This window comes from Phocoena sinus, chromosome X (genome assembly GCF_008692025.1).
Source record: "Phocoena sinus isolate mPhoSin1 chromosome X, mPhoSin1.pri, whole genome shotgun sequence".
Taxonomy (NCBI): domain Eukaryota; kingdom Metazoa; phylum Chordata; class Mammalia; order Artiodactyla; family Phocoenidae; genus Phocoena; species Phocoena sinus.
This window is the reverse complement of record NC_045784.1, coordinates 47,781,433-47,925,611: the sequence shown is the minus strand read 5'-3', so window position 1 is coordinate 47,925,611 and position 144,179 is coordinate 47,781,433. Positions and strand designations below refer to the sequence as shown.

The window sequence follows — 144,179 nt, the reverse complement described above, 5'->3', positions numbered from 1 at the left end:
CTACTGAGAATAACAAGTATCTGAATTATGAATTTAGATGGCAGAGTAGAAGGACGTGATCTGACTCCCTCTTGTGAGAACATCAGAATCACAACTAGCTGCTGGACAGTTATCGACAGGAAGACACTGGAACTCACCAAAGAAGACACCACACATCCAAAGACAATGGAGATGGTAGGAGGGGAGCAATCACAATAAAATCAAATCCCATAACTGCTGGGTGGCTGATTCACAGACTGGAGAACACTTATACCACAGAAGTCCACCCACTGGAGTGAAGGTTTTGAGCCCCATGTCAGGCTTCCAAACCTGGGAGTCTGGCAATGGGAGGAGGAATTCCTAGAGAATCAGACTTAGAAGACTGGCAGGATTTGACTGCAGGACGTTGACAGGACTGGGGGAAAGAGACACTCCACACTTGGAGGGCACACAGAAAGCAGTGTGCACATTGGGACCCAGGAGAAGGAGCAGTGACCCCAGGGGAGACTGAACCAGACCTACCTGGTAATGTTAGAGAGTCTCTTGCTGAGGTGGGGGGGGGGCTGTGGCTCACGGAGGGCGCAAGGACAATGTCAGCCGAACTTTGGGGAAGTATTCCTCAGTGTGAGCCCTCCCAGAGTCAGTCATTAGCCCCGACAAAGAGCCTAGGTAGGCTGAAGCGTTGGGTTGCCTCAGTCAAACAACCAACAGGGAGGGAACACAGCCCCAACCATCAGCAGTCAAGTGGATTAAAGTTTTACTGACCTCTTCCCTCTACAGCAACAGTCAGATCTACCCACCACCAGTCTGTCCCGTCAGGAAACTTACACAAGCCTCTTAGATAGCCTCATCCACCAGAGGGCAGAAGGCAGAGGCAAGAGGAACAACAATCCTGCAGCCTGTGGATCAAAAACCACATTCACAGAAATATAGACAAGATGAAAAGTCAGAGGGCTATGTACCAGATGAAGGAATAAGATAAAATCCCAGATAAAAAACTACATGAACTGGAGACAGGCAACCATACAGAAAAAGAATTCAGAATAATGATAGTGAAGATGATCCAGGACCTTGGAAAAAGAATGGAAGCAAAGATCGAGAAGATGCAAGAAATTCTTATCAAACACCTAACAAAATTAAAGAACAAACAAACAGAGATGAACAATACAATAACTGAAATGAAAACTACACTAGAAGGAATCAATAGCAGAATAACTGAGACAGAAGAACGGTTAAGTGACCTGGAAGACAGCATGGTGGAATTCACTAAAGTGGAACAGAATAAAGAAAAAAGAATGAAAAGAAATGAAGACAGACTAAGAGACCGCTGGGACAACATTAAACACAACAGCATTCGCATTATAGGAGTCCCAGAAGGAGAAGAGAAAGAGAAAGGACCCGAGAAAATATTTGAAGAGATTATAGTCAAAAAGTTCCCTAACATGGGAAAGCAAATAGCCACCCAAGTCCAGGAAGCACAGCAGGTAAAATACAGAATAAATCCAAGGAGATACACACCTAGACACATAGTAATCAAATTGGCAAAAATTAAAGACAAAGAAAAATTATTCAAAGCAGCAAGGGAAAAACGACAAATAACATAAAAGGGAACTCCCATATGGTTAACAGCTGATTTCTCAGCAGAAACACTACAAGCCAGAAGGGAGTGGCTTGATATACTTAAAGTGATGAAAGGGAAGAACCTACAACCAAGATTACTCTACCTGGCAAGGATTTCATTCAGATTCGAAGGACAAATCAAAAGCTTTACAGGCAAGCAAAAGCTAAGAGAATTCAGCACCACCAAACCAGGTGTACAACAAATGCTAAAGGAACTTCTCTAACTGGAAAACAGAAGAGAAGAAAAGGACCTATAAAAACAAACCCAAAACAATTAAGAAAATAGTCATAGGAACATACATATCAATAATTTCTTAAACGTGAATGGATTAAATGCTCCAACCAAAAGACATAGGCTTGCTGAATGGATACAAAAACAAGACCCATATATATACTGTCTACAAGAGACCCACTTCAGACCTAAGGATACATACAGATTGAAAGTGAGGGGATGGAAACATACAGACTGAAAGTGAGGGAATGGAAAAAGATTTTCCATGCAAATGGAAATCAAAAGAAAGCTGGAGTAGCAATACTCATATCAGATAAAATAGATTTTAAAATAAAGAATGTTACAAAAGACAAGAAAGGACACTATATAATGATCAAGGAATCAATCCAAGAGAAGATATAACAATTATAAATATATATTACCCCAACAGAGGAGCATCTCGATACATAAGGCAACTACTTACAGCTATAAAAGAGGAAACTGACAAAAAACAATACTAGTGGGACACTTTAACATCTCACTTACACCAATGGACAGGTCATCCAAAATGAAAATAAGTAAGGAAACAAAACCTTTAAATGACACAATAGACCAGATAGATTTAATTGATATTTACAGGACATTCCATCCAGAAACAGCAGATTACACCTTCTTGTCAAGTGTGCACAGAACATTCTCCAGGATATATCATATCTTGGGTCACAAATCAAGCCACAGTAAATTTAAGAAAATTGAAATCATATCAAGCATCTTTTCTGAACACAATGCTATGAGATTAGAAATCAATTACAGGGAAAAATGTAAAAAACACAAACACATGGAGGCTAAAAAATACGTTACTAAAAAACCAAGAGATCACTGAAGAAATCAAATAGGAAACCAAAAAATACCTAGAGAAAAATGACAATGAAAACAAGATGATCCAAATCCTATGGGATGCTGCAAAAGCAGTTCTAACAGGGAAGTTTATAGCTATACAAGCCTACCCCAAGAAACAAGAAAAATCTCAAGTATACAATCTAACCTTACACCTAAAGGAACTAGAGAAAGAACAAACAAAATCCAAAGTTAGCACAAGTAAAGACATCATAAAGATCAGAGCAGAAATAAGTGAAATAGAAACAAAGAAAACAATACCAAAGATCAAAAAACCTAAAAGATGGTTCTTTGAGAAGATAAACAAAATTGATAAACCATTAGCCAGACTCCTCAAGAAAAAGAGGGAGAAGACTCAAATCAATAAAATTAGAAATGAAAAAGGAGAAGTTACAAAAGACATGGAAGAAATACAAAACATCTTAAGAGATTACTACAAGCAACTCTATGCCAACAAAATGGACAACCTGGAAGAAATTGACAAATTCTTAGAAAGGTATAACCTTCCAAGACTGAACCAGGAATAAATAGAAAATATGAACAGAAAAATCACAAGTAATGAAATTCAAGCTGTGATAAAAATCTTCCAACAAACAAAAGTCCAGGACCAGATGGCTTCACACGTGAATTCTATCAAAAATTTAGAGAAGAGCTAACACCCATCCTTCTCAAACTCTTCCAAAAAATTGCAGAGGAAGGAACACTCCCAAACTCAATCTATGAGGCCCCCATCACCCCAACACCAAAACCAGGCAAAGATACTACAACAACAACAAAATTACAGACCAATATCACTGATGCATATAGATGCAAAAATCCTCAACAAAATACTAGCAAACAGAATCCAACAACACATCAAAAGCATCATACACCGGGCTTCCCTGGTTGTGCAGTGGTTGAGAGTCCGCTTGCCGATGCAGGGGATGCAGGTTCGTGCCCTGGTGCGGGAAGATCCCCCAAGCCGTGGAGCGGCTGGGCCCATGAGCCATGGCCGCTGAGCCTGCGCGTGCAGCGCCTGTACTCCACAATGGGAGAGGCCACAACAGTGAGAGGCCAGCATACCGAAAAAAAAAAAAAGCATCATACACCATGATCAAGTGGCATTTATCCCAGGGATGCAAGGATTCTTCAATATACGCAAATCAATCCATGTGATACACCATATTAACAAATTGAAGAATAAAATCCATATGATCATCTCAATAGATGCAGAAAAATCTTTTCACAAAATTCAACACCCACTTATGATAAAAATCTCTCCAGAAAATGGGCATAGAGGGAACCTACCTCAACCTAATAAAGGTCATATATGACAAACGCACAGCAAACATCATTCTCAATGGTGAAAAAAGGAAAGTATTTCCTCTAAGATCAGCAACTAGACAAGCATGTCCACTGTCACCACCATTATTCAACATACTTTTGAAAGTCCTAGTCATGGCAATCAGAGAACAAAAAGAAATAAAATGAATACAAATTGGAAAAGAAGAAATAAAACTGTCACTGTTTTCAGATGACATGATACTATACATAGAGAATCCTAAAAATGCCACCAGAAAACTACTATAGCTAAACAATGAATTTGGTAAAGTTGCAGGATACAAAATTAATGCACAGAGATCTTTGGCATTCCTATACACTAATGATGAAACATCTGAAAGAGAAATTAAAGAAACACTCCCATTTACCATTGCAACACAAAGAATACAATACCTAGGAATAAATCTACCTAGGGAGACAAAAGACCTGTATGGGGAAAACTATAAGACACTGATGAAAGAAGTTAAAGATGATACCAACAGATGGAGAGATATACCATGTTCTTGGATTGGAGAATCAATATCAATCAATATTGAAAATGACTATGCTACCCAAAGCAATCTACAGATTCAATGCAATCCCTATCAAATCACCAATGGCAATTTTTACAGACCTAGAACAAAAAATCCTAAAATTTGTATGGAGACAAAAAGAACCCGAATAGCCAAAGCAGTCTTGAGAGAAAAAAAATGAAGCGGGAGGAATCAGACTCCCTGACTTCAGACTATACTACAAAGCTACAGTAATCAAGACAATATGGTACTGGCACAAAAACAGAAATATAGATCAATGGAACAAGATAGAAAACCCAGAGATAAACCCACAGACCTATGGTCAACTAATCTACGAGAAAGGGGGCAAGGATATACAATGGATAAAGACAGTCTCTTCAATAAGTGGTGCTGGGAAAACTGGACAGCTACATGTAAAAGAATTAAATTAGAACATTCCCTAACACCATACACAAAAATAAACTCAAAATGGATTCAAGACCTAAAAGTAGGACTGGACACTATAAAACTCTTAGAGGCAAACATAGGAAGAACATGCTTTGACAAAAATCAGAGCAAGATCTTTTTTAATCCACCTCTTACAGTAATAGATAAAAAACCAAAAATAAACAAATAGGACCTAGTGAAACTTCAAAGATTTTGCACAGCAAAGGAAACCATAAACAAGAAGAAAACACAACCCTCAGCATGGGAGAAAATATTTGCAAATGAATCAACAAACAAAGGATTAATCTCCAAAATATATAAACAGCTCATGCAGCTCAATATGAAAAAAAACAAACAACCCAATCCAAAAATGGGCAGAAGACCTAAATAGACATTTCTCCAAAGAAGACATACAGATGCCCAACAAGCACATGAAAAGCTGCTCAACATCACTAATTATTAGAGAAATGCAAATCAAAACTACAATGAGGTATCACCTCACACCAGTTAGAATGGGTATCATCAGAAAATCTACAAATAACAAATGCTGGAGAGGGTGTGGAGAAAAGGGAACCTTCTTGCACTGCTGGTGAGAATGTATATTGATACAGCCACTATGGAGAACAGTATGGATGTTCCTTAAAAAACTAAAAATAGAATTACCATATGATCCACCAATCTCACTGCTCTGCATATACCCAGAGAAAGCCATAATTCAAAAAGACACATCCACCCCAATGTCCATTGCAGCACTATTTACAATAGCCAGGTCATGAAAGCAACCTAAATGCCCATCGACAGATGAATGGATAAAGAAGTTGTGATACATATATACAATGGAATATTACTCAACCACAAAACAGAACGAAATTGGGTGATTTGTTGAGACGTGGATGGATCTAGAGACTGTCATACAGAGTGAAGTAAGTCAGAAAGAGAGAAACAAATACAGTATATTAACGCATGTATGTGGAGCCTAGAAAAATGGCACAGATGAGCCGGTTTGCAGGGCAGAAGTCGAGACACAGATGTAGAGAACAAATATATGGACACCAAGGGGGGAAAGCCTCAGGGGAATGGGGATGGTGGTGCGATGAATTGGATAATCGCAATTGACATGTATACACTGATGGGTATAAAATTGATGACTAATAAAAACCTGCTGTATAAAAAAATAAATAAAATGAAATTCAAAGAAAGAAAAACTCCCTGGAGCATTGTTTGGCCTAAGATGACCCAGCAACTGAGCCTACCTAGCTCTTTGGTGGGGCTAATGGAGAACCTTGTGATGGCTCACGCCAAGGAATACAACCCAGAACTTCTGCTGCCAGTGTTCTTGTCCCCATGGTGAGCCACAGCCACGCCCTGCCTCAGCAGGAGACCATCCAACACTAGCAGCCATGTGGCTGACAGGGCCATGGGGCTCCGGCCATGTGTCACACCTGTGCCTTTGAAGTGGGAGACACAGGTTCAGTACATTAGTCCACCAGAGACCTCCCAGCTCCATGTAGTATCAAATGGTGAAAGCTCTGCCAGAGATTTCCATCTCAACACTAAAACCCAGCTGCACTCAATGACCAGTAAGCTATAGTGCTGGACACCCTATGCCACACAATTAGCAAGACAGGAACACAACCCCACCCATTAGCAGAGAGGCTGCCTAAAATCATAATAAGGCCACACACACACCAAAACACACCACTGGATGCAGTCCTGCCCACTAGAAAGAGAAGATACAGCCTCATTCAACAGAACACATGCACCAGTCCCCTCCACCAGGAAGCTTCCACAACCCCCTGAAACAACCATAGCCACTGGGGGCAGACACCAAAAACAACGGGAATTACGAACGTGCAGACTGCAAGAAGGAGACCCCAAACACAGTAAGTTAACCAAAATGAGAAGACAGAAAAACACACAGCAGATGAAGGAGCAAGGTTAAAAACCCACCAGACCAAACAAATAAAGAGGAAATAGGCAGTCTACCTAAAAAAGAATTCATATTAATGATAGTAAAGATGGTCCAAAATCTTGGAAACAGAATGGAGAAAATACAAGAAACGTTTAACAAGGACCTAGAAGAACTAAAGAGGAAACAAGCATTGATGAACAATAAAATAAGTGAAATAAAAAATCTTCTAGGAGCTTCCCTGGTGGCGCAGTGGTTGAGCGTTCGCCTGCAGATGCAGGGGACACAGGTTCGTGCCCCGGTCTGGGAAGATCCCACATACCGTGGAGCGGCTGGGCCCGTGAGCCACAGCCGCTGAGCCTGCGCATCCGGAGCCTGTGCTCCACAACGGGCGGCAAAAAAAAAAAAAAAAAAAAAAAAAAAAAAAAAATCTTCTAGAAGTAATCAATAGCAGAAAAATACAGGCAGAAAAACGGATACCTTACCTGGAAGATAAAATACTCTAAATTACTACCACAGATCAGAATAAAGAAAAAAGAATGAAAAGAATTTAGGACAGTCTCAGAGACATCTGGGACAACATTAAATGCACCAACATTAGACTTATAGAGGTCTCAGAAGGAGAAGAGAAAAAGGGACTGATAAAATATTTGAAGAGATTATAGTTGAAAACTTCCCTAATATGGGAAAGAAAATAGTCAATCAAGTCTAGGAATGGCAGAGAGTCCCATACAGGATAAATCCTCGGAGAAATGTGCCAAGACACATATTAATCAAACTATCAAAAGTTAAATACAAAGAAAAAATATTACATGTAGCAAGGGGAAAACAACAAATAACATACAGGGGGATCCCCATAAGGTTAACAGCTAATCTTTCAACAGAAACTCTGCAAGCCAGAAGGGAGTGGCAGGACATATTTAAAGTGATGAAGGAGAAAAACCTACAACCAAGATTATTCTACCCAGCAAGGACCTCATTCATATTTGACAGAGAAATTAAAACCTTTACAGACAAGCATAAGCTAAGAGAATTCAGCACAACAAAACCAGCTTAACAACAAATGCTAAAGGAACTTCTCTAGGATGGACACACAAGAGAAGGAAAAGACTTACAATAACAAACCCAAAACAATTACGAAATGGTAATAGGAACATACATATGGATAATTACCTTAAATGTAAAAGGATTAAAATTCCAAGCAAATGATATAGACTGGTTGAATGGACGTAAAAAGAGACCCATATATATGCTGTCTAAAAGAGACTCACTTCTGACTTAGGACACATACAGACTGAAAGTGAGGGGATGCAAAAAGATATTCCATGCAAATGGAAATCAAAAGAAAGCTGGAGTAGCAATTCTCATATCAGACAAAATAGACTCTAAAATAAAGACTATTACAAGAACAAAGAAGGACACTACATAATGATCAAGAGATCAATCCAAGAAGAAGATATAACAATTGTAAATATTTATGCACCCAACATAGGAGTACCTCAATACATAAGGCAAATGCTAACAGCCATTAAAGGGGAAATCAACTTAACACAGAGTAGGGGACTTTAAAAACCCACTTTCACCAATGGACAGATCATGCAAAATGAAAATAAATAGGAAACCACAAGCTGTAAATGATACATTAAACAAGATGCACTTAATTGATATTTATAGAACTTTCCATCCAAAAGCAACAGAATACACTTTCTTCTCGAGTGCTCATGGAACATTGTCCAGGAGAGATCATACCGTGGGTCACAAGTCAAGTCTTGGTAAATTTAAGAAAATTGAAATCATATCAAGTATCTTTTCCGAACACAACACTATGAGACCAGATATCAATTACCACAAAAAGAAAAGCTGTGAAAACTACAAAGACATGGAGGCGAAAAAATAAAACACTAAATAACAAAGAGATCACTGAATAACTCCAAATCAAAAAAATACCTAGAAACAAATAATGATGAAAACAGGATGACCCAAATTCTATGGGATGCAGCAAAAGCAGTTCAAAGAGGGAAGTACATAGCAACACAATCCTACCTTAAGAAACAAGAAACATCTCAAATAAACAACCTAACCTTACACCTAAAGCAATTAAGCAAGGAAGAACAAAAAAAAACCCCAAAGTTAGCAGAAAGAAAAAAATCATAAAGATCAGTTCAGAAATAAATGAAAAAGAAATGAAGGAAACAAGAGCAAAAATCAATAAAGCTAAAAGTTGGTTCTTTGAGAAGATAAAAAATTGACAAACCATTAGGCAGATTCATCAAAAAAAGGGAGAAGACTCAAATCAATAGAATTAGAAATGTAAAAGGAGAGTAACAACTGACACTGCAGATATACAAAGGATTAAGAGTGATGGTACAAGCAACTATATGCCAATAAAATGGAAAACCTGGAAGAAATGGACAAATTCTTAGAAAAGCACAACCTTCTCAGATTGAACCAGGAAGAAATAGAAAATAGAAACAGACCAATCACAAGCACTGAAATTGAGACTGTGATTAAAAATCTTCCAACAAACAAAAGCCCAAGACCAGATGGTTTCACAGGCAAATTCTATCAAACATTTAGAGAAGAGCTAACACCTGTCCTTCTCAAACTCTTCCAAAATATAGCAGGAGGAAGAACACCCCCAAACTCATTCTACAAGGCCACTATCACCCTGATACTAAAACCAGACAAGGATGACACAAAGAAAGAAAAATACAGGCCAATATCACTGAGGAACAAAGATGCAAAAATCCTCAACAAAATACTAGCAAACAGAATCCAACAGCACATTAAAAGCATCACACAACATGATCAAGAGGGGCTTATCCCAGGAATGCAAGAATTCTTCAATATACGCAAATCAATCAATGTGATACACCATTTTAACAAACTGAAGGAGGAAAACCATATGATCGTCTCAATAGATGCAGAAAAAGCTTTTGACAAAATTCAACACCTATTTGTGATAAAAACCCTCCAGACAGTAGGCATAGAGGGAACTTACCTCAACATAATTAAGGCCATATATGACAATCCCACAGCTAAGATCATTCCCAACGGTGAAAAACTGAAACCATTTCCTCTAAGATGAGGAACAACACAAGGTTGCCCACTCTCATCACTATTATTCAACACAGTTTTGGAAGTTTTAGCCACAGCAATCAGAGAAGAAAAAGAAATAAAAGGAATCCAAATTGGAAAAGAAGTAAAACTGTCACTGTTTGCAGATGACATGATACTATACATAGAGGATCGTAAAGATGCTACCAGGAAACTACTAGGGCTATTCAATGAATTGGATAAAGCAGCAGAATACAAAATTAACGAACAGAAATCTCCATCACTCCCATACACTATTGATGAAAATTCTAAAAGACAAGTTAAGGAAACGCTCCCATTTACCATTGCAACAAAAAGAATAAAATACCTAGGACTAAACCTACCTAAGGAGAAAAAGACCTGTATGCAGAAAACTATAAGCCACTGATGAAAGCAATTAAAGATGATACAAACAGATGGAGAGATATACCATGTTCTTGGATTGGAAGAATCAACATTGTGAAAATGACTCTACTACCCAAAGCAACCTACAGATTCCATGCAATCCCTATCCAACTACCAATCGCATTTTTAACAGAATGAGAACAAAAAAATTCACAATTTTAATGGACACACAAAAGACCCCAAATAGCCAAAGCAATCTTGAGAAAGGAAAATCAGCTGGATGAATCAGGCTCCCAGACTTAGACTATACTACAAAGCTACAGTAATCAAGACAGTATGGTACTGGCACATAATCAGAAATATAGATAAATGGAAGAGGATAGAAAGCCCAGAGAGAAACCCATGCACATATGGTCACCTTATCTTTGATAAAGGAGGCAAGAACATACAGTGGAGAAAAGACAGCCACTTCAATAAATGGTGCAGGGAAAACTGGACAGCTACATGTACAAGAATGAAGTTAGAACACTCCTTAACACCATACACAAAAATAAACTCAAAATGGTTTAAAGACCTAAATGTAAGGCCAGACACACTCTTAGATGAAAACCTAAACAGAACACTCTATGACATAAATCACAGCAAGGTCTTTTTTGACCCACCTCCTAGAGTAATGGAAATAAAAACAAAAATAAACAAATGGGACCTAATGAAACTTAAAAGCTTTTGCACAACAAAGGAAACCATAAACAAGATGAAAAGAAAACCCTCAGAATGGGAGAAAATATTTGCAAATAAAGCAACTGACAAATGATTAATCTCCAAAATTTATAAGCAGCTCATGCAGCTCAATAACAAAAAAAAAACAACCCAATCCAAAAATGGGCAGAATACCTAAATAGACATTTCTCCAAAGAAGATACACAGATTACCAACAAACACATGAAAGAATGCTCAACATCATTAATCATTAGAGAAATGCAAATCAAAACTAAAATGAGTTATCATCTCACACCAGTCAGAATGGCCATCATCACAAAATCTACAAACAATAAATGCTGGAGAGGGTGTGGAGTAAAAGGAACCCTCTTGCACTGTTGGTGGGCACATAAATTTATACAGCCACTATCGAGAAGAGTATGGAGGTTCCTTCAAAAACTAAAAATAGAACTACCATATGACCCAGCAATCCCACTACTGGGCATATACCTTTGAGAAAACTATAATTCAAAAAGTCATGGGGAGAGGAAACAAGATTGTGGCATAGAAGGATGTGCTCTCACTCCGTCTTGCGAGAACACCAGAATCAACAGTAGCTGCTGGACAGTCATCGACAGGAAGACAATGGAACTCACCAGAAAAGATACTCCACATCCAAAACAACTGAGAAGACACAATGAGATGGTAGGAGGGGCGCAATCACAGTAAATCAAATCTCATAACTGCTGGGTGGGTGACTCACAGACTGGGGAACACGTAGACCACAGAAGTCAACCCACTGGAGGGAAGGTTCTGAGCCCCATGTCAGGCTTCCCAACCTGGGGGTCTGGCAACGGGAGGAGGAATTCCTAGAGAAACAGACTTGGAAGCCTAGTGGGAATTGATTGCAGGACTTCGACAGTACTGGGGGAAACAGAGACTCCACACGTGGAGGGCACACACAAAGTAGCGTGTGCATCAGAACGCAGGGGAAGGGACAATGACCGCAGGGGAGACTGAAGCAGATGTAGCTGCTAGTGTTGGAGGGTCTCCTGCAGAGGTGGGGGCTTGCTATAGCTCACTGTGGAGACAAACACACTGGCAGCAAAAATTCTGGGAAGTACTCCTTGGTGTGAGCCCACCCCCAGAGTCTCTCATTGGCCCCACCAAAGACCCCAGGTAGGCTGCAGTGTTGGGTTGCCTCAGGCCAAACAACCAACATGGAGGGAACCCAGCCCCATCCATCAACAGTAAAGCAGATTAGTTTTACTGAGATCTGCCCACCAGAACAACACCCATCAGGATGCTCTACCCACCACCACTCCCACCCATCAGGAAACTTACACAAGCCCCTTAGATAGCCTCACCCACCAGAGGGCAGACAGCAGAAACAAGAAGATCTACAATCCTGCAGCCTGTGGGGAAAAAAACCACATTCACAGAAAGATAGAAAAGATAAAAAGGGAGAGGGCTATGTACCAGAGGAAGGAACAAGATAAAACCCCAGAAAAACAATTAAATGAAGTGGAGATAGGCAACCTTCCAAGAAAAGAATTCAGAAAAGTGATAGTGAACATGATCCAGGACCTCGGAGAAAGAATGGAAGCAAAGATCGAGAAGATGCAAGAAATTCTTATCAAACACCTAACAAAATTAAAGAACAAACAAACAGAGATGAACAATACAATAACTGAAATGAAAACTATACCAGAAGGAAACAATAGCAGAATAACTGAGGAAGAAGAACGGATAAGTGACCTGAAAGACAGAATGGTGGAATTCACTGCTGTGGAAGAGAATAAAGAAAAAAGAAAGAAAAGAAATGAAGACAGCCTAAGAGACCTCTGGGACAACATTAAACGCAACAACATTTGCATTATAGGCATCCCAGAAGGAGAAGAGAGAGAGAAAGGACCTGAGAAAATATTTGAAGAGATTACAGTCGAAAACTTCCCTAACATGGGAAAGGAAATAGCCACCCAAGTCCAGGAAGCGCGGAGAGTCCCATACAGGATAAACCCAAGGAGAAGCACAGTAATCAAACTGACAAAAATTAAAGACAAAGAAAAATTATTGAAAGCAGCAAGGGAAAAACAACAAATAACATACAAGGGAACTCCCGTAAGGTTAACAGCTGATTTCTCAGCAGAAACTCTACAAGTCAGAAGGGAGTGGCATGATATAGTTAAAGTGATGAAAGGGAAGAACCTACAACCAAGATTACTCTACCTGGCAAGGATCTCATTCAGATTCGAAGGAGAAATCAAAAGCTTTACAGACAAGCAAAAGCTAAGAAAATTCAGCACCACCAAAGCAGATCTACAACAAATGCTAAAGCAACTTCTCTAAGTGGGAAACACAAGAGAAGAAAAGGACCTACAAAAACAAACCCAAAACAATTAAGAAAATGGTAATAGGAACATACATAACGATAATTACCCTAAACGTGAGTGGATTAAATGCTCCAACCAAAAGACACAGGCTTGCTGAATGGATACAAAAACAAGACCCATATATATGCTGTCTACAAGAGACTTACTTCAGACCAAGGTACACATTCAGACTGAAAGTGAGGGGATGGAAAAAGATACTCCATGCAAATGGAAATCAAAGAAACCTGGAATAGCTATACTCACATCAGATAAAATAGACTTTAAAATAAAGAATGTTACAAGAGACAAGGAAGGACACTACATAATGATCAAAGGATCAATCCAAGAAGAATATAACAATTATAAATATATGCACACCCAACATAGGAGCACCTCAATACATAAGGCAACTGCTAACAGCTATAAAAGAGGAAATTGACAGTAACACAATAATAGTGGGGTACTTTAACACCTCACTTACTCCAATGGACAGATCATCCAAAATGAAAATACATAAGGAAACAGAAGCTTTAAATGACACGATAGACCAGATAGATTTAATTGATATTTCTAGGACATTCCATCCAAAAACAGCAGATTACACTCTCTTCTCAAGTGCACACAGAACATTCTCCAGGATAGATCACGTCTTGGGTCACAAATCAAGCCTCAGTAAATTTAAGATATTGAAATCATATGAAGCATCTTTTCTGATGACAAAGCTATGTGATTAGAAATGAATTAAAGGGGAATTAATGAATTAAAGGGGAAAAATGAAAAAAACACATGAAGGATAAACAATACGTTACTAAATATCCAAATGATCACTGAAGAACTCAAAGAGGAAATCAAAAAACACCTAGAAACAAATGACAATGAAAACATGATGATCCAAAACCTATGGGATGCAGCAAAAGCAGTTCTAAGAGGGAAGTTTATAGCTATACAAACCTACCTCAAGAAAAATCTCAAGTGCACAATCTAACCTTACACCTATAAGAACTAGAGAAAGAACAACAAACGAAACCCAAAGTTAGCAGAAGGAAAGAAATCATAAAGATCAGAGCAGAAATAAATGAAATAGAAACAAAGAAAACAATAGCAAAGATCAATAAAACTAAAAGCTGGTTCTTTGAGAAGACAAAAAAAATTGATAAACCATTAGCCAGACACATTAAGAAAAAGAGGGAGAGGACTTAAATCAATAAAATTAGAAATGAAAAAGGTGAAGTTAACAACAGACACCACAGAAATACAAAACATCCTAAGAGACTACTACAAGCAACACTATGCCATTAAAATGGACAACCTGGAAGAAACGGAAAACTTCGTAAAAAGATATAACCTCCCAAGACTGAACCAGGAAGAAATTGAAAATATGAACAGACCAATAACAAGTAATGAGATTGAAACTGTGATTAAACATCTTCCAACAAACAAAAGTCCAGGACCAGATGGCTTCACAGGTGAATTCTATCAAACATTTAGAGAAGAGCTAACACCCATTCTTCTCAAAGTCTTCCAAAAAACTAAAGATGAAGGAACACTCCCAAACTCATTCTATGAGGCCACCATCACCCTGATACCAAAACCAGACAAAGATACTACAACAAAAGAAAATTACAGACCAATATTACTGATGAATATAGATGCAAAAATCCTCAACAAAACACTAGCAAACAGAATCCAACAACACATTAAAAGGATCATACACCATGATCAAGTGGGATTTATCCCAGGGATGCAAGGATTCTTCAATATATGCAAATTAATCAATGTGATACACCATATTAACAAATTGAAGAATATAAAACATATGATCATCTCATTAAGTGTAGAAGAGCTTTTGACAAAATTCAACATCCATTTATGTTAAAACCTCTCCGGAAAGTGGACATAGAGAGAACCTACATCCATATAATAAAGGCCATATATGACAAACCCACAGCAAACATCATTCTCAATGGTGAAAAACTAAAAGCATTTCCTCTAAGATCAGGAACAATGAGACAAGGATGTCCATGCTCACCACTATTATTCAACATAGTGTTGGAAGTCCTGGCCCTGGCAATCAGAGAACAAAAAGAAATAAAAAGATACAAATTGGAAAAGAAGTAAAATTCTCACTGCTTGCAGATGACATGATACTATATGTAGAGAATCCTTAAAATGCCACCAGAAAACTACTAGAGTTAATCAATGAATTTGGTAAAGTTGCAGGATACAAAATTAACGCACAGAAATCTCTTGCATTTCTATACACTAATGATGAAAAATCTGAAAGAGAAATTAAAGAAACACTCCCATTTACCACTGCAACAAAAACAATAAAACACCTAGGAATAAACCTACCTAGGGAGACAAAAGACCTGTATGCAGAAAACTATAAGACACTGATTAAGGAAGTTAAAGATGATACCAACAGATGGAGAGATATACTATGTTCTTGGATTGGAAGAATCAACATTGTGAAAATGACTATACTACCCATAGCAATCTACAGATTCAATGTAATCCCTATCAAATTACCAATGGCATTTTTTATGGAGCTACAACAAAAAATCTTAAAATTTGTATGGAGACACAAAAGAACCCGAATAGCCAAAGTAGTCTTGAGAGAAAAAATCGGAGCTGGAGGAATCAGACACCCTGACTTCAGACTATACTACAAAGCTACAGTAAACAAGACAATATGGTACCGGCACAAAAACAGAAACATAGATCAATGGAACAAGATAGAAAGCCCAGAGATAAACCCACACACCTATGGTCAACTAATCTATAAGAAAGGAGGCAAGGATATACAATAGAGAAAAGACAGTCTCTTCAATAAGTGGTGCTGGGAAAACTGGACAGCTACATGTCAAAGAATGAAATTAGAACACTCCTTAACACCATACACAAAAATAAACTCAAAATAGATTTGAGACCTAAATTTAAGACTGGACATTATGAGACTCTTAGAAGAAAACATAGGAAGAACACTCTGACAAAAATCACAGCAAGATCTTTTCTGATCCACCTCCTAGAGTAATGGAAATAAAAACAAAAATAAACCAATGGGACATAATGAAACTTCAAAGCTTTTGCACAGCAAAGGAAACCATAAACAAGATGAAAAGACAACCTTCAGAATGGGAGAAAATATTTGCAAATGAATCATTGGACAAAGGATTAATCTCCAAAATATGTAAACAATTCATGCCAATCAATATTAAACAAACAAACAACCCAATCCAAAAATGGGTAGAAGACCTAAATAGACATTTCTCCAAAAAAGACATACAGATGGCCAAGAAGCACATGAAAAGCTGCTCAACATCACTAATTATTAGAGAAATGCAAATCAAAACTACAATGAGGTATCCCCTCACACCAGTTAGAATGGGTATCATCAGAAAATCTACAAATAACAAATGCTGGAGAGGGTGTGGAGAAAAGGGAACCCTCTTGCACTGTTTGTGGGAATGTCAATTGATACACCCACTATGGAGAACAGTATGGATGTTCCTTAAAAAATTAAAAATAGAATTACTATACATCCCAGCAATCCCATTACTGGGCATATACCCTGCGAAAACCATAATTCACAAAGACACATACACCCCAATGTTCATTACAGCACTATTTACACTATCCAGGTCATGGAAGCAACCTAAATGCCCATCAACAGACGAATGGATAAAGAAGTTGTGGTACATATATACGATGGAATATTACACAGACATAAAAAGAAACGAAATTGAGTCATTTGTTGAGACGTGGATGGATCTAGAGTCTGTCATACAGAGTGAAGTAAGTCAGAAAGAGAAAAGCAAATATCGTATATTAACGCATGTATGTGGAACCTAGAAAAATGGTACAGATGAACCGGTTTGCATGGCAGAAATTGGGACACAGATGTAGAGAATAAACACATGGACACCAAGGGGGGAAGCCGCGGGGGGATGGGGATGGTGGTGTGATGAATTGGACGACTGGAATTGACATGTATACACTGATGTGTATAAAATTGATGACTAATAAGAACCTGTTGTATTAAAAAATAAATAATATAAAATTCAAAATTAAAAAAAAAAGGCTTCCCTGGTGGCACAGTGGTTGAGAATCTGCCTGCCAATGCAGGGGACACTGGTTTGATCCCTTGTCTGGGACGATCCCAAATGCCACGGAGCAACTAGGCCCGTGAGCCACAACTACTGAGCCTGCGCGTCTGGAGCTTGTGCTCTGAAACACGAGAGGCCGTGACAGTGAGAGGCCCGCGCACCCGATGAAGAGTGGCCCCCACTTGCCACAACTAGAGAAAGCCCTCACACAGAAAGGAAGACCCAACACAGCCATAAATAAATAAATAAGCTTTCATTTTTAAAAAAATGAAAATAAAAAGTCATGGACCACTATGTTCATTGCAGCTCTATTTACAATACCCCGGACATGGAAGCAACCTAAGTGTCCATCGACAGATGAATGGATAAGGAAGATGTGACACATACATACAATAGAATATTACTCAGCCATAAAAAGAAACGAAATTGAGTTATTTGTAGTGAGATGGATGGACCTAGAGTATGTCATACAGAGTGAAGTAAGTCAGAAAGAGAAAAACAAATACCATATACTAACACACATATATGGAATCTAAAAAAAAAGGTTATGAAAAACATAGAGGCAGGACAGGAATAAAAACAGACGTAGATAATGGACTTGAGGACACGGGGAGGGGGATGGGTAAGCTGGGACAAAGTGAGAGAGTGGCAATGACTTATATATACTACCAAATGTAAAATAGATAGCTAGTGGGAAGCAGCTGCATAGCACAGGGAGATCAGCTCAGTGCTTTGTGACCACCTAAGGGGTGGAATAGGGAAGGTGCGAGGGAAACACAGGAAGGAGGAGATATGGGGATATATGTATATGTATAGCTGATTCACTTTGTTATAAAGCAGAAACTAACACACAATTGTAAAGCAATTATGCTCCAATAAAGATGTTATTAAGTAAATAAATAAAGTCCCTGGAACTTATCTTAATGGCATACACCAAATTTGAAAAATAACATTTATTCTTGAAAATCTACCAAATCCCCCACAAGAACAATGAGAGTCTGTAACACTTCAACCATAACCTGATCCCTCCCTCATACCCCCAGCTTATCTTGACAGAAGCTCAACTCTAGAGGAGTGTGGCCCAAGGACTGCTTCCTCTCCTCATAGCTCCTAATCAAGGGATGATATCTTACTGGAGGGGAAGTCTGTCAGCATTTCTCAATTGCTTCAACTATGAGTTATAGAGGCTAGAAATTCTGAGTGAGTTCCTTCCTCCAGCCAACTCCAAATCATAGGACAAATGTTCTACCCCAGATACAGCACACCAATAATATGGGACTCAAAATGGCCTCACCTCAGCTTTCTCATTTAGTGCAGACCCAACACCGAGAGAGGCAATATAAGAAGGCCAGAGGCTACCATCCCAGCCAAGTGCTTGGAACAGTGGCTCAGAGCTTTTGCCCAGAGAAAGAAGCAGTCCCTAAAAATTGACTTTATTTGAAGCCTAAGGACATTCTCATAACAATAGATTTTGGTGATAGGGAATTAAGAGGAGGGTGATAGCTCTCTGTGAGCCACAAGTTAAATCATAGGTCACCTACATTACCAGAGAGAACAAAATAGAGAGATAAGAAGAGCCCTCCTTGGGGTCAGAACAAACCTCAAGTCTGACCTCAAAAAAACTACTTCTTCCTAAATATAATTGAATCAGACATCAGCAATTTATTCCACAGGGCATTGTTGCAAAAAATAGAGCAATCAGCCTGAAATTAGTGAAAACTAATAACTGTAATATCAACAGAGGCACACAACGTAGAAATCAGGGAAAGATATAGTCAAAAAGAATCCTGCTAAAACCTCTGTCATCCCAAGGTGACTGTGCATGACCAAGGCTATACCCTCTGAGGAGTGACATAAGAGGCATCACACTGTTGAGGAAGAATATTTCACTAAAATAGTCTAGGCACATCACTAAACAAATAAACAAGCAAAAACAAAACAAAATAAAAATAAGCCCAAATAGAGAGGGGAGGGAATCAATATATAGAGTTGCTACAATATATTGCATAATATGACTGGTCTTCAACAAAAGTATGAGACATGCAAAGAAACAGAAAAGTGTGACCCATATAAGGAGGGAGGGGAAATAAGCAACAGAAGTGATTTGAGAGGACCCTGTTGCCAGAGTTAAAAACTTCAAAGCAATCATTATAAATGTTAAAAGAACTAAAGAAAACCATGCTTAAGGAAATAAAGCATGCTGTGATGACAATGTCTCACAAACGTAGAATATCAATAAATAGACAGAAGTTATTTTTAAAACAATCAAATAGAATTTCAAGAGATTAAAAAGTACAGTAACTGAAATAAAAAATTCACCACAGGGATCAATAATAGGTCTAAACTAACATTTTTTAAAAAGGCCCAGTTAGCTGGAAAACAGATTGATAGAGATTATGAAATTTGAAGAACAGAGAGGAAAAAGAATGAAGAAAAATGAACAGAGAAATATAGACATTAAGCACACCACCATATGCATAATGGGAGTACAAGAAGGAGAGAAGAGAGAGAAAGGAGCAGAAAAAAGTTTTACAGGAAACAGTGACTGAAAACTTCCCAAATTTTATGAGATGCATTCATCTATTAATCAAATAAATTCAACAAATCCAAGTAGGATTAACAAAGAAATTCACACCCAGGCGTATCATATTAAAAATATTGAAAGACAAAGACTAAAAGAACACTTTAAAGAAGCAAGAAAAAAATAACTCATCACATACAAGGGAACCCCATTAAGATTAATAGTTGACGTCTCTTCAGAAAAAAATGTAAGCCCGCAGGCATTAGGATGACATATTTAAAGTGCTAAAAGAAAAAACTCTCAACCAAGAACATTGTATCCAGAAAAATTAATTTCAAAAATGAATGCAAAATAAAGGCATTCTCAGATAAACAAAAACTGAGATAACTTACTGCTAACAGACCTTCCTTAAAAAAAAAATACTAAGAGGAAGTTCTTCACGCTGAAAGTATGTGATCCCAGACAGTCATTCAAATTCACACAAAAAAAGAAAGATTATCAGTAATGGTAATTATGCAATTATAAAAACAATATAAATTCATATTTCTTCCCCTTTCCCTTCTTAAGCTAATTTTAAAAGAAATTGTATAAAATCATATCTAGATAGATAGATGATAGATAGATAGATAATAAACAGATCATACATGTGTTCATATATACATGTATAGGTATATTTATATTGTAGGCCCATACATGTAAAAACTAAAATACACTTGACAATAAAAGCACAAAAGTGTGGGTAAGAGCAAAGCTGTATTGGCATAAGGAAATAACACCCGAAGGTAACTTAAATCCACAAGAATACATGGTAAATAATGTTAGTGTAGAGGAACAGTCACCAAGATGGAAGAGTTGGCAACCCCAGCCTCCATACCCTCACAAAGATCAACAACTAGACAGCTATCCATGAACAAAAACAGCTCTGAGAGAGCTCTGGAGTCCACTTAAAAAGTTTCAGCAGCACAGTGGAACAAAATAGTTGAGAATAACCACACAAACACGGAAGGAAGAACAGCTTCATTTTGCCTGCATCATCCCATCCCCCAAGTCAGCATTACTCAGTGCCAAGAGAGAACTCCCCAACTAGAAAGATTTTGCCTCACCCTCCCTGGCTAGAAAAGGAGGGTGGGTTGGGAGACCAACTTCCCCAGCCTTTTGGGGCACTGCATGAAAGACCTATTTTGGTTCCCCCCTGCCCCCCCATTCAGAGACAAGCAAAGCTTAGACATATAGTGATGGCTAGGAACAAGGAAGAAAATCAGGGGCTACCAATACCAGCCATGCAGTGGGAATAACCAAATTTCCCAGTGACCTGCTCTGCAGAAGACCCAGCAGATTTCACTGCTGAGGAAACCAATGGCCAACACAGCCTCCACAGACCCCATGTAGATTTCACCATGTTTCATGCAAAAAGTATTTGTGTTGACAAATGCCAGCTGCTTGTGTCCCTCCATGCTCCCTTCCTACATGCCCATGCCATAGCCCAGAAACTGCACCAGCAACAATCCCAGGCCTCTTTAGTTGCGTGAGTGCAAAATGCCAGCCTAGCTCATGCAGTTAACCACCACAACAACATGTGCACTCGGGGCTAGTCCCTATAGCTATGCTTTTGCTCACCATTGGCCTGATGCCCATCACTGGCCTCCATTGCCACGGGCACACCCATTGTAAGATTCTGCAGCCATAGAGGTGCATGCCAAAGCCAAGGCCCCTAGAGATGCTATGGGTGCAGATATGACTGTATCCTGTCACTGGCCTCACCTAAGGATAGCCCCTCTAGCTGTGCACCTGCACATCCCCAGCACAACCCACATCACTGGATTCCATTGCCATGCACAAGTCCCTGAGAAGACTGTGCAGGCACTAGTGTGAACACCAACAACCAGAGTCTCCATAGCTGCTCATGGACCCAGATCTGACCCTATCATTGGTCTGGACCACTGAGCTCAACTGGAGCTAGCCTCTCCAACTGTGTACCTGCATGTCACCTGCCTGACCCATGTCACCAGTCTCCACTGCCATTCACATGCCTGTGGGGAGACTACGCAACCACAGGAAGGCATGTCCAAGCCAAGACTTCCACGGGTACTTATAGGCTCAGATCCAGCCCTGTCTCCTGTCACTGGCCTACATCACTGGGCTCACCAACAGCTAGCCCCTCCAGACTTAACACTTGCATGCCCCCAGCCTGACACCCAATACCAGCCTCCACTGCCATGTGCCTGTAGTGAGAACCAGCATCCACAGTATTACGTGCTGACAGCCAGGTCCCCTGTGACTGCCAGTGTGCCTACAGTTGGCACTGGCCCTTGCTGATGCCCTAACCCCCTAACCACTATGTGTATTGTTGCAGCTAGTGCCTGCCACTACACAGGTACCTGCACCTGGCCCCTGCAGCTGAGTATGTACACACCACCAATTCCAGCCACTACCACTGCCTGCTCTGTTCCCTAGATGCTGGACCTGAAGGTGCCACTGAGGAACCCAACAGCCTGTGCAGACACTGTGGACCCCACAGCACTTGCCATGTACCACATGGTTGTTGGTGCTGTGGACCCCAGTAGCCTGAGCTGAAGAGATATCACACACACTCCCAGACCTGGTGCCACCACACACTCCTGCACTTGGTGATCTGCACCACTAGAACCAGGGTCACGGCACTTTCCAGCATACCTCCCCCCCAACACACATACAGGTAAAAGTCTTTCCTTACCAAAGTCAGTCCATGAAGTCCATAGAAGCGACTGCTTCTTCAAATGCACAGACACCTACAAAACACTACAGGGACCATGAAAATCAGAGAAATATGACTCCACCAAAGGAAACAATAAACTTCTAGTAACTGACCCCAAAGAAATGGAGATATAGGTATTTCCCAACAAAGAATTCAAAATAATTATTCTAAACATGCTCAGACACCTACAAGAGAACCCAAATGAACAATTTAATGAAATCAGGAAGAACAATACAAGAACAAATTGAGAAGTTCAACAAACAGATACAAATCATAAAAAAAGAACAAAACAAATTTTGTAGCTAAAGTATACAGTGACTAAAGTGAAGAATTCAATAGAGTTTCAACAGCAGACTGGACCAAGCAGAAGAAAGAATCAGTGATCTTGAAGACAAATCATTTGAAATTGTCAGAGGAGCAAAAAAATAAATAAATAAGTAAAAGAAAAGTAATGAAGGAAAGCCTTCAGAACTAATGGGATACCACTAAGAGAAATAATCTACACATCACTGTAGCCCCAGAAGGAAAAGGAAAGTAGGAAAGAAAAGAAAGCTTATTTAAGGAAATAATGTCAGAGAATTTTGCTGACCTGGGGAGAGATTTGGACATCCACATTCATGAAGCTAAGAGTCACCCCAAAATTTCAATCTAAAAGTATTATCTCCAAGACACATTAAAATAAAACTGTCTCAAAGACAAAGAGAGAATTTTAAATCAGCAAAAAACATTTTTTTCTTTCATACAATAGAAACAGTGGACTTCTAAGCAGAAACCTTGCAGGGCAGGAGAGAATGGGTTGATATATTCAAAGTGATGGGGGAGGACTTCCCTGGTGGTACAATGGTTAAGAATCCACCTGCCAATGCAGAGGACATGGGTTCGAGCGCTGGTCTAGGAAGATCCCACATGCCACAGAGCAACTAAGCCTGTGCACCACAACTACTGAGCCTGTGCTCTAGAGCCTGAAAGCTGCAACTACTGAGCCCTCATGCTGCAACTACTGAAGTCCATGTGCCTTGAGCCTGTGCTCTGCAACAAGAGAAGCCACCATAATGAGAAGCTTGCACACCGCAATGAAGAGTACCCCCCACTCACTGCAACTAGAGAAAGCCTGCGCACAGCAACAAAGACCCAGTGCAGCCAAAAATTAATTAATTAATTTTTTAAAAAGTGACAGGAAAAACTACCAACCAAGAATACTTTACCCAGAAAAGTTGTTCATCAGAAGTAAAAGCAAGATAGGGACTCCCCTGGTGGTCCAGTGGGTAAGACTCCATGTTCCTAATGCAGGGGGCTTGGGTTTTATCCCTGGTCAGGGAACTAGATCCCACATGAATGTCACAACTAAGAGCTCGCATGCCACAACTAAAGATCTCACATGCTGAAACAAAGATTCCACATGCCACAACTTAGACCCAGCACAGCCTAAATAAATAAATAAATATTTTTTTAAAAAATAAAAAGTAAAAGCAAGACAAAGACTTTGCAAAACAAACAAAAGCTGAGGGAGTTTATTCCCATTAGACCTGCCTTAAAAGAAATGCTGAAAGGTGTTCTTCAAGATGAAATGAAAGGACACTAACTAGTAACATGAAAATACACAATGCACTGGTAAAGTTAAATATGTAGTCAGATTCAGAATACTCTACTATTGTAATGTGGTGGAGTGTTAAACACTTAACTCTAATATAAACTTTAAAGAATAAAATTATTTTTTAAAGGCTATAGCTACAATAATTAGTTAAGGGAAACAATATAAAAAAAGATGTAAATTGTGACACAAAAACATAAAATAGGGAGGAGGGAGGTAGAAGATAGACATTTTCTATACAATCAAATTTAAGTGATTATCAGCTTAAAATAGACTGGTATATATCCATAAGATGTTTCAAGTAAGCATCAGGGTAACCACATACACACACACACACATACACACACACACACACGTACAACCCTATGGTAGATACATGTAAGATAAAGAAAAGGGAATCAAAGTATACCATGACACAAACCATCAATTCACAAAGGAGGACAGACAACAAGAGGAAAAGAGAAAACAACAACAAAAAAGCAACCAGAAAATAATTAAAAGATGACAACAGTGCTTATCTAACACTAAATCACTTTAAATGTAAATAGACTAAATTCTCCAATCAAGAGGCAGAGAGTGGATGAATGGATTTAAAAAAATATCCAACTATACTGTGCCTACAAGAGACTCACTTCAGCTTCAAGGATACACACAAGCTCAAAGTTAAGAAATGGAAAAAGATATTCACGCAAATGGAAACTGAAACAGAGCAGTGGTAGCTATACTTATAAGGACAAAATAGACTTTAAGTCAGAAACTGTAAGAAGAGACAAAGAAGGTCATTATATAATGATAAAGGGGTAAATTCATCAACAGGATATATCAATTGTAAAAATATATGCACCCAACATTAGAGCACCTGAATATGTTAATCAAATACTAACAAATGAGAAGGGAGTAATAAACAACAATACAATAATAGCAAGATACTTCAATACCACACTTTCAGCAATAGATAGATCATCCAGACAGAAAATAAGGAAACACTGTATCTGAACTATACTTTAGACCAAGTAGACCTAACTGATAAATACAGAAAATTCAATCCAACAGTAGAAGAATACACATTCTTCTCAAGCACACATGGAATAGTCTCCAGGATAATATATGTAGGTCACAAAATAAGTTTCAGTGATTTTTTAAATAATTTGTAATTATATCAAGTAGCTTTTCTAAACACAATGGTAAGAAACTAGAAATCAATTACAGGAGGAAACAAAATTTTTACAAATATGTGTGGAAATTGAACGACACACTCCTTATAAGAAAAGGATTAAAGATGAAATCAAAGGAAAATTTTAAAATAGCTTGAAACAAATGAAAATGGAACACAATATACCAAAACTTATGGAATGCAGCAAAAGTTGTGCTAAGAGTGAAATCTATAGTGATAAATGCAGACATTAAGAAAAAGGAAAGATCCTCACGCACCTATGGTCAGCTAATCTATGACAAAGGATGCAAGAATATGCAATGGAGAAAACACAGTCTCTTCAACCAGTGGTGCTGGGAAAACTAGACAGTTACATGTAAAAGAATGAAATTACAGGGCTTCCCTGGTGGCACAGTGGCTGAGAGTCCGCCTGCCGATGCAGGGGACATGGATTCGTGCCCTGGAATGGGAGGATCCCACATGCCGTGGAGTGGCTGGGCCTGTGGGCCATGGCTGCTGAGCCTTTGCGTCCAGAGTCTGTGCTCTGCAATGGGAGAGGCCACAACAGTGAGAGACCTGCATACCGCAAAAAAAAAAAAAAAAAAAAGAATGAAATTACAACACTACCTAACACCATACACAAAAATAAACTCAAAATGGATTAAAGGTACTTCCCTGGTGGCACAGTGGTTAAGACTCCACACTGCCAATGCAGAGAACCTGGGTTGGATCCACGGTCAGGGAACTAGATCCCACATGCATGCCACAACTAAGAATTTGCATTCCACAAATAAGGGGCATGCATGCCGCAACTAAGGAGCCTGTGAGCCACAACAAAGGAGCCTGCCTGACACAACTAAGAATCAGTGCAACTAAATAAATAAATAATAAATGGATTAAAGACCTAAACATAAGGCAGGACAGTATAAAACTCTTAGAGGAAAACTTAGGCAGAACACTCTTTGACCTAAATCACAGCAAGATCTTTTTAAATTTTTGTGTGTGTGTGTGGTACGTGGGCCTCTCACTGCTGTGGCCTCTCCCACTGTGGAGCACAGGCTCCGGACGCGCAGGCCCAGCGGCCATGGCTCATGGGCCCAGCCGCCCCGTGACATGCGGGATTCCCCTAGACTGGGGCACGAACCCAGGTCCCCTGCATCGGCAGGCGGACTCTCAACCACTGCGCCACCTGGGAAGCCCCAGCAAGATCTTTTTTGAACCACCTCTTAGAGTAATGAAAATAAAAGCAAAAATAAACAAATGGGACTTAGTTAAACTTCAACGCTTTTGCATAGCAAAGGAAACCATAAACAAAACAAAAAGCCAGACCTCCGAATGGGAAAAATATTTGCAAATGATGAGCAATAAGGGGTTAATATCCAAAGTGTATAAAAAGCTCATATAAGTCAACATTAAAAAGTCAAACAACTTGATTAAAAAATGGGCAGAAGAACTCAATAGACATTTCTCAAAAGAAGAAATACAGATGGCCAACAGGCACATGAAAAGATGCTCAACATCACTAATTATTAGAGAAATGCAAATCAAAACTACAATAAGGTATCACCTCACACCAGTCTGAATGGCCATCACCAAAAAATCTACAAACAATAAATGCTGGAGAGAGTATGGAGAAAAGGAAACCATCCTACACTGTTGGTGGGAATGTAAATGGGTACAGCCACTATGGAGAACAGTATGGAGGTTCCTTAGAAAAACTATAAATAGAGTTACCATATGATCCACCAATCCCACTCCTGAGCATATATCCAGAGAAATCCATAATTCGAAAATACATATGCACCCCAATGTTCATTGCAACTTTATTTACAGTAGCCAAGACATGGAAGCAACCTAAATGTCCATCAACAGAGGAATGGATAAAGAAGATGTGGTACATATACACAATGGAATATTACTCAGCCATACAAAAGAACAAAATAATGCTATTTGGGGCAACATGGCTGGACCTAGAGATTGCCATACTGAGTGAAGTAAGTCAGACCGAGAAAGACAAATATCACATGATATCACTTATGTGTGGAATCTGAAAAAGGGTACAAATGAACTTATCTACAAAACAGAAATAGAGTTACAGATGTAGAAAACAGACTCATGGTTACCAGGGAGCAAGGGGGGGAAGGGATAAATTGGAAGATTTGGACTGACATATACACACTACTATATATAAAATAGGTAACTAATAAGGACGTACTTATAGCACAAGGAACTCTACTCAATGCTCTGTAATGGCCTATATGGGAAAATAATCTTTAAAAAGAGTGGATATATGTATAAATGACTCACTTTATACACCTGAAACTAACACAAGATTATAAATCAAATATAATCCAATAAAAACTTTGAAAAAAGAGAAAATGGTGCTACAAAATAAAATAAAATAGGCGAAGGACTTGAATAGACATTTCTCCAAAGGAAATATACAAATTACCAACAGGCACAAGAAAAGACACTCAATATAATTAGTCATTAGAGAAATGCAATCAAAAAAACACAATGAGATAGCACTTCATACTCACTAGGCAGGCTGTAATCTAAGAAACAGGAATTAGCAAATGTTGGGGAGGATGTGGAGGGGAAAACAGTTTGTCAGTTCCTCAAATATTTAAAACATAGAATTACCATATGACACAGTAATTCCACTCCTTGTTATTGAATATATACCAAAAGAATAGAAAACATGTATTTAAACAACTACTTGCACATAAATCTTTTTTTAACTTTTTATTTTATATTGGAGTATAGTTGATTAACAATGTTGTGATAGTTTCAGGTGTACAGCAAAGTGGTTCAATTATAAATATACATGTATCTATTCTTTTTCAAATTCTTTTCCCGTTTAGATTGTTACATATAATTGAGGACTATTCCCTGTGCTATACAGTAGGTTCTTGTTGGTTATCCATTTTAAATATACAAGTGTGTACATGTCAATCCCAAACTCCCTAACTATCCCTTCCCACCACCCTTCAACCCTGGTATTCATAAGTTCGTTCTCTAAATCTGTGAGTCTGTTTCTGTTTGGTAAATATGTTTCATTTGTATCATTTCTTTTTAGATTCCCTGTATAAGTGATATCATATGATATTTCTCTTTCTCTGTCTGACTTAATTCACTCAGTATGATAATCTCTTGGTCCGTGCATGTTGCTAAAAATAACATTATTTCATCCTTTTTAATGGCAGAGTAATATTTCCTTTTACATATGTACCAATTCTTCTTCATCCATTCCTCTGTCGATGGACATTTAGGTTGCTTCCATGTCTTGGCTATTATAAACAGTGCTCCAATGAACATTGGGGTGCATGTATCTTTTTGGACCATGTTTTTCTCCAGATATATGCCCAGGAGTGGGAATGCAGTATCATATGGTAGCTCTATTTTCAGATTTTTATGGAACCTCCATACTGTTCTGCATAGTGGCTGTATCAATTTACATTCCCACCAACAGTGTAGGAGGGTTCCTTTCTCTTCACATCCTCTCCAGCATTTACCATTTGTGGATTTTTTGATGATAGCCATTTTGACTACTGTGAGGTTATAGCTCATTGCAGTTTTGCATTTCTCTAATACTTAGCGATGTTGAACACCTTTTCATTTGCCACTTGGCCATCTATATATCTTCTTTAAAGAAGTGTCTATTTAGGACTTCTGCCCATTTTTTGATTGGGTGGTGTGTTTGGATGATATTAAGTCACATGAGCTGTTTGTAAATTTTGGAGACTAATCCCTTGTCAGTCACATCATATGCAAATATTTTCTCCCAATCTGTGGGTTTTCTTTTCATTTTGTTTATGGTTTCCTTTGCTGTGCAAAAGCTTTGGAGTTTAATTATATCCAATTTGTTTATTTTTGTTTTTATTTCCACTACTTTGGGAGGTGGATCAAAAAGATATTGCTGCAATTTATGTCAGACAGTGTTCCACCTAGGTTTTCCTCTAAGAGTTTTATAGTGTTCAGTCTCTCATTTAGGTCTTTAATCCATTTTGAGTTTATTTTTGTGAATGGTGTTAAAGAATGTTCTAATTTCATTTTTTACATGTAGCCTGTCCAGTTTTCCCAGCGTCATTTATTGAAGATATTGTATTTCCCTCATTATTTAGTCTCACCTCCTTTGTCATAGATTAATTGACCATAGGTGTGTGGGTTTATTACTGGGCATTCTATCCTGTTCCATTGATCTACATTTCTGTCCTTGCTCCTGCAACATACTGTTTTGATGACAGTACCTTTGTAGTGTAGTCTGAAGTCAGGGAGCATGATTCCTCCAGCTCCGTTTTATTTCTCAAGAGTGCTTTGGCTACTTGGGGTCTTTTGTATCTCCACACAAATTTTAAGATTTTTTGTCCTAGTTCTATGAAAAATGCCATTGATAATTTGATAGGGATTGCATTGAATCTGTAGATTGCTTTGGGTAGTATAGTATTTTGACAATATTGATTCATCCTATCCAAGAACGTGGTATATCTTTCCATCTATTTGTGTCTTCTTCAATTTCTTTCATCCGTGTCTTATTGTTTTCAGATTACAGCTCTTTTGTCTCCTTAGATAGGCTTATTTCTGGGTGTTTTATTCTTTTTGATGCAATGGTAAATGGAATTGTTTGTTGGATTTCTCTTTTTGATCTTTTGTTGTTAGTGTATAGAAATGCAACAAGTTTCTGTGTTTTAATTTTGTAACCTGTGACTTTACCAAATTCATTGAAGAACTCTAGTAGTTTTCTGGCGCTGTCTTTAGGATCTTCTATGTACAGTATCATGTCATCTGCAAAGACTGACAGTTAAATTTCTTCTTTTCCAATTTGGATTCTTTTTATTTCTTTTTCTTCTTGATTGCTGTACCTAGGAATTCCAAAACTATGTTGAATAAAATTGGCAAGAGTGGACATCCTTGTCTTGTTCCTGATCTTAGAGGAATTGCTTTCAGTTTTCATCATTGAGTATGATATTAGCTGTAGGTTTGTCATATATGGCCTTTATTATGTTGAAGTATGTTCCCTCTATGCCCACTTGATGGAGAGTTTTTATCATAAATGGGTGCTGAATTTTCTCAAAAGCTTTTTCGGCATCTATTGAGATGATCATATGGTTTTTATTCTTCAATTTGTTCATGTGGTGTATCACAATGTTTGATTTGCAGATATTGAAAAATCCTTGCATCCCTGGGATAAATCCCACTAGATCATGGTCTATGATCCTTTTAATGTATTGTTACATTAATTCTTCTCCTGAGTTCTACGAGTGTCTTTATGATCATTACCTTGAACTCTTTGTTCAGTAGATTGCTTATCTCCACTTCACTTGGTTCTTCTGGGGTTTTATGTTGTTCCTTTGTTTGGAATATATTCCTCCATGGCCTCATTTAGCTTAATTCTCTGTTTTTATTTATATGTATTTGGTAGGTTTGTTATGTTCCTGATCTGGAGAAGTGGCCATATGTAGGAGACATCCTATGGGGTCCAGCAGTACACACCCCTCTGGTCACCAGAGATATATGTTCTCTCTGTGTGGGCTGCCCTCTATGTGAATTGTGTGGGTCTTTCTGTTTTTGCATGCTGATATGCATGGCTGGTCCCATTCCAGTCCAACTGGTTACCTAATGTGGAGGCTGCTGGCCAGTGGTGGGCAGGACCATGTCCTGGCATGGCTGGCTGTATGACCCAGGGAGTTCTGGTGCTGGTGTTGGCCTGCTGGTAGGCTTAGCTGTGTCACCAGATGGCTGGCTGCAGAGTCCCGGGGTTCCTGGGACTAGCGTTGGCCCACTGGTCTACAGAGCCAGGTCCTGAGGTAGCTGGATGTGGGGCTAAGGATCCCAGAGCTAGTGTTGGCCTGCTGGTGGGTGGGGCTGGTTTCTTATATGGTTGGCTGTGGAGTCTGGGATGTCCCAGAGCTGGTGGCAGCCCGCTGATGGATGGGGTCAGGGCCCAGATAGTGTTGGGGCTGTTGCTGGCCTGCTGGTGGGTGGGCTGGGTCCTGTCACTGCTGGCTGTGGGGAGGCAGTTGTCCCTGGGCTGGTGTCCCAATGCTGCTGAGCAGTATTGGGGTCCATAGGGTCCCAGGTGCTGATACCCACCCACTCGTGGGTAAGGCCAGGTCCTGGAGCTAGTGTCAGCCCATCCATGGGTGGAGCCAGGTCCTGGGTTCTCTGGCTGCAGGGCTCAGGGATCCTGGAGTTGGTGGCAGCCTGCTGGTTGTCAGGGTCATGTTCCAAAGGCTGGCTACTAGTCCCAGGTGTTCCAGGGCTAGTGACAACCCACTGGTGTGTGGTGCTGGTTCATGGGCCCTCTGGTGGGCAGGGCTGGGCCCTGGAGTGGCTGGGGGTTTAGGGGGTCCTATGGCAGCTGGCCTGCTGGTGAGTGGGGCTGTGTCCCTGCCTGGCTAGCTGCTTGGTCTGGGGTATCCCAGGATTGGTTCTGACTATCAAGTGGGCAGGGCTGGCTCTCACCACTGATAAGCTAGAGGGAGGGTTCCAGAATGGTGCTTGCCAACACCAGTGTCCTCATGGTAGGATGAGCTCCCCAAAATGGCTCCTTCCAGCATCTATGCTTCCAGTGTGAGTCCCAGTTGCCTCCTGCCTCTCTGGGAGGCTCTCCAAGATCAACAAGTGGGTCTTACCCAGGCTACTTTCAAATTACTGCTTCTGCCCTGGATCTTGGAGAGTGTGAGATTTTATGTGTGCCCTTTAAGTGTGGAGTCTCTATTTCCCACAACCCTCTAGCTCTCCCAAAAGTAAGCCCCACTGGTTTTCAAAGTCAAATGTTCTGGGGGCTTGTCTTCCTGGTGCAGGACCCCTGGGCTGGGGAGCCTAATGTGGGGTTCAGACCACTCTTTCCTTGGGGAGAACCTCTGCAATTGTAATTATTCTCCCATTTGTGGGTCACCTACCCAGGGCGGGTATAGGTATTGACTCTATTGCATCTCTACCCCTCCCACCTGTCTCCCTGTGGTTCCTTCTTTATATCTTTAGTTGTGGAAGATGTTTTCTTCTAGTCTTCACATTGTTCTCATCGAAAGTTTGTATCTGAACAGTTGTAACTTTGGTGTGCCCATGGGAGGAAGTGAGCTCAGGGTCTTTCTACTCCACCATTTTGGCCACTCATTCCCAGAAAATATGTCTCTTGGTATTTACCCAAATGAGTTTAAAACTTATGTTTATGAAGAAAACATGCACTCAAATATTTATGGCAGCTTTATTCATAATTACCAAAACTTGAAAGCAACCAAGATGTTCTTCAGTAGGTGAATGGATAAAGTCTGGTACATCCATAGACTTGATTGCTATTCATCAATAAAAAGAAATGAGCTCTCAAGCCACAAAAACACAGAAAGAAACCTTAAATGCATATAACTAAGTGAAAGAAGCCAAACTGAAAAGGCTATATACCATATGTTTCCAAGTATATGACATTCTGGAACAGGCAAAACTAGAAGGAGACAGTAAAAAAGATCAGTAGTTGCAAAGAGTTGGCAGGGTGGGGGAAATAGGAGGGATGAATAGGTGGAGCACATGGGATACGGGAGGCAGTGAAACTATTTTGAATGATACTGTTATGGTTAAAATATATAACACAAAGAGTGAACCCTAATATAGTCTAAGGACTTTAGCTAATAATAATGTATCAGCATTGGATCATCAACTCCTTCTTGTGAGAGCACCAGAATCACAACTAAATGCTGAACAATCATCAACAGGAAGACACTGGAACTCACCAAAAAGATACCCCACATCCGAAGACAAAGGAGAAGCCACAGTGAGACGGTAGAAGGGGCATATTCACAATAAAATCAAATCCCATAACTTCTGGGGGGGTGACTCACAGACTGGAGAACACTTATACCACAGAAGGCCACCCACTGGAGTGAAGGTTCTGAGCCCCACATCAGGCTTCCCAACCTAGGGGTCCAGCAATGGGAGGAGGAACTCCTAGAGAATCAGACTTTGAAGGCTGGCAGGATTTGACTGAAGGACTTCGACATGACTGGGGGAAACAGAGACACCACTCTTGGAGGGCACACACAAAGTAGTGTGCACATCAGAACACAGGGGAAGGAGCAGTGATCCCATAGGAGGCTGAACCAGACCTACCTGCTAGTTTTGGAGGGCCTCCTGCACAGGTGGGGGGTGGCTGTGGCTCACCGTGAGGACAAGGACAATGGCAGCAGAAGATCTGGGAAATACTCCTTGGCATGAGCCCTCCCAGAGTAGGTCATTAGCTGCAACAAAGAGCCCAGGTTTGCTCCATTCTTGGGTCACCTCGGACCAAACAGCCAACAGGGAGGGAACCCAGCCCCACCCATCAGCAGACAAGTGGATTAAAGTTTTACTGAGCTCGGCCCACCAGAGCAACAGCCAGCTCTACCCACCACCAGTCCCTCCCATCAGGAAACGTGCACAAACCTCTTAGATAGCCTCATGCACAAGAGAGCAGACAGCAGAATCAAGAAGAACTACAATTCTGCAGCCTGTGGAACAAAAACCACATTCACAGAAAGATAGACAAGATGAAAAGGCAGAGGGCTATGTACCAGATGAAGGAACAAGATAAAACCTCAGAAAAACACTTAAATGGGCCATTTCATGGACGACGGGTGTGGGAGAGCATCTGTGGGTGTCAGGCGCGAGGGGACAGGGAAGACCCAGCCGAGGGTGTGTGGATTTGAGCCTACGCATTTCTAACCCGAGATCTCGAAATGCATCGTGATTCCTGTCCGTTGGACTGTAAAGTTTATGTAGGTAATCTTGGTAACAAGACTGAATTGGAATGAGTTTTTGGCTATTATGGACCACTCCGAAGTGTGTGGGTTGCTAGAAACCCTCCCGGCTTCGCTTTCGTGGAATTTGAAGATCCTCGAGATGCAGCCGATGCTGTCCGAGAGCTAGATGGGAGAACACTATGTGGCTGCCGAGTAAGAGTGGAACTGTCGAATGGTGAAAAGAGAAGTCGAAATCGTGGCCCACCTCCTTCTTGGGGTCGTCGCCCTCGAGATGATTATCGGAGGAGGAGTCCTCCACCTCGCCGCAGATCTCCAAGACGGAGAAGCTTCTCCCGCAGCCGGAGCAGGTCCCTTTCTAGAGAAGGAGAAGAGAGAGATCACTGTCCCGGGAGAGAAATCACAAGCCGTCCCCATCTTTCTCTAGGTCTCGTAGCCGATCTAGGTGAAATGAAAGGAAATAGAAGACCAGTTTGCAAGAGGAGTGGTGTACAGGAAATAACTTCATTTGACAGGAGTATGTACAGAAAATTCAAGTTTTGTTTGAGACTTCATAAGCTTGGTGCATTTTAAAAATATTTTAGCTGTTCACATTTGTTTGTCTCTCGGAACAGTGACACATAAAGATGTAATTCTCTATGGTTTGAAATGGATCATATGAGGCATGTAATATCAAGAACTGTTACTTTACAATGTTCCCTTAAGCAAAATTGAATTTGCTTTGAATTTTTAGTCTTGCAGAGACTGATAATAAACCTCTAACTCCTGCCCAGCTGAAGTGTGATGTTTAATATTACAGAAACAAAACTGGCAAAAATTGAAAAGACTCTGTAGCTGGGATATGGTATGCAGCTGTAGTTAAGCGGTCTTTAAAAGCTGCTGTGAACACAAGCCAGCAGGTAAAAATTAAAGCTGCACCCTTAAACTAGATTAGAGGTTTAAAAATTCCACTAGTCTTCACACTGGACAAGAGGTTGTCCAGTGGGTTTAGAATCTAAGAAGTTTCAAGAAAGTTAGTTTACCTTCTGTGATTGCTGAATATGGATGCATAGCTCTTTGTAATATATTTGGAAATTTGACACTATTCAAGATACCCATGTCCTGCCAGTTTAAGGGTACATTGTAGAGCTGAACTTTGAGTTACTGTGCAAGATTTTTTTTTCATGCTGTCATTTGTAATATGTTTTGTGAGAATCCTTGGGATTAAAGTTTTGGTTACAAAAAAAAAAAAAAAACACCTAAATGAAGTGAAGAAAGAAACCTTCCAGAAAAAGAATTCACAATAATGGTAGTGAAGAACATCCAGGACCTCGGAAAAAGAATGGAGGAAAAGATCGAGAAGATGCAATGTTTAACAAAGACCTAGAAGAATTAAAGAACAAACAAACAGAGATGAACAATAACTGAAATGAAAATTATACTAGAAGGAATCAATAGCAGAATAACTGAGGCAGAAGAACGGATAAATGACCTGGAAGACAGAATTGTGGAATTAACTGCTGTGGAACAGAATAAAGAAAAAATAATGAAAAGAAATGAAGACAGCCGAAGAGACCTCTGGGAAAACATTAAATGCAACAACATTCAGGGGTCCCAGAGGGAGGAGAGAGAAAGGACCCAAGAAAATATTTGAAGAGATTATAGTTGAAAACTTCCCTAATATGAGAAAGCAAATAGCCACCCAAGTCCAGGAAGCATGGAGAGTCCCATACATGATAAACCCAAGGAGAAACATGCCGAGACACATAGTAATCAAACTGACAAAAATTAAAGACAAAGGAAAATTATTGAAAGCAGCAAGGGAAAAACGACAAATAACATACAAGGGAACACCCATAAGGTTAACAGCTGATTTCTCAGCAGAAATTCTACAAGCCAGAAGGGAGTGGCATGACATATTTAAAGTAATGAAAGGGAAGAACCTACAACAAAGATTATTTTACCCAGCAAGGATCTCATTCATATTCGATGGAGAAATCAAAACCTTTAAAGACAAGCAAAACCTAAGAGAATTCAGCACCATCAAACCAGCTGTACAACAAATGCTAAAGGAACTTCTCTAAGTGGGAAACATAAGAGGGGAAAAGGACCTACAAAAACAAACCCATAAGAATTAAGAAAATGGTAATAGGAACATACATATTGATTATTACCTTAAAGGTAAATGGAATAAATGTTCCAAACCAAAAGACACAGGATCCCTGAATGGATTGCAAAATAAGACCCATATATATGCTGTCTACAAGAGACCCACTTCAGACCTAGGGACACATACAGACTGAAAGTGAGGGGAAGGAAAAAGATATTCCATGCAAATGGAAATCAAAAGAAAGCTGGAGTAGCAATTCTCAAATCAGATAAAACAGACTTTAAAATAAAGAATGTTACAAGAGACATGTAAGGACACTACATAATGATCAAGGGATCAATCCAAGAAGAAGATATAACAGTTATAAATATATATGCACCCAAAACAGGAGCACCTCAATACAAAAGGCAACCGTTAACAGCTATAAAAGAGGGAATCGACAGTAACACAATAATAGTGGGGGACTGTAACACCTCACTTACACCAATGGACAGACCATCCAAACAGATAATTATTAAGGAAACACAAGCTTTAAATGACACAATAGACCAGATAGATTTAATTGATATTTAGAGAACATTCCATCCAAAAACAGCAGATTACACTTTCTTTTCAAGTGCACACAGAACATTCTCCAGGATAGATCACATCTTGGGTCGCAAATCAAGCCTCAGTAAATTTATAAATGTTGAAATTATATCAAGCATCTTTTCTGACAACAATGCTATGAGATTAGAAATCAATTACAGGGGAAAAAACGTCAAAAACACAAACATATGGAGGCTAAACAATACGTTACTAAATAAGCAAAAGTTCACTGAAGAAATCAAAGAGGAAATCAAAAAATACCTAGAGAAAAATGGCAACGAAAACACGATGGGATCCAACTCTATGCCACTAAAACAGACAACCTGGAAGAAATGGACACATTCTTAGAAAGGCATAACCTTCCAAGAATGAACCAGGAAGAAATAGAAAATATGAACAGGCCAATCATAAGCAATGAAATTGAAACTGTGACTAAACATCTTCCAACAAACAAAAGTCCAGGACCAGATGGCTTCACAGGTGAATTCTATCAAATATTTAGAGGAGAGCTAACACCCATCCTTGTCAAACTCTTCCAAAAATTGCAGAGTAAAGAAAACTCCCAAACTCATTCTATGAGGCCACCATCACCCTGATACCAAAACTAGACAAAGATACTACAAAAAAAGAAAATTAAAGACCAATATCACTGATGAATATAGATGCAAAAATCCTTAACAAAATACTAGCAAACAGAATCCAACAACACATTAAAAGGATCATACACCATGATCAGGTGGGATTTTTCCCAGGGATGCAAGGATTTTTCAATATAGGCAAATCAATCCATGTGATACACCACATCAACAAATTGAAGAATAAAAACCATATGATCATCTCAATAGATGCCGAAAAAGCTTTTGACAAAATTCAACACCCATTTATGATAAAAACTCTCCAGGAAGTGGGCATAGAGGGAACCTACCTCAACATAATAAAGGCCACATATGACAAACCCACAGCAAGCATCATTCTCAATGGTGAAAACCTGAAAGCATTTCCTCTAAGATCAGGAACAAGACAAGGATGTCCACTCTCACCAATATTATTCAACATAGTTTTAGAAGTCCTAGCCACAGCAATGAGAGAAGAAAAAGAAATAAAAGGAATGCAAATCAAAAAAGAAGAAGTAAAACTCTCACTGTTTGCAGATGACATGATAGTATACATAGAGAATCCTAAAGGTGCTACCAGAAAACTACTAGAGCTAATCTATAAATTTGGTAAATAGCAGGATACAAAATTGATGCACAGAAATCTCTTGAATTCCTATACACTAATGATAAAACATCTGAAAGAGAAATTAGGGAAACACTCCCATTTACCATTGCAACAGAAAGAATAAAATACCTAGTAATAAACCTACCTAGGGAGACAAAAGACCTGTATGCAGAAAACTATAAGACACTGATGAAAAAAATTAAAGATGATACCAACAGATGGAGAGATATACCATGTTCTTGGATTGGAAGAATCAATATTGTGAAAATGACTATAGTACCCAAAGCAATCTACAGATTCAATGCAATCCCTATCAAATTACCAATGGCAGAAGTAGAACAAAAAAATCTTAAAATTTGTATGGAAACGCAAAGGACCCCGAATAACCAAAGCAGTCTTGAGGGGAAAAAATGGAGCTGGAGGAATCAAACTCACTGACTTCAGACTATATTACAAAGCTACAGTAATCAAGACAATATGGTACTGGCACAAAAAAAGAAATATAGATCAATGGAAACGGATAGAAAGCCCAAAGATAAACCCATGCACCTATGGTCAACTAATCTATGAGAAAGGAGGCAAGGATATACAATGTTGAAAAGACAGTCTCTTCAATAAATGGTGCTGGGAAAACTGGACAGCTACATGTAAAAGAATTAAATTAGAACATTCCCTAACACCATACACAAAAATAAACTCAAAATGGATTTGAGACCTAAATGTAAGATCGGACTCTATAAAACTCTTAGAGGAAAAACATAGGAAGAACACTCTTTGACATAAATCACAGCAAAATCTTTTTTGATCCACCTCTTAGAGTAATGGAAATCAAAACAAAAATAAACAAATGGGACCTAATGAAGCTTACAAGCTTTTGTACAGCAAAGGAAACCATAAAGAAGACGAAAAGACAATGCTCAGAATGGGAGAAAATATGTGCAAACAAATCAACGGACAAAGGATTAATCTCCAAAATATATAAACAGCACATGCAGCTCAATATTAAAAAAACAAACAACCCAATCCAAAAATGGGCAGAAAACCTAAATAGACTTTTCTCCAAAGAAGACATACAGATGGCCAAATAGCACATGAAAAGCTGCTCAGCATCACTAATTATTAGAGAAATGCAAATCAAAACTACAATGAGATATCACCTCACACCAGTTAGAATGGGCATTATCAGAAAATCTACAAACAACAAATGCTGGAGATGGTGTGGAGAAAAGGGCAGCCTCTTGGACTGTTGGTGAGTATGTAATTTGATACAGCCAGTATGGAGCACAGTATGGAGGTTCCTGAAAATACTAAAAATAGAACTACCATGCGACCCAGCAATCCCACTACTGAGTATATACCCAGAGAAAACCATAATTCAAAAAGACACATGCACCCCAACGTTCATTGCAGCACTATTTACAATAGCCCAGACATGGAAGCAACCTAAATGCCCATCGACAGATAAATGGATAAAGAAGATGTGGTACATATATACAATGGAATATTACTCAGCCATAAAAAGGAATGAAATTGGGTCATTTGTAGAGACGCGGATGGATCTAGAGACTGTCATACAGAGTGAAGTAAGTCAGAAAGAGAAAAACAAATATCGTATATTAACGCATATATGTCAAACCTAGAAAAATGGTACAGATGAACCGGTTTGCATGGCAGAAATTGAGACACAGATGTAGAGAACAAACGTATGGACACCAAGGGGGGAAAGTGGCAGTGGGGGCAGTGGTGGTGTGTTGAATTGGGAGATTGGGATTGACATATATACACTAATATGTGTAAAATGGATAACTAATAAGAATCTGCTGTATAAAAAAATAAATACAATTAAATTTAAAAATTGGCTCATCAATTCTAAGAAATATACCACACCAATACAAGATGTGAATAATAGGGGAAACTGGGGGGAGGAGGGCAGGAGTGAGGAGTAAATGTATATGAGAACTCTCTACACTTTCCACTCAATTTTCTGTAAACCTTGAACTGCTCTTTTATAACATCTAATAATTTTTAAATAAATATATAAATAAGTAGCAATATAAGCACATTATATAAAAATCTGGACATAATATATGGGGAAGAATTTAGAACTGGAATTGTTGACTTTGGAGGGAAAGATGGGTGTTGTGAAATGGCAGGATGGAAGCTGGGTTTTTTTATTATGAGGCTTCAATACTATAGTAATTACTTAATATAAAATAATACTTTTATAAATAATTGATATTTTAAAGAACAAATGTAAAATCACAGAATAGCCATCACTTATCATTTCCTATTAAATTCCACTGCAATTTATTTAAATAGTCAACTTGGATTAAACACTCTGTGCTAACATCTACACATTTACAATTAATGGTGTTTATTCCCACAATATAGCGTATATAGAATCTCTCAGAAACCATCCAATGCAGCAAAGAAATATGAAAGGGATGGGGGGAGTTGGCTGCCACTAACTGGAGTCCTCCTCTAATATTAGTACATCTTCAGCCCTGAATGGTCACGGACTTCAAAAAATAGTTTGGGAAATGCATGGACTCCCAACGAAGCTCACATGCAAGAAAACCACAAACCAATCTCACTTATAAATATTGGTAAAAAATAAATAAAATATTAACAAATAAAGTCCAGTAGTAAACTGAAAGACTGAAAAACACGGGGTCCATTCTAAGAGTGCAAGAATTATTCAATATTAGGAAGTATATACAATCCACTATATAAATAGGCCAAGTGAGAAAACTCATATGGTCAACTCAATAGATTCCCAAAAGATGAACTTAACAAAATCAAACATGTATTCCTGATTTAGCTATCTATGAATGGATACTTCGTTGACAATTTTTATAATACACATTTCTAACCAGAAGTCGATGTTATACTGAATAATTAAACGTAAAATTTTCCATTAAAGTTAGGAAAAGTGTGCACAGCCCCAGTATCACCCCTATAATTGTTCCCTAGAGCACTACACAACATAGTTAGACAAGAGAATTAAATGAGGCATAAACCTTGGATAACTAGGAGCAAAACAGTCTCTATATGTTAAAGACATAGCTGTATAACTTGAAAACCTGTGAGAATCTATGGAAAACCCAGTAGAAACAATAAAAAGATTTAATGAAGTACTTGTAATGGCTTTCCCACAAGATCCAGTTCAAAAAGATAAGAGAGGGACTTCCCTGGAGGCGCAATAGTTAAGAATCCACCTGCCAATGCAGGGGACACGGGTTTGAGCCCTGGTCTGGGAAGATCCCACATGCCGTGGAGCAAGTAAGCCCATGTGCCACAACTAATGAGCCTGCACACCAGAGACTATGAGCCACAACTACTGAAGCCTGCATGCCACAGTTACTGAAGCCCAAGTGCCTAGAGCCCATGCTCTGCAACAAGAGGAGCCACCAAAATGAGAAGCCCATGAACCACAACGAAGAGTAGCCCCTGCTCGCTGCAACTAGAAAAAGCCCATGCACAGCAACAAAGACCCAATGCAGCCAAGATAATAAATAAATAAATAAATTTTATAAATAAAATGAAATACCAGCTGTCAAGACAAGAACACTCTTTTTTAAAAAAATAAGGTAAGAGAAAATATCCCCTTCACAATAGGAGCCAAGAATAAACCTGAGAGAATATAAAGAAAACTTTAAAATTCTACTAAGCAATAAAAAGACTTGAATAAATAGAAAGCCATACCTTATTCTGCAATAGGAAGACTCACTATTATAAAGACAACCTTTTTCTCTAAATTAACCTATAAGTTCAATAAATCCCTGTCAAAATATCAATAGGTTATTTTGAAATATTTCCTTGATGAAATGATGTTTAGGTTTACCTGTAAGAATAAATATGTGAGAATAGGAAGAAATTTTCTCAAAAAAGGTAACAGAGAGGCCTTGCCCCACAGATATGAAAATATATTATGAAGTTACATTAATGAAAATGGAATGGCAGTGGAGCAAGCATAGACATTCAGATCAAAGGAACAGAACAGAAAGCACATATGAAAACTTCGTATATGTTAAAGGTGACATTTCAAATCAATGGGTCAAAAATTATTATTCAAGAGATGGTACTAAGACAGCTGACTTACCATTTGAAAGGAAAACCCTACTCCAAAACAACTTCAAGACAGATCAAAGATTTAACTATAAAGCTGAAACCACAAAAGTACTAACAGAAAGCACATATAAATCATTTTTATGTATAATCTTGGAGTGGAGAAGGTTTCTGTAAAGAATAGAATGAAATACAGAGGCCATTAAAAAATGATTGATAAACTAGACCATATAAGTTTAAACAAAATTTCTCTGTGCATATACCACAGGCAAAGTCAAAATACAACAAATGGGTGTTGGGAACATTTCTACAAATACACACATAATATTTATTTCAATATTACTTCTTATAATAAAAAAATTTAGGAGAAAATAATAGCTATTAAGAGGGGCCTGGTTAGGCTTAGCTCAAGATGGTGGAGTAGAATGGTGTGAGCTCACCTGCTTCTTACAAAAACAACAAAAATCACAACTAGCTGCTGAACAAACATAGACAAAAAAACGCTGGAACCTACCATAAAAGATACCCTACATCCAAAGACAAAGAAGAAGCCACAACAAGATGGTAGGAGGGGCACAATCACAATAAAATCAAATTCCATGCCCGCCAGGTGAGTGACCCACAAACTGGAAAACAACTATACCACATAAGTTATCCCATAGTAATGAAAGTTCTGAGCCCTGCAACAGGCTTCCCAGCCTGGGGGTGTGGCAATGGGAAGAGGAGTCCCCAGAAAATCAGGCTTTCAAGGCCAGCAGGGTTTGATCACAGGACTTCCACAGGACTGGGAGAAACAGAAACTCCACTCTTGGAGGGTGCACACAAAGTCTCATGCACATGAGGACCCAGGGGAAAAAAGCAGTGACCCCATAAGAGACTGAGCCAGAGCTACCTGCTAGTACTGGAGGGTATCCTGAAGAGGCAGTGGGCAGCTGTGGCTCACTGCGGGGACAAAGACACTGGCAGCAGCAGTTCTGGGAAGTACTCGTTGGCATGAGCCCTCCCACAGGCTGCCATTAGCCCAGCCAAACTACTTGTAGGCTCCAGTGCTGGGTCGCCTCAGGCCAAACAACCAACAGGCAGGAACACAGCCCCAGCCATCAGCAGACAAGTGGCTTAAAGTCTCTCTGAGCACAGTCCTGCCCACCAGAGGGACAAGACCCAGCTCCAGCTACCACTAGGCAGGAATAAGCCCCTCCCATCAGGAAGCCTGCACAAATCTCTTAGACATCCTCATCCATCAGAGGGCAGACAGCAGAAGCAAGAAGAACTACAATCCTGCAGTCTGCAGAATGGAAACTGAAATCACAGAAAGTTAGTCAAAATGAGACATATTTGTCTTCATCTGGGACAAATATGTCCCAGATGAAGGAACAAGATGAAACCCCAGAAGAACAACGAAGTGAAGTGGAGATAGCCAACCTACCAGAAAAAGAATTCAGAATAATGATAATGAAGTTGATGCAGGATCTTGGAAAAAAGAATGGAGGCAAGGATCGAGAAGATTCAACAAATGTTTAAAAAAGACCTAGAAGAACTAGAGAACATACAAACAGAAATTAAAAATAGAATAACTGAAATTAAAAATACACTGGAAGGAATCAATAGCAGAATAACTAAGGCAGAAGAACAGATAAGTGACCTAGAAGACAGAATGGTGGAAATCACTGCGGCAGAACAGAATAAAGAAAAAAGAATGAAAAGAATTGAGGACAGTCTCAGAGACCTCTGGGACAACATTAAACACACCACCATTCACATTATAGGGTTCCAGAAGGAGAAGAGAAAAAGAAAGGGACTGAGAAAATATTTGAAGATTATAGTTGAAATCTTCCCTAATATGGGAAAGGAAATAGTCAATCAAGTCCAGGAAGCACAGAGAGTCCTATACAGAATAAATCCAAGGAGAAACACATCGAGACACATATTAATCAAACTATCAAAGATTAAATACAAAGAAAAAACATTAAAAACAGCAAGGGAAAAGCAACAAATAACATATAAGGGAATCCATATAAGGTTAACAGCTGATCTTTCAGCAGAAACTCTGTAAGCCAGAAGGGAGTAGCAGGACATATTTAAAGTGATGAAAGGGGAAAACCTACAGCCAAGATTACCCAGCAAGGATCTCATTCAGACTCGAAGGAGAAATTTAAAACTTTACAGACAAGCAAAAGTTAAGAGAATTCAGCACCACTAACCCAGCTTAAAAACAAATGCTAAAGGAACTTCTCTAGGCAGGAAACACAAGAGAAGGAAAAGACCTACAAAAACAAACCTGAAACAATTAAGAAAATGGTAATAGGAACATAAATATTGATAATGTCCTTAAATGTAAATGGATTAAATGCTACAACCAAAACACATAGACTGGCTGAATGGATACAAAAATAAGACCCATATATATGCTGTCTACAAGAGACCCACTTCAGACCTAGGGACACATACAGACTGAAAGTGAGGAGATGGAAAAAGATATTCCATGCAAATGGAAATCAAAAGAAAGCTGGAGTAGCAATTCTCATATTAGACAAAATAGACTTTCAAATAAAAACTTTCACAAGAGACAAAGAAGGACATTACATAATGATCAAGGAGGGATCAATCCAAGAAGAAGATATAACTATTGTAAATATGTATGCACCCAACATAGGAGCACATCAATATATAAGGCAAATACTAATAGCCATAAAGGGAGAAATCAACAGTAACACCATTATAGTGGGGGACTTTAACACCTCACTTTCATAAATGGACAGATCATCCAGACAGAAAATCAATAAGGAAACACAGGCTTCAAATGACACATTAGAGCAGATGGACTTAATTGAGATTTATATAGCATTCCATCCAAAAGCAGCAGAATACACATTCTTCTCAAGTGCACATGGAACATTCTCCAGGATTGAACACATGCTGGGCCACAAAGCAAGCCTTGGTAGATTTAAGAAAATTGAAATCATATCAAGGATCTTTTCTGAGATTAGAAATAAAATACAAGAAAAAAATGAAAAAACAAGAACACGTGTAGGCTAAACAGTATGCCACTAAACAACCAAAGCTTCACTGAAGAAATCAAAGAGAAAATCAAAAAATACCTAGAGACAAACGAAAACAAAAGCACAGTGATCCAAAACCTATCAGATGCAGCAAAAGCAGCTTTAACAGGGAAGTTTATAGCAATACAATATTACCTCAGGGAACAAGAAAAATCTCAAATTAACAATCTAACCTTATGCCTATAAGCAACTAGAGAAAGAAGAACAAACAAAACCTAAAGTTAGTAGAAAGAAAGAAATCATAAACATCAGAGCAGAAATAAATGAAATAGAGACAAAGAAAACAATAGCAAAGATCAATGAAACTGAAAGCTGGTTCTTTGAAAAGATAAACAAAATTGATAAACCTTTAGCCAGACTCATCAAGTAAAAAACAGGAGAGGACTCAAATCAATAAAATTAGAAATTAGAAAGAAGATGTTACAACAGACACCACAGAAATACAAAGGATCATAAGTGACTATTACAAGCAACTGTATGCCAATAAAATGGACAACCTAGAAGAAATGGACAAATTCTTAGAAAGATACAGTCTCCCAAGATTGAACCAGGAAGAAATAGAAAATATGAATAGACCGATCTCAAGTTCTGAAAGTGAAACTATGATTTTAAAACTCCCAAAAAACAAGTCCAGGACCAGATGGCTTCCCAGGTGAATTCTATCAAACCTTGAAAGAAGAGTTAATACTTATCCTTCTGAAAGTATTACAAAAAAATTGCAAAGGAAGGAAAACTCCCAAACTCATTCTATGAGGTCGCCATCACCCAGATACCAAAAACAGACAAAGATACCACAAAAAAAGAAAACTACAGGCTAATATCACTGATGAACATAGACACAAAAATCCTCAACAAAATATTAGCAATCTGAATCCAACAATACACTAAAAGGGTCAGACAACATGATCAAGTGGGATTTATTCCAGGGATGCAAGGATTTTTCAATATCTGCAAATCAGTCAGTATGATACACCACATCAACAAATTGGAGAATAAAAACCATATGATCACCTCAATAGATGCAGAAAAAGCTTTGACAAAATTCACCACCCATTTATGATAAAACCTCTCCAGAAAGTGGACATGGAACAATTCTCAACATAATAAAGGCAATATATGACAAACCTACAGCTAACATCACACTCAGGGGTGAAAAACTGAAAGCATTCCCTCTAAGATCAGGAACAAGACAAAGATGCCCACTCTCACCACTTTTATTCAACATAGTTTTGGAAGTCCTAGTCATGGGAATCAGAGAAGAAGAAGAAAAAATAAGAGGACTCCAAATTGGAAAAGCAGAAGTTAAACTGTAACTGTTTGCAGATGACATGATACTACTATACATAGAAAATCCTAAAGATGCTACCAGAAAACTACTAGAGCTCATCAATAAATTCAGTAAAGCTGCAGGTTACAAAATTAATACACAGAAATCTGTGGCATTTCTGTACACTAACAACAAAAGATCAGAAAGAGAAATCAAACAATTCCATTTACCATTACATCAAAAAGAATATAATACCTAGGAATAAACCTAAGGAGGCAAAACACCTGTACTCCAAAAACTATAAAACACTCATGAAAGAAATCAAAGATGACACAAACAGATAGAAAGATATACCATGTTCTTGGACTGGAAGAATCAATATTTTTAAAATGACTATACTACCCAAGGCAATCTACAGATTCAATGCAATCCCCAGCAAATTACCAATGGCATTTTTCACAGAACTAGAACAAAAAATCTTTTGTATGGAGACACAAAAGAACCCAAATAGCCAAAGCAATCTTGAGAAAGAAAAACAGAGCTGGAGGAATCAGGTTCCCTGATGTCAGGCATTACTACAGAGCTACAGTCATCAAAACAGTATGGTACTGGCACAAAAACATAAATATAGATCAATGGAACAAGACAGAAAGCCCAGAAATAAACCCATGCACCTATAGTCAATTATTCTATGACAAAGGAGACAAGACTATACAATGGAGGAAAGACAGTCTCTTCAGTAAATGGTGTTGGGAAAACTGGACAGCTACATGTAAAAAAATGAAATTAGAACATTCTTCAACATCATACACCAAAATAAATTCAAAGTGGATTAAAGACCTAAATGTAAGACTGGAGACTCTAAAACTCTTAGAGGAAAACATAGGCAGAACACTCTTTGACATAAATCACAACAATATCATTTTTGATCCATATCCCAGAGCAATGGAAATAAAAAGAAAAATAAACAAATTGGACCTAATTAAACTCAAAAGCTTTTGCACAGCAAAGGAAACCACAAGTCAAAAAAAAAGACAACCCACAGAATGGGAGAAAATATTTGCAAGTGATACAACTGACAAGGGATTAGTCTCCAAAGTTTACAAACATCACATGTGGATCAATATCAAAAAACAAACTACCCTATCAAAAAATAGGCAGAAGACCTAAATAGACATTTCTCCAAAGAAGACATACAGATGGCCAATAAGCACATGAAATGATGCTCAACATCACTAATTATCAGAGAAATGCAAATCAAAACTACAATGAGGTATCACTTCACACCAGTCAGAATGGCCATCATCAAAAAATCTACAAACAATAAATGCTGGAGAGGGTGTAGAGAAAAAGGAACGCTCCTACACTATTGGTGGGACTGTAAATTGATACAGCCACCATGGAGGTTCATTAAAAATCTAAAATTAGAGCTACTGCATGATCCAGCAATCCCCCTCCTGGGCATATATCCAGAGAAAACAATAATTTGAAAATATACATGTACCCAAATGTTCATTGCAGCACTGTTTACAATAGCCATGACATGAAAGCAACCTAAACGTCCATTGACAGAGGAATGGATAAAGAAGATGTGGTACATATAGATAATGGAATATTACTCAGCCATTAAAAAGAATGAAATAATGCCATTTGCAGCAACATGGATGGACCTAGAGATTGTCATACTGAGTGAAGTAAGTTAAACAGAGAAAGAGAATCTCTTATATGCGGAACCTAGAAAAAATTATACCAATGAACTTATTTACCAAACAGAAACAGACTCACTGACTTAGAGAACAAACTTATGGTTAGCAGCGGGGGAAGGGTTGGGGCAGGGATAGTTAGGGAGTTTGGGATTGACATGTACACACTGCTATATTTAAAATGGATAACCAACAACGGCCTGCTGTATATCACAGGGAAATCTGTTCAATATTATGTATGGGAAAAGAATTTGAAAAAGAATAGATACATGTATATGTATAACTGAATCACTTTGCTGTACACCTGAAACTAATACAACATTGTTAATCTACTATACTCCAATATAAAATAAAAAGTTAAAAGAAAGAGGGGACTTAGTTAAATAAATTCTGTTATATCCATACAATTTACTACTATGAATTTGGGCTTTTTTAATGAAGTAGTTAAGTACTGACATGGAAAGGTGTTAAGGATAATTTGTTATGTGAAAAAGCAGGTTGCAGAACTTCCATTGCCATTAAAAAAGAATATATGCACATTTATTTTTATATAAGAGAGGTATATGTTTATATATGCACAGAAAATATCTGGGAAGATGTAGAACTGTTGAGTTACTGTTTCTGGGAATTGGTATTGGGGAAAAGAGGGTTGGATAAAGGTTTCTTTCTTTAGTTTATACATTCATTCATTCACTCATTCAACAAATACTGAGTGAACTTCTATTATATGGCAGCACTGTTTTAGGTTCTGGGACTACAGATGAGGCCTCTGCTCTGTGTTAAAGAAGAGACAGACGATAAGCAATGACATAAATGAATAGCACAATTTCAGACACAATATCAACACAATAAGGTCTGTGGAGAAAAAAATGAGGTGATATGATGGAGAGAAGTAGGGGGGAAGGGTTGGGTGGGCTATTTCACATTGCATGGCTGGGCAGGGCCTCTCTGAGGAAGTGACAACTGAGCTGAGACCTAAATGACAAGTAGGAGCCAGCCACCAGAAAATCAAGAAGAAAAGCATTCCAAGGAGAAGGAAGACTCGGTGCAAAGGCCCAAAGGCAAGAACAACCTTGATGTGTTCCAGAAATGGAGGCCAGTATAGCTGGAGCTTAGTAAATGTTGGGGAGAGTTGGAGAAGCTGACTGAGAATCAGACACATAATCTCTGTATTGATTATTTTTCTTTTATCTTTTTTTGTAACAAGTTTGTGGTAATTTTTAAAAATAACAATAACACCTTAACACTTTTAAAAGAGAATAAGAGAATCACATAGACTAGCTCCATCACCTACTGGCTAGGTTACCTTAGTCAAGTTAATCTCATTAAGCCTCAGTTTGTTCATTTGTAAAATGAGGAAAAATACACTCACCTCAGAGGGCCAAGCCTATGTAATGGGTTGTTTTGGTTAGGGCTCTTTTGGACACAAGGAAGAGAAACTCAGTCAAGCTAGATCAAGAATCAGAAATCCAAGATCAGGAAGTTGAGCACAGTTAGAGCTCATTAAGCCTGGACCTGTAGGAAAATTCTGGATGAGGCATGGGCCTCTGCTCTAGAGCTTTGCTATTAACATGACTCATCTACACTACATGTCTGCTTCTTTCTGCACATTTCCCCCATGCATCGTGCTCAACTCAGAAATGCAGCTGAGGGACTTCCCTGGTGGTGCAGTGGGTAAGACTCCGTGCTCCCAATGCAGGGGGCTCGGGTTCAATCCCTGGTTGGGGAACTAGATCCTGCATGCATGCCGCAACTAAGAGTTTGCATGGCACAACTAAGAAGTCCACATGCCACAACTAGGAGCCCACATGATGCAACTAAAAGATCCCACACACCACAACTAAAGAGCCCGCACACCACAGTGAAGATCCCGCATGCCACAACTAAGACCCGGTGCAGCCTAAATAAATAAATAAATATTAAAAAAAAAAAAGAAATGCAGCTGACACTTGACTTGTTCCATAATGCCCACCCCCCCACCAGCAACCTGGTCTGCTAGACCTGCCCACTCAACAACTAACTGGCAACTCCCCTCTGCATCTCTTATTTCACTTTCCCAAAAGTGCAATCTTATTGGTCCACATCATCTTGTCAAGCGGGGCCATAAAACTCTCAGGTTGTCTGGCTGGGCTTGGATCAGATGCAATCAGCTGTACCTTAAGGGAAGGGAGGATACAGTACATAGTCAGGCCTGGCTTGCCCATTCAGCAGGAGCTGTAAGTAGAACAGATTCTCCCAGAACGGAGGTGTAAAGATGGCAGGCAAGAAGTGGCTTTTCTGATGCATGTGTGTAGCAGAGTGACTGCCATACAGTAGGTGTTCAAAAAATGGTCACAATTATTAACAGTAACATTATGCCACCTCTTACAGGAAGCCTTCTCAGAACTCTCAAGCTTCTCAAATTTTCCCCCAGAACAGAAATCCTACTGCAGGAATTGTCCAATTAAGAAATCATTGAAATTCCTTCATCTAGGGCAGACTTTTAAAGGCTCGTAGGTGTAATGCACTGGGAGGAGGGATATACAAATGAATCAGGCCCTTATCCTGGCCTCAAAGAGCTCCCAGGGTAGTGCAAGGGAAAAGGAAGGCTAAGCCATGAGAGATCCACAGATAGGAAACTCTGGGAGTTCAGAGAAGGGCAAATATTGCTGTTTATCCGTATGTATGCATGTCTCCTGGATACATCCCCTTAGATGTCCCAAAGGCACCTCATACTAAGTGTATTTAAAACCGATCTCATCTGCCCCCACCCCCAAACCTGTTCCTCTTCTCAGATTCCCTGTCTCGGTGAGGCAAGTTCATCCACACCTGTTGCCCAAGCTTGAAAGCTGAGCTGCACCCTCTCTCAATGTCAGCTGTTGTAGTTGCTAAAGTTGTCCCTGAGCCTTTAGTGTGTGTTTGTCTTGCCCCAAAGGGCAGAACTAATAATAAACTTGAGAGTTGCTTCAGGAGGGAGAATTTTAAACCAGCCTGGAGACAGACAATACCTGGAGTTCACTAGGGTTGATTTCGGATTTGGCCTCTGGCATCAATGGGTACAATCCCTTTCAGGAAAGTGGGCCAATAAGAGCCTAAAACATTCATGCCATTTTCCCACTAATTCTGCTCCTCAATATCCACCCAACCCTACTCCGAAACAAGAAAAGCTCTAAGCACAAAATTATTCCTAGCAAGGCTATTTTCTGATGGTCAAACAGAGAAGTAGTCTTAATATCCAACAAGAGGGGAAGGGTTAAGTGATTCGTGGCACAGTTGTCTGATGGAACATTCTATAACCATTACCGATGGATGATGGCTGTGGAGATTCTATAGCAACAGGGGAAAATTATTATGCTTTAACTAAGGACACAGGGTTATGTGTACACTCCGACTACAACAACGTAAAAGCTGCGTAGGCTCAGGGTCTGCTGGTGAACATTTAAAATGTCTCATCTACAGGGGGAAAAAAAGTCCTAAACTTAAGTAAACCATGAACATCTCTGAGGTTTTTCCTCTCTTTTTCCCCCTTTTCATTCAATCAGTCAACCATCTTAATTACGTGCCTTTTTTTTACCGGGCCTCCCATTAGGTGCTGGAGATTCAACGAATCACCCATGATTCTTTTTCTCAGGGACATTAGGGCAGAAGAAGAAAGAGATACAAAAATAAACCGTTTCAAGATATATAGGCCAGTCTGTGCGGAACCATTTGTGGATGTGTGCAGTCACAGTCACCCCCTGGCGGCCACCCGACTGTCTTCGGTGGCTCTAACCTCCTCCTGGGCAGTGGCTTCCACCCTCGGGAGTCCAGCCCCAGCCTAGCTGCCTCCAAGACTCCTTCCTCTCCCCCGTTCTGGGGATCTCGACCTCTTAGTAGGCGCTTCAGCCTGAAGTTGGCCCGGACTGATCCCACCCTGCTACTCTCACCCGAGCTCCTCCCTCGCCCAAAGCCTCTCTCCGCTGGGATCTACAATATGATGTCATTCTCACTGGTTCGCATGCGCTCCCACCACTGGCCAATTGGTGCGCCGCTGCCGCAGGTGGGGCCGAGCTTCAGGTTCCTGAGTTCTCTCCTTTCTTTATTCCAATGCTTTAAAAAGTGGCAACACCCTACTCGTAAGAAATGCAGGCAAACTCTTGGTTCTAAGAGCCGGATCCAAGAAAAGCTGTGAACCCTAAACTTCACTACTCCCTACTCTGCCTTTGTCGCACCCACTCCAGAGATAGATATCGCCCCTTTCTGACTCCTTCCACCTCCTTTCTCCAAGCGTGGGAATTGAAGCCCAGACCTGTGTGCGGCTCATTCTGAGATACTCTAACTGCGCCTGCGTCTGTTCGTAGCCGGCGGGGCTAGCGGGAGGCTGATGCAAGAAAGTCAGGGCGGGGCGCGTCAGATGAGATGGGAGCGGGATTGGAGAGGCCTGTTCCAGCCTTCCAAGTGGAAGTTGCCGTGGGGGCGGGGGGTGAGGGGGTGTTGGAGGGCTATTTGACAGTGTCTGTTAAAACTTTTAAGTGCGGGACTTTCATGGTGGTGTGGTGGTTAAGACTGCAGGCGGCCCGGGTTCCATCCCTGGTCTGGGAGCTAGATCCCACATGCATGCTGCAACTAAGAGTTCACACTAAGGAGCCGGTGAGCGGCAACTAAGGAGCCCCCTGCCGCAACTAAGACCAGACGCAACCAAATAAATATTTTTTTTAAAAAACTTTTAAATTCATGTATCCTATTGGCTCAGCAATCCCATTTCCATGTGTACACCCAAGAGTCTTAGAGCAGTGCAACAGAATCACCTAGTGGGCCTGCTAAAACGCAGGTTGTCAAGGTTCACCTGCTATCAGAGTTTCTGATTCAGTAGGTGTGGAATGGGGCCTGAGAATTTGCATTTCTAACAAGTTGTGAGTAATACTGATGCTAACTGATTCAGTGACCACACTTCAAGAACCTTTGCTCTAAAGGGAAAAATACTTTGCAAGGACCCATGCGTGAACAAGTATAAGCCTTACTCATTTGTTTGCAATAATGAAAATTGAAAGCGTCACTAGGGGGGTGATTTTATCAGTTAAAAATGGGCTATATATCTTTATAAACTGACAGGGAAAGATACTGATGATGGTGGTGGTGGTGGTGATGGTGATGATTATAGTTAACATTTATTGAGTGCTTACACTGTCCTAGGCACTATGCTAAGGACTTTTATAGTCATTTAATTTTACAGCAACGCTCGATGATATGGACCATGTCTAACTCACCCTATATGTCCAGTCCAGAACAGGTTCTGGGACCAAGGATCTTGTCTGTAAATTTTTGTGGCTTCATATAGTCAGACTTACCCCCTGTCTGGTGGAGGAAACAAAAATACAAGCAAAGGAAGGCTGTAGGAGCCCAGAGGAATGGATCAGGCAGGGTTTCAGGAAGAGGTAGAACCTGAAATGTGGGTAAGTGTTTGCCAAAAGGGAGGAAAAGGCTGTCTCAGACAAAATGAGTGTGTGGCAAAACATCCCATTCCCAAACCATAGGACTTCAAAGGCCAAACAACATTTCAAAACATTATGAGGTGACAACAAATGCTGGTGAGGATGTAGAGCAACATGAACTCATGAACTGCTGGTAGGAATGCAAATTGGTACAGCCACTTTGGAAGACAGTTTGGTGGTTCATGCCAAACTAAATATACTCTTACTATATGATCCAGTGAACACATTCCTTGGTATTTACCCAACGGATTTGAAAACTCATGTCCACTGACAAAGATTCTTTGCTTGACCAAACTTTAGTCAGGCTTCCCTGAACCTTCTCCCCAGTAAGGCCCATCCATGTACTTACTTCCTTGTAGAATTCAGTTCTAGCTAGAATCCTACTAGGTCAGTTTAGTGAGAATTCCCCACCCTTGATATCTGATCAAACTGCTCACCCACACTATCCCCCAGGTGATACCTGATCACCTAGCCTATCGTCAGCAAGAATCCTGTTAGGTCAGTTCAGCCAGAATTCTCCCAGACTTCATGGCTCCTATTACTAATTTTCCATCCACCAATGCTCCCCCTCAACTTGCTCCTTAGCTATAAATCCCCAGTTTTTCTGGTTGTATTCAGAATTGAGCCCAGTTCTATACTGGAGTCTCTCTTCTGCTGTTGCAATAATTTATTGAATAAAGTCTATCTTCACCACTGTAACTTCTGTCCAACTTTGGTTCTCTTTAACAGTTTTTGGTGCCGCAACTCAGATCTGGATCAGAACCACCATCAGACCCTCAACTCGGACAACCAAACTTCCCATCTCCCACCAAAAATTTTGTCTCCAGTCTGCTTGCTCATTTGGGTGTCCACTGGTGAGTCTGACTCCAACCAAAACCCGGTGCTCCAGATAAATGTCCACTGAAACACGGTGAAGATAGACTTTGATTCTCAAGATTCTGAGTATATTCTAGAAGCCAGGTTAGAGTCCCAGACAAGCAGAGGCTAGTTAGAGTCCTAGGTTTCTCTGTTTGTAACAAGCTGGGTTAGAATCCCAGGCAAGCATCTGTTTCTAAGTTGCTGGGTTTCTCTTTCTGACCCACATTCTGGATAATTTCTTTGGATCTATCTTCTAGTTCACTAATTTACTGTTCATCAAGGTTTAATTTGCTGTTGATCTATCCACTGACTTTCTGTTTTCAATTGTTATATTTTTTCATATATAGTAGTCATATTTGGTTCTTTTTCAAATCTACTTGGTCATTTGTTATTATCTTCCATTCTCTGTACATATTTTCAATCTCCTGTTTTTTTTTTTGTTTTTTTTTTTGTTTTTTTTTTGCGGTACGCGGGCCTCTCACTGTTGTGGCCTCTCCCGTTGCGGAGAACAGGCCCTGGACGCCAGGCTCAGCGGCCATGGCTCACGGGCCCAGCTGCTCCGCAGCATGTGGGATCTTCCCGGACCGGGGCACGAACCTGTGTCCCCTGCATCGGCAGGCGGACTTTCAACCACTGCGCCACCAGGGAAGCCCCAATCTCCTGTTTTATTTCTTTAAAACTATTATAGTTTTATAATATTCTGTGTTTGAAAATTTTAATATCTTTATATGTCCTATGTTTTGTATGTAACCAATATCCTCAGACAACGGGCTGCCACCCTGCTCTTCTCCCTTCCTCAATCAGGCCCCAATCCCTACTGGGCTATGAACTCATTGTTTTTTTCTTTGCTGGGGCCCCAATGCCTGCTGAGCTGCCAACCCATTCTTCAGCCTTCTGTGCTTGTGCCCTGACCTCCAATAGGCCACTGTTTATCTCTCATTAATATTTCTTGAAAGAATGAATAAATAAATAAAGTGAATTACTGAATAAACAATATCCTCCTTGCTGCCTCTGCCACCCAAGTGCCAACTCCATTTCATTCTAGCTCTGCCAACAACTCCTCTCCATCTTTGCAGCCTAGTTTAGGTCCCATCACTTCCAACCTAGGTTACTGTCTACCCCCAACCTTTATACTTCCTAACCATTCTGTCTACAAAATCAAGTCCAAATGTTAGGTCTGATCATACCCCACTCCTCTGCTATAGAATATTCAGCAGCTCACCAAGGCCCACTAGAGAAAGATGGAGCCTTCAATCATTGCATTAAACCCTTCTGAAACTGGCACTCCTGTCATCCTCCTCTACTTTTCCTATGCTCGGTTTATAGTGGTTAACACATCAAAAATAGAAGTCATCAAAAGAAAACTCCCAAAATCTCTAACCACCTTTGCCCACCTACTCCCATCTGTGCCAATACAGTCTCCCTGTAACTGTGGATAGCAGGTCACTGCTCCTATCTAAGACCAATTCTTCCACTTGGGCACCTGATCCCACTGCATCTTGCTTCATCAGAGAGAGAATTACTGCAATTCTCCCATCTCTCCTTAAATCCAGCAATATATAAAAATAGCAAAGCTCTGCAACCAAGTTAGGTTTGTGTTGGGAATACAGAGCTGGGTCAATATTTGAAAATGCATCAATGCATAATCCTCCAAATTAACAGGCTTATGAGGAAAACCCACATAATCATATCGATTGATGCAGAAAATCAACTGAAAAAATTCAACACCATTCATGATTTTAAAAAAAAACTCAGCAAATAGGAGTAGAGGGGAATCTCCTCAACTTGATAAAGAGCAACTATGAAAAACCTACAGCCTACATCATACTTAACAGTGAAAGACTAGATGTTTTCCCCTAAGATTAGGAACAAGATAAGGATGTTCGATCTCACTACACTTTTTCAACATCTAACTGGAAGTCCTAACTAGTGCAATAAGGCAAGAAAAGTAAACAAAAGGCATGTATATTGGAAATAAAGAAATAACACTATACCTATCCACAGATGATATGATGGCTTATGTGAAAAAATATCACATGGAATCTACAAAAAAAAACTACTAAGACTGCTATGTGAGGGATACAGCAACATCAGCAAGATACAGGGCTAGGAGGTCCCAATGTTCATCACCCCCATAAACAACAAATAAATAACTACAAATCAACAAAAATAGGGATTGCATTGAATCTGTAGATCACTTTGGGTAGTATGGATATTTTAACAATTTTAATTCTTCCAACCCATGAACATGAGATATCTTTCCATTTATTTGTGTCCTTTCCAATTTCTTTCATCAATGTCTTATAGTTTTCAGTGTAAAGATCTTTCACTTCCTTGATTAAATTTATTCACAAGTATTTTATTCTTCCTCATGGTACTGTGAATGGGATTGTTTCTTTAATTTCTCTTTCTAATAGTTCATTATTGGTGTATAGAAATGAAACTTATTTTTGTAAATTGATTTTGTATCCTGCAACTTTATTGAAATTGTTTATTAATACAATAGTTTTCTAATGGAGTCTTTAAGGTTTTCTATATATAATATCATATCATCTGCAAATAGAGACAATTTTACTTCTTCCCACTCCAAAACTATGCCTTTTATTTATTTTTCTTACCTAATTGTTCTGGCTAGGGCTTCCAGTACTTTGTTGAATAAAAGGCGTAAGAATGGTAATTCTTGTCTTACTCCTGATCTGATAAAAAGTGTTCAGCTCTTCACCATTCTTTCTGGTATTAGTTGTGGGCTTGTCCTATATGGCCTTTATTATGTTGAGGTATAGTCCCTCTATATCCAATTTGTTGAGAGTTTCTATACTAAAATGATGTTGAATTTTGTCAAATGATTTTTCTGCATCTATTGAGAAGATCATATGACCTTTATCCTTTATTGTGTTAATGTGGTGTATCACATTTATTGATTTGTGTATGTTGAACCATCACAGCATCCCTGAAATAAATTGTGCTTGATCGTGTTGTATAATCCCTTTAATGTATTATTGAATTTGGTTGGCTAATATTTTGTTGAGGATTTTTGCATCCATCTTCATCAGGGATATTGATCTATAGCTTTTTTTCTTGTAGTGCCCTTGTCTGGATTTGATATCAAGGTAATGTTGGCTTTGTAAAATGAACTGGGAAGTGTTCTCTCATTTTCTATATTTTGGAAGAGCTTGGGAAGATTTGGTCTTAATTCTTCTTTAAATGTTTGGTAGAATTCACCCAAGAAACCATCTACTGTTGGCCTTTTCTTGTTAAGAGAATTTTTACTGTTTATTCAATTTTCTTCCTAGTAATTGCACTGTTCAGATTTTCTATTTCTTCCTGATTCAGTCATGGTAGGTTTTATGTTTCTAGTAATGTATCCATTTCTTCTAGGTTGTCTAATTTGTTAGCATATAATTGTTCATAGTAATCTCTCATGAGCCTTTGTATTTCTGTGATATCAACTGTAATTTCTCCTCTCTCATTTCTGATTTTATTTATTTGAGTCCTCTCTCTTTTTTCCTTGGTAAGTCTAACTAATGATTTTTCAGTTGTTTATCTTTTTTAGAAAAAGTAGCACTTAGTTTTATTGATCTTTTCTATTTTCTTTTTAGTCTCTGTTTCATTCTTCTCTGATCTTTGTTATTCCCTTCTTTCTGCTAACTTGGGGCTTATTTTGTTCTTCTACTTCTAATACATTGGGTGTAAAGTTAGGTGTTTATTTGAGATTTTTCTTATTTCTTAATGAAGGCTTTTTTCACTAGAAACTTCCCTCTTAGAACTGCTTTTGCTACATCCCATAAGTTTCAGTATGTTTTGTTTTCATTTTCATCTATCTCAAGGTATTATTTTTATTTCTCTTTTCTTTAACATGTTGGATTTTCCAAAGCATGTTATTTAATCTCCACTTATTTGTGATTTTTTTTCATTTTCTTCTTGTAAATGATTTCTAGTTTCAGATCATTGTGATCAGAAATGATACTTGATATGATTTCAATCTTCTTAAATTTATTAAGACTTGATTTGTCACCCAACATATGATCTATCCTGGATAATGTTCCATGTGAGCTTGAGAAGAATGTGTACTCTGCTGTTCTTGCATGAAATGTTCTATATATATATGTTTGTTCCATCTGTCCTAACATGTAGATTAAATCCAATGTTTTCTTATTGACTTTCTGTCTGTCTATTGTCGAAAGCAGGGTATTGATGTCCCCTGCTTTTATTGTATTGATGTATATTTCTCTCTTCAGATCCGCTAATATTTGCTTTACATATTTAGGTGCTCCTATGCTTGGTGTATAAATATTTAAAATTGTTATACCTTCTAGATGAATTGACCCTTTTATTATTATATAATGACATTCTTTGTCTCTTTTTACAATCTTTGTAAAGTCTATTTCGTCTGATATAAATGTAGCTTCTCCTGCTTTCCTTTAGTTTTCATCTGATGGAATACTGTTTTCCATCTCTTCACTTTCACTTTATGTGTGTCCTTAAAGCTGTGGGGAGTCTCTTGTAGGCAACATAAACTTCATATACTTGGAACTTTTTTTTTTTTTTTTTTTTTTTTTTTTAATGCGTCACGCGGGCCTCTCACCGTTGTGGCCTCTCCCGCTGCGGAGGACAGGCTCCGGACGCGCAGGCCCAGCGGCCATGGCTCACGGTCCCAGCCGCTCCGCGGCACGTGGGATCCTCCCAGACCGGGGCACGAACCCGCGTCCCCTGCATCGGCAGGCGGACTCTCAACCACTGCGCCACCAGGGAAGCCCACTTGGAACTTTTTAAAATTCTTAAATTCTTATTCATATTTCTTTCAAGACAGTCTTTTTTTTTTTGGCCTCACTGTTCAGCCTCTGGGATCTTAGTTCCCTGACCAGGGATTGAACCTGGGCCTCGGAAGTGAAAGCACAGAGTCCTAAAAACTGGACCACCAGGGAATTCCCAAGTTGGAACTTCTTTTTAAGCCATTAAGCCATTTTATGCCTTTTGACTGGAGAATTTATTCTATTTATATTTAAAGTGGTTATTCATATTATGGACTTACTGTTTCCATTTCATTCATTATTTTCAGGTTATTTTTTAATTCCTCTGTGCCTTTATTCCTTTCTTGTTCTCTTCATTTGTGATTTGATGTACTGTACTGGTATGCTTAGATTCCTTTCTATATACTGTAGGCATTTGCTTTATAGTTACCTTGAGGCTTACATAAAACATTACACTTATAACAGTCTACTTTAATCTGATAACTAACTTTTAACACGTACCAAACTCCTCCACCCCCAAATTGTATATTTTTGATGTCAAAATTTCACCTTTTTACACTGTGTATCCATTAAAAAATTATGTTACAGTTACAGTTATTTTTAACATTTTGGTCTTTTAACCTTCATACTAGAGTTATATGTGATTGACCTAACAGCATTACATTAGAATATTTTTAATTTAATTATATATTTAACTTTACCAGTGAGCATTTTAGTTTCATGTTTTCCTGTTACTAATTAGCATCTTTTTGTTTCAGCTTGAAGAACTCCTTTAATATCTCTTTTAAGGCAGATCTGGTGATGATTAAACCCTTCAGCTTTTATGTGTCTGGAAAACTTTTAATCTCTCTTTCAGTTCTGAAGGACAACTTTGTTGAGTAGAGTATTTTTGGTTGGCAGGATTTTTTTTTCTTTCAACACTTTGAATATATCATCTCACTCTCTTCTGGCCTGCAAGGATTCTTCTGAAAAATTGGCTGATAGTTTTATGTTGGTTCCCTTCTAGGTAACAAGTTCTTCTTCTCTCGCTGCTTTTAAGATCCTCTACTTGTTTTTAACTTTTGACAATTAATATGTGGATTATTATCCACATATTATATTATTATATTATCTTTTTTTGATGATAGAGAAATGGTTTATTCTTTTTTTTTTACAATGGTGTGTTAGTTTCTGCTTTATAACAAAGTGAATCAGTTATACATATATATATGTTCCCATATCTCTTCCCTCTTGCATCTCCCTCCCTCCCACCCTCCCTATCCCACCCCTCTAGGTGGTCACAAAGCACCAAGCTGATCTCCCTGTGCTATGTGGCTGCTTCCCACTAGCTATCTATTTTATGTTTGGTAGTGTATATATGTCCATGCCACTCTCTCACTTTATCACAGCTTACCCTTCCCCCTCCCCATATCCTCAAGTCCATTCTCTAGTAGGTCTGTGTCTTTATTCCCATCTTACCCCTAGGTTCTTCATGACCTTTTTTTTTTTCTCTTAGATTCCATATATATGTGTTAGCATGCGGTATTTGTTTTTCTCTTTCTGACTTACTTCACTCTGTGTGACAGACTCTAGGTCCATCCACCTCACTACAAATAACTCAATTTCGTTTCTTTTTATGGCTGAGTAATATTCCATTGTATATATGTGCCACATCTTCTTTATCCATTCATCCAGTGATGGACACTTAGGTTGCTTCCATCTCCTGGCTATTGTAAATAAAGCTGCAATGAATATTTTGGTACTGACTCTTTTTGAATTATGGTTTTCTCAGGGTATATGCCCAGTAGTGGGATTGCTGGGTCATATGGTAGTTCTATTTTTAGTGTTTTAAGGGACCTCCATACTGTTCTCCATAGTGGCTGTATCAATTTACATTCCCACCAACAGTGAAAGAGTGTTCCCTTTTCTGCACACCCTCTCCAGCATTTATTGTTTGTAGATTTTTTGATGGTGGCCATTCTGACCGATGTGAGGTGACACCTCATTGTAGTTCTTTTTTTTTTAACACCTTTATTGGAGTATAGTTGCTTTACAATGGTGTGTTAGTTTCTTCTCTATAACAAAGTTAATCAGCTAAACATACATACATCCCCATATCTCCTCCCTCTTGTGTCTAAGACCTGGCACTGCCAAAATAAATAAATAAATAAATATCTTTTAAAAATAAAAGCAAAACTAACAAAAACAGAAATCAAAACAGGGACTGCCCTGGTGGCAGAGTGGTTAAGTTCTGCCTGCTGGAGCAGGGCACATGGGTTCGAGCCCTGATCCGGGAGGATCCCACATGCTGCAGAGCAGCTAGGCCCATGTGCCACAACTACTGAGCCTGCGCTCTAGAGCCTGCAAACCACAACTACTGGGCCAACGTGCCTAGAGCCCATGCTCCACAATGAGGGAAGCCACCACGGTGAGAAACCCTCACATTGCAATGAAAAGTAGCCCCTGCTCACTGCAACTAGAGAAAGCCCTTGCACAGCAACGAAGACCTAACACAGCCAAAATAACTAAATAAATAAATAGATAGATAGATAAATAAATTTTTAAAAAATCAAAACAGAAAGCAAACTAAGAAAAAAAGCAAAGAATACATAAAACAAACACATAAAAACAGTGAAAAAAGATAAAAACAAAACAAAAGAAAACAAAGAGAAAAACAAAAAAAATGAAAGAACAAAATCATAAAATAAAAATAGAAAAATAAAAAATATCTTACACAAATTTTTAAAAAAGAAAAGAAAAAAATTTAAAAAGTAAAAGAATAACAGCAGAGCAAAACAAAAACAAAATTTCCTGGGGTCTCAGCTGTCAGTGTTCTTGCCCCCACAGTGAGGCACTGCCAACCCACACCTCCCCAGGAGGCCCTCCAATACCTCTAGGTAGGTCTCTGGACCCACTGTGGGCACTGTGGGGGCAGTTCAGCCTCTGACCTGCCCCAACTCCTGCATGTACTTGCCCCCAAAGTCCATGGCTGCTAAAGCTAGACTGGTCTCAGTTGTGGGAGCACTCATTGTCTATTCAGATATTCCACAGATGCAGGGTTTACCAAGCTGATCATGGGGATTTAACTCACAGCTTGTGCAGCTGTACAGAGAGATTTCTGTTCCTCTCCCTTGTGCAGCTGTACAGCCCCTGGGGCTCAGCTTTGGTTTTGGTCCCACCTCTACGTGTGGGCCACCCTCAGGCATCTGTTCCAGGTGAGACGGGGTAAAAGGAACAGCTGACTGGGGCACACTTGCTTGCTCAGGGCAGGGATGGATCAGGTGGTCACAACTGGGGCACTCACACTCACTCTGATGGGATCCCCCTCTAGTGCATGCAGCTGCAGAGACCAGCAGGAAGTTGCAACAGTCTGAGGCACTCTGGTGGGCAGTTCCCGCAGAAGCAGGGGCTGGCGTGTGGGGAGAGAGTCCACGATGACAACCCAGCCCCTTGTGCACGACTCAACAATGGCACCTCGTTTCCAAGGCAGACCACGCTTCCTCCAGGAGGATTCTCAACCACGGAACCCCTCACTCCTGTCCCCTCAGGTTGTCTCCGTGCACCTGAGCTCCTCATTCCCATCCCTTCAGGCCATCTCCATGCAGCCAACAGGAGCCTTCTCCCCAGGTCCACTCTCCTAACCACACACTTTAGCACTCAGCCCCCGCCAGCACTGGCAGATTACCGTCTCAGGCTGGGGCACCCAGGGCTGGTTCCCTGGAGGCTTTGGTTGGGGCAGCGCTCAGGACCCCGGACCCTGCGTGGGCAGAGGAGGCCTAGGCTTGAGGTGCAGGCCAGCCTTCTCAGACGGGTGCCCCTCCACTGCATGCAGAGTCAGGGGCTGGAGGGTAGGGAACAGCATTGCAATGGTGGCCCCACCCCTTGTGCACCACTCAACAGTGGTGCCTTGTTTCTATGGTGGCCTGGGCTTCTTCCACAAATATTCCGGTTGTGGATCTCCTTACTCCCATCCCTTCAGGCTGTCTCTTCACAGCCAACAGCTGTCCCCTCCCTGGGTCCACTCTCCCCACTTTCCAGTACCCAGCCCCCCTCCACACCAAGAGACACACAACTCAAGGTGGGGTGCACAGGGCTGCAGCAAGGACCATGTGCATAGATCTTACCCTGTCCTGCTTTCCACAGACCTGTTGCTGTGTTATCCTCTGATCTCCCAATCCCCCAAAGGTCTCTCTCTGTCCCAGCTGATTTCTCCACCATGAGGGGGCTTCTCTGAGTGCAGGAAGCTCTCCTCACCTTCATCTCCCTGTCAGCGGTGCTGGTCCCTTCCTGTTTCCTCTTTTCTTTTTTCTCTTTCTTTCATCTTACCCAGTTGCTGGGGGGTTTTCTTGTCCTTTTAGGTGTCCAAGGTCTTCCACTAGTATTCAGCAGGTGGTCTGTGAGAATTGTTCCATTTGTAGATGTATTCTTGAGGTACTTGTGAGGAGAGGCGAATTCCATGTCCTCCTATTCCACCATCTTGACTCCTAGAGTCAGCAATGATTTTTTAAATATGACACCCAAAGTATAAGCAACAAGAGCAAAATGAAGCAAGCGGGTTACATCAAACTAAAAACCTTCTTCACACCAAAAAAAAAAAATGTAAAGGCAACCTATGGAATGGGAAAGAATGTTTGCAAATTATATATCTGATAAGGGGTTAATATCCAAAAATATATAAAGAACGCATACAACTCAATAGCAACAAAAACCAACAACCCAATTTAAAAACAGGCAGAGGAAATGAATAGACATTTTTCCAAAAACGATATACATATGACCAAAAGGTACATGAAAGGGTGCTCAACATCACTAATCATCAGTGAAATGCAAATCAAAACCACAATGAGAGGGATTTCCCTCGTGACAGAGTGGTTAAGAATCCGCCTGCCAATGCAGGGGACACGGGTTCGAGCCCTGGTCCGGGAAGATCCCACATGCTGCAGAGCTACTAAGCCTGTGCGCCACAACTACTGAGCCTGTGCTCTAGAGCCCATGGGCCACAACTACTGAGCCCACATGCCACAACTACTGAAGCCCATGCACCTATAGCCTGTGCTCCACAACAAGAGAAATCACTAAAACGAGAAGCCCATGCACCACAATGAAGAGTAACCCCTGCTCACCACAACTAGAGAAAGCCCACACACAGCAACAAAAACCCAATGCAGCCAAAAATAAATAAATTTATTTTTAAAAACACAATGAAATATCACCTCATACCTATTAGAATTGCTATTGTTAAAAAGACAAATGATAACAAGTGTTGGCAAAAATGTGTAGAAAACCAAACCTTTGTGCACTATTGATGGAAATGTAAATTGGTATAATCACTACATATAATAGAATGAAGTTTCCTCAAAAAATTAAAAATAGAACTCTCATATGATCCAGCAATCCCACTTTTAGGTCTATGTCCAAAGAAATGACATCACCATCTCAAGAAGATATCTGCATCCCAACATTCATTGCAGAATTATTCACAATAACCAAGAGACTGAAACAACCTAAGTGTCCACTGATGTATGAATGGATTTTTAAAATGTGAATTTATATACATATGTGTGTATGTATACATATATAACACTCACAAATAATGGAATATTATTCAGCCATGAAAAAGAAGGAAGTCTTACCATTTGCAACAATATGGATGCACCTTGGGGGCATTTATGCTAAGTGAAATAAGTCAGACAGAAAAACACAAATACTTATGATCTCACTTATATGTAGAATCTAAAAAAGCCAATGTCATAGAAACATAGTAGAATAATGGTTGCCAAGGAATGGAGAGTGGGGGAAATGGAGACATGTTGGACAAAGGATACAAACTTCCAGTTAAGATGATTGAGTTTGGGGGATCTAATGTAGAGCAAGGTGAATATAGTTAATAATACTGTATTGAATACTTGAAAGTTGTGAAGAGAGTAAATATGAAATGTTCTCACTACAACAAAAGGCAATTATGTAACATAATGGAGGTGTTAACTAACCTTATTTGGTAACCATTTTGCAATATATACATGTATCAAATCATCATGTTGTACACCTTAAACTTAGACAATGTTACATTTCAAATATATCTCAAGATAGCTCAGGAAAAAATCAATTGTATTTCTGTGCACTACCAAAATTCAACTGGAAAATGGAATTTTAAAAATTACCACTTATAATACCTCCACAAAAATGAAATATGTAAAAACCTAAAAACATGTACAGGATATGCAGGCTGAAAACTAAAAAATACTGATGAAAAATCAAAGAACACCTAAATTAACTGAGAACCATACCATGTTCATGGATTAAAAGACTTGTGGGGGTGCAGGAAATTTTTCAGCTCTCTCCAAATTGACCTAAGGATTAAACATAATTCCAATCAAAACTCCAGTGGATTAGTTGTAGATACAGACAGACTGATTTTAAACTTTATATGGAAAGGCAAAAGAACTAGAAGAAAAGAATATTAAAAAGAAGAAATTTGGGAAAATCACACTAATTCAAGACTTACTATGAAGCTATAGTAATTAAGACAACATGGAATTTGCATTGATAAAGACATAAATCAACATAAGAGTCCAGAAATAGACCCACGTGAATATAGTCACTTGATTTTTTTTTACAAAGATACAAAGGCATCTTGATGGTGGGAGAATAGTAATTCTTTTAATGGTTTTGAGAAAATTGGGTATCCATATTTTTTAAATGAACCTCAACTTAAACTCCACACCTTATATAAATATTAAGTCAAAATGGATCATAGATCCAAATGTAAAATTACAAAACATTCAGAAGAATACAAAGGAGAAAATCTTAATGGCATTGGTATAGGCAAATAGTAGACATGACACTAGAGATACAATCCATTAAGATATAATTGATAAATTAGAATTCATTAAAATTCAAAATATTTGCTCTGATATAGTCACTGTTAAAAGAAGGAAAACGTAAACCACTGACTGGGAAATAATATTTGCAAATTACATATCCAATGACGACTTGTAGCCAGAACTCACAAAACTCAATGCTAAGAAAATAAGTGACACAATTCATATGTGGGCAAAAGACATGAGCAGACACTTCACAAAAGAGGATTATAGGATGACAGATAAGCAGATAAAAAGATGTTCACCATCATTAGCCATTAGAGAACTAAAAGCTAAAACTATGAGTACCACTATACACCTTTTACAATATCGAAAGTAAACAATTATAACAACACCAAGTGCTAGTGAGGATGGAGCAGAACTATAGTTAGCAGAACTATAACTCTCATACCTGCATAGTGGGTGGGCAAAATGGTAGAGCCACTCTGAAACACAATTTGGCAGTTTCTTACAAATATAATTCGTATCACAAAAAAAAAGGATGAAAGGAAACTTTTAGAGGTGATGGGTAAGTTTATTACCTGATCATGGTGATCATGGGTGTATGAATATGTCCAAACTCATCAAATTGTATACATTAAATGTGTGCCCTTTTAATATCAATTATAGCTCAATAAAGCTGTAAAAAGTTAAACATAAATGTACCATAAGGACCAGCAATCCTAAACCAAGTATTTGCTCCACAAAAATAACAGTTCTGTACCTGCAAAAATCTGTACACAAATGTTTGTAAAAGCTCCATTCATAATCCCCATATATTGGGAACAACCCAAATAGCCTTCAATGAGGGAATGTATAAACAAACTGTGGTATATCCATACAATGGAGTACCACTCCAGAATTAAAAGGAATAAAGCATTGTTACATGGAACAAAATTAACTAATCTCAAAGCTGAGTGAAAATAATAGCTGTTCTCAAAAGTCCTATATTCTATTCTGTGATTCCATTTATATACTGACAGAAAACAGACCAGTGGTTGTCAGGATTTAGGAATAGAGGGGAAATATGAAAACAAAGGGATAACACAGGCAGTTTAAGGGGTAATAGAACTGTTCTGTATTCTGATTGTGCTTCTTTTTAACCAATCTATACATTTGAAAATTAATAAAGGAAACCTCAACTAAAATTAAAGTTGGGAATGACTCTCATGCATGCATTATCACTGGCCATCCTTTGCATGCACTGACCTTGATTTGCATGCCCAACAGGAAGAAGCATAAGTTGCACTCCCAAACAGAAAGTACAACTACTTTAGTATCCTGAAGGAAGAATTTTCCTTGCTCAGCAACAGCCCAACCAATAAGGAATGGGTGCAGCTCAGCCAATGAGAAACCATCACCACCATGAACTCCTACTTTTCTCCAATGAACTTTTATTTAGAGCTGTCCCTCTCAACTACGCCTGCTTCCCTATAAAAGCAGCCTTTTTTCCTTTGTTCTCTGGACATGTCTGTGGTTTGACATAGATTGCATGTCTTAAAGTGCAATTAATTGCTGTTTCCCAAATAAAACCCATTTTGCTGGTAAAATAACTTCTGTTTTATTAGTTTTCAGTTAATACATGTTAAAATTCATATGACAGACAAATCTGAAATCCATGAGGTAGTATGCAAAAAATATATTTTAAGGTAAGTCTTTAAATATTGTACTTTATTATTTTACAGCAGTTTTAGGTTCACAGCAAAATTGAGAGGAAGGTACAAAGATTTCGCATTCACCTCCTGTCCCCACACGTGCATAGCTTCCCCCACTTTCAACATCACTCACCCGAATTGTACAGTTGTTATAATTGATGAATCTACATTGACACATTATAATCACCCAAAGTCCATAGTTTACCTTTGGGTTCACTCTTGGTGTCATACAATCTATGAGTTTGGGCAAATGTATAATGCCATGTATCTATTATTATAATATCATACAAAGTATTTCTACTTTCCTAAAAATTCTCTTTGTTCCACCTCTTCATTCCTCCCTCCACCCCAACCCCTGGCATACACTGATCTTTTTACTGTCTTCACAGTAAAAATGGAGACAAATGTTGTCTTTTCCAGAATGTCATAAAATTGGAATCATACAGTATGTAGCCTTTTCAGATTGGCTTCTTTCACTTAGCAATATGCATTTGTTTCCTCCATGTCCTTTTATGATTTGATAGCTCATTTCTTTTTTTTTTTTTTTTAAACATCTTTATTGGGGTATAATTGCTTTACAATGGTGTGTGAGTTTCTGCTTTATAACAAAGTGAATCAGCTATACATATACATATGTTCCCATATGTCTTCCCTCTTGCGTCTCCCTCCCTCCCACTCTCCCCATCCCACCCTTCCAGGCTGTCACAAAGCACCGAGCTAATATCCCTGTGCCTTGCGGCTGCTTCCCCCCAGCTATCTACCTTACTACGTTTGTTAGTGAGTATATGTCCATGACTCTCTCTCGCCCTGTCAAAACTCACCCTTCCCCCTCCCCATATCCTCAAGTCCGTTCTCCAGTAGGTCTGCGTCTTTATTCCTGTCTTACCCCTAGGTTCTTCATGACATTTTTTTCCCTTAAATTCCATATATATGTGTTGGCATACGGTATTTGTCCTTTTCTTTCTGACTTACTTCACTCTGTATGACAGACTCTAGGTCTATCCATCTCATTACAAATAGCTCAATTTCATTTCTTTTTAAGGCTGAGTAATATTCCATTGTGTATATGTGCCACATCTTCTTTATCCATTCATCCGATGATGGGCGCTTAGGTTGTTTCCATCTCCGGGCTATTGTAAATAGAGCTGCAATGAACATTTTGGTACATGACTCTTTTTGAATTTTGGTTTTCTCAGGGTATATGCCAAGTAGTGGGATTGCTGGGTCATATGGTAATTCTATTTGTAGTTTTTTAAGGAACCTCCATACTGTTCTCCATAGTGGCTGAACCATTTCACATTCCCACCAGCAGTGCAAGAGTGTCCCCTTTTGTCCACACCCTCTCCAGCATTTATTGTTTCTAGATTTTTTGATGATGGCCATTCTGACTGGTGTGAGATGATATCTCATTGTAGTTTTGATTTGCATTTCTCTAATGATTAATGATGTTGAGCATTCTTTCATGTGTTTGTTGGCATTCTGTATATCTTCTTTGGAGAAATGTCTATTTAGGTCTTCTGCCCATTTTTGGATGGAGTTGTTTGTTTTTTTGTTATTGAGCTGCATGAGCTGCTTGTAAATTTTGGAGATTAATCCTTTGTCAGTTGCTTCATTTGCAAATGTTTTCTCCCATTCTGAGGGTTGTCTTTTGGTCTTGGTTATGGTTTCCTTTGCTGTGCAAAAGCTTTGAAGTTTCATTAGGTCCCATTTGTTTATTTTTGTTTTTATTTCCATTACTCTAGGAGGTAGGTCAGAAAGGATCTTGCTGTGATTTATGTCATAGAGTGTTCTTCCTATGTTTTCTTCTAAGAGTTTGATAGTTTCTGGCCTTACATTTAGGTCTTTAATCCATTTTGAGCTTATTTTTGTGTATGGTGTTAGGGAGTGATCTAATCTCATACTTTTACATGTACCTGTCCAGTTTTCCCAGCACCATTTATTGAAGAGGCTGTCCTTTCTCCACTGTACATTCCTGCCCCTTTATCAAAGATAAGGTGTCCATATGTGCGTGGGTTTATCTCTGGGCTTTCTATCCTGTTCCACTGATCTATCTTTCTGTTTTTGTGCCAGTACCATACTGTCTTGATTACTGTTGCTTTGTAATATAGTCTGAAGTCAGGGAGCCTGATTCCTCCAGCTCCTTTTTTCGTTCTCAAGATTGCTTTGGCTATTCGGGGTCTTTTGTGTTTCCATACAAATTGCGAAATTTTTTGTTCTAGTTCTGTGAAAAATGCCAGTGGTAGTTTGATAGGGATTGCATTGAATCTGTAGATTGCTTTGGGTAGTAGAGTCATTTTCACAATGTTGATTCTTCCCATCCAAGAACATGGTATATCTCTCCATCTATTTGTATCATCTTTAATTTCTTTCATCAGTGTCTTATAATTTTCTGCATACAGGTCTTTCGTATCCTTAGGTAGGTTTATTCCTAGATATTTTATTCTTTTTGTTGCAATGGTAAATGGGAGTGTTTTCTTGATTTCACTTTCAGATTTTTCATCATTAGTATATAGGAATGTCAGAGATTTCTGTGCATTAATTTTGTATCCTGCTACTTTACCAAATTCATTGATTAGCTCTAGTAGTTTTCTGGTAGCATCTTTAGGATTCTCTATGTATAGTATCATGTCATCTGCAAACAGTGACAGCTTTACTTCTTCTTTTCCGATTTGGATTCCTTTTATTTCCTTTTCTTCTCTGATTGCTGTGGCTAAAACTTCCAAAACTATGTTGAATAAGAGTGGTGAGAGTGGGCAACCTTGTCTTGTTCCTGATCTTAGTGGAAATGCTTTCAGTTTTTCACCATTGAGGATGATGTTTGCTGTGGGCTTGTCATATATGGCCTTTATTATGTTGAGGAAAGTTCCCTCTATGCCTACTTTCTGGAGGGTTTTTATCATAAATGGGTGTTGAATTTTGTCGAAAGCTTTCTCTGCATCTATTGAGATGATCATATGGTTTTTCTCCTTCAATTTGTTAATATGGTTTATCACATTGATAGATTTGCGTATATTGAAGAATCCTTGCATTCCTGGAATAAACCCCACTTGATCATGGTGTATGATCCTTTTAATATGCTGTTGGATTCTGTTTGCTAGTATTTTGTTGAGGATTTTTGCATCTATGTTCATCAGTGATATTGGCCTGTAGTTTTCTTTCTTTGTGACATCCTTGTCTGGTTTTGGTATCAAGGTGATGGTGGCCTCGTAGAAGGAATTTGGGAGTGTTCCTCCCTCTGCTATATTTTGGAACAGTTCGAGAAGGATAGGTGTCAGCTCTTCTCTAAACGTTTGATAGAATTCACCTGTGAAGCCATCTGGTCCTGGGCTTTTGTTTGTTGGAAGGTTTTTAATCACAGTTTCAATTTCAGTGCTTGTGATTGGTCTGTTCATATTTTCTATTTCTTCCTGATTCAGTCTTGGCAGTTTGTGCATTTCTAAGAATTTGTCCATTTCTTCCAGATTGTCCATTTTATTGGCATAGAGTTGCTTGTAGTAATCTCTCATGATTTTTTTTATTTCTGCAGTGTCAGTTGTTACTTCTCCTTTTTCATTTCTAATTCTATTGATTTGAGTCTTCTCCCTTTTTTTCTTGATGAGTCTGGCTAGTGGTTTATCTATTTTGTTTATCTTCTCAAAGAACCAGCTTTTAGTTTTATTGATCTTTGCTATCGTTTCCTTCATTTCTTTTTCATTTCTTTCTGATCTGATTTTTATGATTTCTGTCCTTCTGCTAGCTTTGGGGTTTTTTTGTTCTTCTTTCTCTAATTGCTTGAGGTGCAAGGTTAGGTTGTTTATTCGAGATGTTTCCTGTTTCTTAACATAGGATTGTATTGCTATAAACTTCCCCCTTAGAACTGCTTTTGCTGCATCCCATAGGTTTTGGGTCGTTGTGTCTCCATTGTCATTTGTTTCTAGGTATTTTTTTATTTCCTCTTTGATTTCTTCAGTGATCACTTCATTATTAAGTAGTGTATTGTTTAGCCTCCATGTGTTTGTATTTTTTACAGCCCTTTTCCTGTAATTGATATCTAGTCTCATGGCGTTGTGGTCAGAAAAGATACTTGATACAATTTCAGTTTTCTTAAATTTACCAAGGCTTGATTTGTGACCCAAGATATGATCTATCCTGGAGAATGTTCCATGAGCACTTGAGAAAAATGTGTATTCTGTTGTTTTTGGATGGAGTGTCCTATAAATATCAATTAAGTCCATCTTGTTTAATGTATCATTTAAAGCTTGTGTTTCCTTATTTATTTTCATTTTGGATGATCTGTCCATGGGTGAAAGTGGGGTGTTAAAGTCCCCTACTATGAATGTGTTACTGTTGATCTCCCCTTTTATGGTTGTTAGTATTTGCCTTATGTTTGGAGGTGCTCCTATGTTGGGTGCATAAATATTTACAATTGTTATATCTTCTTCTTGGATCGATCCCTTGATCATTATGTAGTGTCCTTCTTTGTCCCTTTTAATAGTCCTTATTTTAAAGTCTATTTTGTCTGATATGAGAATTGCTACTCCAGCTTTCTTTTGGTTTCCATTTGCATGGAATATCTTTTTCCATCCCCTTACTTTCAGTCTGTATGTGTCTCTAGGTCTGAAGCGGGTCTCTTGTAGACAGCATATATAAGGGTCTTGTTTTTGTATCCATTCAGCCAATCTGTGTCTTTTGGTGGGAGCATTTAGTCCATTTACATTTAAGGTAATTATCGATATGTATGTTCCTATTTCCATTTTCTATATTGTTTTGGGTTCGCTACTATAGGTCGTTTCCTTCTCTTGTGTTTCGTGTCTAGAGAAGTTCCTTTAGCATTTGTTGTAAAGCTGGTTTGGTGGTGCTGAACTCTCTCAGCTTTTGCTTGTCTGTAAAGGTTTTAATTTCTCCATCAAATGTGAATGAGATCCTTGCTGGGTAGAGTAGTCTTGGTTGCAGGCTTTTCTCCTTCATCACTTTCAGTATGTCCTGCCACTCCCTTCTGGCTTGTAGGGTTTCTGCTGAGAGATCAGCTGTTAACCTTATGGGGATTCCCTTGTGTGTTATTTGTTGTTTTTCCCTTGCTGCTTTTAATATGCTTTCTTTGTATTTAATTTTTGACAGTTTGATTAATATGTGTCTTGGCGTGTTTCTCCTTGTATTTATCCTGTATGGGACTCTCTGTGCTTCCTGGACTTGATTAACTATTTCCTTTCCCATATTAGGGAAGTTTTCAACTATAATCTCTTCAAATATTTTCTCAGTCCCTTTCTTTTTCTCTTCTTCTTCTGGAACCCCTATAATTCGAATGTTGGTGCGTTTCATGTTGTCCCAGAGGTCTCTGAGACTGTCCTCAGTTCTTTTCATTCTTTTTTCTTTATTCTGCTCTGCAGTAGTTATTTCCACTACTTTATCTTCCAGGTCACTTATCCGTTCTTCTGCCTCAGTTATTCTGCTATTGATCCTATCTAGAGTGGTTTTAATTTCATTTATTGCATTGTTCATCGTTGCTTGTTTCATCTTTAGTTCTTGTAGGTCCTTGTTAACTGTTTCTTGCATTTTGTCCATTCTACTTCCAAGATTTCGGATCATCCTTACTATCATTATTCTGAATTCTTTTTCAGGTAGATTGCCTATTTCCTCTTCATTTGTTAGGTCTGGTGGGTTTTTATCTTGCTCCTTCATCTGCTGTGTGTTTTTCTGTCTTCTCATTTTGCTTATCTTACTGTGTTTAGGGTCTCCTTTTTGCAGGCTGCACTTTCGTAGTTCCCGTTGTTTTTGATGTCTGTCTCCAGTGGCTAAGGTTGTTTCAGTGGGTTGTGTAGGCTTCCTGGTGGAGGGGACTAGTGCCTGTGTTGTGCTGGATGAGGCTGGATCTTGTCTCTCTAGTGGGCAGGTTCACGTCTGGTGGTGTGTTTTGGGGTGTCTGTGGCCTTATTATGATTTTAGGCAGCCTCTCTGCTAATGGGTGGGGTTGTGTTCCTGTTTTGCTAGTTGTTTGGCATAGGTTGTCCAGCACTGTGGCTTGCTGGTCGTTGAGTGAAGCTGGGTGCTGGTGTTAAGATGGAGGTCTCTGGGAGATTTCCACCGTTTAATATTATGTGGAGCTGGGAGGTCTCTTGTTGACCAGTGTCCTGAAGTTGGCTCTCCTACCTCAGAGGCAGAGCCCTGACTCCTGGCTGGAGCACCAAGAGCCTTTCATCCACACGGCTCAGAATAAAAGGGAGAAAAAGTAGAGAGAATTAGTAGAAGTATGAGTAAAGAAAGAAGGAAAGGAGGAAAGGAAGGAAGGAAGAAAGAAGCAAAGAAGGAAAGAAAGGACGGAGGGAGGGAGGGAGGGAGGAAGGAAGGAAGGAGGGAAAGAAGGAAAAAAGACAGAAAGATGATACAGTAAAAATAAAATAAAGTATAATATAGTTATTGAATTAAAAAATATTTAGAAAAAAAAAAAGGGACGGATAGAACCTTAGGACAAATGTTGGAAGCAAAGCTATACAGAGAAAATCTTACACAGAAGCATACACATACACCTTCACAAAAAGAGGTAAAGGGGGAAAAATCATAAATCCTGCTCCCAGAGACCACCTCCTCAATTTGGGGTGATTCGTTGTCTAAAGGAGGGAAGGAAGGAAGGAAAGAAAGAAAGAACGAATGTAAAGTATAATAAAGTTATTACAATTAAACTTAATTATTAAGAAAAAGAATTTTTAAAAAAAAGTCATGGACGGATAGAGCCCTAGGACAAATGGTGGAAGCAAGAGTATACAGACAAGATCTCACACAGAAGCATACACGTACACATTCACAAAAAGAGGAAAAGGGAAAAAAATCATAGATCTCGCTCCTAAATTCCCCCTCTTCAATTTGGGATCATTCCTTGTCTATTCAGGTATTCCACAGATGCAGGGTATATCAAGTTGATTGTGGAGCTTTAATCCGCTGCTTCTGTGGCTGCTGGGAGAGGTTTCCCTTTCTCTTTGTTCTCACAGCTCACAGGAGCTCAGCTTTGGATTTGGCCCTGCCTCTGCATGTAGGTCGCTGGAGGGCGTCTGTTTTTTCGCTCAGACAGGACGGGGTTAAAGGAGCCGCTGATTCGGGGCCTCCGGCTCACTCAGGCCGGGGGTTGGGGGATGGGGGAAGGAGGGGCACTGCGTGCGGGGCGGGCCTGCGGCTGCAGAGGCAGCGTGACGCTGCGGCAGAGGCCGGCGTGACGTTGCACCAGCCTGAGGCCCGCCGTGCGTTGTCCCGGGGAAGTTGTCCCTGGATCCTGGGAACCTCGCAGTGGCGGGCTGCACAGGCTCCGCGGAAGAGGGGTGTGGAGAGTGACCTGTGCTCGCACACAGGCCCCTTGGTGGCGGCAGCAGCAGCCTTAGCGTCTCCCGCCCGTCTCTGGGGTCCGCGGTTTTAGCCGCGGCTCGCGCCCGTCTCTGGGGTTCGCGCTTTTAGCCGTGGCTCGCGCCCGTCTCTGGAGATCCTTTAAGCAGCTCTCTTAAACCCCTCTCCTCGCGCACCAGGAAACAAAGAGGGAAGAAAAAGTCTCTTGCCTCTTCGGCAGGTGCAGGCTTTTCCCCGAACTCCCTCCCGGCTAGTCGTGGTGCACTAACCCCTTCAGGCTATGTTCAAGCCGCCAACCCCAGTCCTCTCCCTGAGCTCCGTCCAAAACCAAAACCCGAGCCTCAGCTCGCAGCCCCGCCCGCCCCGGCGGGTGAGCAGACAAGCCTCTCGGGTTGGTGAGTGCCGGTCGGCACCGATCGTCTGTGCAGGAATCTCCCCGCTTTGCCCTCCGCACCCGTCGCTGTGCACTACTCCGCGGTCCCGAAACTCCCCCCTCCGCCTCCCGCAGTCTCCGCCCGCGGAGGGGCTTCCTAGTGTGTGGAAACTTTTCCTCCTTCACAGCTCCCTCCCACTGGTGCAGGTGCCGTCCTTATTCTTTTGTCTCTGTTTTTTCTTTTGCCCTACCCAGGTACGTGGGGAGTTTCTTGCCTTTTGGGAGGTCTGAGGTCTTCTGCCAGCCTTCAGTAGGAGTTCTGTAGGAGTTGTTCCACGTGTGGATGTATTTCTGGTGTATCCGTGGGGAGGAAGGCGATCTCCGCGTCTTACTCTTCCGCCATCTTCAAGGTCCCCCCTGATAGCTCATTTCTTTTTATCATTGAATAATTTCCCACTGTCTGAATGTACCACAGTTTATTTATCCATTCGCTTACCAAAGGACATCTTGGTTGCTTCCAAGTTTGGATAATTATGAATAAAGCTGCTATAAACATCCATGTCCAGGTTTTTGTGTGGACAAAATTTTCAACTCCTTTTGGGTAAAATCCAAGGAATGTGATTGCTGGATTATATGGTAAGAGTATGTTTAGTTTTGTAAGAAACTGCCAATCTGTCTTCCAAAGTGGCTGTATAGTTTTGCATTTCCACTAGCAATGAATGAGAGTTACTGTTCCACATCTTCACCAGGATTTGGTGTTATCAGTGTTCCAGATTTTGGTCATCCTAATAGGTGGGAAGTGGTATCTCACTGTTGTTTTAATTTGCATTTTCCTGATGACATAGAATGTAAAGCATCATTTCACATGTTTATTCACTATCTGTGTATCTTCTTTGGTAAAGTATCTGTTAAGGTTTGGGACCCATTTTTAATCAGGTTGTATGTTTTCTTATAGGCGAGTTTTAAGAATTATTGGTATATTTAGGATAACAGTCCTTTATCAGTGGTGTTTTTGTAAATATTTTCTCTGTCTGTGGCTTGCCTCCTATTTTTCTTGGCATCTTTCGCAGAACAGAAGATTTTAATTTTAATAAAGTCTTGTTTATTACTTCTTTCATAGATCATTCCTTTAGTGTTTTATCTAAAAAGTCATCACCATACCAAGGTCATCTAGGTTTTCTACTATGTTATGTTCTAAGAGTTTTATAGGTTTACATTATACAATTCGGTCTATGATCCATGTTGAGTTGATTTTTTTTGAACTGTGTAAGGTCTGTGTCTAGATTCATTTTTATGCATGTGGATATCCAGTTTTTCCAGTGCCATTTATTGAAGAGACTCTCTTTGCTCTATTTTATTGTATTTGCTCCTTTGTCAAAGATCAGTTGACTATATTTATGCAGGTCTATTTACGGGCTCTCTATTCTGTTCCACTGATCTATTTGTCAGTTCTTTCCCTAATATCTCACTCTTGATGACTGTAGCTTTATTGTAGTTCTTGGAGTCAGATGATGTCAATCCTATAATTTTGTTCTCTCCTTCAATATGTGTTGGCTATCCTGGGTCTTTTAACTCTCCATATAAACTTTTTTTTTCTTTGGCCAGTGGCTTGCAGGATCTTAGTTCCCCAACCAATATTTGAACCCCAACTCCTAACCACTGGGCCACCAGGGAATTCCCTATAAACTTGAATCAGTTTGTCAATATCCATAAAAAAACGTGCTGGGGGCTTCCCTGGTGGCGCAGTGGTTGAGAGTCCGCCTGCCGATGCAGGGGACACGGGTTCGTGCCCCGGTCCGGGAGGATCCCACATGCCGCAGAGTGGCTGGGCCCATGAGCCATGGCCACTGGGCCTGCACGTCCAGAGCCTGTGCTCCACAATGGGAGAGGCCACAGCAGTGAGAGGCCCGTGTACTGGGGAAAAAAAAAAAGTGCTGGGATTTTGATTGGGATTGCATTGAATCTATAGATCAATTTCAGAAGCACTGACATCTTGACAATATTAAATATTCCTACCCATGAACATGGACTCTCTCATCATTTATTTAGTTCTCTTTTGATTTCATTAATCAGCATTTTATAATTTTTCTCATATAGATCTTGTACATGTTTTGTTAGATTTATATCTAAATATTTAATTTTGGGGAAGCTAATGTAAATGATATTACATTTCTAATTTCAAATTCAACTTATTTGTTGCTGATATGTAGAAAAGAAATTGATTTTTGTACATTAAAATCTTATTCTGCAACCTTACTATAATCAATTATTAGTCCCAAGAGTTTTTTGTTGATTCTTTCAATTATCTACAAAGACTATCATGTTATCTGAAAACAGTTTTATTTCTTCCTTCCCAATCTGTATACATTTTGTTTCCTTTTCTTGTCTTATTGCATTAGCAAAGACTTTCAGAAATGGAATGGTGAGAGAGGAAATCTTTTCCCTGTACCTGATCATAGTGGGAAAGCTTCAAGTTTCTCACCATTAAGTAGGATGTTAGCGATAGATTTTTTCCTAGATAGCCCTTATCAAGTTGATAAAGTTCCCCTCTGTTCCTAATTTACTGAGAGTTTATCAGGAATGAGTGCTGGATTTTGTCAAATGTGTTTTCTGCATCTATTGATATGAACATGTGATTTTCTTTTTTAGTTTGTTGATGTGATGGATTTCATTTATCAATTTTCAAACGTTGAACCAGCCTTGCATACCTGGAATAATTTACACATGGTTGCAGTATATAATTCTTTTTATACATTGCTGGATTTGATTTGCTAGTATTTTATTGAGAATTTTTGCATCTGTTAAGCCAATCTTAAAAATAAAAGTTAAGATTCAAAATGGCAGCATAAAAAGAGCCTGAACTTACCTCCTCCCAAGGATACAATAAATATACAGCTATATAAGGATCATTCCACCTGAAAAGAATGTGAGAATTGACTTGAGATGTGGGGGCGAGCAGTCACAGCACTATCCCACCACCTTGCTGAAACTAGGGAATGTCTGTGGTTGCAGCACACACACACACACACACACACACACACATACACCCCGTTCCCTGGTGGGGGAAGGCGAGTATGACAAGTTGCAGTATTATTCCTCTCCCAGCCTAAAGCCAACTCAACACTTCCCTGTAACCAGGCTGGGTCTTGCAAATATGAGCAGTTGCAGCATTCTCCTACACCTGGCCTAAAGCTGACATGCACTCAGACAAGGCACTCTACTGCTGTGTTGCTGAAGCCTGCAACTGTATGCAGTCGTTTTCCCACTGCCTTTATGAAAAAAGGGAACAAGCCCTGCACCATACACTCTCCAGCTTCCTAGCCAAAGTTGTTGGGCATGTACAATTCACAAAAGGGATAGCACTTGATTGCCTGGCCCTGTTGACCAAGAGGGCTGGCATTCCAGAGCTCCACGGGACTGTAACAATCAGAAAGACAGTTCTCAGCAGGCCACCAACACCAGGGTACTGCACAGACAGCAGACTGAAACACAATCTCAGTCTTCCTGTGAAAAAGGCCTATTTACTTAGCCTGGAACTTCACCCTGAAGTAGAGGCTTCAGGTTTCCCACACATCTAGAGGTTAAGGAGGTGCTCCCGCGGTACATAAGCAGGGAGACACCATCCTTGCCCACCCTCTTGGCCTCACTAATGCTCAACAAGGCTCCCCAGAGTGCAACTTATACACTAGTCAGGAGCCCCAATGTTTGTAGCTGTTACCCAGAGGACACCTCCAGATCTCCTCATCTGGAAGCCAGCAGAGAATACAATTATGGCTCCACTGGAATGTATATATCTGTGTACTTTAAAAGTACTGCCTGAGGGTCTGGCTTCCAGTCAGACTGACACTGGTGTTAAATGAGATTCCTCCCCTTGGAACACTGAGAGGTCTCAGTACATCCTCAACATCAGGGGCATATCAAGAATAAATCAGGTGGTATAGACAACTGCAAAGATTTGTGAGACAACGAAGAGCTAGGACGAGGTTGAATGAGAAGGATCATCACCTACACAAGGTCACTCCTTCAAGAATCAGAGAGGTAGCAATATTGCCTAATACATGGAAATAAACATAGAAATCAAAGCAAAGTGAGGAAACAGAAAAATATGTTCAAAATGAAAGAATGAGACAAAACCCTCAGAAATAGATCTTAATGATATGGGAATAAGTAATATAATTTATAAAGAATAAAAATGGGCTTCCCTGGTGGCACAGTGGTTGAGAATACACCTGCCAATGCAGGGGACATGGGTTTGAACGCTGGTCCAGGAAGATCCCACATGCTGTGGAGTAACTAAGACCGTGAGCCACAACTACTGAGCCTGCATTCTAGAGCCCATGCACCACAACTACTGAAGCCTGCGCACCTAGAATCTATGTTCTGCAACAAGAGAAGCCACCACAATGAGAAACCCATGCACCACAAAGAAGAGTAACCCCTGCTTGTGGCAACTAGAGAAAGCCTGTGCACAGCAATGAAGACCCAATGCAGCCAAAAATAAATAAATAATAATAATAATAAAGAAGTGGTGGCCCCTTAAAAAAAAGAATTCAGGGCTTCCCTGGTGGCGCAGTGGTTGGGTGTCCACCTGCTGATGCGGGGGACACGGGTTCATGCCCCGGTCTGGGGGGGTCCCGCATGCCGAGGAGCAGCTGGGCCTGTGGGCCATGGCCGCTGGGCCTACGCATCCGGGGCCTGTGCTCTGTGGCGGGAGGGGCCACGGCAGTGAGAAGCCCACTTACCGCAAAAAAAGAAAAAATTCAAAGTGATGGTCATAAAGATTCTCATTGAACTTGGAGAAGAATGGATGAACACAGTGAGAACTTCAAAAAAATTTATAAAATATAAAAAAGAACCAATCAGAGGTGAAAAACACATAACTGAAATGAAAAGTACACTAGAGGGAATCAATGGAAGGTTAGATAATACAGAAGAACAGACCAATGATCTGGAAGACAGGGTAGTGGAAATCATCCAATCAGAACAGCAAAAAGAAAACAGAATTCTGTGGAATGAGGATAGTTTAAGGGAACTCTGGGCAACCTCAGGCATACTAACATTTGCATTATAGGGACCTCCAGAAGGAAAAGAAAGAAAGGGGCAGAAAACTTCTTTGTAGAAATAATGGCTGAAAACTTCCCTAACCTGGGGAAAGAAACAGACATCCAAGTATGGACAGTCCTAAACAAAATGAACCCAAAGAGATCCACACCAAGACACATTACAATTAAAATGCCAAAAGTTAAAAATAAAGAGAAATTTTAAAGCAACAAGTGTAAAACAACTAGTTACATATAAGTGAATCCCCTTAAGATTATCAGTGAATTTTTCAGCAGAAACTTTGCAGGCCAGGAAGAAGTGGCATGATACATTCAAAGTGCTGAAAGGACAAAACTTACACCAAGACTACTCTATTCAGCAAGGTTATCATTCAGAATTGGAGAAATAGTTTGCCAGACAGGCAAAAACTAAACGAATTCATCACCACTAAACCAGCCTTACAAGAAATGATAAAGGGACTTCTTTAAGCAGAATGGAAGAGTCCATAAATAGAAATAAGAAAATATGGAAAAGAAAAAATCTTCTTGGTAAAAACCAATATATAACAAAGCCACTTATAAAGCTAGCATGAAAGGTAAAAAACAAAAGTAGTAATATCAACTAAAAGTACAATAAGTAGTTGAGGGATACACAAAATAAAAAGATGTAAAATAGTCTGTCAAAAATATTAAAAGGGGGAGTAAGTTAAAATATAGTGCTTTTAGAATGCATTTGAATTTAAGCAACTATCAACTTGAAATAATCTGCTTTATATACAGATTGTTAGATATGAACCTCATGGTAACCAAAACCAAAAAATTTATAATAGATACACACAAAAAGAGAAAGGAATCCAAATATAACACTAAAGAAAATCATCAAACCACAAAGGAAGAGAACAAGAGAAATAGAAAAGAACAGAGAAGAACTGCAAAAAAAACAACCAGAAAACAATGAACAAAACGGCAAAAAGCATATACCTCTCAAAAATTAACTTAAATGTAAATGGACTAAATTATCCAACCAAAAGACATGAAGTGGCTAAATGGATTAAAAAACAAGACCCATCTATATGCTGCCTACAAGAGACTTACTTCAGATGTAAGGACACACACAGATTGAAAGTTAAAGGATGTAAAAAGATCTTCCATGTAAATGGAAACCAAAAGAAAGCTGGAGTAGCTATACTTATATCAGAGAAAATAGACTTTAAGACAAAGACTGCAATAATATACAAATTAGGTCATTAGATAATGATAAAGGAGTCAATCCAACAGGAGGATACACAGGCATACCTCATTTTATTGCCCTTTGTTTATTGTGCTTTACAGACATTGCATTTTTTACAAATCAAAGTTTCGTGACAACCCTGCATTGTCTGATGATGGTCAGCATTTTTTAGTACTTTTTCAAAGATATAATGCTGTTGCACACAGTAGACTACAGTGTAGTGTAAACATGACATTTATATGCACTGGAAAACCAAAAAATTCATGTGACTCACTTTATTGCAATATTCACTTTATTGAAGTGATCTGGAACCAAGCTCACAGTATTTCCAAGGTATGCCTATAATAATTTTAGATATTTATGCACCCAACATAGGAGCACCTATATACAAAGAAATATTAATAGACCTAAAGGGAGAATAAAAAGCAATACATAATTGTAGAGGGCTTTAATACCCCACTTTTATCAATGGATATATCATCCAGACAGAAAATCAACAAGGAAACATTGACCTTAAATGACAAGATGAATTTAACAAAATATACACAACATTCCATCCAAAAGAAACAGAATACACATTCTGCTCAAGAACACATGGAGGGGCTTCCCTGGTGGTGCAGTGGTTGAGAGTCCGCCTGCCGATGCAGGGGACACGTGTTCGTGCCCCGGTCTGGGAAGGTCCCACATGCCGCGGAGCGGCTGGGCCCATGAGCCGTGGCCGTTGGGCCTGCGCGTCTGGAGCCTGTGCTCCGCAACGGGAGAGGCCACAGCAGTGAGAGCCCTGCGTACCACAAAAAAAAAAAAAAAAAAAAAGAACACATGGAACATTCTCCAGGATACACCATATGTTAGTGCACAAAACCAGTCTTAATAAATTTAAGGGACTTCCCTGGTGGCATAGTGGTTAAGAATCCACCTGCCAATGCAGGGGCATGGGTTTGATCCCTGGTCCAGGAAGATCCCACATGCTGCGGAGAACCTAAGCCCATGTGCCACAACTGCTGAGCCTGCGCATCACAACTACTGAAGCCTGCATGCTCTAGAGCCCGCGTGCCACAACTACTGAGCCCACGTGCCTAGAGCCCATGCTCTGCAACAAGAGAAGCCACTGCAGTGAGAAGCCTGCGCACCGAAACAAAGAGTAGCCCCCTCTCGCCACAACTAGAGAAAGCCCATACGCAGCAATGAAGACCCCACGTAGCCCAAAAAAATAAATAAAATAACTTAAAAAAATAAATTTAAGAAAATTGAAATCATATCAAGCATCTTTTTGGACTATAGAAATCAATTAGAAGAAGAAAAGTGGAAAATTCACAAATAAGTGGAGATTAAACATGTTACTGAAAAACCAATGAATAAAAGAAAAATTCAATAGAGAAATAAAAAATGCCTTGAGTCAATGAAAATGGAAATACAACATACCAAAACATATGGGCTACAGCAAAAGGAGTTGCAAGAGGGAAATTCATAGAGATAAATGCCTACATCATAAAATAATAAAAAGCTCAAATAAACAACCTAACTTTATACCTCAAGGAACTAGAAAAAAGAAGAACAAATGAAGCCCAAGGTCAGTAGAAGGAAGGAAATAATAAAGATCAGAGTGGAAATAAATGAAATAGAGACTAAAAGGATAATCAAAAAAAATCAATAAAATTAAGAGCTCATTCCTTGAAAAGATAAATAAAATTGACAAAATGTTAGCTGCATTCACCAAGAAAAAAAGAGCAAGTCTCAAATAAAATCAGAAATTATAGAGAAGATGTTACAATTGATACCACAGAAATACAAAGGATAATAAGAGACTACTATGAAGAATTATATACCAACAAATTGGACAACCTATAGGAAACTGATAAATTCCTAGAAACATACAACCTACCAAGACTCATTTAGGAAGAAACAGAAAATATAAATAGACCAACCACTCCCAAAACATTAAAAGCCCTGGATTAGATGGCTTCAATGGTGAATTCTACCAAACATTTAAATAATAAATACCAATACTTCTCAAACTCTTCTAAAATATAGGAAATGGAGGGGGCAACACATCTAAATGCAATTGTTTGAGACCAACATTACCTTAATCTCAAAATTAGACAAGGACACCAAGAAAAGAAAATTACAGTCCAACATTCCTGAGGGACATAGAATCAAAAATCCTCAACAAAATATTTGCAAACAAAATTCAGCAACACAATAAAAGAATTGTAACCATAATCAAGTGGAATTTTTCCAGAGATCAATAATGGTTCAACATCCACAAATCAAACAGTATGCCATACCACAGTAACAAAATGAGTGACAAAAATCATATGATCATCTCAAAAGACATTTGACAAATTTCAACATACATTTATGATAAAAACTCTCTCTCAACAAGGTGAATATAGAGGGAATATATCACAACATAATAAAGACCATAGAAGACAAGCCCATGGCTAACTTCATGCTCAGTGGTGAAAAACTGAAAGCATTTCCTCTAAGGTCAGAAACAAGACAAAGATGCCCACTCTCTTCACTTTTATTCAACATAATATTGGAAGTCCTAACCACAGCAGTCAGACAAGGAAAATAAATAAATGGAATCAATATTGAAAATGAATAAGTAGAATTGTCACTGTTTGCAGATGAAATGATACTACATATGGAAAATCCTAAAGACACCACCTAAAAGGGGTGGGATGAACTGGGAGATTGGGATTGACACATATACACTAATATGTATAAAATAGATAACTAATAAGAACCTGCTGTACAGCACAGGGAACTCTACTCAGTGCTCTGTGGTGACCTAAATGAGAAAGAAATCCCCAAAAAGGAGATATATGTATACATATAGCTGATTCACTTCATTGTACAGCAGAAACTAACACAACATTGTAAAGCAACTATACCCAAAAAAAAAAACACCTAAAAGTTATCAGAAATAATAAATGAATTCAGTAATGTTGCAGGATACACAATTAATACACAGAAGTCAGTTGCCTTTCTATACAATAATAATGCATTATCAGAAAGAGAAATTAAAAAAACAAGCCTATTTACAACTGAATCAAAAAGAATTAAATACCTAGGAATAAACCTAACCAAGAAAGTAAAAGACTCATACTTGGAAAATGAATGGGTATTGATGAAAGAAATTGAAGATGACACAAACGGATGGAAAGATATACCATGTTCATGGATTGGAAGAATTAATATTGTTAGGCAGAACACTCTATGACATAAATCACAGCAAGATCCTTTTTGACCCACCTCCTAGAGAAATGGAAATAAAAACAAAAATAAACAAATGGGACCTAATGAAACTTCAAAGCTTTTGCACAGCAAAGGAAACCATAAACAAGACGAAAAGACAAGCCTCAGAATGGGAGAAAAGATTTGCAAATGAAGCAACTGAAAAAGGATTAAGCTCCAAAATTTACAAGGAGCTCATGCAGCTCAAGCAGCTCAGTATCAAAAAAAAAACAAACAACCCAATCCAAAAATGGGCAGAAGACCTAAATAGACATTTCTCCAAAGAAGATATACAGATTTCCAACAAACACATGAAAGAATGTTCAACACCATTAATCATTAGAGAAATGCAAATCAAAACTAAAATGAGATATCATCTCACACCAGTCAGAATGGCCATCATCAAAAAATCTAGAAACAATAAATGCTGGAGAGGGTGTGGAGAAAAGGGAACACTCTTGCACTGTTGGTGGGAATGTAAATTGATACAGCCACTATGGAGAACAGTATGGAGGTTCCTTAAAACACTAAAAATAGAATTACTATACGACCCAGCAATCCCACTACTAGGCATATACCCTGAGAAAACCATAATACAAAAAGAGTCATGTACCAAAATGTTCATTGCAGCTCTATTTACAATAGCCAGGACATGGAAGCAACCTAAATGTCCATCAACAGATGAATGGATAAAGACGTGGCACATATATACAATGGAATATTACTCAGCCATAAAAAGAAACGAAATTGAGTTATTTGTAGTGAGGTGGATGGACCTAGAGTTTGTCACACAGAGTGAAGTAAGTCAGAAAGAGAAAGACAAATACCATATGCTAACACATATATATTGAATCCAAAAGAAACAAAGGTCATGAAGAACCTAGGGGCAAGATGGGAATAAAGATGCAGACCTACTAGAGAATGGACTTGAGGATATGGGGAGGGGGTAGGGTAAGCTGGGACAAAGTGAGAGAGTGGCATGGACATATATACACTACCAAACGTAAAATAGATAGCTAGTGGGAAGCAGCCACATAGCACAGGGAGATCAGCTTGGTGCTTTGTGACCACCTAGAGGGGTGGTATAGGGAGGGTGGGAGGGAGGGAGATGCAAGAGGGAAGAGATATGGGGATATATGTATATGTATAACTGATTCACTTTGTTATAAAACAGAAACTAACACACCATTGTAAAGCAATTATACTCCAATAAAGATGTTAAAAAAATAAAATAAAGATAATACACCTAACTTTCAGAGGTGAAGAAAGGATTAAATAAGATAATTCATTAAACAGTTTTAGTTTTGTGACTACAAAATAAATAATCCATTAAAAAAACTTTCTGTTATAAATAAATAAAGTGGCAGAGCCTGGGGGTTGGTGGGGGGGAAGAATTAATATTGTTAAAATGACCATACTACCCAAGATGATCTACAGATTTGATGCAATCCTTATCAAAGTACCAATGAAATATTTCACTGAACTGGAACAAAGGATCCTACAGTTTGTATGGCATCACACACAAACTAAAACCCAAGTAGCCAAAACAGTCTGAGAAAGAAGAAAATGCTGGAGGTATCACGCTCCCTGATTTCAAATTATACTAAAAAGCTACACTAATCAAAACAGTATGGTACTGGCACAAAAACAGACACATATATCAATGGAACAGAATAGGGAGCCCAGAAATAAACCCACATTTATATGGTTAATTAATCTATGACAAAGGAGGCACAAATATGCAATATGAGAAAGACAGCTTCTTCAATAAATGATGTTGGAAAAACTATACAGCCATATGCCAAAAAAAAATCAAACTGGACTACTTTTTCATACCATGTATAAAAGTAAACTCAAAATGGATTAAAGACTTAAATGTAACCCCTGAAACCATAAAATTCATAGAAGAATCACAGGCAATACATTCTCTGACATTAATCTTAGCAACATGTTTTTGGATAGGTCTCCTCAGGCAAGGGAAACAATATGGGACTACATCAAAATAAAAAGCTTTTGCACGGTGAAGGAAACTATCAACAAAATGAAAAGGAAATGAGAGATTTTGCAAATGATATATCCAACAAGAGGTTAATATGCAAAATATGAAAAGAACTCATACAACTCAACATCAAAAAAACAAACAACCCAAGTAAAAAATGGGCATAGGGGGCTTCCCTGGTGGCGCAGTGGTTGAGAATCTGCCTGCTAATGCAGGGGACACGGGTTTGAGCCCTGGTCTGGGAGGATCCCACATGCCATGGAGCAACTAGGCCCGTGAGCCACAACTACCGAGCCTGTGCGTCTGGAGCCTGTGCTCCGCAACAAGAGAGGCCGCGATAGTGAGAGGCCCGCACACCACGATGAAGAGTGGCCTCCGCTTGCCACAACTAGAGAAAGCCCTCGCACAGAAACTAAGACCCAACACAGCAAAAATAAATTAATTTTTTAAAAATGGGCATAAGGCTCTTTGTGTGCCTAGTGCAGCCATGGCTCATGGTCCCAAGAAGAACCTGAAGTATGTAGCAGCTCCAAAGCATTGAATGCTGGATAAACTGACTGGTGTGTTTGCTCCTCGTCCATCTACCAGTGCCCACAACCTAAGGGAATGTCGTCCCCTAATCACCTTCCTAAGGAACAGACTTAAGTATGCCCTAACAGGAGATGAAACGCATGCAGCATTTCATTTGGATTGATGGCAAGGTCCGCACTGATATAACCTACTGCTGGTTTTATGGATGTCATCAGCATTGACAAGACTGGAGAGAATTTTCATCTGATCTATGGCACCAAGAGTCGCTTTGCTGTTCATTGTATTACACTTGAGGAGGCCAAGTATAAGCTGTGTAAAGTGAGAAAGATCTTTGTGGGGACAAAAGGAATCCCTCATCGGGTGACCCATGATGCTCCCACCATTCACTACCCTGAGTCCCTCATCAAGGTGAATGACACCATTCAAATTGATTTGGAGACTGTCAAGATTACTGATTTCATCAAATATGACACTGGTAACCTGTGCATGGTGACTGGAGGTGCTAACCTGGGAAGAATTGGTGTAATCACTAACCGGGTGAGACATCCTGGTTCTTTTGATGTAGTTCGTGTGAAAGATGCCAGTGGCAACAGCTTTGCCACCCGGCTCTCCAACATTTTCGTCATTGGCAAAGGCAACAAACCATGGATCTCTCTTCCTCATAGAAAGGGTATCCGCCTTACCATCGCTGAGGAGAGAAACAAGAGACTGGCGGCCAAACACAGCAGTGAATAAAATGAACTCTAAGTGACATGATTGGAAAAGTCTTTGTACTTAAAGATAAAACCACATTAAAAAGTGGGCATAGGGGCTTCCCTGGTGGCGCAGTGGTTGAGAGTCCGCCTGCCAATGCAGGGGACACGGGTTCGTGCCCCGGTCCGGGAAGATCCCACATGCCGCGGAGCGGCTGGGCCCGTGAGCCATGGCCGCTGAGCCTGCGCGTCCGGAGCCTGTGCTCCGCAACGGGAGAGGCCACAACAGTGAGAGGCCCGCGTACCGCAAAAAAAAAAAAAAAAAAATGGGCATAGGACCTAAATTGATATTTTTCCAAAGAAGACATACATATGGCCAACAGACACATGAGAAGATGCTCAACATCACTAATCATCAGAGAAATGCAAATCAAAATCACAATGAGATACCACCTCACACATGTCAAAATGGCTATTACCAAAATGACAACAAAATACAAGTGTTGGTGAAGATGTGGAGAAAAGTGAACACTCCAGCACTGTTGGTAGAAATACAAATTGGTGCAGCCAGTGTGGAAAACAGTATGGAAGTTCCTTGAAATTTAAAAATAGAACTGTCATATAATTCAGCAATTCCACTTCAGGGTATTTACCCAAAGAAAACAAAAATACTAATTCAAAAAGTTATGTGCACTTCATGTTTATTGCAGCATTATTTACAATAGCCAAGATAGTAAAGCAACCTAGGTGTCCATCAGTGGACAAATGGATAAAGAAGATATGGTATCTCAATAATTTTAAAAAAATTTTAATACATTGAATTGGATGGAAATGAAAATAAATCATATCGGGCTTCCCTGGTGGTGCAGTGGTTGAGAGTCCGCCTGCCAATGCAGGGGACGCGGGTACATGCCCCGGTCCAGGAAGATCCCACATGCCGCGGAGCGGCTGGGCCTGTGAGCCATGGCCGCTGAGCCTGCGCGTCCGGAGCCTGTGCTTCACAACGGAAGAGGCCACAACAGTGAGAGGCCCGCGTATCGCAAAAAAAAAATAATAAAATAAATCATATCAAAATTTGAAGAATAAAGCTAACGCAGTGCTAACATGGCTGTTTCCACATTTGTAATCAACCAGTGTAATCCATCACATCAACAGACTAAACAAGAAACATCAAATAATCATATCAATTGATACGGAAAAGCTTTTGATAAAAATTCAACATCCATTCATGATAAAAAATAATGCTCAGAATAATAGTGATAGACAGAAATTTTCTTAATTTGACATAGAGAATGTAAAAAAGAAACTATAATGTTACACAAAATGGTGAAAGACAATGTTTTCCCCTAAGATATGGAATAAAGCAAGAATTCCACTTTCACCACTTCAACATTATACTGGAAGTTCTCACCAGTACAATGGGCAAGAAAACAAATAAAAATCATATATACTGAAAATATAGAAATAAAACTGTCTAAATTTGCAGAAGGCAAAGTAATCTACATAGAAAATCCCAAGATATTCACAAATACAAAACCTAGTACAAATAAGTGAGTTCAGCAAGGTAACAGTATACAAGAAAAACATACAGAAATCAAACATATTTCTATATGCTAGCAATGAACATGTGGAACCTAAAATTAAAAACATAATCCCTATTACAATTGTTCAAAAAATTAAATAGATGTTAACCTAACAAAACACACACAATACTTGTATGCTGAAAACTACAAAACACTGAAGAAAGAAATCAAAGACTTAATTATGTGGGGACATACCATGTTTAAGCTTTAGAAAGCCTATTAGAGTAAAAATGTCAATTATCTCCAATTAATACACAGGGTGAATGGAATTCCTATCAAAATCCCAATGCCCAGAAAGATTTTTTAAATATTGAAAAGAAAATTTAAATTTTTATATGAAAAGCTGGGAAATGAGATATCCACAGAGTCCTTGAAAAGCTCCAAAGTATTCCTGGGACTCAGAGTGCCACATACATATGCAGGTCTGTGTTTATGACTAAGGTTGTGTGTACACTGGGGAAATACCTGAGAAAGACTTAGGCTCTCACCTCTGCCCGTTAATGAGGCTCTGTACTAGTAGGAAGTTAAGGTTAAGACAGAGTTGTAAACTGCCTGATGAGCTGATAAAAGCATGTCCCCAGTAAAGACACAGAGCCCCTCAGAAAAGACAATAAGTGTTACTATTTCCAGACATTTAAAGAATCTCTGTTGGGGGCTTCCCTGCTGGCACAGTGGTTAAGAATCTGCCTGCCAATGCAGGGGACATGGGTTCGAGCCCTGATCCAGGAAAATCCCACATGCCGCAGAGCAACTAAGTCCATGGGCCACAACTACTGAGCCTGCCCTCTAGAGCCCATGAGTCACAACTACTGAAGCTCGCATGCCTAGAGCCCATGCTCCACAACAAGAGAAGCCACCACAATGAGAAGCCGAGGCACCGCAATGAAGAGTAGCCCCCACTCGCTGCAACTAGAGAAAGCCCGCGAGCAGCAACAAAGACCTAACTCAGCCAAAAATAAATAAATAAATTTATTTTTTTTAAAAACAGGAATCTCTTTTGGTCATTAGCTAACCACTTTGCTCACCAAGCAGAGACTTCAGTGGTCACAGATGACAAAGAATACAGGCTTTACAAAATTAATTCAGAAAAGACACTAAATTAAAAAAAAACAACAAAACACAGGAAAATGAAAGAATCTGACTTCCAGAGTTGCCACATTTTATATATACATACATATACACACACATATATGTTACTGAGGTAACATTGATTTATAACATTATATAAGTTTCATGTGTACAACATTATATTTCTAATTCTGTATAGCCTACATGCTCACCACCAAAAATTTATTTTCCATCCAGCACCATACAGTTGAACCCCCTTACCCATTTTGCACTACCCCCCCGATACCACCCCCTCTGATAACCACTACTCTGTTTTCTGTATCTATGTATTTGTTTTTGTGTGGTTTGGTTTGTTCATTTATATACACATTATATTATTGCAAATGTCCAGTTTTCAACAACAACAAAAAAATGAGGCATGCCAAAAACCAAGAAACTATGGTTCATATACAGGAAAAAAGCAATCAGTTGAAACTGTTCCTAGGGAAGCCCAGAGGGTAGACATAAAGATAAATATATTAAATCAACTGTCTTAAATATGTTCAAAGAGCTTAAGGAAGTTATGTGAATAATGTCTAAATACATAAAGAATATCAATAAAGAGATAAAAATTAAACAAAGGAACAAAATTAAAATTCTGGAGCTGTAACGTTAAATACTGAAATACAAAATTCACTAGAGGGATTCAATAGTAGATTTTGGCAGGAACAAAAAAGAATCATCAAAAAAAGATCAATTAGAGTATCCAATCTGAAGAGCAGAAAGAAAAAAGAATGAAGAAAAACGATCCAGACCTAGGAGACCTGTGGGACAGTAATAAACATATCGACATGTGCATAATGGAAGTTTAAGCAAAAGAGGAGGGAAATGGAGAAAAAGAATATTTGAAAAAATAATAGGGGCTTCCCTGGTGGCACAGTGGTTAAGAATCCACCTGCCAATGCAGGACATAGGTTTGAGCCCTGGTCCAGGAAGATCCCACATGCCGCGGAGCAACTAAGCCCATGCGCCACAACTACTGAGCCTACACTCTACAGCCCATGAGCCACAACTACTGAGCCCACATGCTACAACTACTGAAGCCCATGCGCTTAGACCCTGTGCTCCACAACAAGAGAAGCCACTGCAATGAGAAGCCCACACACTGCAATGAAGAGTAGCCTCCACTCGCCGCAACTAGAGAAAGCCCACACAGAAACGAAGATCCAACACAGCCAAAAATAAATTAAATAAATAAGTTTTTTTAAAAATAGCTAAAACTTCACAAATTTAATCAAATACATGAATCCATACATCCAAGAACCTCAAGGAACTCCAATGAGTTAAACTCAGAGAGATCCACACCAAGACACATTATAATCACATCACTAAAAGATAAAGACAAGAAGAAAATCTTGAAAGCAATAGGAGATAAATGACTCATCATATATAAGGGGTTCTCAGTAAAAATTAACAGCCGATTTCTTATCAGATACAAAGGTGATTACATGTTTAAAGTGCTGAGGGCCTGCACTGGAACCCACATTGAGCTCTGTGCCCCCTAGCCTGCCAGGGCGTCCCTGCGCCCAGTTGTCACTGAGGCAGTGTGCCCCACATTCTTTGCTGCCCCGGCCGGCCAGCTCAGGTGTTGCCTGGCTCCCCTTGGCTCGCCCACTCCCTCCTGCACACCTGAGGCACCGCTGTCCCATGGCCAAGAATGGTGAAAGTCTCAGCCCCCCAAGCTCCCAGGACAGCGCCACCGCTGCCGAAGGTGCCGGCCCCCCTTCCACCGCTGCCTCCACAGAACCCAACATCACAAAAGTCACCCTGAAGACCCTGAAGAAGAAGGAGTACTTCACAGTGTCCAAGAATAGCTCCACCCCCACAGTTCAAGGAAGAAATCTCTAAATGTTTCAAATCACATACCAACCAATTTGTGTTGATGTTTGCTGGAAACGTTTTAAAAGATCAAGATACTTTAAGTCAGCATGGAATTCACGATGGACTTATTGTTCACCTCGTCATCAAAGCACAAAACAGACCTCAGGATCATTCAGCTCAGCAAAAACACACCAGTGGAAGCAGTGCTACCACATCATCGGCTCCTAATAGTAACTCCACATTTGGTTCTGCTGCTAGCAACCTTTTTGGTTTAGGTGGCCTTAGAGGACTTGCAGGTCTGAGTAGCTTGGGTTTGAATAGTATCAACTTCTTTGAACTACAAAGCCAGGTGCAGCAGCACTTGTGTCCAGTCCTGAAATAATGGTCCAGATCATGGAGAATCCCTCTGTCCAGAGCATGCTTTCAAATCCTGACCTGATGAGGCAGTTAATTATGGCCAATCCACAAATGCAGCAGTTGATACAGAGAAATCCAGAAATTAATTATATGCTGAATAATCCAGATATTATGAGACAAACATTGGAACTTGCCAAGAATCCAGCAATGATGCAGGAAATAATGAGAAACCAGGACCGAGCCTTAACCAACCTAGGAAGCATCCCAGAGGATACTACAATGCTTTATGGTGCATGTACCCAGATATTCAGGAACTAATGCTGAGTGCTGCACAAGAACAGTTTGGTGGTAATCCATTTGCTTCCTTAGTGAACAATATATCCTCAGGTGAAGGTAGTTAACCTTCCCGTACAGAATATAGAGATCGATTACCCAAAACGTGGGCTCCACAGGCTTCTCAGAATTCATCAGCTTCTGAGGGAGGCACTCAGAAGTGCCTGGGAGGCACTAGTGGTAGTGCTGTCAGTGGCACTGCTGGGCAGAGTTCTGTGCCAAATTTGGGGCCTGGAGTAAGAGCTAGTATGTTCAACACACCAGGAATGCAGAGCTTGTTGCAACAAATAACTGAAAACTCACAACTTATGCAAAATATGTTGTCTGTCCCCTACATGAGAAGCATCATGCAGTCACTAAGCCAGAACCCTGACCTTGCTGCACAGATGCAGACTGCTGATAAGTTATTGGCAATGTCAAACCCTAGAGCAACGCAGGCCTTGTTACAGATTCAGCAGGGTTTATGTCTGTAACAATAGGAAACATCAATGAAATTAAAAGCTGGTTCTTTGAAAAGGTAAACAAAATTTATAAACCTTTAGCCAGACTCATCAAGAGAAAAAAAGAGGGAGGGCTCAAATCAAAATTAGAAATGAAAAAGGAGAAATTACAACAGACAACACAGAAATACAAAGGATCATAAGAGACTACTATAAGCAACTATATGCCAATAAAATGGACAACCTAGAATAAATGGACAAATTCTTAGAAAGGTACAATCTCCCAAGACTGAACCAGGAAGAAGTAGAAAATATGAACAGACCAATCACAAGTACTGAAATTGAAACTGATTTTAAAACTCCCAACAAACAAAAGTCCAGGACCAGATGGCTTCACAGGCAAATTGTATCAAATATTTTGAGAAGAGTTAACACCTATCTTCTGGAACTATTCCAAAAAAACTGCAGAGGAATACTCCCAAGCTCATTCTATGAGGTCGCCATCACCCTGATACCAAAACCAGACAAAGATACCACAGAAAAAGAAAATTACAGGCCAATATCACTAACGAACATAGACATAAAAATCCTCATCAAAATACTAGCAAACCGAATTCAACAATACATTAAAAAGATCAGACAACATGATCAAGTGGGATTTATCCCAGGGATGCAAGGATTTTTCAATATATGCAAATCAATCAGTGTGATACACCATATTAAAAAACCAAATACTAAAAACCATATATGATCATCTCAATAGATACAGAAAAAGATTTTGACAATATTCAACACCCATTTATGATAAAAACTCTGCAGAAAGTGGGCATAGAGAGAACACACCTCAACATAATAAAGGCCATATATGACAAAACTACAGCTAACATCATTCTCAATAGTGAAAAGCTGAAACCATTTCCACTAAGATGAGGAACAAGACAAGGATGTCCACTCTCACCACTTTTATTCAACATAGTTTTGGAAGTTCTAGTGATGGTAATCAGAGAAGAAAAAGAAATAAAAGGAATTCAAATTGGAAAAGAAGAAGTAAAACTGTCACTACTTGCAGATGACATGATACTATACATAGAAAATCCTAAAGATGCTATCAGAAAACTACAAGAGCTCATCAATGAATTTGGTAAAGTTGCAGGATACAAAATTAATACACAGAAATCTCTTGCATTTCTATACAATAACAGCAAAAGATCAGAAACAGAACTTAAAGAAACGATCCCATTTACCATTGCATCAAAAAGAATAAAATACCTAGGAATAAACCTACCTAAGGAGACAGAAGACCTGTACTCTGAAAACTATAAGAAGCTGATAAAAGAAATCGAAGATGACACAAACAGATGGAAAGATTGTGTTCTTGGATTGGAAGAATCAATATTGTCAAAATGACTATATTACCCAAAGCAATCTACAGATTCAATGCAATCCCTATCAAATTACCAATGGCATTTTTCACAGAACTAGATCAAAAAATCTTAATATTTGTATGGAGACACAAAAGATCCCATATAGCCAAAGCAATCTTGATCTGGAGGAATCCTGCTCCCTGACCTCAGACTATACTACAAAGTTACAGTCATCAAAAGAGTATGGGCCTTTGCGGGGGGGACCTTGAAGATGGCGGAAGAGTAAGACGCGGAGATCGCCTTCCTCCTCACGGATACACCAGAAATACATCCACACGTGGAACAACTCCTACAGAACTCCTACTGAAGGCTGGCAGAAGACCTCAGACCTCCCAAAAGGCAAGAAACTCCCCACGTAACTGGGTAGGGCAAAAGAAAAAACAGAGACAAAAGAATAAGGACGGCACCTGCACCAGTGGGAGGGAGCTGTGAAGGAGGAAAAGTTTCCACACACTAGGAAGCCCCTCCGCGGGCGGAGACTGCGGGAGGCAGAGGGGGAGTTTCGGGACCGCGGAGTAGTGCACAGCGACGGGTGCGGAGGGCAAAGCGGGGAGATTCCTGCACAGACGATCGGTGCCGACCGGCACTCACCAGCCCGAGTGGCTTGTCTGCTCACCCGCCGGGGCGGGCGGGGCTGCGAGCTGAGGCTCGGGTTTTGGTTTTGGACGGAGCTCAGGGAGAGGACTGGGGTTGGCGGCTTGAACATAGCCTGAAGGGGTTAGTGCACCACGACTAGCCGGGAGGGAGTTCGGGGAAAAGCCTGCACCGGCCGAAGAGGCAAGAGACTTTTTCTTCCCTCTTTGTTTCCTGGTGCGCGAGGAGAGGGGTTTAAGAGCGCTGCTTAAAGGAACTCCAGAGACGGGCGCGAGCCGCGGCTAAAAGCGCGAACCCCAGAGACGGGCGTGAGCCGCGGCTGAAAGCGCAAACCCCAGAGACGGGCGCGAGCCGCGGCTAAAACCGTGGACCCCAGAGACGGGCGGGAGACGCTAAGGCTGCTGCTGCCGCCACCAAGGGGCCTGTGTGCGAGCACAGGTCACTCTCCACACCCCTCTTCCGCGGAGCCTGTGCAGCCCGCCACTGCCAGGTTCCCGGGATCCAGGGACAACTTCCCCGGGAGTACGCACGGCGGGTCTCAGGCTGGTGCAACATCACGCCGGCCTCTGCCGCAACGTCACGCTGCCTCTGCAGCCGCAGGCCCGCCCCGCACGTAGTGCCCCTCCTACCCCCATCCCCCAACCCCCGGCCTGAGTGAGCCGGAGGCCCCGAATCAGCAGCTCCTTTAACCCCGTCCTGTCTGAGCGAAAAAACAGACGCCCTCCAGCGACCTACACGCAGAGGCAGGGCCAAATCCAAAGCTGAGCTCCTGTGAGCTGTGAGAACAAAGAAGAGAAAGGGAAATCTCTCCCAGCAGCCACAGAAGCAGCGGATTAAAGCTCCACAATCAACTTGATATACCCTGCATCTGTGGAATACCTGAATAGACAAGGAATGATCCCAAATTGAAGAGGTGGAATTTAGGAGCGAGATCTATGATTTTTTTCCCTTTTCCTCTTTTTGTGAATGTGTACGTGTATGCTTCTGTGTGAGATCTTGTCTGTATACTCTTGCTTCCACCATTTGTCCTAGGGCTCTATCCGTCCATGATTTTTTTAAAAAATTCTTTTTCTTAATAATTAAGTTTAATTGTAATAACTTTATTATACTTTACCTTCGTTCTTTCTTTCCTTCCTTCCTTCCCTCCTTTAGACAACGAATCACCCCAAATTGAGGAGGTGGTCTCTGGGAGCAGGATTTATGATTTTTCCCCCTTTACCTCTTTTTGTGAAGGTGTATGTGTATGCTTCTGTGTAAGATTTTCTCTGTATAGCTTTGCTTCCAACATTTGTCCTAAGGTTCTATCCGTCCCTTTTTTTTTTTTTCTAAATATTTTTTAATTCAATAACTATATTATATTTTTACTGTATCATCTTTCTTTCTGTCTTTTTTCCTTCTTTCCCTCCTTCCTTCCTTCCTCCCTCCCTCCCTCCCTCCTTTCTTTCCTTCTTTGCTTCTTTCTTCCTTCCTTCCTTTCCTCCTTTCCTTCTTTCTTTACTCATACTTCTACTAATTCTCTCTACTTTTTCTCCCTTTTATTCTGAGCTGTGTGGATGAAACGCTCTTGGTGCTCCAGCCAGGAGTCAGGGCTCTGCCTCTGAGGTAGGAGAGCCAACTTCAGGACACTGGTCAACAAGAGACCTCCCAGCTCCACATAATATTAAACGGTGGAAATCTCCCAGAGACCTCCATCTTAACACCAGCACCCAGCTTCACTCAACGACCAGCAAGCCACAGTGCTGGACAACCTATGCCAAACAACTAGCAAAACAGGAACACAACCCCACCCATTAGCAGAGAGGCTGCCTAAAATCATAATAAGGCCACAGACACCCCAAAACACACCACCAGACGTGAACCTGCCCACTAGAGAGACAAGATCCAGCCTCATCCAGCACAACACAGGCACTAGTCCCCTCCACCAGGAAGCCTACACAACCCACTGAAACAACCTTAGCCACTGGAGACAGACATCAAAAACAACGGGAACTACGAAAGTGCAGCCTGCAAAAAGGAGACCCCAAACACAGTAAGATAAGCAAAATGAGAAGACAGAAAAACACACAGCAGATGAAGGAGCAAGATAAAAACCCACCAGACCTAACAAATGAAGAGGAAATAGGCAATCTACCTGAAAAATAAATCAGAATAATGATAGTAAGGATGATCCGAAATCTTGGAAGTAGAATGGACAAAATGCAAGAAACAGTTAACAAGGACCTACAAGAACTAAAGATGAAACAAGCAACGATGAACAATGCAATAAATGAAATTAAAACCACTCTAGATAGGATCAATAGCAGAATAACTGAGGCAGAAGAACGGATAAGTGACCTGGAAGATAAAGTAGTGGAAATAACTACTGCAGAGCAGAATAAAGAAAAAAGAATGAAAAGAACTGAGGACAGTCTCAGAGACCTCTGGGACAACATGAAACGCACCAACATTCGAATTATAGGGGTTCCAGAAGAAGAAGAAAGAAAGAAAGGGACTGAGAAAATATTTGAAGAGATTATAGTTGAAAACTTCCCTAATATGGGAAAGGAAATAGTTAATCAAGTCCAGGAAGCACAGAGAGTCCCATACAGGATAAATACAAGGAGAAACACGCCAAGACACATATTAATCAAACTGTCAAAAATTAAATACAAAGAAAGCATATTAAAAGCAGCAAGGGAAAAACAACAAATAACACACAAGGGAATCCCCATAAGGTTAACAGCTGATCTCTCAGCAGAAACCCTACAAGCCAGAAGGGAGTGGCAGGACATACTGAAAGTGATGAAGGAGAATAGCCTGCAACCAAGACTACTCTACCCAGCAAGGATCTCATTCACATTTGATGGAGAAATTAAAACCTTTACAGACAAGCAAAAGCTGGGAGAGTTCAGCACCACCAAACCAGCTTTACAACAAATGCTAAAGGAACTTCTCTAGACACGAAACACAAGAGAAGGAAATGACCTATAGTAGCGAACCCAAAACAATATATAAAATGGAAATAGGAACATACATATCGATAATTACCTTAAATGTAAATGGACTAAATGCTCCCACCAAAAGACACAGATTGGCTGAATGGATACAAAAACAAGACCCTTATATATGCTGTCTACAAGAGACCCACTTCAGAACTAGAGACACATACAGACTGAAAGTAAGGGGATGGAAAAAGATATTCCATGCAAATGGAAACCAAAAGAAAGCTGGAGTAGCAATTCTCATATCAGACAAAATAGACTTTAAAATAAGGACTATTAAAAGGGACAAAGAAGGACACTACATAATGATCAAGGGATCGATCCAAGAAGAAGATATAACAATTGTAAATATTTATGCACCCAACATAGGAGCACCTCAATACATAAGGCAAATACTAACAACCATAAAAGGGGAGATCAACAGTAACACATTCATAGTAGGGGACTTTAACACCCCACTTTCACCCATGGACAGATCATCCAAAATGAAAATAAATAAGGAAACACAAGCTTTAAATGATACATTAAACAAGATGGACTTAATTGATATTTATAGGACACTCCATCCAAAAACAACAGAATACACATTTTTCTCAAGTGCTCATGGAACATTCTCCAGGATAGACCATATCTTGGGTCACAAATCAAGCCTTGGTAAATTTAAGAAAACTGAAATTGTATCAAGTATCTTTTCCGACCACAACGCCATGAGACTAGATATCAATTACAGGAAAAGATCTTTAAAAAATACAAACACATGGAGGCTAAACAATACACTACTTAATAATGAAGTGATCACTGAAGAAATCAAAGAGGAAATAAAAAAATACCTAGAAACAAATGACAATGGAGACACAACGACCCAAAACCTATGGGATGCAGCAAAAGCAGTTCTAAGGGGGAAGTTTATAGCAATACAAGCCCACCTTAAGAAGCAGGAAACATCTCGAATAAACAACCTAACCTTGCACCTCAAGCAATTAGAGAAAGAAGAACAAAAAAACCCCAAAGCTAGCAGAAGGAAAGAAATCATAAAAATCAGATCAGAAATAAATGAAAAAGAAATGAAGGAAACAATAGCAAAGATCAATAAAACTAAAAGCTGGTTCTTTGAGAAGATAAACAAAATAGATAAACCACTAGCCAGACTCATCAAGAAAAAAAGGGAGAAGACTCAAATCAATAGAATTAGAAATGAAAAAGGAGAAGTAACAACTGACACTGCAGAAATAAAAAAAATCATGAGAGATTACTACAAGCAACTCTATGCCAATAAAATGGACAATCTGGAAGAAATGGACAAATTCTTAGAAATGCACAACCTGCCAAGACTGAATCAGGAAGAAATAGAAAATATGAACAGACCAATCACAAGCACTGAAATTGAAACTGTGATTAAAAACCTTCCAACAAACAAAAGCCCAGGACCAGGTGGCTTCACAGGTGAATTCTATCAAACGTTTAGAGAAGAGCTAACACCTATCCTTCTCAAACTCTTCCAAAATATAGCAGAGGGAGGAACACTCCCAAATTCCTTCTACGAAGCCACCATCACCTTGATACCAAAACCAGACAAGGATGTCACAAAGAAAGAAAACTACAGGCCAATATCACTGATGAACATAGATGCAAAAATCCTCAACAAAATACTAGCAAACAGAATCCAACAGCACATTAAAAGGATCATACACCATGATCAAGTGGGGTTTATTCCAGGAATGCAAGGATTCTTCAATATACGCAAATCTATCAATGTGATAAACCATATTAACAAATTGAAGGAGAAAAACCATATGATCATCTCAATAGATGCAGAGAAAGCTTTCGACAAAATTCAACACCCATTTATGATAAAAACCCTCCAGAAAGTAGGCATAGAGGGAACTTTCCTAAACATAATAAAAGCCATATATGACAAGCCCACAGCAAACATCATCCTCAATGGTGAAAAACTGAAAGCATTTCCACTAAGATCAGGAACAAGACAAGGTTGCCCACTCTCACCACTCTTATTCAACATAGTTTTGGAAGTTTTAGCCACAGCAATCAGAGAAGAAAAGGAAATAAAAGGAATCCAAATCGGAAAAGAAGAAGTAAAGCTGTCACTGTTTGCAGATGACATGATACTATACATAGATAATCCTAAAGATGCTACCAGAAAACTACTAGAGCTAATCAATGAATTTGGTAAAGTAGCAGGATACAAAATTAATGCACAGAAATCTCTGGCATTCCTATATACTAATGATGAAAAATCTGAAAGTGAAATCAAGAAAACACTCCCATTTACCATTGCAATAAAAAGAATAAAATATCTAGGAATAAACCTACCTAAGGATACGAAAGACCTGTATGCAGAAAATTATAAGACACTGATGAAAGAAATTAAAGATGATACAAATAGATGGAGAGATATACCATGTTCTTGGATGGGAAGAATCAACATTGTGAAAATGACTCTACTACCCAAAGCAATCTACAGATTCAATGCAATCCCTATCAAACTACCACTGGCATTTTTCACAGAACTAGAACAAAAAATTTCGCAATTTGTATGGAAACACAAAAGACCCCGAATAGCCAAAGCAATCTTGAGAACGATAAAAGGAGCTGGAGGAATAAGGCTCCCTGACTTCAGACTATATTACAAAGCAACAGTAATCAAGACAGTATGGTACTGGCACAAAAACAGAAAGATAGATCAGTGGAACAGGATAGAAAGCCCAGAGATAAACCCACGCACATATGGACACCTTATCTTTGATAAAGGAGGCAGGAATGTACAGTGGAGAAAGGACAGCCTCTTCAATAAATGGTGCTGGGAAAACTGGACAGGTACATGTGAAAGTATGAGATTAGATCACTCCCTAACACCATACACAAAAATAAGCTCAAAATGGATTAAAGACCTAAATGTAAGGCCAGAAACTATCAAACTCTTAGAAGAAAACATAGGAAGAACACTCTATGACATAAATCACAGCAAGATCCTTTCTGACCCACCTCCTAGAGTAATGGAAATAAAAACAAAAATAAACAAATGGGACCTAATGAAACTTCAAAGCTTTTGCACAGCAATGGAAACCATAACCAAGACCAAAAGACAACCCTCAGAATGGGAGAAAACATTTGCAAATGAAGCAAATGACAAAGGATTAATCTCCAAAATTTACAAGCAGCTCATGCAGCTCAATAACAAAAAAACAAACAACCCCATCCAAAAATGGGCAGAAGACCTAAATAGACATTTCTCCAAAGAAGATATACAGAATGCCAACAAACACATGAAAGAATGCTCAACATCATTAATCATTAGAGAAATGCAAATCAAAACTACAATGAGATATCATCTCACACCAGTCAGAATGGCCATCATCAAATAATCTAGAAACAATAAATGCTGGAGAGGGTGTGGACAAAAGGGGACACTCTTGCACTGCTGGTGGGAATGTGAATTGGTTCAGCCACTGTGGAGAACAGTATGGAGGTTCCTTAAAAAACTACAAATAGAATTACCATATGACCCAGCAATCCCACTACTTGGCATATACCCTGAGAAAACCAAAATTCAAAAAGAGTCATGTACCAAAATGTTCATTGCAGCTCTATTTACAATAGCCAGGACATGGAAACAACCTAAGCGCCCATCATCGGATGAATGGATAAAGAAGATGTGGCACATATACACAATGGAATATTACTCAGCCTTAAAAAGAAATGAAATTGAGCTATTTGTAATGAGATGGATAGACCTAGAGTCTGTCATACAGAGTGAAGTAAGTCAGAAAGAAAAAGACAAATACCGTATGCTAACACATATATATGGAATTTAAGGGAAAAAAATGTCATGAAGAACCTAGGGGTAAGATAGGAATAAAGACGCAGACCTACTGGAGAACGGACTTGAGGGTATGGGGAGGGGGAGGGGTGAGTTTTGACAGGGCGAGAGAGAGTCATGGACATATACACACTAACAAACGTAGTAAGGTAGATAGCTGGGGGGAAGCAGCCGCAAGGCACAGGGATATTAGCTCGGTACTTTGTGACAGCCTGGAAGGGTGGGATGGGGAGAGTGGGAGGGAGGGAGACGCAAGAGGGAAGACATATGGGAACATATGTATATGTATAGCTGATTCACTTTGTTATAAAGCAGAAACTAACACACCATTGTAAAGCAATTATACCCCAATAAAGATGTTTAAAAAAAAAAATAAAAGAGTATGGTATTGGCACAAAAATAGAAATATAGATCAATGGAACAGGATAGAAAGCCCAAAGATAAACCCACACACCTATGGTCACCTAATCTAGGACAAAGGAGGCAAAAATATACAATGGAGAAAAGACAGCCTCTTCAATAAGTGGTGCTGGGAAAACTGGACAGCTACATGTAAAAGAATGAAATTAGAACACCACACACAAAAATAAACTCAAAATGAATTAAGGACTTAAGTCTAAGACCAGATACTATAAAACTCCTAGAGGAAAAACATAGGCTGGACACTCTTTGACATAAATTGCAGCAATATTTTTTTGGAATCATCTCCTAGAGTAATGGAAACAAAAACGAAAATAAACAAATGAGACCTAATTAAACTTAAAAGCTTTTGCACAGCAAAGGAAACCATAAACAAAGCAAAAAGACAACATATGGAATGGGAGAAAATATTTGAAAACAATGCAACCAGCAAGGGATTAATCTTTAAAATATACAAACAGTTCATACAGCTTAATATCAAAAAAACAAGCAAACAATCCAATCAAAAAATGGGCAGAAAACCTAAATAGACATTTCTCAAAAAAAGACACACAGATAGCCAAGAAGCACATGAAAAGATGCTCAACATTGCTAATTATTAGAGAAAAGCAAATCAAAACCACAATGAGGTATCACCTCACACCAGTCAAAATGGCCATCATCAAAAAGTCTACAAACAATAAATGCTGGAGAGGGTGTGGGGAAAAGGGAACCCTCCTACACTGTCGGTGGGAATGTAAATTGGTGCAGCCACTATGGAGGACAGTATGGAGGTTCCTTAAAAAACTAAAAATAGAGCTACCATACGATCCAGCAATCCCACTCCAGGGCATATCCCCAGAGAAAACCATAATTTGAAAAGATACACGCACCCCAATATTCATTGCAGCACTATTCACAATAGTCAAAACATGGAAGCAACCTAAATGTCCCTCGACAGACGAATGGATAATGAAGATGTGGTATATATATACAGTGGAATATTACTTAGCTATTAAAAAAGAATGAAATAATGCCATTTGCAGTAACATGGATGGACCTAGAGATTATCATACTAAGTGAAGTCAGACAGAGAAAGACAAATATTATGATATCACTTGTATATGGAATCTTAAAAAATTATACAGATTAACTTATTTACAAAACAGAAACAGACTCACAGACTTAGGAAACAAACTCATGGTTACCAAAGGGGAAAGGTGGGGAGAAGGGATCAATTAGGAATTTGGGATTGACAAATACACACTACTGTATATAAAAGAGATAACCAACAAGGACCTACTGTATAGCACAGGGATCTCTGCTCAGTGTTCTGTAATAACATAAATGGGAAAAGAATCTGAAAAAGAATAGATATATGTATATGCATAACTGAATCACTTTGCTGTACACCTGAAACTAACACCACATTGTAAGTCAACTATACTCCGATATAAAATAAAAATTGAAAGAAAATACAATGAGATATCACCTCACATCTGTCAGATGGCTATCATCAAAAAGAACACAAATAACAAATGTTGGTGAGGATGTGGAGAAAAGAGAACCCTCATACACTGTTGGTGGGGACGTAAATTGGTACAGCCACTGTGGAAAACAGTATAGAGGTTTCTCAAAAAAACTAAAAATAGAACTACCAAATGATCCAGCAATTCTACTCCTGGGCATTTACCCAAAAAATATGAAAGCATTCATTCAAAATCATACATGCACCCCAATGTTCATAGCAGTATTATTTACAATTGCCAAGATATGGAAGCAATCTAAGTGTCCATCAGCAGATGAAAGGATAAAGGTGTGGTATATATATGCAATGGAATACTGCTCAGCCATAAAAAAAGAAATTTTGCCATTTGCATGGATGGACTTGGAGGGTATTATGCTAAGTGAAATAAGTCAGACAGAGAAAGACAAATACTGTATGATAACATTTATATGTGGAATCTAAAAAATAATAAAAAGAAACTTGTGAATATAACAAAAAAGAAACAGACTCACAGATATAGAGAACAAATTAGTGGTTACCACTGGGAGAGGGAAGAGGAGAGGGGCAAAAGAAGGGTGGGGGATTAAGAGGTACAAAGTACTATGTATAAAATAAATAAGCTACAAGGATATATAGTACAACACAGGGAATATAGCCAATATTTTATAATAACTATAAATAGAATATAAGCTTTAAAAATTGTGAATCACTATGCTGTACACCTGAAAATTATATAATAATATAAATCAACTACACCTTAATTTTTTAAATTTCTTATGCAAAAGTAAAAAAAAAAAGATGTACAATCCTAATTTCCAGAACCTTTGAACGTGTTACTTTACATGGTTAAAGGGACTTCCCAGATGTCCTTAAGGATTTTGAGATATGGAGATTATCCTGGATTATGCTAGTGCATTCAGTGTAATCACAAGAGTCCTTATAAGTGGAAGGCAGGAGGATTAGTGAGATATAGAAGATACTACATTGCTTCTTTGAAGATAGGGGAAGGGGACATGACCTTAGTAATCTAAGCAGCCTTTAGAAGCTCAAAATAGCAAGGAAGTGGATTTTCCCCTAGAATCTCTGGAGGGAGTGTGACCCTGCCAACACTTTTATTTTGGCCCAGTGAAAGTCACGACCAACTGGGATTTATTCACATGATTAAAGGTTTGATTTGACATTAGAAAGCCAATCAACGTAATTCACCATAAAAACAAACTGAAAAAGAAAAACAATGTGATTATCTCAATCAATGTATAAAAACAATTGAGAAAATCCAAAATCCATTCCTGAAAAAAACCAAAACAACAAAAAACTTTGTATCTCATACTGGTAAAGGGAAATACAAAAAAATCTACAGCTAACATACTTAATGGTTAAAGACAGAATGCTTACCCCTATGATCAGGAAAAAGCCAGGGATCCCCAAACACACCATTCTTATTCAATGTAGTACTGGAAGTTCCAGCCACCACAATAAGGCAAGAAAAGAAAATAGAGGTATGCATATTAGAAATGAAGAAGTAGCACAGCAAAGGAAACCATAAACAAAATGAAAAGACAACCCACAGAACAGGAGAAAATATTTGCAAACTATGCTACTGACAAGTGATTAATTTCCAAAATATACAAACAGCTCATACAGCTTAATATCAAGAAAACAAATGATCAAGTCAAAAAATAGGCAGAAGATCTAAGTAGACAGTTCTCCAGAGAAGACATACAGATGAGCAAAAAACACATGAAAAGATGCTCGACATCACTAATTATTAGAGAAATGCAAGTCAAAACTACAATGAGGTATCCCCTCACACCAGTCAGAATGGCCATCTTCAAAAAGTCTACAAACAATAAATGCTGGAGAGAGTGTGGAGAAAAGGGAACCCTCCTATACTCTTGGTGGGAATGTAAATTGGTACAGCCACTATGGAGAACATTATGGAGGTTCCTTAAAAATCTAAAAATAGAGTTACCGTATGATCCTGCAATCCCACTCCTGGGCATATATCAAGAGGAAAACATGGTTCAAAAGGATTCACGCACCCAATGTTCATTGCAGTGCTGTTTACAATAGCCAAGATGTGGAAGCAACCTAATGTCCATCGACAGAGGAATGAATAAAGAAGATGTGGTACATATCTATAATGGAATATTACTCAGCCATAAAAAAGAATGAAATAATGCCATTTGCGGCAACATGGATGGACCTAGAGATTATCATACTAAGTGTGGTAAGTCAGACAAAGACAAATATCATATGGTATTGCTTATACGTGGAATCTAAAAAATAAATGATACAAATGAACTTATTTACAAAACAGAAACAAACTCACACACTTAGAGAATGAACTTATGGTTACCAGAGGGGAAGGGTGGGTAGGGGATGATTGGGAGTTTGGGATTGACATGTACACAATGATATATTTAAAACAGACTACCAACAAGGACCTACTGTATAGCACAGTGAACGTTGCTCAATATTCTGTAATAACCTAAATGGGAAAAGAATTTGAAAAACAATAGATACATGTATATGTCTAACTGAATCACTTTGCTTTACACCTGAAACTAACACAACAGTTTTAATCAACTATGCTCCAATATAAAATAAAAAAATTTTTAAATACAAATTTTAAAAAAATGGGCAGAAGATCTAAGTAGACATTTCTCCAAAGAAGACATACAGATGGGCAAAAAGCACTTGAAAAGATGCTCAACATCACTAATTATTAGAGAAAAGCAAATCAAAACCAGATTGAGGTATCACCTCACACCAGTCAGAATAGCCATCATCAAAAAGTCTACAAACAATAAATGCTGGAGAGGGTGGAGAAAAAGGAACCCTCCTACACTCTTGGCGGGAACGTAAATTGGTACAGCCACTATGGAGAATAGTATGGAGGTTCCTTAAAAGATTAAAAATAGAGTTACCATATGATTCTGCAATCCCACTCCTGGGCATATATCTGGTGAAAATTCTAACTCGAAAAGATACATGCACCCCTATGTAGCACTATTTACAATAAGCAAGACATAGAAGTAATGTAAATGTGCATCAACAGATGAATGGATAAAGAAGATGTGGTATATATATACAATGGAATATTACTCCACCATTAAAATAATAAAATAGGGACTTCCCTGGTGGCGCAGTGGTTAAGAATCCGCCTGCCAATGCAGGGGACACGGGTTCAATGCCTGGTCCGGGAAGATCCCACATACCACAGAGCAACTAAGCCTGTGTGCCACAACTACTGAGCCTGTGCTCTAGAGCCCATGAGCCACAACTACTGAGCCCGTGTGCCACAACTACTGAAGCCCACGCACCTAAAGCCCATGCTCCACAACAAGAGAAGCCACCACAATGAGAAGCCCGCACACTGCAATGAAGAGTAGCCCCCACTCACCACAACTAGAGAAAGCCCATGCACAGCAACGAAGACCCAATGCAGCCAAAAAAATAAATTAAATAAATAAATTTTTTAAAAAAGAATAATGCCATTTGCAGCAACATGGATGGACCTAGAGATTATTATATTAAGTGAAGTAAGTCAGTCAGAGTAAGACAAATATCATGTGATATCAGTTATCTGTGGAATCTAAAGAAATCATACAAACTTATTTATAAAACAGAAATAGACGTAGGAAACAAACTTATGGTTACCAGAGGGGATAGCGGGGCAGGGGAGATAAATTAGGAGTTTGGGATTAACATATACACAGTACTATATAAAATAGGTAAACAAGGACCTACTGTATAGCACAGGGAACTATATTGAATACCTGTAATAACCCACGATGGAACAGAATCTGAAAAAGAATATATATATATATATGTATGTATAACTGAATCACTTTGCTGTACACCTAAAACTAACACAACATTGTAAATTACCTGTATTTAAATTTTAAAAAAAAGAAGGGCTTCCCTGGTGGCACAGTGGTTGAGAGTCTGCCTGCCGATGCAGGGGACACGGGTTCATGCCCCGGTCTGGGAAGATCCCACATGCCGCGGAGCGGCTGGGCCCATGAGCCATGGCCGCTGAGCCTGCGCGTCCAGAGCCTGTGCTCCACAACGGGAGAGGCCACAACAGTGAGAGGCCCGCGTACCACCAAAAAAAAAAAAAAAAAAAAAAGAAAACCTTAAAAAAAACTTGAAGATAGGAACAAATTTAAAAAGAGAAAAAGTAAAACAATCTTTACTCACAGAGAACATGATTATCTATGTAGAAAGTATAATGAAATCTAGAAAAAAGCTACTAGAACTAAGTAGGTTTAGCAAGGTTTCAGGATATAATATCTATATACAGAAACCAATTGTTTATGTATATACAATTTTGGCCGTGCCGTGAGGCATGTGGTATCTTAGTTCCCCAACCAGGGATTGAACCCGTGTCCTCTCTGCATTAGGAGTGCACAGTCTTAACCAATGGACCGCCAGGGAAGTCCCACAATTGTATCTTTATATACTAACAGTGAATGACTGGAAATTCACTGCTACAATTGTATTTTTATATACTAGCCGTGAATGGCTGGGAATTGAAAATTTTAAAATACCATTTATAATAGCATCCAAAAATATGAAATAAGTGGGGATAAATCTGAAAAAATGTGATAGACCTGTACACTGAAAACTATAAAAAATATTACTGAGAAAAATTAAAGGCCAAAATAAATGGAGGAATACATCTTGCTCATGAGCCAAAGACTCAATATTGTTAAGAGGTCAATTCTTCCCCCACTTTAATCTATAGATTCAATGCAATCCCAACCAAATCCCAGCAGACTCTTTTGTAGAAATAGACAAGCTGATTCTAAAATTCATGTGGAAATTCAAAAGACCCCCAAAGAGCCAAAACAATCCTGAAAAACAACAAAATTGAAGGCCTAAGACTATCTGATCTCCCAAATTATTATACAGCTACAGTAATCAAAACAGTGTAATACTGGCATAAAGGTAGACAAATACATCAATGGAACATAACAGAGGGTCCAGAAATAAACCCACGCATATATAGACAATTGATTTTTGACAAAAGTACAAAAGCAATGCAATGGAGAAAGGATAGCCTTCTCAACACACACTGCTAGAACAACTGGGTAACTATATGCTAAAAAAAAAAAAAAAAGAACGTGGTGCCATATACAAAAATTAACCCCAAATGGCTCATGGACCTCAATGTAAAGCCTAAAACTATAAAACTCATAAAAGGGAACACAGGAGAAAACCTTTGTAATCTTGTGTTAGACGAAGATTCCTTAGATATGACACCAAAAGCATATTCCATAGAAGAATAAAATAATAAATAAAACTTCATCAAAGGGAAGGGGGGATGGGATGAACTGGGAGCTTGGGATTCACATATATACACTACTATGTATAAAATAGGTAACTAATGAGAACCTACTGTATAGCACAGGGGACTCTATTCAATGCTCTGCGGTGAACTAAATGGGAAGGAAATCTAAAAAAGAGTGGATATATGTATACATATAACTGATTCACTTTGCTGTACCTCAGAAACTAACACAACATTGTAAAGCAACTATATGCCAATAAAGAATTTTTTTAAGCTTCATCAAAATTTTAAATGTCTTCTCTTCAAAAGACACTGTTTAGATAAAGAACAGAGTTGAGAAAACTGGATATCCACATGCAAAAGAATGAAGTTGGACCCTTTCCTTATACCATACATAAAAACTCAAAATAGATCAAAGATCGAAATGTAAGAGCAAAAACTACAAAACTCTTAGAAATAAACATAGGCAGAAAGCTTCATGACATTGGATTTGGCAATGATTTTTTGTGTATGACACCAAAAGTACAGGCAACAAAAGAAAAAACTGAACTATATCCAAATTTAAAACTATGCATTGAAGGATACAATCAACAGAATGAAAAGGCAATCCAGGAGACGGGAGTAAATATTTGCAAATCATATCTGATAAGGAGTTAATATGCAGAATATATAAAGAACTTCTACAACTCAACAATAAAAAATTTTTTTAATGGGTGAAGAAGATATACAGATGACCAATAAGCACAAGAAAAGATGCTCAACATCACTAATCATTAGGGAAATGCAAATCAAAATCACATATCACTTCACACCCTTTAGGATGATGAAAGAAAAAGAAGGAAGGGAGGGAAGGAGGGAGGAAAGGAAGGGAAAGAAAGAGAAAGGAAGAAAAGAAAAAGTGTTGGTGAGGATGCGGGGAAACTGGAATCCTAGAGCACTCTTGTTGGGAACATAAGATGGTGCAGTCTCTACAGAAAATAGTATGGCAGTTCCTGAAAAAATTAAAAATGAGTTACCATATGATCCAGCAATACCCTAAAGAATTAAAAGCAGGGACTCAAATAGATATTTGTTTACCCATACTTAAAGCAGCATTATTCACAATAGCCAAAAGGTAAAAGCAACCCAAGTGTCCATCAATGGGTAAATGGATAAACAAAATATGGTGTACACTACAATGGAATATTATTTAGCCTTAAAAAGGAAATTCTGCCACATGCTACAACATGTATGAACCTTGAAGACATTATGCTAAGTGAAATAAGCTAGTCACAGAAGGAGAGATACTGTATGATTCCACTTATATGAGGTACCAAGAGTAATCAAATTCAGAGGCAGAAAGTAGAATGGTGGTTGTCAGGGGCTGGGGGGAGGATGAATTAGTGTTTAGATGGTAGACTTTCAGTTATGCAAGATGAAAGGAGTTCTGAAGATGGATTGTGGTGATGGTTGCACAAATGTGAATAAATTTAATGCCACTCTATACTTAAAAATGGTTAAGATGGTAAATTTTATGTATTTTACCACAATATTTTTTTTAATTTTAAATGTTTTAAAAGCTTTTTCAGGGGACTTTCCTGATAGTCCAGTGGTTAAGACTCTGGGCTTCCACTGCAGGGGGCACGGGTTCAATCCCTGGTTGGGGAGCTAAGATCCTGCATGCTGTGTGGCCATAAATGAAAAGCTTTTTCAGAATGAAAAAAGACACTTTTTAAAGAATGAAAAGACAAGCCACAGACTGGAGAAAAAATGTTACAAAACATACATATATCTGATAAACAATTTTTATCCAATTAGAATTCTCAAAACTCAACAATAAAATGAGCAACCCAATACAAAATGTGCAAGAGAGTTGAACATTTTACCAAAGAAGATATTTGGATGGCACATGAAAATACTCTCAAATCATTAGTCAGTAGAAAAATGCAAATCAAAACTACAATGAGATACCACTACATCCTACTAGATTAGCTAATGTCAAAAAACTGACAATGCCAGCTGCTGGAAAAGGTGTGGAGAATTTTCACACACTGATGGGAATGCCAAATGGTAGAGCTACTTTGAGAAAGTTTAGCAGTTTCTGAGCCTGTTAACCATATACTTACCATATATCCCAGCAAACCAACTCTAAGTATTTAAAGAAATGAAAACACAAAAAAATCCATGCAAATGTTTACAGCAGGTTTATTTGTAATCACCCAAACCTGGAAACAACCCAATGTCCCTTCAACCGGGGAATGGATAAACTAATGGTGGTACATCCAGACAATGGAGTGTAACTCAGATAAGGAACTACTGATAAACCCAATAATGTAGATGAATCTCAAATGTGCTTAGTGAAAGAAGCCAGTCTCAAAAGGCTACATATTGTATAATTCCATCTATATGACATTCTCCAAAAGATAAAACTATAGGGACAAAGAACAAATCAGGGTTGCCAGGAGTTAAGAGGTAGGGAGGTTTTTACTATAAAGTAGCAGGGATGAATTTGACGGAGGAGAGCAGAGGGTAATGGAACTGTTCTATACCTTGATTGTGTTGGTTACACAACTCTATGCATTTGTCAAAGCTTATAGAACTGTACACCAGAGGTTATCTTATTCTAAGTACACCAGAGGTTAGTTTATTCTATACCTATAGGCATAAAATAAGCCTACATGCTGTATGATTCTTTTTACATGACATTCACACGAAGGCAAAACTATAGGGACAGAAAAAAGATCGGGGGCTCCCGGAATCTGAGGGTGGGGGTAGGGGTTGACTACAAAGAGTTCCAAGAGTTTTGGGGGTGATGTAAACTATACCTTGATAGTGATGGTAGTTCACTACTGTATACATTTGTCCAAACTCACAGAACTTACACTATAAAGGGTGAACTTTATTGTATATAAATTATACTTTAAAAAAAAAAAAGCAAGAGGGAAAAGACTCGAAAAATAGCATTGTAAAAAACTTGTGATAGGGCTTCCCTGGTGGCACAGTGGTTAAGAATCCGCCTGCCAATGCAGGGGACACGGGTTCGAGCCCTGGTCCAGGAAGATCCCACATGCCGCGGAGCAACTAAGCCTGTGCGCCGCAACTACTGAGCCTGTGCTCTAGAGCCCGTGGGCCACAACTACTGAGCCCGCATGCCACAACTACTGAAGCCCGTGCACCTGCAGCCTGTGCTCTGCAACAAGAGAAGCCACTGCAAGGAGAAGCCCACACACCACAACGAAGAGTAGCCCCCGCTCACCGCAACTAGAGAAAGCCCACACGCAGCAACAAAGACCCAACTCAGCCATAAATAAATAAATAAATAAATGATTTGTTTAAAAAAAGCAGAAAAAAAAACTTGTGATATGCTGTAGAAAATCTGGAATCCCAAATTCTTATCCTGACATGACTACTTTAGTTCTTCTGTTTGACTTGGGCCAAATTTTGTTCCCATGATGTTTCTTACTCAACAAGATACCTCTTATTCCTAGTATTTAGTTACCAGTATCTCTTAGGAGTATTAGAAAATATTTTTAAAGTTAAATTATGAATTGTCATATGGTTATAAAATGGCGTTAGCTGTCCTGGTATGCAATTTTTCATTGTAGCACTATTATCTATCAGGAGATTTTGATAGGATAGTGTAAAGTAAGTTGGACCCCATTAAAGAGTATTTGGAGTGGCATTTTATCAAGGCCCTATTTTTTAAAGCCAAAAAAAGAGAGAATGTATTTAAAAGACTTGATAACAGAGGCTGGCACACCGTAGGTACTTAATGTTAAGGAGGCAGTACAATGCAGAGGAAAGGGACTGAATAATGTTTTTATCATACCTGGGTTCCAATCCTGGCACCACTTAATATGTTGTTTTGGGTACTTCCTGACAACTTTGAACCTACTTATCTTTCATATGGGGAGACTAACCTCTTACTGGCAGAGCTGTATTGAAGGCTAAAGGAGGTAACAGGTTTTCAGGGTCTGGTACAGTTTGTGCTCAAGCAGTATGTAATCCTCTCCTCTGGCTGCCCCAGAATGCAGAAGTGGTCTGCACTTCCCTGCTAACCATCCTGCAACCAAGGGCCTATCAGGCCATCACACGGTTCCAGTCTCAGGATTTGAATAGGGTGACAGCAAGAGAGGCAAGGCTAAGATGTGGCTGTGGATCCATAGATGATGTGGAAGTTTGGAGTGGGGGGCAAAGCCTGCAATCTAACACCCATTCCCTTCAAACATGTCCAGTCTCAGGTAGACTGCTAGGAACTGAAGTCCTATGCATAACCCAAACAACCCCTGGTAAAGTAAGATACTGTGTTTCTGTTGCCATCATTTACCCTAGTCCCTTTCTGAGGGGCCCTGACACTGCCTGGGTCTTTTTCTGATGGAGTATGCTCCCCCAGAAGAGGTGGCTAATATTTTTATGGGGTATAATGTCTTCTAGACACCAGAAAAGGAGTTTGCTGGTATACCCCTCATATAGCAGCTCTTGAGGATGCAGCCTATGAATAAATGATACCAGAACTCTTTTGAATCATGGAATTCAAATGCTGGTGCTGGGTGAGACATGGTCACACAATGACGGGTCCCAGCCAGAGTGCTTCAGTTCAAGCGATTCCAACTCACAGTCTGCCCAGAAATGCCCCTCAGCAGCAACCTACCAAGAGGTACCTTACTTCCCCTTTGTGTGAACAGGCAGTGCTTACCACACCTCAGCACCAGCCAGGCTTGTGTGTTGTCTTCTTTCCTCTATTCTATCCTTAAACCCTTCCAGAGACTCAGAAGGCTCATCACTGTTCCCCCTACTCCTGCTGCCACCCAAGCGAGGATCTGTGGGCTTGGGTGGGAGGAAGATGTGTGACCTGCAGCCCATTGCAGGGATGTCTTGCTGCTGAGCTTTGTCGTAGACTGGTAAAGAAATCATCACCCCCACCACCACCGAGGAAGCCCCAGATCTACGAGCAGCCTAGCCTCCAGTTGCATGTTTAGCTCTCCAAGAGGGTTTTGTGAGGGGTCGGCCCTCCAACCAGCCCAACCTATAAGGTGGGGGATAAATTGTTAGCATAAGGGATCTGCTGATAATTTTTTTTTAATTTCTCTTGAAAACAGAGTACAGATTAAATAAGGGTATTGGGTTTGTCAGTTTCAGACACTTGGGACTTTTTTTCCCTGGAGAATGGAGGGAAGGGGGGTTGGGGGAAGGGGCTCTTTTAATTTCAGGGAGAAGCAAACCATTTCATCTGTTATTTCCACTGGAACTGATGCTTGGAGTAGGGGAAGGAGGTGAGATCAGTGGATCAGTCACCAGCACTGTCATCAGCATTGCCAGAGAGGTCAAGGGCGGACATCATGGAATCAGACAGCTTGCTGGCGAGTTTATCTGCAGATGGAGAAAAATGGGCAGTCACTTGGTGGCTGGCTTGCCAATAGGAGGCCTGCAGGAGCTAGCCTACATTTACCTTGGTCTGCACCAAACTCCCAAACTGGCTCCCTAACCGCCCCCTCCCCACCCAACACTAAACAAAACAACTGGTGAGCTAATGGCAGCCACTGCTCAGCCTCACAGGAAGACCCATTTGTCTACCTATGAAATGATCACCCCAAAATAGCTTGTATCTCAGAGTGTCAGAGTACTGAGCTTCAAGTATTTTTCTCTTCCTAGTATCAAAACAGCTGTTTTCTTTTACTGTGTTGAACTTATTAGCACTCTGCCATGACCCTCAAAGCTCTCACGGCAAAGGAGCAGGATGGCAGTAGGGGCTTTGAGCCTGAATGCTCACCTCCATCCTCCAGCCACACCCTATTGTTCCTCAGGATTCCCCTCAGACATCACCTCCTTCTGGAAGCCTTCTCTTATCACCCCTACCCCACCACGACCTCCAGGCTGGGTTAGGTTCCCGCACTGTGCTTTCTATGTCTTCACAGTGATCACTTTGTGTTGCCAATGTCTGTTTTCTCGTCTCCTCCCCACTCCCCAATAAGACCAGCAGTTCAAGGGCAATTCATCTCTGTACTCCCAGGACTCAGCGTGGAATCAGGCCAAGAGCGAATGGTTATGAACATAGTCTAGTTCAAAGAACAGGGCTCATGGGATCAGTCAAATCTAGGTTTGCATTTTGGCCCCATCAAATACCTTGAGTGTGTCACTTAATGTCTCTGGGCCCCAGTTTCCTCACTTACCAAATGAGAATAAGACTTTTGCAATGAGTTAGTGAAAATTAGTATAGCATGAAGACCTAAATGGACCAGCCATACAGCAGACCACCATCGAAATGAAGGGAGACCTTCTTTTGTGAATTGATGGGTAAATATCTATAATATATATTGAGTGGAAAAATGATGTGGCAAAACTATATGTTCAGGAGACTAGCCTCTGTCTACAAAAAGAGAACAAAGAATATACAGATATTTGCCTGTGTACCTATCTCAGGAATGAGATACAAGAAATTAACTGGTTGCCTCTGGAGGGATGCCTGGAAGACTGCGGGATTGGAAGGAGACATTTTATTGTAAATTCTTTTGTACCCTTTGGATTTTGAGTATATCGCCTATTGATAAAGTAAACATATATAGCCTGAAAGCTTCTTAACACATAGAAAGCAAGTGACAAATAAATGGTGGGTATTTGATACATAAAACTAGGCCAATGGTTCTCCAAGTGTGGTTCCCAGAGGAGCAACATCACCACTAACTGGCAACCAGTTAGAAACACAAATTCTCAGCGCCCTGCCACCCACCCACCCAAGGTCCAACTACTCAATTAGAAACTCTGGGGGTGGGTCCCAGAAACCTGTGTTTTAATAAGCCCTCCAGGCAATTCTAATACAAGATAAAGTTTGAGAACCACTGTGCTAGCAGGTAAGCCTCCTAACCCCTCCCTGCCCCCTAACCCTGGCCTGGGGCTGGACACATGGAGATGCTCATTCAGGAGCCCCTAATTAAGGCCTCAGGTAGGTTCTTTTTGGAGCACAGGGGGGTGGTCAGGTGCCCCTACCTGTACGCTTCTGGAGCTTCTTCTTATTCTTCAGGGCAGATGCCAGAGCCTGGCCCTGCTGCAGGGGGTCTGTCGCCATGATCCTCTGTAGCATCGGGCGGCGGTCCACTGGGCAGACATCCACTGAGCTGTTGTTCCTGGGATGAAGGTCCACATTGCGCTTAGCCCACCCCACCTGATGACGGTTTGGATTGGTGCAATACCCAGTGAGATCTCCAATCTGGGGAAAGAAAGGACAACAGTGAGGTCTGGGTCCCCAGAGTACCTCCAAAGACTTCTGCAGAGGAGGCAGGGATAGGCTTGCATAAGAACAGGAGCCTTGGAGCCACACAGAACTAATAAGCTTCAAGTCTGGCTCCACCACAGACTAGCAGGTGCTTAGTTATCCTTTCAGCCACAATTTGCTCATCTGTCAAATAAGGGTGGACAGTAGGTAGCTTGCATGGCTTTTACAAGAATAAAATGAAAAAGCAGAATTACTTGTCAATGACAATTTGTATTCAATGATTCTTTGTTCAAGTGACCCTTCAAAGTCTTACTCAATTTAACAAATATATTCTGACACCTATTTTGTGCCTAGCTCTGTATGGGGAAATGTTGGAGAAATGGCTCGGATGCAGTCCCACCTTCGGGAAGCAACCAGGCTAAAGAGGAAAAAACCCAACCACACCTCAAGTTAGAATGTAGTAAGTGCCCACCAAAGAAATGCAGCATAAGTGACAGAGGCTGAGGGGATGGTGGTGGTCAACATACTTCTGCTGATGGAAGGGTCATTCCTGACTGAACACTGGAAAAGCAGAGAGCATACCTGGGCACCCAAAAGGGTGTCTATTTGGCTGTAATAGAATGTACATGTGGTCAGTAAAAGGTAATATTGACAGGAAGCTCACTATGTGCCACATACCTTTCTAAGTATACACATATATGTGTGTTATACATATACATACATATGTATATGTATACATGTACTCACACACACCTGTGTATTAACTCATTTAATCCTTGCAACAATGTCGTTGACAAACAAGGCACGTAAGGTCACACAGCTAGTAAGCAGTAGAATAAATGAGAACCCAAGCAGTCAGGATTCTGTATGTATGACTACCTGCTACACTACAGTGGGTAAAAGGCAAGGCTACCACACTGTACAACTATGGGGTTGCGGGGGTGGGAGGGGGCACCATTTACAACATAGCACTCCTAAATGGAGCTGTGCAATTGAGTGGCCCTACTCAGGGCCCTGAACCTGAGCCTAGAATTTGCAGTATGGAGTAGGGAACTACTGCTGGTCCTTGAGGAAAAATGGTATGTTCTGGGGCTTATGGGCTCAGTGAGAAATATCAGGGGATGGCCTTAAACTCACAACTTTAAACTGATTTTCCTATAAGCACTGGGGGGACTTTCGAAACTATGTGAAGATGGGAATGGCGTGATTCCTACCACTGCCCCAATGCAGGCCTCATCATCTCTTACAGAGCTCAGGCAACAGTTTCCTTCCTGGACTTCTTACCTCCACTCTGGCTCCTTTCTTTCCAACTTGATTTTTACCCCAGCCACTGGAGTGATAGTTCTAATACATAAACTTGACCATGTTGCTTCCCTGCTTAAGAAACCCTTCCAGATATTATATAGCCATCAAAAATGAAGGACAGAGGATTTCCCTGGTGGTCCAGTGGTTGAGAATCCGCCTTCCAATGCAGGGGACGTGGGTTCAATCCCTGGTCGGGGAACTGAGATCTCACATGCCGCGGGGCAACTAAGCCCACATGTCACAACTACTGAGCCCCCACATGCCACAACTAGAGAGAAGCCCTCGTGCTGCAACGAAGAACCCACATACCACAGTGAGGATCCCGTGTGCCACAACTAAGACCTGATGCAGGCAAATAAATAATTTTCTTTTTTAAAAATGAAGGACTGTTCTTTAAGTAATCATGTGGAACAATCTACAAGATGAATTTGTAAGTGAAATAAGCAATGTGCAGAACAATAAAAACAGCATACAACTATTTGAATTGAAATAGATCTGTTGGGACTTCCCTGGTGGCTCAGTGTTTAAGAATCCGCCTGCCAATGCAGGGGGCATGGGTTCAAGCCCTGGTCCGGGAAGATCCCACATGCCGCGGAGCAACTAAGCCTGTGTGCCACAACTACTGAGCCTGCACTCTACAGCCTGCAAGCCACAACTACTGAAACCTGCACACTTAGAGCCCGTGCTCCACAACAAGAGAAGCCACTACAGTGAGAAGCCCATGTACCGCAACGAAGAGTAGCCCTCACTCACCACAACTAGAGAAAGCCCACGCACAGCAATGAAGACCCAACACAGACATAAATTAATAAATAAATAAAATTTTTTAAAAAAGCATTGAAATAGATCTGTTATCTGCTTTTATATATATGTGTGTATAAAGATGGAGTAGCTCTGAAAGGACACTCAGGAGGGGGCAGGGTGGCTGGGAGAGAGAAGCAGGAGAGAGATTTACTTTTACTTTTACTGTATACCCTTTACCTTTCCTTTTTTTTTTTTTTTTTTGGCCACTCCACACAGCTTGTGGTGGGATCTTAGCTCCCCGACCAGAGATTGAACCCAGGCCCTCAGCAGTGAAAGCATGGAGTCCTAACCACTGGACCGCCAGGGAATATCCTACCTTTTCAATTTTATACCATGTACCTAATCAAAAAATATCTTAAATAAACAAAATGGGAAAAAATATTTAAACCCTTTGCCTCCCCTCCCCCACAAAACATAAACAACTTTCAGTGTTTACCTATTACCCATGGTTTAAAGTCAAACTCAAGGCCTTCAATGATCTGACACCAGATTCATCTTTCCCCACCTCTACCCTCACTCCAGCCACCTCAGACCACTAGTGATTTCTGCAAAATAACACGCTCTCACCCTTTTGGGTCTTGGCACGTGCACAGGCTGAGCCCCTGACCACAGGTTGCTGCCCGCCTTGCCCAGAGAATTCCTCAACCTTCAAGACGTGGCACAAGCATCAAGGCCTCCTGGAATACTTCCCTGACCCACAAGTAGTATAGGTTAGTTAGGGCCCTTAGATCCATGCTTTCCCAACCTCTGCCCCCAACCCCAGCCTGTGTGTCTCCCATCACAGTGTAGATATCTGTGGTTGAAACCACTAAACTGTGACTTCTTGAAGGGCAGCGATGGGGGACTGGCAGATGTAGAGGCTGAAAAAGCCTCCAGAGATCATAGCAGAGCATATCTACTTGATCCTGGGGAGCCATGAAAGGGCAGGTGACCTTTGGGACCTGACATATGGAACAAATGTCCAGGTGGGAGACAACTGGAAGGTTAGGCTAGGGTTACAGGAATGGTAGGAATAGAAAGAGGCCAAGAGCATCTCTTAAGATTTAGGAAGGAGAAGCCACAGACTTGGTGACTGACTGTATATAGGATCCAGGATACTAGTTAGAAGGAAGGAAGAATCAGGGTTGCCCAGGTTTGTAACTTAAAGAAGCAGGTGGATAGACAGGGATCCTGTTCTCTAGGCTAGAGCTGGGCTGGGAAAGCTACTTGAGAAAGCATGCCTCCTCCTTGGACCTGCCCTTGCTTGGCAAAGGATGCACCCTGCCTAGCACCCAGGGAGCCCACAGGGTATGAATGAACAACCCGCATCTCCCCAATATTATAGGCGGACCTTGTGGGAGCCAGGTGGAAGGGACTGACCATTTCCCAGAGCTCGGGGTAGAGGAGAGTGTTGCCATGAAGAAAGAGAACAGGTACCTTATACACCGTGGTTTTATTTTCCATGGCATCTGCTATTTTCACCATAGGAGAATGGAGCCACTTGATCTCCATTTCGAGAGGGTCCATGTCACCCAACAGCTCATCAGGTTCTCCAGTGGCCAAGCCTTTAACAATAAATACCACTGTAAGGGCCCTGGCTCCTCCCTGCTACTAGCCCCCTGGTCAGGCCTCAGTGGAAAGGATATGTGGACGCTGCCCAGGGGAGTCAGGAGGGAAGGCTCTTTTATTCCTGCTGGGAGGCCACATGACAAAGGATTCAAGATGTGGGTTTTGCAGTAGGGTACTCGCCTGCTGGGAGCTGGTCTTGGAGCCTCAGCTTCCTCATCTGGAAAATGAGAATGCCACAAGCCCTATAACAAAGGGCTGCTGTGAATTACAGCAGAGGGTACCTGAAATGCACTGGCCTGAGACACTGCTCTGTAAATGGCAGCGACTGGGATTCCCTCCCCAGGACCGGGCCTCTCTCCCTCTCTCTGGTGCCTTGCCTAGAGCTGGCCTCCACTGCAAACCACAAATGTGTCCATTGCCCTGGGCCTCTAATACCTAATCACTCTTCAAGATTCAACACTAGGGCAACTAGGAAATTCTCACTATTAACCACTCCCTCTTCTCAATTTCCGGGACCTCAATCTTTTGCCAAAGTACATTCTCACTGCCAGAGCCCTGCTTGCCCTCACACACAGCCAGAGTCAAGCATCATCATAAAAATGTGAGCATTAATTCCTCCCAACTACCCACTTAATAGAAAAGCAAAGTTCAGAAAAAGGGCTGACTTGCCCAAAGCCACATGGGGGTAGGCAAGCCTCTTGTCCTCATTTGTAATCTAAGCACACTAAAAGGCCCAGAGAAGGAAAGCTACTGGCCCTCAAGAGAAACAGGGTAACTAGAAGCCAGGCCAGCCAAGGCTTTCTCCACTACCCCAGAGTGTCCACAGACAGGCCCAGAGATCACTGGGGACCTTTCTTGGGTGGGATAGAGAAGAAAGGAGCCATCAACCAGAGCTGCAGATGGTAGAGTATCTGAAGAGAACAAACTTCCTACAGGAGTTTCTGAAAGTCATACCTCTATACCTCAACAAATAACCATCTTAATAACAGCTAATATTTACCAAGCATGTACTATATGCCAGGCAGTGTTTTTACATATCAAATAAGTCTTCACAACTATCTTATCAGGTGGGTGCTATTGTCCCCATTTTACAGATGACATCATTGGACATGGAGAGCTTAAGAACTCTCCACACAGGTGTGTACAGGACCACACAACTAACAAAACTCAAATTTTAATCCAGGCAGTCCATTCTTTTAACCACTTAGATACTGAGTTGGGAGAATCTTCAAAACAAGGCAAGAGAGCTGGTTTGAATGCCACGTCTGCCTGTCAATGACCATGCACCATTTAGCAAATATCACCTTTCTGTGTCTCAGATGCTCACCTGCCAATGTGGATAAAAGTAAAAATCTAGAAATGGACATGCAATGGCTGTGACAAAACCTGGACCAAAATGAGAGAAGGGGTTTTTGAGAGGAGTATCTCAGTCCACTCCAGGCCTCAAGAGATGGGGAAAGGAACCTCACACTTCGTAAATACCTCACCATGTTCCAGGTACTTTGCTGATTTTTTTCCTATCTACCAAGAGCCCACAACCAGCTGCCTCCCTACCCCACCCCACCCCCATATTCCCATGACCCAGATTACAATTCTCCACCTTGTGGGAAAAGACATTAAGGTTAAAGCTAGTTAAACAGTTTTCCCCAAGTCAGAGCAGGGGGAGGTCAAATGTAGGACCTGTTGTCAGGTCTGTGTGGCTCTACTAGGGCAGGACCAGGTGCCAGGCAGGCCAAGCTACTCGCCCTTACTTACATTCCATGGTGTCCTCATTGGCCTGCTCAGTATCCTCAATGTCGAAGACCTCAGTCATCTCCTTAATGATCTCAGCACTGAGATGGGCAGGCAGAGTGTGGGTAGAGGGTGGGAGTGTATAGAAGCTGATCTTCCCGCTGAATTGGGAGGTGGGAAGAAATTGGTGATCTCATTAAGACAACAAATGACCAATCAAAGAGAGAATGAGTTCTCAGGTCAGAAACAGTGAGGGTCAACTAGAAAACCCAGACAGTTGCTTCTGAACAAGAGGTTGAGCTGCTGGATAATCACTGGGCATAAGTTGCCAAGCAGGATGTGACCTGGTGCCTTGGACTTCCCTACCCAAGAAGTTAGGCTGCCCCGCCGCTGCAGTGAACACAGATGATCCCCTTCATGGAGCCTGACTCCCAGCAGGCTTCACCCTTACGCCTAGCCCCCTCCTCACCTCACCCAGTCAGCCAGGACAGCTTTGGCTGCCTGCTCCTGACTGTATATGCCCCCCTTCTTCTTCTTCCCTAAGCGGTGGGCCACTGCAGTCAGAAAGTGCTCAGTGGTCTGGAACCCAGAGACACCGTAATAGCTGGAAATCTGGTGAAGAGAGGAAGAAGAGAAATCATGAGGAAGAACGAGGGGCCCTTGGAGCAGGGTAGGGCATAAGCAAGAGGCCCGCGTACCTCCTCCAGGTTGCAGCGCTGAAGAATGGTCTCCACTGGGGTCACAGGATCCGCCAGCTTCTGCACATGAATGCAGTTGCACAGGATGGTGCCCACCTCCGAGTTGGGTCCTGGGACAATGCCCGGGGCATCCAGCAGCCTGATGAATTTGTCCAGGTAGACCTCCTGCATGAACCTGGGGTGGGAGAGGGGAGATATGAGGACACAGGACGGTGATAAGCCCAGATGTGCCTGGCATCTTCTAGGCTCCAAGCACCCAGTTGAGAGAAGGGGTGGGACAGATGGCACACAGGTGAAGGCGGAGAGATATGGGGTCTGATTCTAGTCTAGCCTCCACCACCGGGGACTGAGCTGCAGGACCACAGGCAAGCTTCTGACTCTCTGAGCCTGTTGCTTCACCGAGGAAGTGAAGCTGCTTATTCAGAGCCCAATCTTGCATGGTGTCAGGGAGGCTTCAAGGAGCTAAGTGGGGGAAACACCCAGCTGGGTGCCTGACCCACAGCCAGGGTGTGCCAGGTAAATGAGGGCTATTAGTGAGACTCCCATGCCCAGGGAAGAATCAAAGGCTGGTCCAAGATAAGGGACAGGGGCTGAAGGCGTGGGAATTGGGGGAATGGTAGGGTGAAGGATCTGTGAAGTGGGGGAGCAGGCAGGTGCTTACTTGGTGACGCCAGGAACGGCTCCCACACTGCACGCACGGCTGCGCTTCAGGCTATTGATCAGGCTGCTCTTCCCAACATTGGGAAGGCCTACAAAGGAGCAGATGGCTCAGGGCAGGAAGGGTCCTCAAGAATATCTGGGACAGCCTGTGTGTGGGAGGCCCAGGCAGGAGCAGTGTGACCAGGCCATGGGGGAGCCAAAAACAGAGCCTGGCCTCCTGCCTTCCCATCCAAGGCCCTGACCAACCCCCTCCATGGTCTTTCTACCCCTCTCCTCCATATGTGAGCAACCTGGCTAGACGTGTCCCTCTCTCTAGATGTGGCACTCACCTCCTACCTACAAACAGCCTGGGAAAGATGCTCAATGCAAGGCCTCTGTGACAAAATCCAGTGGAGGGTGGACACTGGGAAATGTTGTAAGACAGAATCATCCATCCTGGTATATAATTCACCTGGCAGGGGGTGGGGGGAGCTCATCTCCAGATGTCAGTCTCTGAGCAGCTTTCTGCCTGTGGTGCGTGTTTTTCTGTTTGGGCATCTGTGAGCACGTCTCAGCCTATGGATGTCCTTGTCTATTTCTTCCTCACTGGGTCTCTCATTCCCACCATTCTCTTTCTCTGTGTGCTAGAACTTACACATGTACTGCTCCCTCACAGATGTGCCTGTGTATATATCCCTCATGTATAGAAGTCTCGTATATCTTCTGTCTCGTGGTTGTTCTCATTCTAAATACCACTGCTTTTCCTATTCCTGTCTTTCTCACTCCATCTTTTTCTCTATCATATCTTTGTCTGTGTATCTCTGTGTATCTAAGCACCTCTTTCTCTGCCGGTTTGTCTCACTGTATCTCATTCTGGCCATTGTCCTTTCTCTCTAATTCTCCCCACCCCGCCAATTCTACCTCTTTGTAATTCCCTCTATGTCAACTCCTCTCAGCTCTTTCTGTACATGTTCCTTTTCTTCATGAGCTTGTCTCTCTACATGTATGTCCTTCCGTACGTGTTCCACTGTGTCTCTTTTTCTCTGTGCCTCCCTAATGTCCTCTGTATCTCTATTTGTCTATATATACATATATATCCGTCTCATCATAGACGTGTATCTGTCTCTGTGACTCTGGGGTGTGACTATGTCTGAGGGTCGAGTGTATCCGGGCACGTGTCTCTCCGTGGCTCTGTTTCATTGGAGAGGGGAAGCGGAGTTGGGTGAGTGTATGGGAAGAGCTTGGTCTGCATGTATTTTGCCTCTGGGTCTGTACATGTCTCCATACACGTGGATGTGTACATGTGTTTGTGGATCTGTATGTGTGCATAGGTCTGGGGGTGCATTCCTCTGTGTCTGCATCTTTGTTCCTGCCTCTATGTGTATCTCCCTCTGAATCTCTCTCTATCCCTGTGTTTGACTCACTCATTCTTTCCTTGGGCATGCATGTCTGCCTCTCTACTTACATGGGAGGGTCTCTAGCCCTCTTATGTCTCTCTGCAAGTCTCTGTGCACACTTCTTTGTGATCATATCTCCCTCTCTCTGCATGCCTCTGTCATTCACATCTGTCTTCCCTTTCCACTCCCCACCAATCCCACCATTTGGCTTCGCAAATCTTCTGTGTTTATTCAGGTATGCAAATCTATACCTTTTTCTCAGTGTCCACCTTCACTTCCTCTCCCTGCGGGTCTATCTCTGCCTCTCTCAATTTCCCTGTTCCCTTCCCACCAGCCTTCCCTCAGTACCCTGGGTTCCAGGTTTGAGCCTCAGCTCTGCCTTGTCTCACCCAGGGCTGAGCCCTACAAGTCCCTTTCCCTCCTCTGAGCCCCAGTGTTCTTATCTATGAAAGGAAGGTGTTCACCCCTCCCTCCCACAGCTCTGGTAGAATGAGATGGCGCCAACTCCAAGCCCAGCCCCACACTTTTGGTCCATGGTTCTAACACTCAAACCATGGTGGTGATCCTAAGTATGCCTTCCCACGTCCACCTATCCAAATTACAAATCACAAGACCCTTCCTGAACAGTTCCTCTCCTCCCCCCACAAAAGTAACATGAAGTTCCCAGAATCCTTTGCCCCAATGAAGCCCCTGCACAAGGAAGAAGCCTGGGTCCCATGACCTCCCCCAAGGCCTTACCCACAACGCCCACACGGATATGGGTGCGCACTTCACCCAGGCGGCAATAGTTCCCCAGAACCCTCATGAGATTTTCAGCTCCAAAGCAGGCTTTGCTTTTCAGCAGTGACTCAGAGGCTTGATCCACTGGCACACTGCAGCGATTCTGGAAAATGAGGGGTATTATAGAAGAGGCATCAGGTGGGAGATGTGGTCTCAGCTCAGATTTCCAACTTTCAGGGCCACCTCCCTGTGATCACTGAGACCCCCCAGCCTGAAGCAGAGGGCTTCTCACATAGGCCCTGAATACCTGCCATTTCCCTGCTTCCACAAGGCCTATTTTTCCACTGTCTTTGCACTTCCAGTCTTCTCTGTCCCTGCCTGTCTCTTGCCTCCCTCAGCAGGGGCAGGATAGCATCCTTGCCTCAAGGCAGGCCAGGTTTGAGTTCAGCTCTGCCTCTCACAGGCGTGTGCCTGGCAAATTCTGATTTCATTCTCTGGGCCTCAGTGAACCTCGCCTACACAGTGCAGACGTTTGCCTCCCTGTCTGTGGAGAGAAGAGATGGTGCCTGGCCCACATAAAGTCTACCTTCCCTTGATTCCTCACACAGGTCAAGGTCATTTCGGCCTCCATCTCCTTACTCCTGATGCTACCTCCTCTGCCTACAATGCCCTTTCGGCTCTTCTTCTGTCCTTACTTACGTACCACAGTACTTCAAAATAGGAATTGACTTAAATATCTATTAATAAGAAACAGATTAAGGAGCTATATCCTTGAAGTGGAACACAAATGAAAGAAAACTGTTAAAAAAGGATGCTTATCACATTTTTGCCATGAAAAAGGCCAAAAAATTATAAAGGAGATATCATGTTTCTCCGAGATGAACGAAGATTTAAATGTTTAATGATATCAAATGTTGGCAAGGGTGTAGGGAAATAAGCCCTCTCACACATCCCATTAGTGGGAAGATAAATTGGTACAGCCAGTGAGGGGTGGGGGTGGAGGAGGTGGGGTGCTGGGGAGCAATTTGTCAGTGACTAGGAAAATGTAAAATGCAAAAAGCCTATGACACAGCCACTCTACCTCTCAGTGCCCAACCTACACAAACACTTGCCCACTAGCCAAGACGTGTAAGAGTACATATTGTAGTACTGGTTGTAATGATAAAAAAAATTGGAAACTAATTTTATTTAGCATCAAAAAGGTAGAACTCTATAGAAAGATCTTCAAGAAAAAAAAATGCAGGATGACATATGATACTCGTAAACACTATTTTCTCTTTATAAACACATCCACATATAATATAAAGCACAGAAAAATATCTGGAAGGATACACACCAAACTAACAATGGTGGTTACTTCTGGGTATGGATAAAAGAGATTGGAATTAGAGGTATCAGCGTAAGGATATTCAAGCTTCCATCTATACAGTTGACCCTTGAACAACACGGGTTTGAACAGCACAGGTCCATTTATACGCAAATTTTTCACTAGTAAATACTATAGTACTACATGATTTGCAGTTGGTTGAATCTGCAGATACAGAACTGCAGATATGAAGGGCCAACTATAAGTTATACACAGATTTTCCATTGTGCAGAAGGTGGATGTCCCTAACCCCTGTTTAGTTCAAGGGTCAACTGTAATTGTTTTTATTTTTTCTACTTTATTTTTTTAAATAAATAAGTTTTATACCTGGTGCAAAATTGAAAAAACAAGTGTCCCCCAGGACCCAGTTTCTCTCCATCAAAGCAACAAATGTTTCTGTATACTTTAATATCTTACACGGAAAACACATTTCTATGTTAATAATATAATTAGAAAACAGTGTAGCCCCAGGCTACCCTGAAAGAGGCTAGATGTCCCTGGCCCCAGCTTACCAGGTTTTTGACCTGATGCTGGGTGCTGGCCTTGAAAGCCACAATTGGCAGCTCATTCCGAAGGTATTCCAGCCACTTCTCCACAACCTCCTTGGGGACCAGGTCTGGGGAAAATAGGAACAGAGAGGACTGGAAAGGAGAACATCACCTCGATGGCTCACTCCAAAGATGCAGCCACCCACATCCAAGACTTGGCCCACCTCCTGCCAACAGATATCTCCCTAGCACTGACAGTCCCTGTCCAGTCCCCAGGTTAGAGTTAGAAAGGACAGTCTAGTCTAGGGGACCAGTTGGCCCTCCCTGAGGAGGCCTCTGTTTCCTCAAAGAGAATGGGTAAACAGCTGTATGGTCCTAGATGCCTTCCTTCCAGACCAGGGGGCCCAGGGTACCAGAGGCCTCCCAAAGACAGTGCTTCCCACCCCTCCCTGGATCATTCTAGGTTGGGCCAAATGTCAAGAATAACCTTGACAAAAATGGCTACCATTTATGAAGAACTGAACATGTATGTACCAAGCACTTTATCATTAATTCTCCAACAATCCTGTGAGATTGGGACAATCACAGCCCATTTTACACCTAGAGAAACAGAAGCTCTCAGGTGACATGACTTGTCCAAGATCCCAGAGAAAACAGACAGCAAAACTGGGATGAGACCCAGACCTGAGTGACTCGTGAGCCGATGTGCTCTTCTGCCCCAGTGTCCGGGTTCCAGCTTGGGAGAAAAGAGGAACTCTCCAGGGTTGGCCAGTCACAGATAAAGCTCAAAATGGCAAAAACAGGGGACTGAAAGGCAGACAGGCTTTAACTCCATTCCCAACTTCTGCTGTACTGTGTGTGTGGTGTGTGTGTGTTTAGACAAGTGACTTCACCTCTCATATCCCTGGCTTTAAAAACTCGAACAAGAATTCCTACCTTGCACAACTGTTATGGATACCACTGAGTTGCTGGGTGTCAGGGTCTGGTCCAAGCTAGTTTTTCAACAAGTCCTGGTCCCTGCCTTGCCTTACCCAATACTGCCCAATACCCACCAATCTTGTTCAAGACCAGGACCAGCTTCTTGTTGCCTTCTGCCCGCAGGACAGTCTCCTCCATTTGGAAGCAGCGGCAGCCCAATGGGTCCCTGGCATCCAGGACTTCTAGAATCACATCAGAGTATTCCACCACCTGCAGGTCAGGGAATGAGGGATGAAGGCAGGGAAAGAACTGGGTAGCAATCAACAGGCCCATGAAAGAAGAGGTCTCCATCTTAGGAAAAACAGAAGCAGAGAGGAGACAGGACTGGATTGATGCCCTCCCTAAAGGGCCTTAAGAAATGCGCCCCTGGGACTTCCCTGGTGGTGCAGTGGTTAAGAATCTGCTTGCCAATGCAGGGGACACGGGTTCAAGCCCTGGTCCAGGAAGATCCCACATGCCGCGGAGCAACTAAGCCTGAGCACCACAACTACTGAGCCTGCACTCTAGAGCCCACAAGCCACAACTACTGAGCCCGTGTGCCACAACTACTGAAGCCCACATGCCTAGAGCCTGTGCTCTGCAATAAGAGAAGCCACCACAATGAGAAGCCCACGCACTGCAACCAAGAGCAGTCCCCGCTCGCTACAACTAGAGAAAGCCCATGCACAGCAACAAAGACCCAACGCAGTCAAAAAATAAATAAATGAATAAAAATTTTTTAAAAAAAGAAATGGGCCTCCATACCTTACGGAACTCCTTGTAATAAGCCTTCCTTGTGGCCTCATCATCCAACTGAGGAAACATATTTAATTCCTCCAAAACTTCCTCCTAAAGGGAAAAAAAGACAATGGTCCAGGGGAGGAAAGAGAGTGAGAGCTGTCTTTGGCAACCATGGGAGGCTGGGAGAGCCATGTGAGTCCCAACCCACCAAAGGACAGCTTGTATCAGCCAACAAAGCCAGGAACTAGAAGAAGAAAGGATAGACCCACATGGTCCATGTGTGTGCCTATCTGTAAGTGTGTGTTCGAGCACCAGCTAGAGGCCTGGGATTGCACCTGAGTGTATAAGGGAGGAATGTAAGAGGGAGGTATAAGTGAGAAAAACAATCTATGGGAAATGTGGGATGGAGGAAGCAAAATGTGTACTTTATATTAGAAAAGGAACTTTAAGTTGGAAAGTATATATTCTGTGAGATGAGACTATATGCCAGAAAGGCAGTAAGAAGTCCTAGAAAGAAGACTCTTCTCTTAACTTTCCCCTCACGTTCTCACTCCTTCCCTCCCCCTGTCCCCTAGTCCAACGCCTCCCCACTCCCAGACCCCAGTCTTTGGGTTCCAGCTTGGGAGAAAGGACCTAACCAGGGTTGTCCAGTCACAGATAAGGCTCTTCACCTCCCTCTCACCCTCCCTCCATGTCCCTACTGTTTCCTGTCCTCTCTGAACTGATTCTCTACTCCCCCTCCAACAATCTCACACCCTTCCTCTTTCCTTTTCACAGATCAATGGCAAAAGATGCTTTTGAGCAAACCTACACCAGTCCTACCCAGGGGCAAAGACTGCTCTCTTACCTTGCACTCAAACTCCTCCTGGCGTCGCAGGACATCCTGACAATAGCTTTCAATGGTCCTGCGTCGGTGTCTCTCTTGCTCCCGGGCAGCCTGCTGCTTCTCCCTCATCTCCTCAACCTAACAAGTGAACGCACACCAGGGCTGTAGCTGACTAGGTCTGCAGTCTAAGGTAGGGATGGAAGACCAAGAGTAACAGGGAGCAGGTGACAGAGGGAGAAAACAGTGTGACATGGCACAGGTGGGAGGAGCAGGGATACAGGAAGGGAGAAGATATGACAGCAAGAGATAAGGGGTTTGAGAGAAAGAAAAAGACAAAGAGATGAAGGAAGGGAAAGTATGGCAGACACTAATACCAGGAAGGTATGTGAAGCTGAGAGAGAATGTGTTCTAAGTAGCGGGAAGCACTTAAGACCAGAGAGGAAAAGAAAACAAGGTCCTGGGATGCTCCATCATTTACAGAGCAGCAAAAGAGACAGCAGAAAAGAAAGGACATCCAGGAGAGTGAGATGACAGGAAAGCCAAAGTGAGAGTGTTTCAAAAAAAAAATCATGGTCTCAAATGCTGAGAATTTGAATAACATGAGGGAAGAAAGTTATCCATGAGTCTGATGTCAGAGAACATGCTGGTGAGGCTGGCAGGGGTCATTCCAGTGGAGCAAGGAGAACATAAACCAGACAGCCATGGACTGGGAGGTGAGCAAATGGAGACACTAAATCAAGTATCAAGGCAACCGCCCTCTCTTCCCCTTTCCACAAACAGCCTCAACAACCCTAACAGTTCTGGCCTTTGCCTTTCAACATTTCTGTAGACCTGGCAGTCAAGCCAGGCCCTCTCTCTCCAAGGGAAAGGGCTTACCCTCTTCTTCTTTAATTCAGCCTCCCGATTGGCATGATCATTGGAGTGAACAAACTGGGGAGCGGAGGTCACTTTGGTGGCTGCTTTCTTCCCATTCTGCTTTGCAGGCTGGTCACCACACAACAGGGAAAAAATGAACAGACTTAATGAACTCATGGAAATCACCCTTCCCAGCGGGTGTTAAAGCTGCTCAGAAGTGTAGTTGTTGGGGGAAAGAGGAGAGAAGCAAACAAAAAGGGCTCTGTCCCCAGAGGTCTGCCCATCTGACTAGAAAAAGACCCTTCTTCCCCTAGCCAGGCAGGGACGTGCAGCCCTTGGAACAACAGTAACAGCATCACCTAGGCACTTGTTAGAAATACCAATTATCAGATGCCAAGACAGACCTACCAAATCAGAAACGCAAGGGTAGAGCCCAGCAATCTGTGTTTTAACCAGCCCTCCGGGTGATTCTGGAGGGCTAGTTAAAGTTTGAGAACCGCTGCTCTGACCCAAGTCCTACTTGTCCACAACTTTCCCAGCAGGACCAGGAGATCCAGGAGCTGGGGCCAAAGACTGTTTGAACTCCCCTCCTCTCCATGAGCAATAGGGACTTGGGAATTAGACAGACTCAAGTCCTAGCTGTGCTACCTTGAACCTAAGAACTTTCTCACTGAGGCTCAGTTTCTTCATCTAAAAAATAGGATGATGACAATCCCTAACCAAGGTAAACCAAGCACAAAGCAGTACATGGCTTGTGGTGGGAACTTAATAAATGCTGCTGCTTCTCTGCTGAAGCCACCCAGAGAGGGAGGGAAAGCCAGATCTACTGATTCCAATGCAGTGCTCTGTTTGGAGTCACCCAATATCTACCTGGTTTTGTGGGCCTCTTCTAGGGTGGGTAACCTGTTCCTGACCTTGTCACCAACAATGGGTATACCTTACCTGAGCATGGAAGCAACTTACCTTCTTGCAGCCTTTGGAACTTTTACCTGGCTTTTTATTTTCTAAAGAAAGAAAAAAAAGCCATCATCCACCTACCCAACATTTGTTGAACCTTAATGGAGGTCAGGCCACACTGGGAACCTAAGGAAGCCTCAGACACCATGTCTGTCTAGGCGCACAAGACAGACACGGAGCTGGCAGCAACAGTGTCAGAGGAGGTACTGGATATAAATGTTCGGGGTATTCAGTGCAAACTGGAACAATTCTTAAGGGAATCCTGTGAAGAGAGCAACTTGAAGGTGCGCTTCTGACTCCTTTCTCTCTTCCAACTTCTAGCTGGGGCAGCTCAACAATTTTGGCACCAGGCTGAGGTGGGGGGCTGGTAGCATGGGAAAGTGATCTGAGGGTTAGGGTTAGAGTTAGGGACCCTGGTTGGTCCCTGGTTAGGGACTCTGAGGAGTCCCAGCCAGCTAAGCCAGAGTAGATGCCCTCAGCACATGGGGAGAGAACTGTCCCTTCCTGCTGACCCTGCTCATGTCACTGCCTCCAAAGGGAATTGCGCTACACAGCTAAACTGCAACCTCCCTTTGATTTAAGGAGGAGAGAGTTCACCTTCTACAATCATGCCTTAACAAAGCCCAGCAACTTAAGGGGCCTCTTCCCACTTCAATGAGGAGTCCCGTCTGTCATCTCCTTCACAGCTGGCCTCTCAGAAAGAATGGCTTCCCTTAATTCTCACCATTTGCAAGGGGGCTAAAGGAATTCTTACGGGAGAGGTTCTGGAAGGTCAGGATATATGCTACAAACAAATATAGGAGCAGCTTGAGATTATCAGAGAACAGGCTCCCCAATCACACTAGGTGGTTCACGCCAAAGCAGAGTTAATGTAGGAAACAGAGGAGTTAAATACTACTGCAGGACTTCCCTGGTGGCACAGTGGTTAAGAATCTGCCTGCCAACGCAGGGGACACAGGTTCGAGCCCTGGTCTGGGAAGATCCCACATGCTGCAGAGCAACTGAGGCCGTGTGCCACAACTACTAAGCCTGTGCCCTAGAGCCCATGCTCTGCAACGAGAAGCCACTGCAATGAGAAGCCCGGACACCACAACGAAGAGTAGCCCCCACTTGCTGCAACCAGAGAGTAGCCCCCACTTGCCGCAACCAGAGAAAAGCCCACGCGAGGCAACAAAGACGCAACACAGCCAAAAAAAAATTTTTTTTAATAAATTAATTAAATAAATAAATACTACTGCAAGTTCTTAAAGAGATTCAAGAAGATACTTCAAATGAACTGTGTGAGAAAAAGATTCCCAAAATTTGATATTGAATAAAAATTCAATTGATGTAGTGAAAAACAGAACAGACATCACTAATAACCAAATTAATAAGCTAGAAGGCCAAGGGAAGAGCTTGCTTAAAACGGGACAAAAATCCAAAGAAAAGTAAAAACAGGGGCTTCCCTGGTGGTGCAGTGGTTGGGAGTCCTCCTGCTGGTGTGGGGTACTCGGGTTTGGGCCCTGGTCCGGGAGGATCCCACATGCCCCGGAGTGGCTGAGCCCGCGAGCCACAACTGCTGGGCCCACGCACCACAACTTAAAAAAAAAAAAAATGTAAAAACAGAAAATGGAGAATGGACTCAGGAGAGCTAGTATCTAAATTAACAGGAGTTCCAGAAAGAGAAAAGATACAAATGGAGAAGCAATTATTTTTTAAAATAATAGATGAAAGTTTCCCAAGTTGAAAACAGGACTGAGGCTTCAGACTAGAAAGGCACATGGAGCATCAAGATTAACAAAAAAGACATATGCCCTAGGCATACACTGATGAAATTTCTGAACTCCAAGGATAAAGAGAAAATCTTGTAAACTTCCAAATAGAAGGCATTCCCAACAAATGTTGAGAGAAGCAGACAGCCTTCTCAAATCCACAATTCTGAACACTTAAGACAGAAGAATAACCATTACAAAGTACTGAGACAAGGGACCGTGTTCCAAGCTAAATTCCTATAACTGATCAATATTTCACTCTTACATGAAGGTAAAAGACAGACATGTGCAAAGATTACCACCTGTGTTCCCTTTCTGGTAAAACTACTTGAGGAAGTATACCAGCAAAAATAAGTATAAAATCATGCTAAAGGTCTCACTTTAGAAGAGTAGGGCAAAAATAGTTATTTAACTTTAGTAAAGTGATAGAAAAATTTAGTTATATTTGATATAAATATGAATGCAATTACCAACGTAATTTTAAGTCCTGGTGGAGGATATTTTACCTTGTTAAACTTTTTAAAAGTAATAAGAAGAAACAAACAAAAAATATAAAATAAGATGGTAAAAATCAGAACAAACATATTAGTTATCATAATGAATGTGAATGGGCCGAATTTCCCCATAACAAAAAAAAACTCAGATCCCAAGTCTCCTTTTCTTCCAAAGTACTCATGTTGCAATGAAAAGAATGTGAGGTTTGGAAGGAACCAGGTCTGGCCATTTTACTCAACAGTTTCCATCAGCCTAACTTCCCTGGAAAATGAGGGCCTGCACTGGATACAGGCACACGATGAAAGAAAATACATCACTTAAAGTGGCGAAAAACATCTGCTTCAGAGAGGAGAAGGAGTGGGGAGGAGAAGCGAGGAAGAGGGTAGGGGTGCAGTCACCACTCACAACACTGCAACACCCAGGAGCCGCTGTTACTGTTTTTTAATAGCTTCAGAGAGAAAACAGCTACCATTTTTTAGCCAGCCATACCTAGGTTCCTGTTCTGGCTCAATAACTACCTAGCTATATGACCTTGAAAAATTTCCTTAAATCTCTCTGACCACCAATATCTCCATCCACCAACTCTCATATCAATACTCAAAGGTGGATCTCTCCATTCATCCATCATCTCCCATACTCTCACCCCACTACATCCCTGCATCCCCAGCCTGGCAGTGACTCTGCCCCCATCCTCCATCTACCCCCTGCATCCGACTTCCCACTATGCCCCCTGAAACTCCCACTTAGGAGATCAGCACTCCCCTAATTCTTCCATCTTTTCTTGGGAACAATTCCTCAACCTCCTGCCTTAATAGAGACTCAGCTCTCCCCTGAGGACACTGCTTCACCTGCAGGCTTGAAAGGTGGCTATTAGTTTATATTAACATGAATACCTTGGAGCCAGTAGGTGCAGGAGGTATCTTGCAGACTCACCACTGCCAAACCAATTTCTCCCTCTTGTTAAAAAAGAGGGGGGAGGGGGGAATCCCGCTTTTTTTTGAGACTGCTGCTATGCCTGCCACCTATGAGTCACTTTTCCTCTTTTACTGAAGCACCTAGTTCATAGCTTTTTTTTTCTTAATTATATTTTTTTAATTTTTGGCTGCATTGGGTCTTCGTTGCTGCACATGGGCTTTCTCTAGTTGCGGCGAGCGGAGGCTACTCTTCTCTGTGGTGCACAGGCTTCTCATCGCGGTGGCTCCTCTTGTTGCAGAATACGGGCTCTAGGTGCACAGGCTTCAGTAGTTGCAGCATGTGGGCTCAGCAGTTGGGGCACGCAGGCCCTAGAGTGCACAGGCTTCGGTAGTTGTGGCACGCAGGCTCTAGAGTGCAGGCTCAGTAGTTGTGGTGCACGGGCTTAGTTGTTCCGCAGCATGTGGGAATCTTCCCGGACCAGGGATTGAACCCGTGTCCCCTGCACTGGCAGGCAGATTCTTAACCACTGCGCCACCAGGGAAGTCCATAGCTTTACTATCAACTGAACTCCTGCCATCATCAACCTGGGCAACTTTGGTGATCACTGGGCCCCTTCCAACGCTCAGGTTTCCCACTTCCTTGACATCCCCATTCCATGTAGCCACCTGCCCACGCATTGCTATGGTGACATCTATGATCATCATCTATAACTGCTTGTACTTCAGAAAGCAATCTCAGACACCCCTCTCAACTATCTTCAAGCACATTTGTTCAACCTCCTAGAGACTTCCAAAACACTGGCGCCACTCGGTTCTTTATTCAACGGCCACCCTATTTCCCTCCCTGTGCAGCTTACATTCCAGTCTGTCATTACGAGGGATTACATACCTGTGCCACCAATCACTGATGGTTGTAAATCTTTTAAATGATAAAACATACCCTCCTTTTTAATAGCCATTCAAAAATGTACAACAGTTGAAACTGTATGTGAACACTCTTTCTAGGGCTTCTCAATAACCTTCCCAGATTTAATCATTATCATTACCATTTGGGTCCAAGGTATCTCTAGCCCAGGGTGCAGGGAGCTGCACCATGAAGCACCTCCCCCATCTTCCGCTGCAATCATCCTAGTTAGTCTGATCAAGACTTCAGTTGCAATTTAACAGTGAAAGTCTTTGTTTTGTGTGCACATGTAAAGTTTTTCTATTTAATTTAATGTTCACCATTTTCCCACTAATGCAGATATGTATGATTGTTCTTTAACAGGTAATACAGTCAGATGGTTCCAAAGTAAAACCATGTCAGATGTAGAAAACAAACTTATGGTCACCAGTGGGGAAAGTGGGGGAGATAAACTGGGAGATTGGGACTGACATATACACACTACTATATATAAAATAGATAACTAATAACGACCTACTGTATAGCATAGAGAACTCTACTCAATACTCTGTAATGGCCTATGTTGGAAAAGAATCTAAAAAAGAGTGGATATATGTAAAAGTATAACTGATTTACTTTGCTGTACACCTGAAAGTAACACAACATTGTAAATCAACTATACTCCAATAAAAATTATGAAAAATAAAACCATGTATTCTGAGAGATCTCCCTCCCACACTTGTCCCTAGCCACTGCAGTCCCCTCACCACAAGAAACCACTTTATTAGTTTGTGATGCATCATTCAGCTTCTTTATGCAAATACAAACATATATTCTTATTTCCCTCCATTTTCTCCCAGGGAAGGTAACATACTATGTACTCCTGTCAGCAACTTGCTTTTTTCACTTAACAAACCCTGGAGATCTTTCCATCTAATAGTTTTTCCATATAATAGTCTTTCCATATACTACTTCCTCATTTTTTTAAACTGCCAGGGTTCCTTTGTATGCATACACTCTATTTCACCAGGTAATTATTGTTTTTCATCACTATTAATAATTCTATTACCAATAAAAATTAGTTAAAAAATAATAATTCTATTATCTTGTATTTGATATTCTTAAATAGAGTATAATTTTGTTCACTTTTCTTGTGTTACGTGAAAAAATGATTATTTGCTTTTGGTATTAACATAACCAAAGTCTGATTCTTGATGAAATTTTTATGATTATATAAAGTAAGTGAATTTTTTTTTCACCAAGCCCTACATAGGCAGGGCCACAATTCACACAGAATACAAGGCCACTGGGTTGCACAATTCTCATCCAGTCTATCCAGTGTGCTATCCAAATGTTATCATTTTCTGCTTGGGCCATAGCAGGATAAAGGCAGGGAAGCACAGAACCAGACCTGTCCTACTGCCTTTGCCTTCCCTCTTATAAGGAAGAGTCCATGTATCACATTTGTCTTCTCCCTCTAGGCTATAAGCATCATGGTGGGAGGAGGGAGGGATTGAGTTAGCACTACTAAATGAGACATTCTAGTGCCTGGCATACAGTAAGTGCCAAATAGCTATGCCTGGTCATGCTGGGCCCTTGGGACACAAAGATGAACCAGATGTCAGTGAGAAGTTAACAGTGTTGTGAAAGAGACAGACCCAATCATAGAGTCAACAGCCCTGGTTCCTGTGGGTACACAGACAAGTAGAAACCAAGGGAGGAGGTTAACAGGAGGGATTCCCAGAGGAAATGATGTATAAGTTGAAATCTGAAAAACAAGCAAGAGTTATCCCATTAAAGGATGAAAAGGAAAGGGAAAGAGTCCTGAAGGCAGAAAGAACAGCAATTTATCCACACTGTCTGTTTCATAGGTAAGAAAAATCCAAAGCTCAAGAGAGATCAGACAATAATTCAGTGGTAGACAGTGTATGCATCCTCTGAGGGGCTAAACTCCAAAGAGAAATGAAGGCTGAATCTTTAAAGCTAATACTTACAGAGCACTTACTATGTGCCAGGCACTGTTCTAAGTGTTCTACCTATTTTAATTCATTAAATCCTCACAAAAACACTGGTAGGCAAATACTATTACGTTATTAAGTAGGAACTATTTTTACCTCTTCCCCCACTAGACTGAAGGTAAGTAACTTGCCCAAGGCCACACAAGTAATAAGTGGAACAGCTGAGATTCAAACTCAGGCTGGCTCCAGAGTCCATGCTCTTAACCACTACTACAATCTATGATACCAACTTAAAGGTACAACTTATAAAGAAAAATGCTAGGCTGTGTTGGGGTTATAGGCAGTGTAATATGGTATTTACTGCTATTCACCTGCAGTCTCTTTGTCAAGTCACTTAACCTTGCTGAGCCTCAGTTTCCTTATTTGTAAAATGGGTATGGGGGATAAGGGGAGCTGTACCTCAAAAGGAAGTTGGGAAGACAACAATAATACCATACGTAAAAGACAGACTGGGGCTTCCCTGGTGGCACAGTGGTTGAGAGTCCGCCTGCCGATGCAGGGGACACGGGTTCGTGCCCCGGTCCGGGAAGATCCCACATGCTGTGGAGCGGCTGGGCCCGTGAGCCATGGCCGCTGAGCCTGTGCGTCCGGACAATTTTTTTTTTCTTTCTTTTTGCGGTACGCGGGCCTCTCACTGTTGTGGCCTCTCCCGTTGTGGAGCACAGGCTCCGGACGCACAGGCTCAGCGGCCATGGCTCACGGGCCCAGCCGCTCCACAGCACGTGGGATCTTCCCAGACCGGGGCATGAACCCGTGTCCCCTGCATCGACAGGCGGACTCTCAACCACTGCGCCACCAGGGAAGCCCCATTCTGGGCAATTTTTAAAAATACTATGAATATTCATTAAAGCTTAGGATTGGGAAGAAGTGGTAAAAGAAACTCACTGTGTCTAAGTTTCACCATGATGACTAGCTTGAAAGCAGGTAGATTCAAATCTGCAGGCTTTTTTTTTCCTGTTGGAATGAGAGAAGAACCAATTTGAAGACAGAGAGAGGAACCACAATGCTATAAGCCCCTTCTGAGCCCCCTGAAGGCAAAATAAAATGTTAAAGAACATAATAAGGAAGCCCTAACAATTAGAGGAATCTGAGAGAAGGGGTTATACTGGAGCTGGCACCTGGTACGGCTGAGTATAATTAATTATAATAATATTACAGGGAAGGTAGTGTCACACTACCCAAAGGGAAATTAGGTCTAAACCTCTCTTCCTGGGTGGAGTCAGTGCCTCAATGCATCAGATATAGGATACCCCAGGTAAGGGACTAGCACTAAACCTCTCTAAGGGGAGAGTGGTATGCAAGGACAATCTGTTTCTACAAAGGGTATTAACTGCACCTCTTTTCCCCAAATAGGGGGTTCTCATTTACACTGGAAGTGAGAGGAAAAGACATATCCCAGGAATCTACCCTGGGGAAAAGGGACCTCAGAATAGGGCTTTTTATCTGTATGTCTATGTGGACTGAGGTCAGTGCAAAATCTTGGGGGAGGGGGGAAAAATGTGCACCTGTATGTATGGCTGGGGTCTGTTCCTTGGTGACAGGGGGGAGGAGGGCAGGATGCCTTTTGTCACTCTACTCCAGGATACAGAGGAACTAGATAAACCGGCACAGTGGCTGTGTGCATCTCCGCTGCATGGGAGAGGAGCACAAGTCTGTACATCTGTAAGTTGTGCAGGGACCGGGGCTGGGGGGTACTTTGAATCACTTTATCCTAGGGAGGGCCATAAGATGGGACTGATATACCAATCTCCACTACAAGGTGACATTAGTGCCATGCTAACAAAGGGGGGAATTATGCAGCTTTGCGTGAATGGGGTCTGCACCTTGCCTGCAGTGGGTTACTCTAGCCCCTTCCATGGGAGATGGGATGGGGCACGATCTGTTTATCTCGTGTACGGGTTGAAGTCAGCAGCGTGTTAATATTGAAGGAAAAGGACCTCTGGTTCTCTGCACGGGGGAGGGGGGAATGCAGCTATACATTCAATGGAACAGCCCTTACAGTAGGTGGTGGGGGGGGGTTCCTGTGGGTTTTTTTCCTGGATAGGGAGAAAAAGATCTGAGCTCCTCTACCACGGATAAGGGGGTAGCCCATATGCACGCACTATGGGGTGATCAGTGATGTCACTGTTTCTCAACATTGGAGGGCACCTCTCTGCTCCCTTGGGGTCTCTCCTTTCCTACAGTTGGTGATTCTAAATCCTTGGGGAAGGGGGGAGAGGAGGGATGATCTGTGTCTACCTAAAAAAGAGAATAAATCTGAGCCCTTCTTCCCCGGGGACCCCAGGAGAGGCAGTTCTGACTGTCTCTTCGTGGGTTAAGGTCTGCTGTTGTTTGCTGCAGGGCATTTTTGGTGGGTCAAACCTTTACAAATTCAGTATGCCAGCACCTGGGGAGGAGATGGTGAGATCTGATTTTCCATAATGGGGACTCACTCTAGCCTAGAAGGGGTAAATCTGCGTGCTTCTCTGTGGGATGAGACTTGTACCTCCAAACACATAGGGAGGGGTGGTCTACCGCTTCAGCAGGAGCGGGGGCGGGACATCGGTCAATTAGTTACACGGGGGCGAGGTAGGGAGGTCTCTAGGTCTTGACGCTAAGGGAAGGAGGCTCACTCCTCTGTATATTAAAATTTCGGAGCTCCTCTATTCTGGTGGTCAGGCGGGGGTGGGGGTAAATACATCAAAGCCTCTGCCTAAGGGAAAAGGTGCGCGCTGAGGCGGATCTGTGTGCCTTAGCGCCAGTAGAAATCTGCGCCGTTCAGCCTCGTGAGGAGGGAGATGTGTCTCTTTACGGGTGGGGTCGATGTCGCCACACCTTCGGGGTGTCCACGCCTGTCTACACCGGGAAAATACGGAATGGAACCTCACTACCCTAAAAGGAGGAGGGCACTCGACGCTTCTCCACACAAGTGGGGTCTGTAACTCTCCATACAGTGTGTCCAGAGGTCTATACCTGTCCAGATGAGGTGCGTCCGTGCCCCTCTACCCCGCAAGAATGTGTTTGGGCGCATGTCCACAGGCGAGCAATCCCTGCCTCTCATCCGGGCCCTTCTACCCTGGAAGGAACCCGACTCTTCACCTCTCTATTCCAGGGCAGAGGGCGCCACGGGTTTCACCTGAAATAGTTGATCCTTTCCGCGCGGCCGGCTGGGTGACCACTCACCACGAAAAAAGAGAGTCGTGTCTTACCTCCACTTCCGGCGGAGATCTGAGAAGAGAAGACAGTACAACACCGTCAGCCCACAGACTGCGCTCGCAGCATTAGACTTCGACTTCCGGATCCCAGCCTCGCTGTGAGCGTATCCGGGGGCGGGGCTTAGGATTGACGGCTCGCTCCCTCCCGTCCCTTCCCCGGGGCCGCGCTGGCCCCGCCTCCCGGACGCTCCGTAAGTAAGGAAATAGCCGAGTAGGGGAGGCGGCGAGGCGGGGAGGCGGGGAGGCGGCGAGGCGGGGAGGCGGCGAGGCGGGGAGGCGGGGAGGCGGCGAGGCGGGGAGGCGGCGAGGCGGGGAGCGGGGGAGGCGGGAAGGCGGCAGCGGCTCGTTGGCTGGTTTGGGCATATAACCTACTTGTAAGACAAGTTCTTGTCTGCGGGCTTCTGCCTGGCCCTAAATATGTGTGTTCTCGAATCTTAGTGACCAAGTGATCGCCAAGGCCGCATCAGACAAGGGTGGGGGGGTCGGTGCCTTTGTCTACAACGGAAGATGGCGACGGGCAGGGTGTGAGAAAATGGCCGCCAGGGTCACATGTTTTGCTGAGTATACCCACCTGAAATGACTAGGTTAGCTGCTCCCAGCAACCGTCCCGGCTTGCGGGGTCCCAGAGGAACCCTGAGGGAGTCACTCAGAGCTCTTTCTGCTGCAGCGCAGATCCACGGCCAGGCCTACAGACCGAAGAACTGGAAGCCTCTCCCACCCATTTGCCTTCTTCCCCTCCTCCTCCCTCCCTCCCTCAGGCCCCAGAGCAGAGTCTGCTGGAGGGAATGGATTTACCTCTGGAGTGGGGGCAAGTAAGAGTTTCTTCAGAAGCCATCTCAGGGAGCTCCTGACCTGGCTGGAGAATGAGGTCTCCCCCTTAAAAAAATAATTATTAGTCTGAAAATGTCTTCTTCCTGATAACTTAGTTCCTGCCACTCCTCTTCCTCTAGCCTAAACTTTGGGGTGAGGCCGAGCCCCTCTACCCCAAGGATATCAACCTCTAGCATATCCAGGCAGAAAATGACTCCCTCTGCCTACTCCTACCTCTTACGTACGAAGGACTCACTGCCCCTACATCCATGGAAGGCTTCTAAACTCTTACCCTAGAGAAACACAACTCCTCTGGACCCCAAACCAGCCCTAGCCACCTTCACCTTCGCCCCTGCATTAGCAAATTCTTCCTTTTTCTTTAAGACCTAACTCTTGTGGCTTCTATGAACTTTCCCAGCTGAGAGAGAAACTCAGAGCACCTTGTTGCATTGATCACTTAGTATTATAATCATTTATGTGGCTGTATCTCCTCACAGGAGAGTGAACTCCCTGAGACTAGGGGCCATATATCTTCGCGCCCTCAGCAGGACCCAGCACAAGACTGGTACAAGGCACGCTTCAGCAAATGTTTGTTAAATGGGTAAGTTTACGGGCCTACACCACAAATCAATGGGAAATGGACATTTTAGTAGATAGTGCTGGGAAATTTGGCTCACCATAACGAGAAAAATAAAACTGGATCCCTATTTATTTCCACATGAGAGGGTGGAGAATATCTTTGTGACCTAGGACTGTGGAAGGACTTTTTAAACAAAGTCCCAAATGCACAAACCATGAGGAAAAAATTTGTGATGAAGTCTTTGATAGGAATGAAAATTGGTATTACTACTTTGGAAAACAATTAAGAATAGTTAAACAATCAGAATAGTTAAAGATGGCCCTGGGACCCAGCAATTCTGTTAGAGATGTGTGTATATATGTGTGTGTGTGTATATATATATATATATATGTATATGTATATGTATGTGTATATATATATGTACGTGTATGTATATATATGTACGTATATATATATATGTACGTGTATATATATATATGTATGTTAAGTCCTAGAGAAATTCTTAAACATATGCACAAGGAGGCATGTGCAAGAATATTCATTGCAAAATAAAGATAAAAAGAAAACAAACAAGAAAAGAATATTCATCACAGAACTGTTAGTAATAGATAAAAACATCTCAACAATCTAAAAGTTCACCAAAAGGAGAATAAATAAATAGTGCTGTAGCCACACAACAGACTACTATATACAACAGTAAAAAAAAAAAAATGAACCAGAATTGGGTATATCAATCCAGATAAATTTCAGAAACATACTGCTGTGATAAAATGCAAGCTGTGGAAGGATACATGATGTGTGAGACCATTTATATAGATTTTTTAAAACTAGAAAACAATGCACTATGTTGTTTATCAATTGCGTAGATATGTAAACAATATTTTTTAAACAAAGGAATTAAACACCAAATGCAGAATGGTGATTACCTCTGGGGAACAAAATGAGAGAGAAATACACAGGGGACTTTGTCTAATATTTTATCTGGGTAATAGGTACATGGGTGTGTGCTATATTATTCTTCATACTTATTTGTATGCCTGAAGTATTTCATAATTTTTTAGAAAGACTATGAGGATCTATAACAAAATTAATGGTGTCTAAATCTAGATCAGTGGTTCTCAAACCTAGGCTGCAGCAGAATCACTTGGGAGAGCTTGTTAAAATACCAGATGCTGGGCCCCACACCCAGAATTGTGTTTTAGTTAAGTCTGTATTGCATTTCTAACAAGTTCTCAGGTGGTGGTGGTGGTGGTGGTGCTGGTGGTGGTGGTGATAATGGTGATGAAGAAGAAGAAGAAGAAGAAAATGATGATGACGATGAAGCTGCTGCTGCTGCTAGTCCAGGTACCACATTTTGAGAACTGCTGACAGAGAAAATGAAATTATCAATGAATTTAGTTTTCTTCATTGTGCTTTTTTTTGTTTTCCATGTATTCAATGAGTGAG

General features: G+C 40.9%; 1 protein-coding gene and 3 pseudogenes across 6 annotated transcripts; 3 read left to right on the top strand and 1 right to left on the bottom strand.

Moving 5' to 3' along the window:
* The first annotated feature begins 34,112 nt into the window (after positions 1 to 34,112).
* LOC116747610 lies at positions 34,113 to 35,215 on the top strand (annotated as a pseudogene).
* A 52,233-nt stretch (positions 35,216 to 87,448) lies between these two features.
* LOC116747081 lies at positions 87,449 to 88,227 on the top strand (annotated as a pseudogene).
* A 4,294-nt stretch (positions 88,228 to 92,521) lies between these two features.
* Positions 92,522 to 93,858, top strand: LOC116747080 (annotated as a pseudogene).
* An 18,175-nt stretch (positions 93,859 to 112,033) lies between these two features.
* On the bottom strand, positions 112,034 to 141,457 carry GNL3L (G protein nucleolar 3 like). Of its 6 annotated transcripts, XR_004347987.1 has the most exons (17): positions 141,338 to 141,457; positions 139,035 to 139,103; positions 132,095 to 132,135; positions 131,153 to 131,260; positions 130,298 to 130,414; positions 129,475 to 129,558; positions 128,805 to 128,940; positions 127,777 to 127,880; positions 125,917 to 126,061; positions 123,804 to 123,891; positions 123,143 to 123,317; positions 122,914 to 123,056; positions 122,469 to 122,605; positions 120,582 to 120,709; positions 119,733 to 119,855; positions 116,831 to 117,050; positions 114,908 to 115,216 (listed from the first exon to the last, which is right to left on the bottom strand). XR_004347987.1 is itself a non-coding variant. In XM_032619190.1 (16 exons), the coding sequence occupies exons 2-16, from the start codon at positions 139,051 to 139,053 to the stop codon at positions 115,134 to 115,136; spliced, it is 1,728 nt and encodes a 575-aa protein (XP_032475081.1). In that variant the 5' UTR covers positions 139,054 to 139,103; positions 141,338 to 141,447; the 3' UTR covers positions 112,034 to 115,133. The 6 variants fall into 6 exon arrangements, 5 of the variants coding, with proteins under 5 accessions (XP_032475081.1, XP_032475085.1, XP_032475082.1 ...); XM_032619190.1 differs by lacking the exon at positions 119,733 to 119,855 and having other exon boundaries at positions 112,034 to 115,216; positions 141,338 to 141,447; XM_032619194.1 differs by lacking the exon at positions 119,733 to 119,855 and having other exon boundaries at positions 116,831 to 116,967.
* Between the last annotated feature and the right edge of the window lie 2,722 nt (positions 141,458 to 144,179).

Excerpts from the sequence above, each read along its gene's own strand:
- GNL3L (XM_032619190.1), bottom strand. Across the intron at positions 129,559-130,297 it reads AGGAGGAGTTTGAGTGCAAG|GAGGAAGTTTTGGAGGAATT; the intron begins GTAAGAGAGCAG and ends TTTTCCCTTTAG. Across the intron at positions 126,062-127,776 it reads AGCATCAGGTCAAAAACCTG|AATCGCTGCAGTGTGCCAGT; the intron begins GTAAGCTGGGGC and ends CTCATTTTCCAG.